Source organism: Pogonomyrmex barbatus, unplaced genomic scaffold, assembly GCF_055798465.1.
Source record: "Pogonomyrmex barbatus isolate J1 unplaced genomic scaffold, ASM5579846v1 scaffold6, whole genome shotgun sequence".
NCBI classification, from domain to species: Eukaryota; Metazoa; Arthropoda; class Insecta; order Hymenoptera; family Formicidae; genus Pogonomyrmex; species Pogonomyrmex barbatus.
In genome coordinates, this window is record NW_028297160.1 from 10,671,506 (window position 1) to 10,814,777 (window position 143,272).

Genomic DNA, 143,272 nt, shown 5'->3' on the forward strand with positions numbered 1-143,272 from the left:
TATTGATAAATTCCGATCGTAAATTTATAGTATATGCAGAAATATTTAACAGTTTTGCCGTTCTCTTTCTCTTTCTTTATCTACTCCGTATCTTCTTCGTTGCACATTTTTATTATTATTTCCAAGTATCTGGGGATACTTAGTTCAAAATAATCTGAAAGAATCTTGAGAGAAATCAATATACGTTAAATATAAATTTTATTTTATTGGTAAGTATATTAATAAAATTAATTTATTTCTGCAAGAATTAAAATTATTCAGTCTGAATATATTTAAGAAGCTAATTTTTTTAAGTGTCTGTAAAATGTAAGCTTCAAATTCAAATAGGAAAGAAAATAAATTAAAATCTGCATAAAATATTGAGCATCCGCATTAACGTCAGAAATATCCGTTATATAAGTCATATCAGTGTTGTTAATTTGACTTACTATTAGTTCCACGAGAATAATTAAAGCGTCCGCGAGTCTTACCCAGGATTTCCTTAGACTTTTCGCCGATTAACGACTACAGCGAGAATAGTCTGCCATAATCACGGTTAACATTCACGATATTTATCTTAACCCAGTGATTGCCCTCCGAAACCGGACGCACGCGCAGCCAGGTACAACTGCCAGGTAACCTGCATACCGCGGGTAAGGCTGCTCCTTCCGCTCCTACCGGAGTGGCCTTAAGGAGAAAAAAGGAGGTACAATAACGACGAGTTTCATCGGCCGAGCAGCCACGCGTATCGGGCCGGTTGAGAAAATCGACGATACGACGAAGCGATCGTACAAAATAGAATTTAGAACCGCGGCCCGCGACGCGATCTGGACGATCTAAACCGGAAACGGAGGCCCGGGCGCACGATTTACCGTGGCGTCTCTCGCGAGATCCGTCTCGCTTTCGCCACGCCGTCGGGAGATCATTTTCACGGCACGTATACGTAAATGTACGAGAAATCGGTAACGCGACATTATGCAGGTAGAAGTTCCGGCAGCATCGCAGTCGCATGGACTCACGACGCATGGACGCTGCAGAGGGAGTGAGTCGCGAGATGAGAGAGGACGAGGAGAAGAAGCGTCTACATTTGTACGCAATTGCAATTGCAATGCGTTTCTTCGAGTGCAGCTCGCGTGCAGCGAGCTCAATGAAAACATCACGCACTGGCAGATACCACTTTAATGCCGTGTTAACGAAGGTTAAGGAGGTAATACGATGACGATACGATAAAACTATGTTCTAATAATAATTATAGACAAGAGGGTATTTCGCTTTCTTTTTTTTTTTTTTTTTTTTTTTTTCGTGTGATGTCTAAGTCTCCGTTTCATTTCTTCCCTCGTGGAAATGCCGATGTCTAAGTATATCTACATGCAACGCGCGTTTTCACTTGGTATGACCCAGTTAAAGCCGCGTCCACTGGCGTACATCGAATTGAACAGGATGAAAAGTCAAGGATACGAGGGAGCAAAGTGGAAGGATTGAAGCATCGTGCGAATTAGATGATTAATCGGATGAAGAAATTGTGCTTAACATGCGTAACGGTATACGTTAATTCGCCGATTCATCGTTTCTCTTTTTCGATGACATGATTATGTGGTGAGTAAAGGGAAACGTTTGTTCGATCTTTCATTGAAAAGTGGAACGTACATTGTCACCTTGATTTAATAGCTGAACCAAAGAATCGCGAGCTTAATGCCGGCAGTATAACTGTGCGTCCAATACTTGAGAAGTAATGAGAAATGCAGTTATATCCAATCGTACACATGTGATGATGATAATTTTGTATTGGTTATAATTTTAGTTGTCTCGATTGATATTTAAAGATGTTGCCCATGAGACATTTTCAAGTATTTGGAAGCAAGTCTCTCTTCTACACGAGTGCCTACTCGTAGGCTCGATATTACCGCTAAATATCTCAAATAAGTAAATAATTAAGATAATTAAGATAGCCTAGAAAGGAGCAGTTGGAGTAATGAATTCCTAAAAATCAGCTCACCGTCTCAGTTTAACGAATAAACGATTTTATAGTCTCGTAAATCGGGAGAGAATAATCTGTGAGCATGTAGCCTCCGTGCCAATAACACACTTTATATTTTATTGCGTTTCCTGCTTATCAAATATATCAATGACCGTGAACATCGTGTAAGGCTTTCTATTGTATGTAATCGTGTTCGCGTGCGTTTCGGCAACCGATGATATTCGCGCGTATCTCTCGCGTTTTCGTTTGGGCGCGCCTTTCATTTTCAATCTTGTTTCCTGTGCCACCGTGAATCTGGACGAGAGATGAGGAATTAGAGTCGAGAGAGGAACGGCAGCGGGAGCATCGAACCGCGTCGAATGGCAGCCGGTGCGTAGATAGCGACGTCGTCCACGCCACGCGCACGAGGAACAACGGAACAACGATACGGACGAAATGCGGTTAGACCGGTCGAATTAAATCGGTGAGATATACCAACATGAGCGGAATGAGGAGAATAACGAGGAAGAGGAGGAAGGCCCTGCGCGCGGTAGCATGGCGGCAAGACTATGCTCTCGGTAAAATCGCGACGGAATCGCTCGGATGCATCCAACACGTCATGGCTGGTGGGAGACAAATCCGGGGGGAGAGTCCGCGAGAGAGAGAGAGAGAGAGAGAGAGGGAGAGAGAGAGAGATCATGACGCGCGTTCCGGTGGAATTCTGCTCTCTACTCTCGTCTCCCGGGTGGTTGGTCTAAGCGCAAAAGCAACCGCTCTCAAATCAATGCCCGGGTATGAAAATAGTTGCGCTATGGTGGTGTACACCGATGGCTACACCGGGTGGGGAGAATATCGCTCGGTACGGAGGTATACTGGCTAGATATATAGAGCTAGGGCAGGGCTTCCGTTACGTACAGTCTACTTAGAGTGCTCTCAGGTATACACGCATCTTGCTGTGGCACGCATCGTGTTAATCGGGGATCGGTAGCCGCGTGGACGTAGCCGGATAGAAGCTGTGAGAGAAGCGAGGGACAAGACAAACGTTGGTTTTCGGATTGAGCCACGTGATAGGTATGGTGTTTGATCGGGGTTTATTTCAACTCTCGGCGATTAAGTGTAGTTAGAAATATTTTGCAAATATTTTGTGATATATATATATATATATATATGAGAAACACGTACACAAATTTATATAAAAGTATATTCTACTTGATTTAGATAAATAATGCTTAAAGGGTGTTTGGATCGAAAAATTTTCTTTAAATACAAATTATGCTTAAGAAAGTTGTATTACAAAGTATTTTTAATTATTTGAAAAATTTATATTTTTTAAACTTATCAAATATAATTTTTATTTAATAATTAAATATGCAGCCAAATATTTTTCATAATTGGATTTTTTCTAAAATTATTTAAAAAATTGTTTATGATTATAAAATTGATTTATTTATGATATGAAGAATTGATTTATTTTTTATTAATTAATTTTTATTAACTAGCTTACATGATCAATTTACTATCTATCTTGATTTTATATTATTGAATCTCAAAATCAGATTTTTAATGCATCAATTATTTAGCAAGTAAATTATAAAAAAAATTGATTTTTTTTTTACAGATATTTACTTCAGAAAAAAATGGAACGATTCACGCAGTATTACGTATGTTTGGCTATATTTTTAACGGCGGTTTCCGCAAGATCTGCCGAAACTAATCCTACGTCTAATTCCATCGATGAGCAACAAACGGCAAGATCCAACAGCAATGGTATATTCGACGACTTGCGTGCTGTCTATCAAATGTATAAGGAATGTTCCGGTCCGGAATTGAGTCCCTGCTTGAAATTCAAGCTTTTGACGGCTATAGATAGGGTTTCTCGAAGTGCACAGCTGAATTTGGCCGATGGTGTCACTCTGGTTCAAGATGAATCAGCTACTAACGAATCCGAACCAAAAAAATCTCTACAAGAAATTGAAGCCAGTTTACAGTATCGAGCGCTGGAAGACAAGGAAGACGAACTTAACGGTATGATCTTTGCCAAGATTGCCAAATTCTTTCAAAGTCATACTTTGAAATTGAAGTTACCAAATGTAGAGGAATTTCAACGTAGCTTCACGGAAGAAGGTAAGAATATAATTGTTAACAGTCTGTTATTATTTAACGCATTTTAATTTAACGGTATTAAAATGTAAAAAATTCAGTTAATTAATTAATTAGATATTTTTGCATTATTTACAAGATAGACATATATATATATATTAAAGTTTTGTAGTTAACTTAATATACAAAGAATAATAAATAACTTGAATTTTTGTGTTAAGTATATAAAGATAATTATAATTATCAGATCATAATCACACGTTGCCTTCTCTAGGTCGTAAGAAAAAAAATAAAATGGGTGGTCTTCTCGCCATTCCCTTGTTAATTGGTGGTACATTAGTGCCCTTGGCCCTCGGCGCTCTCGCGCTGCTGGCTGGCAAAGCACTGATCGTGAGTAAACTTGCGCTCGTACTCGCTTCTATCATCGGATTGAAGAAACTTGTATCCGGCGGCCACGAGCATGGACATGAAGTCGTTCAAGTTGGTGGAGGACACGGATCGGGAGGATGGGCGAGATCGGGACACGATATGGCCTACTCTGCATACAAACCATCGTCAACCTAGGAAAAAAATTTACGATCATTATCATAGCACTTCTTCAGTCACGTTCTTCTTTCCTCTCACTCCGTTCACTCCTCTCACAAAAATCCTCCCCTTTTTGCGCATAACATTATTTATTTCCATCCTACGAATAATTCTTCTCAAACTGTTCGCGAAACTCTCATATCTCTCTGATCTCTCTTCTAACTGTCTTCTCTCCAGTTGTGTTCACTCTAGGTCATCGCACATACGAGACGCACTCGCGCACGAATTATCCTCGGTATTTATTATTTCACGCGTAACTGCGATATACTCATCGTTCCACACAAAACACATTATGTGTATATTTATAAATACGCAAATAAATAATTAAGATTTTAATTATCGGATATAATTTTCATTTTGTTTCCTCATTTCATTTCCCATTAAGGAATGCTTGTATTCCATGAATGAAATCTACACACGTATGCACAGTCTAAAAAATTATAATCTGAAATTTCTGCGCTGGAATTCCGGCTTCGTATCTCTTTGCCAATTGTGAGATGCTTAAAATTCGGGTGAAACTAACGGATGTCGGTGATACGCTAAAATCGTAGAACGCCAAGGAGAGAGCAACGAACGGAAGAGAGAAAAGTACGCTAGAAGCACGAGTGAGATGGATGCGAGAAAAGGATGGGGATGAGGCGTGTAAAAGAATTGGAGCCTGACCGACTGATGGGCCCATCGATTCGGGACTCGATCGAAAGTAAGAGATCTCAATGGAGACGCGGTGGAAGATGGAGGGGTGGGCGAATAATCGGAGGTGGAAAGCGCCGAGACAGAGAGATACGCGAGACAGAGAAAGGCTTTTATAGGCATAGACCGGTATACGCGATGAGTTGCCTGTTTGGATGACAGTTTAGCGTCTCGATACAGGAAACTAAATGGACACACGTCTCCGAGTCTCCGGTCGTTTCGCCGAGAAAAATGAAGAAAGATCGTCGGAAATAGCGAGAGCAACAGAATAGGACATAGGTACGCGAGAGAAGGAGCGGCATTACCTACATACGAGAAACGTTCGAATAAAACCTGACGTGTCCACGCGAGTGCCTTACGCACTTGTTCGACCCTCGTTCCGTCCGTGACGACCGCGCGTACGTATTCGAGCGTGTAAACGTACGCGCGCGCACTTATAAGAGAATCTGCGTGTATGTACGTAGGACGTACATGCGGGGACCAGTCGGTGGACACACACTCGGGAAGTAAACCAGGCCGAGAAGACCGATCGGGCCAGTCAGCATCCGCGCTGAGTCTTTTCAAGGTGCGCCTAACACTCTCTACCATACCGGAGAAAAAGTCGAAGCTTGGTCCCCCGATTCTCCCCCCGATACTCCGCGAGTCCAAGTCTCGTTTTCTCTCCTTCTCTCTATGTCCGTTCTCGTCAATCGACGATATCTCTCTCTCTCTCTCTCTCTCTCTCTCTCTCTCTCTCTCCCTCTTTCTCCCAAGCTCGAAGTTTCGTCGATTTTCAAGAACAGATCTCTGGTCAGGTGGTCCCGTTCCTGATACTTGCGCCGGCGGGGCCCTTCCACGTTCGAGTTCTGAAAGTCACCTCGATCGGGATTCAGAATCCTTCATCTTTTTTCCCTCATCTTCCCGAATACGAATGCACCATTGAATATATTTCGATTACCGCGTTTATATATTCTATATAGGATAGAAAGCAAGAATATTATAGTTGATTTAGCATTCATCTCAGTATTTATCTCTATTGTGATATTCCTAGAAATTGTAATCGCCATTGTCGAATGATGATGTAAAATAGGCTGAGAAGCGGAGTAGAACAGTGATCTGATGTAGGCCATACGCGGGAATTAGCGCTAACTGAGTTTACATTAAGCACAAATTTATTCTCGTGAAAGTACTAATATCGCTACTTTCTTCGGCGGCGCGTAAACAATTTAGATTCTGCGTGCGGAGAATACCCGTATTTGCGGTATCGCACGCGCTGTTATTACGAGGTGATTATTAACCATTCTTATCGTTCGCCTCCCTTTGTATCTCGGCGGGTGTATAATTCCAACGATTACCTCATGTTCATTCATCTATGCGATTCTATTCTTCTTTTTATGGCTTACCTTGTTTGCTCTGAATGAACCATAGGCAAAGAGAGAAGCTTATCTCTAGACAAAATGCAAACGGAATCACAGTTGCGAGTGCAAATGAGAAAAAAAAGAGAGGTGAGAAAGAAAGGTGAGAACTTTCGTTTCGTTCATTCACGTGCGCTTCCAGTTCGCGCAAGGTGCGAATCTTTTTTTCTCTTTCTCTTCCATATCGCACTTCGCGGTCACAACGGTACGGAGAAAAGCAAGATGGATCGATGTTATAGTTTTACTAACCCGCATAACAACGTATAACGTATATATATATATATATATATATATATATATATAATAGCTGCACAAAATTACGTACTTTCATATATGTTTCATTTATATTTTGCATCATTCCTAAAAAATAAAAAGAGATACATACGTAGCGACAATCTTTATAATTGATAAATGTATACATGAAGAAATGAGTTTAATCGCACGCGCATAAAAAAAATATTTTTCTTTCTTTTTTTCAACGCGTTATTTTGTTCCAAATGTCTGAACACTTCGTAGCAAGGCAAGGAAGCGGTCAGCGCACAAACGATCAGATGGAAAGATAGCGTAGGACGAGGCATGAGAACAAGCAGGAGAGCGAGAATTCTCTCTGTAGGAAGGCTTCACTTTGTGGGGGCCTTGACCTGACCTCGATCCTCGGACGAGTTCACTCTCGCCGGCGTCGATGAGAGGAAAGTGTTCCACCACCAAGAGTGCGCATGGCTACCACCCGGCTCGATGTATCATCCGGATTAACATTTTAGCTCGCGATACTATGTATAAGTTAATTTACTGTACATAATATAGACGTATAATCCAAAAGACAGCGGAAGTTTCCGGCGGAAGAATTAGTTTGTTGTCCATAAACAAGAGGCATTAGTCTGCGATACTGCAATGCGCAAGAGGGATAAATATTTCTCGTGTGAGATACTGAGAAAAAAATTACGGAAACAAAGTGAAAGTTCCATGAGACCCATTGTACATTATACACTTCGAGAAGATTGCTAATACTGCTAACGAAGAGAAAGAAAGAAAGCAATAGTATCTTTAAACAAAAAAGAGAGAATAAAAATAATTAACATAATTTTATATTACAGTAGCTTTTATCAAATGTGTACCTTTAAGTAAAATATAAGTATTAAAATACAAAATCTAAATAATTTCTCGAATATCTTAGAAAAATGTACCAAAAAATGCTTTAGAAGTATTTAAAGAGTTTTGATTTTTCTAATATTTTTAATATATTTTTTACGTCAATCGTAGAATTTATTTTCCACTATTTTTCTCGAAAAATACTACTTGGTTAAATATTTTGTGTGTTAAAATATCATTTCAAGTCAATTCTTTGGTAAGATTAACTTTGTGATTTTTTTGAGAATATGAATTGGATCAAGTAATGCAGAGATTCGTTTGACCATCTTCGAACTTGAAGCGCGGAGAAAGTCAGTCACGCATTCGAGTTCTTTCCCTCGCGCACGGATACACTGGTAGAGATAAAATACTTTTGATTTACTATGTCTCCTCCCTTTTTCCATTTTTTTTTTCTAGACAAGAAACCTTCGGGTCACGATGAGGACACGAGGTGGACGAGGTATGGCGAGACGGGGCGAGGCACGACTTGTCCTCTTGGAGGAAGCCTCTGGCTTGGGTCCAACTCACACACATGATCAAAGCATGATGATGCGTGCACGCACATTCCATGTGAAAAACCGTTAAATGTTCCGCGCGACAGAGCCACTGGAATATATTAATTTCAAAGATCATTGACTAGAGTTGTAGTATTGATCGGGACCGTCCAAAAGAAGATGACCTTAACCTATGTATTTAATTCGTGGAATTAATATCAGCAAATCGGACAGACGAAAGAAAGAAAAAAAGAGAAATAAGGAGAGGCAAGCGGAGCAGAGGTCCGATAGGAATGCAGTCACGAGATAATCCAGAAATAACTGTTATCAAACAAAAATTGGGACATATTATTAGGAAATATAAATATGGCGGCTTAAAAAAGTATTATTCTAAAAATGTGACTCTAATAAGAAGAGAAGCGACGAAGTCGCTTTAGCGATCAAGGAAGGTGATTAGAAATGTTACAACTCTAGGTCGCATGAATCGCGCTAATGAATCGCGTGACGTGAGATTTGTAGTATCGATTGCAAGTTTAATCATCATCGGCTCGTATAACATTATGAGCACATTGGAAAGTTGTGGAGGCGTACGCGAGCGAGGTATCTACTTGATATAGTATAGAAGTACCCAGTGTAATATACCTTGACGAAAGCGAAATCATAAGCCAACTTATCCCGAGTGCTTGGTCAAATATAGCTGCCACTTTTCTATTAGCCACCACGCGATCTCCTTTGCAAATGGTGTCACATTTTTCGAAATAAAAATAATGTTAATTGAATGATTTCAAGACAAACCGCTTTTTTAAAGTTTTTTTTTTAAACTGGAAACGCACGGTCATAAAAGAGACGCAATTCGATAATAAATTAAATATGGACAGTCTCTTTATTCTGTCCTAGAAACTAATTATGACAAGTGACTCAATTCGACAAGTCATTCCACGAGTCATCCGGAGAGAAGACTACGCCAAATAATTTATGCTACCGCAGATAATTCATCTTTAATGCATAGCACATTGCACATGTGTCTCTTTGAAAGTTCTGACAAGTAGGCAATTCCTGTCGCAGCTGCTGTATCTTCTACCAGTGCATTTAGCGGGTAAAAAAATGGGACGTAACACCTAAATCTTTCGCGAGAGTAGTCTCGCGCAAATTTCCATGATTATTTGCATAGCGGCCAGCGCGAAATCGTTAAATCAATAAGAATCGTAATCAGTGGCACATCGGGTGAACGATAACGCGACGATGTCGAACAACTCCGTTTTCTTATCTCCTCTTTTTAATCGGAATACCTAAAGGACATCCTTCGGCATTCCTTCTACCGGTTGGTATCGGTACTTTTGGTGCCTTTGACCCGAGCCGAAACGTCTCTCCCCCGACTCGATCGTGGTCCGATCTCGGTGGTCCAGAGAAAGAGTGGTGCGTAGGTACACATCATCTTTATCTCGTTCGTTCCGTCTATCTCTCTCCTTTCTTCCTCGTCCTCTTCCCCTCGCGTTCTCGCGAATGTGCGCTTGTGTGTGCATTACGCACACGCACGGGGCGGGTTTGTCGGCAGCCAACACACCCGTTGTGTACACAAACGACCTAAGTAAGTAGGCACACAACGGGCACAGGCACGGAGAGGAGAGCCGGTGGAGAAGGACCAGCGGTGTGGAGGCGCATCAACGAGAGACGCACACGACACGGACGAGCGGAACGACCGCCTGGAGGAGAACCAATAGCTCGTATGGGTTGTAACCCGGCAGGCGGGGGCCACCCGGTGGGGGCTATCAAAATTTCAAAAACGTACGCGGGCCCCTTTCGCGACGAGGATAAAAGGCAGCAATCGTGATTCTTTCGGGCAGTGTCGATACGATCGCCGTACTCATTCGAGCGTCACGTGCAAAAGAGAAGAGAGTCCAAGATCGCAAGGACGAGAAAGCGCGAGGAAGAGAAGGTGAAGAAGAAGTGGAAGAAGAATAAGTTTCAAGGAGTAATTAATCTCGATTCGGTGTTTCCTTGCTGTCCGGAAGATCCGTCAAGATGTTCAAATTCGTGGTAATTGGCGCACTCTTCGTGGTGTCCGCTCTCGCTGCACCGGCATCACAGGACGCGGCGGCGGCGGCGGCGCCGCCACCCTCGATCCTCGAGGAAGCCCTCGACGTGTACGCTTCCTGTTCCGGGGAATCGAGCATCGCGGTGTGTCTCAAACTGAAGGCTCTACGTTACGTCGATCGCGTCGCTCGCTCGGCCGACATCGACGTTGTTGACGGATTCAAGATCGTACAAACCGAAGAGGCCAAGAATAGGTAAGAGACAGCGAGGATTTGCTCGAGATAGTGATCGGTATATCTCACGTGACTGACCATCGAAATTATGTTAGCCGACACCGAGTGAAGAGTTGAGACGCCGGCGAGAAACACGGCGGCTGATTCGTGTAGTGAACGCGTGAAGTCATATCCAAAAGATATCGTATTTTTTTATTAAATTAAAGTGCGTAAAATTATTTATATGATATAAGATATGAAAATAACCACTGTTTAATTATCAATTTTAGCTTGATTACTTTGTAAATTATTTTGTAAATTTGATAATTTTAAGACTCAGATTTACCTTCAGTATTAGAATTAGAGAGAGAGAGAGATGTATAAAAATATATGTATATACATATATTGAAAGGAAAAAAAGAGAGAAGAAAGATTCATAAATTTATCATCTCTGGAGAATTAATTCTTTACTCTCACTTAATTTCTGTTGTAGTCAATAAACATGTAATTTCAATATGCCACTTGATTCTACTTAAATGTCCGGTTGTCCGTAAAATTAGCATAGAAAGTTGTTTAATGGACTTAAATTATCTCAAAGTATTTAGGCAGATATAATGATCGTGATAAGAGCACATTTTTTTTACAGCCGAGCTGACAATGCAAGGTCTCTTAATGATATCGAAAGTACATTACCTGCTGAGACCGAAGCCAAAGAAGCTGCAATTGATCAGGCCATTGTCGACAGAACCGCCAAATTTTTATCTACGCACACCGTTGAGTTGAGCCTTCCCGAAGATGTTTCCCGTTCTTTCGATGAAGGTAAAATTAAATTTTATCAATTTTTTTTTTTTTAATTAAAAGAAAGAACGTCTTTAAAATTATAGCGATAATATTGCTTGTAATGTTAAAAAATTGAAAATGTAAATGAAAAAAATTTGGATATGTCCAAATTAATTACATACTCGTGAAAAATTGGAGAGCTTATGTTCCAAAAATTATGTTGCAGCTCGTGGCAAGAAGAAGAAGATTGTCAAATCCCTGCTGCCCATCCTTCTTCTCCTGAAACTGAAGGCTGCTGCCCTTATTCCTATCGCCCTTGGTGCTTTGGCTTTGATAGCTTTCAAAGCCCTCATCATTGGCAAGATCGCCCTCATCATCAGTTTGATCATTGGCCTGCAGAAATTGCTCGCTTACAAGAGCCAGAGCTACGAGGTCGTCGCTCATCCCGTTCATGACTATGGACACGATGTACACCACGATGTACATCACGGCTGGGCGAGATCAGCGGCCGGTTCTGATCTCGCGTACAAGGCGTACAAACCTTCCGAATAGTTCAAAGTTACGCACAACATTTTTCCCTTCTAATTTGCTACTTTCATTCGCCAAAGTGATCGCCTCTAATCCGGTGATCACCCGAGGGTGGCGTGGCTCAACTTCTCAGGGATCCGCGGACAAGCTCGAATACTACGAACGACTACGTTAAACGCACTTCTACGTGGACAGGCAAATAACTGTTAGACATGGACGGTTACTGGATTTCGCGTGGACTGGATTTAACGGTACGTGACTCGACAATTCCGATCGACGATGCTGCAGCCGACAATCGATAGGGATGCTACAAATGCTATGGACTTAAGTTTGATGTACATTCCGGCGATCTTACGACAAAGTTCATTTTCACAGTTCATTTTACTGACAAGAGACTATGTTCCGAGAGAATTATGAGAATCTCAAAAGACTCTCAAAATAGTGGAAACCTGTCAGAATGATAGAAGTCGCGCCCCCTTAATCATACTCGTGAAGTATCCTTTCAGAGTCATCCGTGTCTATCGGAACCGCTCGTAGTCAGTACTCGCACGAGACCACCAGATTTAATCCAATGATTATTTATATATCGATTACCCCGTTTCGGGATTATCATGTAACTTATCATATTATTTATAAATAAATTATAATTTTTGTATAATATTAAAAGTTGATTTTATTTCTTTCCAGATTATTTTTATATAACATGTAAATATCCTTTATAACAATAATATCCTTTGTAATAAAAATACGAATTTCGCCTAAAGCTATATTTATATAAGAAGAATCATATCATCTATAATGATAATGAACGATAAACAATAAAATAGATAATTTATTTACCTAATTTTATATCGAAATTAAAAAAGAAATAATTTTGAAATAGGAAAACATTTAAAATTAACAGAAATAATGTCGCGAAACGAAAAGCGAGACAAAGATTTTAAAATATGTCAAGATTCAAAAATTGAATTCAATCTGTCGTTGTCTTTGTTTTATTAAATCTTTTATCTTTAGTTCTTGTTTTTGCTCCAGATTCAAAGGTTTCCGTAAATTTGGCAATTATATCCGCGCTACTTGCGCCCCCAATTTTTCTTGTTAAGCTGTCATGTCTGTCCCATCAATCTGACGACATAACGATCTCTCCGACACTCCATTCTTTGGTTAAAGGAAATTACCTTTCTCAGCGCATCCGGTGTATCGACTAAGCGCCGTGCGCATGAAATACAAACGAAGATATACTTTCGCTACTTGTAAAATCTTCCGAGTGAAACCAATTGTTCTGTCGTGTGTGAATGCCCCTTTGTCGTCTATATAGGTGGGTGATCGCAGGTACAGGATAACCAGTACTTTACGGGAACTTCATTGCTCTACATCTCCTCCGTGCGATATCAACCGAATACCTCCGCGTTTCAATTTCGAAAAAATTCGAGAAAAATAAAACTATGACAGTTCAAAAAAGTGTGTGTGAAAAGAGTTCCAAAAGTCACAGTTTTTCAAGCATTTGTTATCTTATAGTGGACAATTTGTGCCATGTCAGAATAGATTCGGTTGAGTGAAACACATTTTTAAATCTTGCATAATTTTGTTCATTAACTTACTTCAAATCTTATCAAGTATCTACTAATGTTTGAATTTATTTGACTACATTGTACTACGTGAAGAATTGATTGAACGTCGATGATTCGAAGATGAAAAGCGAACTTTGTCTTTTATGTTTGTTTGTTCTCGTGTCTACGAGTTTTACAGTGATCATGGAACCCAAGGAACACATCATTTTGGATGATGGACATTCTCACAACTTCAACGAAGCTTTAGGTGTATGTCTCGCTAAGAAGGAACACGGTACATTCGAATGCGTAAATCGTGGTATTTTAAGCACTTTGCAATCTTTAAACGATAAAGATAGCTTGGAATTTGGAAAGATGCGACTGGACAGAGCGGAGGGCTATGGCAGAGATCTTTTGGATCTGGATTACGATCCGAAAGATTTCGGAAATGTTGTGAAGGCAGCTGCTAGATTGATGGAACGCCGAAATGTCAAATGGAATCTGGATAACATATATCCGGGATTGCAGATGCGCATTGGACCAATGTTAAATGGAAACGGAATATTGGAGTTCGTCCTTAATGAAAGAATTGCCTCGTATAGCGATAGACAAACTGGTACAGGTAGGCTATAATTCCAAATCAATCACGCATTATGCTATCTTTAAAAAGCTTTATCGTCTCTTTTATCATAAAATTTCTGAATATTATAAAAAAATTCCTTTGAAATTTAATATAATCATTGTTCTACCGTAAAATCTATCTATTTTTGCATAACAGCAAATATAAAAAAAAATTTTGAAATATAAGATAACTTTTAATTGATGCTCTCTTTAAAATATTTATTTGATTTATTCATTATGCACATGTGTTCTTTGACTATAAATTACACAAGTAACATAATATGAGAGATATTATACATACGTCGATTACGATGATTATGTAAAAGGACGGAATTACAAAGTGCTTACTTCAAAAGATTGTAGCTTGTTACACATGGAATCACTCACGTTAGTCTTAGCGCGGAAACAAACCTCGCGCAGGTTCTCGTACTGACTAAGATGTTACGTGTTCCAACCGGTTTCAAGAACGTCCTCCAGTAGGCAGCACGGTCAAGGCAACGAGAACTGGTAATCAAATTCAAGGTCAAATTGTATCATTTCAGGAAGGCAGTTGGCCAGACACGTATTACTGCCATTTCTGTTGGGTTTCAAATTCAACCTGGCGTCCCTAATCCCGCTTATGTTTGGTTTCCTGTTGATCGTGACTAAGAAGGCCCTTTTCTTGGTGAAGATAGCACTGTTTGTGATTGGTCTTTTAGGATGGAATACCTTTTTTTCCGGGGCACCTGCGGCACCTCCTTACTCGGCGAATGCGTTCAATGGCTTCCACGCTTATGGACACGAGACACCAGCAGGTGTATACACCCATTACGACCATCATTTTCCTCATCGACCTTACAGACCGCTACAGGACTATAGTCCTTACGATCAGCACGTCATCAGAGAGGTCGTTAATGTTTACGACGGAAATAATGACTCGGGTCAAAGTAGACAAAATACGAAGAATTTTGTTTTTGACTCAAAATAGTTTATCTTGGTAGCATCTTAAAATATAAAAAGAGAATTTGTAGACATACACTATAGTATACAAAATGACCAAAGTTAGATGTTTATTCCGTAAATTTAAGTTTATTCTTTTCAACGATTTATTCAATTACATTAAAATATAAGAAATATCTTATACCTTAAAAGTAAGATTCTTAAGAATTTAGGATACTTTATAATATGGGTTATTTTATGATAACATTATTTCGTAATGTCGCGTATAAATATTACCGTTATACTATTTCTATACATTCCGTTATATGCATCGATTATGCAATTATGCAAACAGATAATTTGATATGCAAAGCTAATTTTATTACTTCCATTTATTTTAAATACATACAATAATTACGTTATATAAATTTTTTTCTGTTGATATTAATATATCAATTTACATTACATTATACGATATTGTGCATTTGTTCCAAATAAATACACTAAGAAATATAATTTATTAAAACAGTGTTTAATATACCTTTATCATAAACTTCTTTGCGTTACATTATCATGTCGTGTATAATTGTTATTAGTTAGTGATTTGTGAAACAAATCAAATGAATCGACCTAAAAAAGACCTATTTTATTGTTCCGTAAAGAGAACTACGATTATTTCTTTGTCGCATTGTGTAATAATAACGTTCTTTATTACGAATTCACTTTCAAGTTCATTTTCAAGTAGTCTGTCCATCAGGAAGGATTGTCACTAAGATTTCTGATGTTTTCACTTAGCGATCCCATTAGTCTCAGTCCATTATTGCGTCGTCCTTTCTTTCGGTCGCCTAACTGTACAGGTTTTTTTTTCTCTCCGTCGCTCTTATATTACCACCTGTTCGGGGAACAGCAACGGTTACATCCGGGAAACGCATTTGCTCGTAAAGGAAAATACTACCATATCTTTACGGTCGTGTGACCACACGTACGATTACGTGCTCATAACGTTCTCTCTGAGGTGTAACAACTAAGGCGAGAATACATCACACGTCGTAACAGCAAGTGAAGAAAGCTTTCAAACAAATTTATTTATCGCCTTTGCCCATCATCATTTAATTATTATTCTTTTTACACGTGTAGCTTGTATGTTACTAATTAACTTATATCGTAGAATTAAGCGATGTACGATGTTAAGAATAGATTAAGATTTTTAATTAACCGTTTAACAGGAACATTATCCAAAGAACAGACAGCATTACTTGGAGAAATTTTTATCAAAAGTGCACATTTGAAACTGCAAATTTCTGATAGATGGGAAAAGTGAACTTCGCGGAAGTGTGCTATTTTATGAGGAGTGATAATATTATAGTTGAGACGATACTATTCGGTAATTAGACCGTGACAAAAAAAACTTTGTCTTTGTACGTACGCTTTCTTCTTGATAATTACTTATAGCATGTCGTTAAAATGACAAAGAGTGAAGTGGATAATGAATACTTGTATAATAATCGATGTCGTTGCAGTTGGAATTTACTAGGATGATGCGGAATTGTAGCGAACTTGGAACTGGCTACTGTGACAAACAACCTACATTTGAAAGAAAGAATGAATACATTGAACAGAGTGGACAGTGTTAATCAAGTCCATTACTGTAATTGTTCGAGTTCCTTTTCCAACTGTAGCTCGTCACGGATCGTAAACTGTGCCAGATTAACAGTATCTCAAATTCTAATAAGTTCTTGGTCTTCATTAGTCATCGTATATTGTTTTGCGTATGTTACGGTTTTATTTAATTATTTCAATCCGTCTCGATTATTTAATAATGAAATCACTTTTTTTGACGCTTGACGTACGTCTTCTTTTTTCTTATGCATTAACGTCCTAATGAAATGAATGTAGATTTTCTAGGCCAAAATACGCAATACAGCATATTAAGTAACAAAGTGTACTCTCTCTTTTCAGTTTATTACTGAAATTTTACTTACCTTTATGTTCGTATCAAACTGGATATTGACATTGAGATTAAATTGGAATTTGACTAAATCGAACAAAATTCATTAAACATGAGAATGGTTTTCTTTTTCTTTAATCAATTAAATTCCAATCTAAATCTCAATCTCTAGTTTGATATGAGTTGTATAATAACTAAAGGTTTTAATTATTTTATTTATTTGCAATTAAAGCTTTAGCGATAGGATCTATAGATTGTTTTATTGACATAAGAAAATTTTGTAATCTAGACCGTAATGTTATAACTTCAGGTTAGATATTGAACTTGATCAATATATATATATATATATATATATATATATATATATATATATATATATAAACAATAATAAGAGATAATTTGCTTTGAAAATAATACATACATAATCTTTTCCGCATAACACTATTCTGCAACACGTAAAGTTAGTCATGCATGCAAATTGATGAATAAATCTCCAACTGTTTCTTCTCTATGCAGTTCTGCGTTCGTAGCGTCGTGTCTGGATGGAGAATATCGTCTATTTTACCTGCATTCCAAACCTGATACGTTATTAACGACGATTGGCACGGCGAAATTTTAAGGCTCGTTTGACAAGCAGGTCAGAGGGATACTTACTTACGGGGCTGTACGACATTGTTTTGGTTGAGAGGTCTTTCCTTCCGTTGTGTAGCGTTAAACAGCGCGTGGATCAACTACGGGCGAGTATACCAAGAATCTTAATAAAGTTGGTAGGAGAGACTAATGGGTGCACACTTATATAAGTCACAATGCAACCAGATTCTAACGAGTAGTCTGCAGGATTTATCGAAGTGACCAGCGGAGTCAGAGCAGAGGACAGAGTAAAAAACGTGACGACAGAGGAGAAGTCGATGAGCATTGTGCTAGCGACAGCTAGAGGACATCTGAGGAAGATTGACGAGATTTTGCGTAGATTACGCATTCGATTACGATGGAAAGAAAGCACTTATCGGTTTGGATCTTACGTTTTCTTCATCTCACGGTGTTCTGTAATTTAGTGACTGCCAAAAGTGAATATACAAAGTTGCTTGAGCGGTGTACGAAAGAGAAGAACACCTTCGATTGTCTGAAACGGCGTGCCTTGGAGATTCTCGATTCGGCCATCCAAGATGATTCTGTATACAAAATCAATGATTATATATCAATTACTAAAGATCCAGCATCTACTGCCAGAAATCACGGTTCAGTGATGTCAGAAAATGGCACGGAGGCAACGGAGCTAAGCCTTGATCAGAAATTGGATAATAAGTTTTATGAATATTTAACATCGAGAAGCGTAAAACTGACAATACCAGGCAACGCTTTTGAAGGTAACAGTATTTCGAGATTAATATTAATAAACTGCGTTATTAAAAATCTGCTGCGTATATTTTTGCAATTAAATCATTACAAAAATCGAAATTTAAAATATTTTATAATAAAGACGTTACTTTACATAGATATGGATTGGTAATAAATATAATCAACAAATAAAATATTTAACTTAAGAGAAAAAGATTTAACAATATTCAAATAAATATATGCAATATTTACAGGAAGAAAAAAGAAGAACAAGGGTTACGGATATATGATAATGGCAGGTGCTGTAATGGCAGGTAAGCTCTTTTTATAAAACATTAATATTTTCATATAGAAGAATATCTTTATTTAGAAGAAATAACTTTAAGATCAACGTTCAAAGAAATAAAATTATATATTAATTAAAATAAAAAATTTAATTAATTTAGTGAAAGTTTTTCTATACTATAATCTTTTAATCAATGTTAGCAATATAAATAATCAATAAAATTTATTTTTCTGTTATTTGAAAAGTGATTTTGATTTGAACTATTTTCTTATTTTACAATTTCAAATAAAGAAGAAATTTCACGAATAAAATCAATTCGTGAAAAACACAAATCAATTATTGTAATCTTGTTTACAAAATAAATTATTTGTTTATTATTCTAGGAATGATGGCTCAATTAGCTTATGGAAAAATAGCTTTCATCGCTGGTACGGCTTTGCTTACGGCAAAAATGGCTTTAGTATTAAGCGCCATAGTCGGCTTGAAAAAGCTTGTGTCGAGCGGAGGAGGTGGTCACGAAGTGATTTATGCGACAGCATCGGAACATCATGGAGGTGGAAGTGGAGGATACGGTGGAGAATATGGTGGTTGGCAACGAGCAATGGAGGTTGTTCCTCCAACCTGAATCATATTCGATATCACAAATTTGAGAATTTTATGACTTAGTTACCGCGTATAATACGTCTTCTTTGATGTATCCGATAATAAAAAGACATCGATATTTTTTATTTTATTATTTAAATATTTAGTTAATAAGAACAATTTTTATATGTACATTACCTTTTTTCTTAACTCAAACAAACACGTTACTCCGTAAAAAAGAATAAATAATAACGTAATGTCCTCATTTGATAAATATATCATCTTAGATTTTTATTAGTTTAAGAATTGTACTTTTAATTAAAGTACTGATCCATAGTAGTTATAACATAAATGTTAATAACATAAATGTAAGATTAAAACAGATCGAGATGCCTTTATTTGTACTTAAGAAATATTAAATATATACTTTTTTTTTAATTTGTTACTATGTTGTTATTTAATTCATATTTAATTTCAATATTTTGTAAAAGAATAAAACATTATTGCTATATATATTGTTGCGTCCGCGGCGATCATTGACGCTCTCACTTGTGTTCCGCTAGGAAGCCGCGCTCAGCAATAACAACGCCGTTTAAAGTACGTAGGATTTATTCAAACTAACAACTACAACAACTATAACAATTTGACGGACACACGTCTGTACGCCACGAGTCTGTACGCCATCGCGCCGTACTTTTTGTAAACAACACAACTCCGTTGCTCCGGAGAGCACTTCGCTTCTACTCCAAACGGCTTGACTCCACTCGCGCGGGCATAACAATATCAATAATATCAATTATAAAATATCATAAAAGCATACACTTGTACTTACACATATTATAATATCACACTTTCGAATTAAAAATTAAAAATATTGTATAAGGGAAATAAGATAAAACTATTTAAACAATTATATTATGTATTACATTTTATTATGTATTACATATTTATACTCAAAGATTTACAAATTATTACTATTGTATATATTTTTTGATATACAAAATAAAATTTTAATAAATAATTTAATAATTAAATTGTCTACATTACAGCTATTATCTTTTCTTATCAAACTTTCTTTTCTTATCAAACTTATATTTATAAAATAGTATTTAGATAACTTTTATTAATCTTTTTTTAAAATATCAAAAACTATGATAAAATACGTTAATTTTTATAAATATTTGGTTTGAAAATAAATTTGTTAACAGTGGTGGTATAAATAATTTATTTTATGTGCAGATTTTCAATTTTAAAATATTTAAAATCTATTGTTTATTAAAATCTAAGCTGTCTTCGCTTTCGATGTTCGTAAACATAATCATTACGATAATCATTTCGATAATCATTACGATCATCACTATAATCACTGCGATGATCGTAGTCGACGCTTGAGCTATGGGTGTGTATGTAACTGGTATGTGGATGTTTCACTATTTCATAAGAAACTTTTTCAGAATCTGAAAGAAAGTTATGTTATTTAAATTATTTAATTTAGATAATTGATCCATAATTCTATTATATATTCACATTATAAAATATATATCGCATTATAGTGGATCTTTCAAAATTCTTTAATTAGAAAACTTTATAAAACCTATATGAAATATATTTAAAACAATTCTAAAAATACATAATAAATATGTACCATTATAGAGCAATTTACTTGTCCTTTAAAAGATATATTCTTGATTCTGAGTTTTTTTTTTCTTCTAAATTTTATCTAAAAAGAAAGTCATAATTTTTCATAATTTGATTTACCTACCGTATCTAATTACGTACCATTCTTTTTTACAAGTGAAGCAATAGCGATTACTAAAGCTATTTTGGCAAGTAATATCGCCTTTCCTGCAAGAGCTGCAACACCATGTAATAGTCCATAAATCATTGCTGCTTTCAAAGCAGCTAACATATAGACAACTATTTTTCCGGATCCTTTTTTATCTTTGTCTTTCTTTCGAGCAGAAACTAAAATTTCAAATAAATTAATTAATCATAACATATAGTTTAAATTGCTAATTATATCGTACTGATTAGTTCAATAATATATGACAAACTAAAGAATCTGACATATTATAAACAAATAATATACAAGCTAGCATAAATAAATACATATATAAAAATAATCTCTCTCTATTTATATTTCTTATTCCGCTGATATATGCAATATCTATAAGGAAATTATTTTATAAAAAATAATAAAAATAATATTAAATATAAATAAGCTTATTATTTATAATTTTATAATTTCTTCTTTCACATAAGTATTTTATTCCAATTTGATTATGTAATATTAGTCAGTATTATATAATATTAGTATAAAATTCAAGATATTGATTATAGAATTATTAAAAATCATTATATTTTTTTATTTTTTTCTTTGTTCATAAATCTTTATTTAAAAATTGTGTATTAAATGCAAAATTTTAGAAACGATAAGTAATAGATAGTAAAAATATTGTACAACATATGTTTCTAAAGATAATTCTGCATAAATACAAACATCCTGCTACAAAATTATTGCTTCTCGCAACGTATATTCCTTAAAAAGTTCTTTGTAATTTAATATTTTTTCTGTTTAAAAGTCTTAAAAACATTTGAGATATGTGAATACTTTTCTTACTTATGGTGCTATGTATAATATTAGTATTAGTTTTTATTTAAAAAATCAACAAAATTTCTCACCTTCACTCGATACATTGATATCTAAGTGATCTTGTTGAAATTTCCTGCTGGCTTGCGTTTGATTTTCGCTCTTTGGCGGAAAAGTATCGACCAACTTGTTGGTTTTGCACGTGGGGATGTCACGCTCATTGTTAGTACACTCGACTGTCCTCAAAGCTTTCAGCAGACGGGTCTGCGGATTTCTATTTACGGGTTCGCAAGAACAAATGGCGATGAAATCGCCCAATGTCAGAAGCGCGAAGAGCCGCCAAAGCATGTTCGATAAGAACTGACGCTTTGTGGAGAACGTCATATTTATAGGTTCTATCAATTAGTAGTAATGGTGGAGTAAAGCGGTGTTACGACATACAGAGCGTGAATGCATCTATGGTAAAATGCATCATGCGCATAAAATTATTCCGACCGGCGTTACAGAATCGTATGTTTCTGCACGCACATGATGGCGCATACATGGCCAATATATATATATATACATAGAACCGTTCTTGCCACAATGTTAAATGGAATGCATGAAGTGCAGTGAAAAGATAAATCTCAACGGTGCGTATCATTCTTTTCGAGATATTCGAAATACGGGATAATGTAGTGGTTACATAGATAATGGTTACATTAGTATAGCGATGCGGTTACAGATGCGAGTTTACATCAATATTTATTATTATTCGAATTTCGAATTTAGATTCGATGAGATAGATAAATACAACACGAGAGAGATAGGCTAGTAGGAAAAGCAGTAATATGGATGATGAAATTTTAAATTTAATTCGAAATCGAAGATCAAGCATCAACGAATATGTTGGCCAAAGTAACCATTTTTACGCAAGTTGTTATTCGTATTTTTTCGTATTTTGAAGTACATATAATGTTACAGGGCCGCAATTTGCGAGAAAGATAATTTATTTAATATCAAATAGACCGATAATAGAAATTGTTGAAGAAAGTAGAGAGTGATGTGAAACATATGATTAATTCACGTATTAATCCTAACTAAGTGTTTTTATTTTATCTTATATACATTCCATTTGTTAATTAACGCTGATGATTATAAAGTATGTACGATTAATTCGAAGATTAGAAAATTTTCTCTAACAGGACAGATCTGAAACTGATATGATTCAAGTGATTCTTTTCTATTGTCAAATGTATATAATAATATTACTTCCCAGAATAATAATTCTTCCGTAGTATTTAAATCAAAGATAAACAATTGCCATCGTTATTGTGTATTATCCCTACACGTATTACAATGTATAGAAATCGTTGTATTACGGTAGAAAAATTGCTCTGATTTTATTACTATTAGAGCTGTTATTAAATACATGAATTAAGATGATAAGTAGATTGTCAAGTGAAGAATGAAAAAGCTTGCTTTTCACTTGTTGCAGCTCCCACGATTCTCGTGCGCCGGGAAGTGGAGAATAAGGCCTAAAAAGCATGATCTTTTTCTTCGACGATGTTTTGTATGCCACTGGGCCAATCGAGCATCCTCGATTCACTACTCAGAGTATGCAGGGTTACACAGCCTCCGAAGGTTATCAGCTATACGCATCATAACACGGCATGAAGCCACGCAGCTCCCGCACTTTAGTGTCTGACCGACGTCTCAGATTCCTCGTATATCCCCAGAGTTAATGGAAAAAGATATAATTCAAAGAGCCTTATTATTATTCTCTCTAAAATATTTATATACAATGTTGTTTTATAGATCCTGTTTGCTACATAAATTTACATACGTATTGCTTCTCTTTGCTCGATTATGTTTGTCGAGCTCAAGTGCAACTACACTTAACTATCTAAAAAAATGTTTTTGTTGTTACGCAGAGAGAGACGCCGCTTTTGTATTACAAATAGCTTTTGATAGAATTCATTTCTGGATCTGAATTCTTTCGTTTTAGTACTAAACCTTATTAAATTTAGTACTCTCATGAACGAGCATGATCTAATGAGCATGGTAATGAGTTCAAATCAGAATCCTCCGTGTGCCTCCATGAATCGGTGGAAGCACCTGTTGTTGATCGTTGACCTGAATCTAATAACAGGCAGAAACGTCTTGTTCTTGTCTAAAATATCTCTCGAAGAAATCGTTCATGACGGTTTAACCTATTGCCTCACTTTTATTATTCCGGAAACCTGCATCATAACTGATCTTCCACCATAAGTAAACTTTTACTCCCGCGGCTTTTCCGAAGTATTTACTTTTTCATACATTACAGTTTGGTTAGACTTAAATAGCGAGAGCCAATGATAAGTGGACACTCTATTTTAATTTTCAATTTTCTTCGCAAAGAATAATATTATTGTGACCTAATGGCGGCTCGGGAAGTATTCTCTTGACAAACTTCCGCAAATTAGACATCGAGGGATGAATGGGACAATTCATGCGACGTCATTAAGATAAATGTCTCGGCTGGAACGTTCTACTTTTCTACTTTTGCGAACAATCGAAAGTTCGCCACTTTTGTGACTTGCCACTTGGACTATAAGATAACGAAAAATAATTGAGCTCAACCGCACCGCCGTGCGTAGGCTCATCGCGGCGGAATCCATTTCTCGCACCGATTCGTGAGAATATAACTGCGCGTTCAGAATGTGGCACGGGCCTTAATACAGTTAAACACCGTCTGTGTGTGGGCCCGTGGCACTGACTATGGGATAATCGCGAAGTAGGTAACAGTATGGAGGATGCATCGTTGGCTGTTGTCGCATTAGAGATGCGCTAACCTCGATCGAGTGTGTCGACGATGCCGCCGTGCGCTCAGCTTCATGCTACTAACAAACCGTGATACGAGAAGAAAACAGAATGCATCGACAGTTTCATGTTGTGGCTCTACACATGACATTAATCTTTTCAAGGCTAAACGCTTCGTATATGAAAATTGCGAATCTTTCATCTTTTACGTGCAGATCATGACAATATTTTAGAAGGAATGAAAGAGGCGTTTATTCTTATCGTACTCTAAAATAATTTTAACGGTAAGTTTTTAATAAAAAAAAGTGTAACTCTCATTGAATTTCAAGTGAATTTTGCTTTATTTTAATCGTGTAAAGAATAAGAAGTAGAAGATATTTATCTTCTAATAGTAACAAATTGGTATGGAAATGCCTGGTATGGAAATGCCTGGATAAATGCATTAATGTAGTTAGAGTAGTCATGTACAGAGTGCATATGTATGTCAAAACGTTGCTCGTAATTGAACGTAAATTAGCTAATTATATGTTGCTGAGAATTTCATGCTCGTAATGTTCATTCATGGCAATCTCTATTTCATTGCTATCGCGCCGAAAATAAACGACAGCTGATTTATACGTGCGTGTTGAGGGATATTGAACGACGTGTACGTAATCAAAACGCAATTTGTGCAAGAGTAAGGTGTTATGCAGTTGTAAGTTGTATTGTTGCGCAATAAAGCAGTAGCACATCATGCGATCACGAAACATGTTACTGTTTTGCTCGTCTCGCTTTACGTATTTCAATGTCAATAAATCTGGAACGAAACGAAATCTTTTCTTCAACAAGTATATCTCGCTAAAAGAATAGGGATAGCGAAGATAATTTCAGATTTATTTTCACGTTCTCCACACATTTATGTTATCTGTTTCCGAGGTAATAACCGCGATAAATTTGCCGACTGAGGCAAAGTGAAGAAATAATTTACGGCGACTCTCGCTATATTTCTCGCTATATCATAAATGTGAGGCGTCATCGATCCACCGTCTGCACCGGGACACAACATGATGAGAATGATGCATCGAAGTGCAGGGAAAGTAGATCATCTATGCCGATAATCCTCGCTTCCGTGCCGGAGGAAAATCCTACGATAGGAAGGTCACGGGCAGCTCGTAACCTGGAACCAGTTTCTAACATCCTCACGTTATGCCAGGGGTTAGCGGGATCACGGTGCCAGGTACTCTGCCAATGCAATTCACGGAGCTCCCCTCTGGTCTCATCCCAACACGCGCGCGCGCGCGCGCGCGCGCGCGCGCACACACACACACACACACACACACACACACACACGTACGCGCAGGCTCGGCTTCTCCTCCCGCGCGAGATGCGAATCTCGATGGGACCGCACACTAATGATACGCAGAAGAGGCGCACACACAGTACTTCCAGGTAACGTAACCACTGCGGCGAAATTTAATGAACGAATCGCATGGCGGCCGTTCAAGCAGCGGTGTCTCGATCTCGAGACGCGAGTGGGTCTCTGTGTCAGGAAGGGTCACATGCTCTTGGCGCGCTACCATCATGAGAATTTTTACCCAGGCCCCGTCCCGCCGCGATGGCAGCTGTCTAGCGAGCTGAAAGAGAAAGAGGAGGATGCAAGGACGAGGGGGGGTTCGCGAAGGAGAGAAGATAGAAGAGGATTATCCACTCATACAAGCGAGGTCGTGTCGTCACGTGCACCGGCATATCCGTCCGTTTATGCGAGAGAGATACCTCATCCCCTTCGTGAAGGATGGCATCTAGGAGGATGGCTCCTCGCTGGTATATATCTGCCCGTAGACTTCGTCCTGATGCCAGTTCTCTCTAGTCGAGGATCATCCAGCTCGTGGGTGCGCGCGACTTATCGTACCTCCGGCTAGTCACTTCGAATTTCGAGTCGCGTGTCTCTCGCGTGATTTCGAGAATACGAAGTGTTTGTGATTTAGTCCCCAATTGTCCAGCCAAGCGTTCGCCAAGCGTTGGAAAGCGAGTTCGAGTCCAACATGTTGACGACTAAAAATTTATCCAAGTGCGTGCTGCTGTTGTTAGCCTGCGGTGCAACTATTCACGCCGATGAGGACGGTAGTTTCCTTGAACGAGGATACCGTGCCCTTTATCGCGTTTACGAGGAGTGTGAGCATCGCAATGTGGCCGTATCGCCGTGTTTGAAGAAAAAGGCGATCGCCTTCTTCGAGAGACTCGGTCGTATACAGACTCTACCGATCAGCGATAATCTCGAGCTGGTCAGAGTCGCATCTCCGGTGGACGACAGCTCGAGAAACACGGTCTCGGATCTGGAGAAGACTTTGGCCAGGACCAATGGAGGTGCCACGGACGAAATACTCAACGAGCTTCTGTTCGAGCGCGTGGCCGCGCTGATGAACAGTTTCAATGTCCAAATCAGCTTACCAAAGACAAATTCCGGCGAATTGAAACGAAGTATCGAGGAGGGCCGTGGGAAGATGAAGAAGATGATGGGCATGATGATGATGGGAATGGCGATGAAACTCGCTGCGTTAGTTCCCATCGCTATGGGCGTATTATTCTTACTTGCCGGCAAAGCTCTGATCATCAGCAAGATCGCTTTGGTGCTGTCGCTGATCATCGGTCTGAAGAAATTATTGAGCCAAAAGCAAGGTCACGATCACGGTGGCTGGCAGTCAGGTGGAGGTGGATGGGACAGAAGTCTCAAGGGAGTTGTAGGCACATCTGTACCATCATTGACGGAAGCCGATCGCGAGTATGCTCAAACCTTGGCTTACAGCGCGCGGCAGAAGCATTAAAGCGATTCGCTGCAAAAGGGAACAGTGGGAGATCTTCAGGTATTGGGAGGGAGCAACGCCTGTATCCAAAGGAGCAGATAATGCGCGATTTCAGAGACAGTTCGAGAGATCGATATAAATTCGCTTATTTATGTTTTAAGATAAATTATTTTGTTTGTTCATGCGTATTGCGAGGGAAAGGAAAGATAAAGTATATCAGTGGAATACATCAATCAGTGACGTTAATGTTGCAAATGGATGCGAAACGTGAACAAAATACTAAGAATATAAAAGTTTGGAAAAGCTGAAAGATGATAAAAGTAGGAAAGGAAACTCGAATAAGCGAACTGTCTCGTTCGCTTGTAAATTCTTACAAGTCTGATCGCTTTCTGAATATTTTTGATATGATAATTATCATATCGTAATTTCTTGCCTCTTAAATTAATTATTTGATTAATTAACGTAGCTTCCTATTTAATGCAATAACACAGTAATTATTTTATTATATACACTTGACGCAAAAAGATGTTACCGCGATTCTCGATAATTTTCTAGTAAAACGAAGAAAATCCATGAATCACAGCTGGAGTGTAAACAAAACTGTGTCAAGAAAACGTAATACAAACGACAAATGTAAGTTACAACGATAAGTGTTTGCACTTCAATTGCCAACCTGCCTCGACAAGTAATCTAGCGAAACGATAGCGAGACAGTAATTTTCACACACGCGAGCTTCTAACGGTGTGTATCTGAAGTTTTTTTTTTTATTGACAATCGGAACGCGATCAGTCTCGAAGTCGAGCGGAAAGATGATAGACTTCATTATTTGATCAGCCGAATTTGCAGTCGTTTCTCAGCACTCTTGCGATATTTATATTTATTTATAGTACCGCGCCAAGATAACCGGCGAGATATATATATTTATTTTAGATTTATAATATAATTTTAGAAAGAGTTTGGAATGTGTAGCTTGCGACAAGTACTTACACGAGTATCTGTATCAACGTTTACATTACTAAAATCGTGTGTTCAGTAGAGTAAGACGACTAAAACTACTTGAGTATTACAACGTAGAGACTAAGAACTACTACTAATTCCAACAAAATCTGACAATATTTATTACAATAATTAACTTACATAGATGTATTACATTTTAAGAAACGTGTTAACATGTATTTCGTAATGCTCGTAATACGTGCGGATTATTTCGCATAGCAGTTCTTACGGTGGTTAGACATAAAAAAATAATTTGCCTTATGTATTGTGTTTACACTTGAGTGTACACTTGACGATGCGACGCATTCTACGAGATGTATACTAGACGTATACTTTTAACCCCGAGAAGCGATTATAAATTCGGCCTTTAGTGTTACTTTGTGCACACAGGCGTTTAATACTTTCTCAAAAATAACGGCGATTAGTTACACAAAGTTTAATTTGATTGTAAATTATTACATATTAAATAAAGTCGTATGTCATTCTCACTTCTTAGCGCATTCTTGGTATTCGCTTCCTCCAATATTCCCGTTTTGATTTCGTTGTCAATGTTGCACCTTCAGACCAAGAACGGCGGCAAACAGGGCGAAAAAGAATCCCGCAAGTAATGTCGTTCCTTTGAGAAGGAGTAAACCTCCGAGTATCGTCGGGATCAGAGCGATAAATTTGAGTTTGTATGCCATTAGTAATGCCAGCATGGTACGGCTAGCCTTTCGTTTCTTACGTCGTGCTCCGTCTGAAAATTATTAATATGATTAATATGATTAAAATTTTCAATGTATTTGATTCGATGACTTAAATTTGTTGAATCATGAAAATGCCGAAAGCTTACTTAGCATTGTTATTTAACATTACCTTCGTCAATTATGTAATATATAAAAATGGTTTTGTGTATGTTACGAAATTACATCAATTCGTAAATGAAATACAATACCGTTATCACAATATCATTATTATTAAAAATTTTTGACAATTGTTATATCTGGAAAACTTATTGTTATAAACAATCGAGAAATTAAATTTATTGTTATTTTTTTATCAATGTTATATCATAAATGGTATAGTATAGTATGGTAGAGTATAAATATATAATCATAAATATATTATATCATAATATATCATAAATATATTTTACAAACTACCGACATGACTATCGGATTTTTATTATTTCAATGATAAAAATCATTAGAATATTAAAACAAGACCGTTACATAACGGTAATGTTAATCATACTTCATCAAGATGACAATTCAATATAATATTTGTTACCGTGTTTTTGCGTCAGCGTTTTACATAGCGCATTTGCATTATGGGAAGAAAGCGTTTTTGTGATTAAATATTATGATCATTTTGATTTAATTTACCTCGATCCTTCGCTTCAGTCTTACTATGTGCTTTATGGTTGCCTTGATCAATTAAACTATGAATATCAAGCCAGAAGTTATCTCTGACATTGCGACCATCGGCCAAGGAAATAGAACTCTCGGACATGACATTGTCGTACGTATGCCTGAGAATCTTCTTGCCGGAAGTGACGGCTCTCTCTTCGTCCTGCTGTTTCTCCTGCGGCGATTTCGAGTGCTCAATCGCGCGGCTGACGCAATTCAAGGTCAGCAGAATTGTGACCAGGTTAACTCTCGACAGCATCTTTCCTCGCGTTCATGAAGAACGGACTCACGCCGGAAATCCACTGACGGAATCTCACGCACGCAGATTTTCGTCCACGATCTCACTCTTTCGCCTATCTCACCCTATTTCTTCGTCAAGACGTCATCGCGCACCGGCTGGTTTTTTCCCAAATCACGGAATGCCCGACGAAACGTTTTTTTCCAAATCGCAAAAAACATTCGAATCGGACGATGAAGCGACTCACTCTTTCCGGGGGTCGACGGGAGAGACGATGGGTCACGACGAGCGCTATAGTCGTCACGACATACCTCTTCCGTTGCCCGTGTCCACGTCTTTTGTACACGCCCGTTCTCTTTCGGGATGTGGGATTTTAGAGTTCGTTATGGAAACAACATGCGGGAAATTAAATTAATATGGGTATGGCGTAGGGAGAAGGAATGAACGGTGCAACGAGCAACCGCGAACTAACCGATCCGCCGTTGATTCCTCGACGACAAACCGACCGCGGATGCCGCGGATACCACGTCGGGCACGCTTCAGTTGCCGGGAAAATCGGCAGTCCGTGTAAAATGAGCTCCGACCGGCGAGCCAGCGATATATACGCTCGCGGTAAACACTATGATCCAAATTGTCAGTACCGATATATGTGTCACGTTATATCGCGGAAACGGTATATACGACGTACGGACACGGCTGGTGGTAGATAAGGAGGCTCTCCTGCGGGTGTTCTTGTCGCGTGAGAGAAAGGGAACGGAGGTCTTCGTGTGAACGAGCGTGTTATAACGCCCCTATAAGAGGGCGGAAATGCTCTCGCTCGGAATGATGATGCGTCGTTTCGCGATGAACGCGCGATTTTTTTCTCAGTTACGCCACGCAGATGATATCCGGGCCGAAGAGACCTCGACGGAAAATAATCTTCGTCGACGGAAACACGTCGTGTGTTTCGCGTAAGATCGTAGCCTTTTTTTTTATCTCAAATGTTCTTATCTCGAAGAAAGTTTATAAATGTTTGATCTAATTTTCAAATCTTTCTGATTAAATGCTGATACGTGATTTTAATATGTCAGTAGTAGTTTTTTTATGGTCTTATATTACGCGTTCAAGATATATCTCTTAAATTAATATAGTATGTTGATTGATGATCTTATCGTGATTGATTATCTGTACCGGACAATTCTGAACATTTAAAAGTTTTTATTTAAATAAAGTTTATTTGAAAATTAAACGAACAATAAAAAAAAATTACTGCTTTTTTTTATTTAGAATATATTTGTGATTTATGATATTCCCTGCTAGGTCTGGGAAAAATTGTTTGTGTTTCACTTCACTTCTCCCATTTGCTTTTTAATCTTGTTATGCCACGAAAATTACTTCTAGATTATCAATTGTCTTTCTTATCCAAGGATCTTATCCTACGCTCGTAACAGAGAATTGCAAACTGCACTACATCTTCTAATCCGTCCTGTATTTATCTAAAGTATCTGAAGTATTGGAGGCACGTGGTTCCGCTTAAGTGCACAATAGAATATTATACATCGCTGTAGCCAGCGACGTAAATGAACATCTTGTTCACCCGCAGGATAAGAAATTAGAAATCTGCGTGCGTACGTGTAGAAATTACGCGAAAAGATTGCAAATGACCGATCGTAGATGATCTCGATGGAATCTTTTTTTTTTAGTTACGCCCAACACACATGCAGGTTGCTAATAACCCACACTAGCTTTAAATGATCCTTACAACCTGAAAATTTCTTCTTCTTAATTTAATGTACCAATTTACGTATGTAGGTATATAGGTCCGAAAATATTTATAGACACTAATGTTATAGTCATTGTTTTTGTGATGTCTCAAGATAGTACAAAGAGACATTGCAATCTTTCTTATATAAAATATGAGTGCTGATTGTTTAATAGATAATACCTGATTTAATGATAGATTTGATGGTTTCCTTACATTCCTCTAACGAACTAAAAGTTAAAGCGACAGAGAATATTTATTCTGTAAGATTATGCAACATTAAGATTTCAATAAAACAGAGATTTTACTTGGTCATTTATTTTAAATGAAAAAAAAACAAAGCGATAATTTATACGCAAGATTGATACTAGAATTTACGTGACAAAATGAATGTATATCTTTTAACGTAATTACATAGCAGATAAATATTAATGTGTCGCATAATACTTTTTGAGTACCGGAAAATAAAATGGTAAAATTATAACAACCTTGTATGATTAAGTCAGAGCGTTCGAAACATGTGTCGGATGCCGCGCATGAGATTGATGAGACAAAGCCAGTTGTTCAGCGCGAGGTGTTTCCATTTTTATTGAGTGATTAATAGCTCGGCTGTTTCCAGCAATTATCAGGTATCCTTATCTGCTCTAAAAATCACACGCACCGCGTCGCGAACAAACGAATACTTAACAGTCATTATCACGTACTCATTATCATCATGTACACTCTCTCCATGACTTTCTTCTCATTCTCGAACATTGCGTCGAGTTTTCACGAGTAATAAACGTATATATTTGCTATCGCAGGAAATCTACACGCACTGATTACGCACTGGTATCAAAATTATCTTGTTGAATATGTCGTTTCCTAATTCGTATCGATAATAAAGGATACTGTCATTACTCCGCGCATTACTCAGAATATTTGTCGCTACTGAAATCATCGAACTAGTTATTTGAAGACTTAGTAGCACATTATAGCAGTATATTAATCGAGTCCCTCATGTATAAAGTCTGCAACCCATATATTGGAACAGTAGTTTTATTCATATCCCACCTATATGTATTATTTAGGATTCTTAGAAAGAGGAAGTAAAGGACAATTCGACTGTCTTCTTCACAAACCTAAATCTTAAATGACAATTGCCGTTATAAATGAAGGAGATAGCAAGCAAAAGAAAAAGACAATCGGTATTGTTGGTTTCTCGCGTTTATTGTCATTACTGTTATTTTTTATTACTATAGACTTTGATAAATTCTCATAATAATGTTTAGTTAATTACCGATTATTACATTTCTGAGCTATCAAAAAATGGTAGCTCAGATAATTGGTTTTACAGTATATGAAAGATTTTTTGTTATCAGATAATATTGCGTGATTACTGTACTAGTTTTCATAATGTAATGAATATCATTTGTAAGCTTACTCATGTGGAACTATTATTACTGTTATTACCGTGCTAGCACATGGTCCTAATTTTGAAATAGCAGACGCTCACAAAGGAAGAGTCTGTCATTAACGAAATAATAGCTTTGTTCATAAAGTAAATTTTAATATCTATAACGGGGACACGAAATAATACAAAGAATTCATGTTCAAATCGAAACACGCATGAAAGTTTCAAAAAATTGCTTTCCGAACGAAAAAGCAACTTACGAATAAAATTAATGATGATTTATTAACGATACTTATTATTTATTATTTATTAGCGATACTTTTTATATGTGACTCTTATATAAAATTATTTTTTATAAAAAAATATTGGCTATAATTTATTAATAATTTCTAAAAATATAATTTCACTGACATCGATGACATTTATTGCTAATGTAATATAAAAGTTATCTCTTATCACTTTTCCGACGTGTTCAAGCGTGTAATATCATTTTTTTTGTGACGTTAATACTCTCTTTATATGTCTCTTGATGACGAGCATGGAAATGGATCTTTTTTGCAATCTTTACCTATTAATTGAAAAGTCGATTTCTAAAAAGATACACTTTCCTTCATAAATAATGATCGTGAATAATGATATTTCATAAACGTACAATAGATGTAATATATCAATTACTTGTGTGTGTACAATTTATCAAAATCTTTTAATATTAATTAATATTATTATTAATATTGTTTTAGTTTTGTTAATAATAATATAGCATAACATTGGCAAAACTTTATCATGCAAAAATAGTTCTGATCCTGATTTAATCATTAGATATCGACTAAAATTGCATTTATCCTCTTTAATTATTGATTTGCTTTGGAATGACTTAATCTGTATTATTTCCGATTTACTTTTCGCGGTAAACAGGCCGCCGCGATTAAAGCTTTGTCTTTGTGTCACAATTGTTCGAGTGTAAAATGAACTGAATTGATGATAGACGCTATATTCTCACGACAAAGGACAATAATAGTAAAGACGTTTGAAGGAGAGAACGATCTACTTATTCACCGGTCGAAATATTCCGGGGAAAATTCTTCGTTCTCGAGAGTGGTCGATCTGAAAAGCGTCCAATGATCGAGGTAGATTAGCCTAGGAGGTACGGGAGTGGACGTTGGATCCTTCGTCACGCGTCAGTACCAAGTTAGATGAGCGGTCTCCTCCTCTGAGCTTTTCGCGGTCCCGCTATATAAACTAATAGACCGGTCTAGCACGAATGTCAGTTAACATATTATTGGCAAAGAGGTTGGTTGCGATCGCGAAGATAAGCGAAGTTTTCGTTTTCGAGATAAAACGTGATCATAGAGTGCGTTGCAAAAAGGCCAATCAAAAGGGAAAGCTAGATACTGGAAAGATGTTACTGTTGTATGTGTTGCTCTTTCTACCTGTGCTCGTACCACCAGCGCAGGGATCGCAATCGATAAAGGCATTGGACCGAGAGATGTTGCAGAAGAACAAATCGAGAGACTCTTTAAATCGGATTGGTGAAAGCTTTCTGAATGCTGTTGATACACTTCTTCCTGTTTCAAAATCGTATGATGATGTGGAAGGTATTGATAATAATAACAATTATATGTGGCTTAACGTAACTCGCGAGGATTTAGTCATTTTCAAATTTTGTATGTATGATGATTGATAAAAAAAAGAGAGATCAGATTAATTTCATTCTAAATAATGTAACAGAGCATTGAAAATAACTAATCGGTAAAATAGAATTTAGTAAAATAAATTTTCTAAAAACTAGACCAGCATTATATTGATAATTATTATTAAGTTTGTGATTTAATAATATTCTAAATTTTAATATAGATTTTTTTTATATAATCTTTGTCTATTTAAAAATTAAAATTTAAAATATTAGCATCTTCACTGTTAAAATATTAGTACTGTTATAAATTGCTAAATAAAATTATCAATAGAAAAAAGGTCAAAGTAGTGTATTTAAACTATTTAAAAATCATTTGAAAAGATTTTCTTATACAATTTGATATTAAAACGTTACGAAATGTTTATTACATTTTAGAGTACATTGTTAAATAATTTGCAATAACGACCATAAAACTTTTTACCAAATTTTACACAAACTATCTCAATATTTTATAAATTCGGAAAATTATGAGATAAGAAAATGGCAAATTTAGTGCGATATTTTAAGCTTAAAGTAAAAAAATTTGAATAATTTGCTGTAAAATGGAATTATGAGACCGTGTATTAATAAAACGCCGTTAAAGGAGCGTATAATTACACATGTTGTCTATTATACGATACTTTTGGATTTATGGACGCGTGGAACCTCTCAGTACAAAAAGATAAGTGCTTTCTACTCTAGTTCATCTTTATTAACTTCCGTAACGATGTCTAATAAAGAAGGTACTTCAATGAAGTCTGATATGTGCATCCTAGTTTTAGAGGGAATAGGAAACCTGTATAATATAATATAACATTTTAAGTTAGCATATGTGATGATTAGTAGAACGTTACGAGCAATGTAGTATAGAATATATGAGAATATATAGAGAATATATAGAGTGGGGATATAAATGATAGGTATATTTTTAATAACTGTATTTTTATATAAAGTATAAAAGATATGTATAAATTTAGAACATTTAACACATTCATATACTTTTTACTATATCTATTCATATCTTCTTTATTAATTGCAGGGCGTAAGGATAAGAAATTTAAATTGAATAAGTATGTTCTACCATTGCTAGTTGGATTTTTGTTAATAAAATCGATTCTCCTGCCCATCACGCTGAAGGCATTGGCTGTTCTAAGTGGAAAAGCTGTTGTGCTAAGCTTAATGAGTTTGATATTAGCAGCCATAATTGGATTGAAAAAAGTTGCTCAGAAGGAAAGCGATTATGAAGTGATCAACAAGCATAGACGACAGGATGTATATGATTTCGTGGACGACGTACAAGAATTTGAACCTTACAGATTTTATAAAGAACGACGTAAAAAGAAGTAAAAAAAAATTATCGATAGACAATAAAATTTTTTATTAATTCCTCAATTTTTATTCTTGCAATAATATTTATCACAGGAAAATATTAGCAAGTCTATTATAATTTAGAACAATTTAAAAAATTTATATTATATTTATATATATAAAGTTAAGAATAAAATTTATTTATTTGTCATTTTAAATAACTTTTTAATTTTATTTATATATTTATTTCAGCACTTAACTATAATAAGATTACACTAAAATTAAATATTGTAAATATTAAGATTAAATATTATACATTTAGAAAAAGCATTACGTATGAACTGTTATACTTTAAATGTATTTTTATATTCATATTGACATCAATGAAAGGAATTTTACAATAAAAATACCTTAACTTAACTGTTTTAAATACGTGATTATTCATGGTAAAAATTGCAAAATACACTTCTAAATAGAAGTAAAATTACTAAAATATATATAATTTACCTATGGGTAATTTATATATTTATTATTTTAACAAAAGCTGTTTCTGTTATTTTTATAAATATTAATAATATTTAATCTAACAAAATCTGTTTTAAAGATGAGTCACAATATATCTCGACTCATTTCACTAGTATGATGTAAGAAAGAGAGAAAGAGAGAAAGTTTCTTGATACCACGAGGAACTAGTTTGTAAGCAGCGTGTTCATTTCATCTCTTCGTAACCATCAAAGTTAAATTATTCATTATGTAAATAAATATGTTTCCAATAATGTTTTCATAAGTATTATAATTATAATGTATTTATATATGATTTTGTGTAATCAAAGTATATATCATAACTATTAATTAAAGAAATAAAATAATGTAATATTACGAAATAAATATTTATTATCGTAAAATAATATTTTTTAAGTAATAAAAATGGAACTATTGCGCAATAATATAATAAAAGATTAAGAGAAAGAGGAAAGTTACAAAAAGAGAAATATTCTTTATATCATTTACTAAAAAGACGGAAAGAACTACAGATATAAGTTTGGAATTGACCTCAATGTAGGTTGTCGACCTTTGATTTTCTTAGCTGTTACAGACGTTAGAAATTTTTATATTTCACACATATATAATTATCATTTACATAATATAAATATAAACTTTGTTTTATATATATATATATATATATATATATATATATATATATATATATATACAGATATTGTGTACGAATATTGGCAATTAATTAGGATATTAGGTATTATTAGGAAGAGATCAGGAAGAATAAATATGTTAATTAGTAATTTTTTGTACATAAATAAATAAAAATATTTATTTTTTAAAAAGAAAATGTATTTTTAAAACACTGATAAATTCGTCATATATAAAGATTGCCATATGAATTTCTGCGAAATATATTCGTAATAGGAAGTAACGACGTGCTGATGGTATTCGTAACCCAGAAAATTAATCGCAAAATTGTTTCCGTTTCTTCCAAGCCCGATACCGTTAAGAAGATGACAAAGTCCCTCTCATACCTGTTAAATATTTAAACAGATTCGTACGGAAGACAATGGAATATCTCTTGTGAATAAGTTATCTGTTACCTTTTGAAGTGGTTGCCTGAAAAGCAACATTTATAATGCTTTGATTGTTTTGTCATATACGACATCAATTTCTCTCATATATAATTCTACATACATTTTTTAAATATAGAATTACTAAAATCAACATAATATATAATGTCAAAGCATTAGGGCCAGAATGAAGATGTGATACCTTATAAATTAAGTATTTACTTTTTATTTTACACCAAAAGTCATATGTCATAATTACGTAATAATTTTGAGGATATGATAATTTTTCTGCTATCTGCTATCTGTATTTTAATATAATTATTTGAAAGTATTTTATACAATATTTAGTACTAAGATGTTTCTGAGGAATTGGCTATGTTTTCTTTCAGTTGTTTATTAACACTTGGCTTACATTAATGTATTATATTTTTAAAAGTTTTAATATTTTTTCAAATTTTTACGCGATGTTAAGAAAATAGTCAAGCTAAAGCGATCTTGAAATTAAAAAACGTACATAATAGTAATAAAAACAAATATATCTATACTTAAACATATATATTTATAAATATAAATATTTAATATGTAATATATATATATATATATATATATATTTAAAACAGTAATTTATTATATTTAAATATTGTTTACTAAATTATAAATTACTTCAAAATGAAATAACTGAAATATTTTTCGCATTTTTTATAATTATAATTCTATAATACGCGATGTACAATAGCAATAAAATAATCATAATAAACACAAAGATCAATGAGTAAAAAATTTTATTAGTTTAAGTTATATCAGGAAACCTGTTGAAGACGTAATCTGTAGTTCACGTATTACCGACGAACGCGTGGCTGGGTCAAGGTAAGCAGCTTATGCACGTGGATATAAGGGAATGCATCGGTTCAAATTCCATAAAGAAAGGTGAGCTACGAATGCTTAGATTGTTTCATAGGAGCTCAAAACTAAATTGATATAGTAAAATTGGCAATAATTGCGAATAAATATACATATTTAAATATTTTTACTTGATATTTTCTTTAAACATTTTTAATTTTATGAAATGTAATTTAGATCCTACAATATTTATGCATTTGTTTTACTCACTAGCTATTGTTGAAAATTGTTACTAGAAAATTGTCCACATTTAGCGTTACCTAAATGCACATGCATACCCATAAGAAAAGCGTATATCCGCGACCGCGAAGCATGTGCAGCCGTGAATGGCGAGGCGCGAAATGTATGTATGTCTGCCATCGCCGTTATTGTCGGTTTTCTAAGCGATTTGTTGCGCATGTTTGAATACAAAGAAAGTGTCGTATATCAAAATGGTTATTAATCTTATAATTTTGAAAAAGAAAAAGCAAAGTTGTATTTTGAGAAGCGGAGACTAAATCAATTTAAAATGTTCATTTTTAAGACACGAAATCAAGAGACGTTGATGAAGATATCTGTCTCTTTAAATATATCAATATTTTTTTAGATAGAATGATTTCAATGGTCCTTCTGCTACATACAAATAATCCCTGTAATAAGTGTTGTGTTATCTTCCCTGCTGACCCAAATACGGAGTGGTTACTGTGGTAAACGTAAACTTCTCTTGGTTGGACGTTAGGGAGAGTGACTTTTAGGTCCGCCCAAGTAGTAGTCCGCGCCTGTTCGCGTAGTCGTTCGTTTGTTTAAAAATTATCGAAGAAAGTTTTCTGGGGTGGTGGCCGCCGGTATCTACCTGCAATGATGAGTTGTTCGTCTCGTCGTTCTTTGTCGTCATACATGTCGTCGTCATCCAGAGTGGGGATACCGAGGAGGGTCCTACGCGGTGCACACCTATAAAGATTCAGACGCCGCAGGGCCAGGTCACACTTTGTTTCGAAAATTTTCCGGAGAGTAGTTTCCGTCCGTCTCTACCACTGCCTCTCAGCGTTCGGTTCCGTGACGATTTAACGAGTGATTAGGCGAGAAGAAGATGAATAAATTTCTGGCACTGACACTTCTTGCTACGTATGCCGTGGCAGGACCTACAACGGTGTCCGTGCAGCCGTCTCAAGATCTGGATTGTTTAGAGCACGACAATGCGCTCTTCAGTTGTATCTTCGTAAAGACCGTCAGTGTTCTCAATAAAGCGGCTCGATCGAGTGACATCAATGTCATTGATGGCGTGACTTTTGTACGAGACACCCCTAGTAAGTTCGTGTATTTATTATACGTATAATTTCAATTTTGATTGCGCTTTGGGTTCGTGCATGATGTCCGTTTTAAGTAAAATTTTATTATTAATATAAAATTATTAGTATATAACAGTATATACATTATTGTTAATTTACATAATTATAAATATAAATTACAAAAAATATAAAAAATATATATTTTTAAAGAAATTATATACATCTACCTATTTTTAAACAAGTATATGGCAATTCTTTCGTGTTTGTTTGCGAAATACTGTGTAAGATAATAATTCTGAAAAATGTTGATAATAATTTTTATTAAAAAAAAATCTGTTATAGTGGAGCGCACTAGCAAAAGTTTCGACAAGACTGAAGTGGAAATCATGAATGAATTACCACGTGACACCTCCGATAAGGTGGTAAAACTTCTCAGCATGCTGTACGATTCAACCGTCTCTTTTATGAAGAGTCATAGTTTGAAACTCAGTATGCCCGAAAGTTCAATTTCTCGCGCCTTGATTGAAGGTAAATCTTATTTCTTTTGCTTCCAAGTATTTTGATTACATAATCCTTCACCTTTCCTTGGTTATGTCTAGTCGATTAACGTTACGGATTCGCGACGTCATGAGTATAAACGAATAAGCGTTCCAGCATGCCTTTCACCTTCGTGATATCTATATGTACGACGTCAGACCTGTTCCGGATAAACTCGTTTTTCAAGAAAGCATGATTCACTTTCCTCTTCAAATGTATTTTAAAAAGTTTAGATTTTATTTGCAATTATTAGAATTAAAATAATATTCCCCTTGATCATGCTTTTTTTACATGCACATAATTTACACGCACATTTTCAAGTTTTATATCTTTAAAACGCATATAAATAATTAATCTATAATATTCATCTATAATTTTTTTATATATAAAAAGTTAGACAGTTAAAAATCAGTTGAAAAGTTGAAAATTAATATTCAAGCTTCAAATAATTAATATCTTAATTTTTTTATTTGCTATCGTAGTATCTTTTATTTCTAATTTGTGATCCTATAATTTAATATTAATTATACGTCGATTCTTTTCTCTTTGATTAGGACGTGGAAAGATCAAGAAAATGATTCTGCCGCTGATCGCTGCAGCAGGAATCAAAATCTTTGCATTGGTACCAATCTTACTCGGCGGCTTAGGTCTATTGGCTTTGAAGGCTTTAATCTTCGGTAAAATCGCCCTGCTCGTTGCCGGTGTCATGGCGTTCCAGAAGCTTTTTGGCGGCGGCGGCATTGGCGGTAGCAGCATTGGAAGTAATTTATTCAGTAAGAATCCCGCGCCCGTCTGGTATGACAACGGTGTCGCTGGAAATTGGGCCGCCGGTGGGCCCTCAGGATTACAGCACCAAGGATATAGAAGTTTCGACAGGGCTGACACGAATGTCGACGCCCACAATTTGGCATATTCCGCTCACGCTCCGGTTCCCAACGGTACCGATTAAGGAGACGAGACTTCTTACTCTTTCCGTGGAATTATCTGCCATGAAGAGACGTAGGAAAGCTCGGAAATAACCGAAAGCCATATTCCGCGGAGCCAAAAAACCCTTCTCGAGGCCATCGGACCCACCTTTGACTGCTAGATTATATAGTATTTATATGTATACGTTGCATGTAATTTATCTATCTAAATAAATTATTAACTAATCGTATGTATTAAATAATTGTATCGTTTGTACTTAATAAATTATTCATAAAAGAACTATCTTAGAGAAATATATATATATATATATATATATATATATATATATATATGAAAAATTCCTTCACTTTTTCTATTTCTGGCGAAGTACAAATCAACAATTAAATTTCTACTCTGGAGAAATTATCATCGTGGAGTAAGCTTCGATGCAGCACGATGCATAGAAAATCTCGTACGTGATTAGTTTCCGCTGGCGTGAAATATTAACAGCTTTCGGCGTGCAATTGTAGCCGGTCGAGCTCATATCCGATTCCAATCGTATATAGACATACCTACAGGTCATTTACACTCCCACTTCTATTTTCTTCGGTCTTTCTTTAGCCTTGGCCGCTACTTGTGTCGCTCGTTTCATTTCTCTTATTCTTGCGGCTTCCGACTGCATGATTTGGGACACAAGTTTTACATACCATACCGTGTCACCAAGAGACACGAAAATCTAATTTTCACCAGACTGTATACGAATGCGTTGATGATGTATGCCGATCGTAAACATAGGAGATGATAATTGCTCAAAGCCGACTTTACAGACCATTGTATGTATATGTGATGCAAATAAACCGTAGGTGCATACAAATAAATTAGAAATTTCCTAAATGAAATAGATTTCTTTTCTCTAAAGAATCTATACAAAAAAAGCAGTAAGATGAAATGTATGTATAAAAGAAAATAAATCGTGCGACAAAATATAATAAAATAAAGTCACTTTAAATATAACATTTTAAAATTTAATTTTATTTAATTAAAAAAAGAATATATCAATCATTAATCTTCTATAAAATTTGATTTGATTTAATTATCTTGTTTTCGATTGAAAAAGATTGTTTCAGCTTGAGAAACTTAAGAAATCTCCTAGGTTTGATAGTAAAATTCTGAAAGTAAAAGGAAAATTTACTTGTGTCGGCGTATTCTACGTCACGCGATTCTTGTGCATTGCATGTTCATGTTAGCTGTTCGAAGAGTCGGCAAAATTAAAATTCTCGACACTACTGCCCTTGCACGTTGCTTGCCAAATAGTTCAGTATGGCCCCACCACCCGTCAATCGTGGTTCGTATAAAAGAAAAATGGCTCGGGGGGCAAACAGTCAAAAACGCTTCTTCAAAGTCGCGCAATATAGCACTTCGCAACAATGAAGACCAAAGTAATCATCTTTCTAACATTGCAACTACTGACGTTGATAACAGCTGAATCAAGCCAAGAAGATGGAAACAATTTAGAATATTTCGAAGAGAAGCTCACAAAAGCAATGGACGAACTCAATAGCAAAGACGTCATCGACGTTTATGGCGATATGATAACTCTGGAAAAGGTTGCGGAAGATAGGAAATCATCGGAAGAGAGCACGGATCCGCTTGTGAGCAGAATTGAAAAATTCTTAAGAACTCGAAAAATACAAATTAATTTCCCTAATGACGCTTCAACCGTTGGCTTGTTCGCACGCGCCCTCGGCCAGAGAAATATCGACGTAGAGCTCAGAAGTCTGACACATGGGACATCCGAAGGTAAACGATGTATTTAAAAAATTATTGTAATAAATATACTATGATAAATTTAAATAAAAGAAATAAAACTGATTATTGTTCCGTGTTTAATAGTATTTAAAACAATACTGTCAAATTTGTAAATTACAAGCAACTAGAGCGTTTACTTCTTAAAATTTTCATAACTGACATACATGACAAGAATTAGGATTATATAAGAAAATATGCTAATAATAACAAATGTCTATCTAAGACACTTATTTTTAATCTACACAAGATTACATTTTTAAGACAATTTTAGTAAGTTTAAAAAATAATTTTTTGGGGGATATAAAAGTACTTTAACATTACCGTTTTTACTAAAATGTTAAAATGAATATGTACTCATAGTATGTTTTTATGCTTTAAAAAACATTCTAAAATTTTTAAATGTACTTTTAATAAATATTTATAAACAAATATTAATTCATTAAATTTATGTTATGTTAATTTTATTTATGTTAATTTTGCTTAACACATGTACATAATATCAGATTGATATGAATATATAAGACAGTAAGGCACTGTTTCTTTCTAACATCTACATTATTTATTTGATACATACATTTCATACAATCTACATCTAATTTCCATATCTAATTGATCTTATCCTTTTTTATCTAATTGTGATTTATCGCAGATCAGTTTTACAATTTATTTTTTTTTCGTTTTAGAATTGTACTTTTCTTTCGTAAAAATTTTTTAAAATTAAATTTTGAATTAAGGTTAAAGTTCTTCTTAGATTCCTGTCAGGCTTATGTTAGACACTTGGATCTAACAAAGTTCAATCAAACAAGTTTCTCGTTCCTCTCTAACGTTCTGATCTGATATGAATACATCATTCAATGGGCGCAAACTTATAGTAACTCACCTTTCTAAAGTCTCGCCAATGAGGTTTAAGTAGTCCATGAATCTTGGAATTCATTGGTTGGAAAGTGTAACTTACCACATCTTTCTTTTCAATTCGATCGTGGCCGAAATACCATTCATGCATCCTCTATGTATCTCTCTCTAGCACTCGCATAGTTTATCACTTCCTTCATATCTATACATTTTTTTCTCAAATTTTTTCATTTGTATATTTATTATGCGTAAAGTATTTTTTTCAATGCAAAAATATTAAATTTCTGAAAATATTAGAAAATTCGAGTATGTATCGTGAACGTTTATTAATGCTTGCTGAGAGAGAAAGAGAGAGAGAGAGAGAGAGAGAGAGAGAGAGAGGGGGGTGAGAGCAACTGGAATGAAGAGATTCGCATATAGAAAGCTACGATGTTCCACTTCTACCATATCCGCGAAAACAAATGCCGGAGGTGGGAGTGGACTGAAGTGGGTTACCGTTTGGTAGATCTGGTGGGATTCCGGGTTTCTGGGACGACTACCACGAGAAGACGTCTAAGAAGGACCTTGAACGAGAGTGTCGCGTGTCGAAGAAAGTAGACTGGATGATAAATGTCCGTTACAGCCTTTTAGAAATCTTCGATCGTCTGCATTCTGCGATTATTGATATCACTTTTGTGTATTAATTGTGCCCTACATTCCTATTATAGTTAACGTAAATTTTATATGTGTTTGACATTACGACGTTCGGTCTCTCTCTTTCTCTCTTTCCAAATGTAATATGATTTGCACTATATAACTCGATATTTTAGCTCATGTTTTTTTTTCTTTTGTCATAACTGTTAGAAATTAGATACACATGCATATGTGCAAGCACACATACACATACAGACACTTATGTATCAATCAAAAAATTTGAAAAATTATATCATTACTTAAAAGATATATATTGTTTACAGCACGCACGAAATTGAAGAGGATGATCATGCCGCTGTTGATCCTGCTGAAGCTAAAAGCAATAATCGTTCTGCCTATCGTAATTAGCTTGATCGCCCTGATAGGTATGAAGGGCTTGGGCGCAGGTCTTATGTCGCTCTTAATTTCCGGAGCAGTAGCCTTGAAGGCCCTTGTTACACCACCCCCGCCGTCAAGAGTCAGCTATGGAATTATAAGACCACACGAAATTCACCATGATCACTGGCACAGGTCAGAAGAAGAAGTCAATCAACCATACAAAGGCTGGGCACCAGAATATAATGGCGAACATTACCCGTACCATGACATTCCGTAAAATGCAATGTCCTTGCCATTCACATTCGACTATTTATTTTTATTTATTGTATACCTTCACATGTTTGCATTATACAATAATAAAATAAATCATCCTTTTATAAAATTTTGTCTTGATCATTGCGAGATATTGGAAAATTATCGGAGACGTTGTATCATCGTGACATCGACGAACTGTCAAAAATGTCATATCATCGCAATATGGCAAATTGCCAAGCTCAAATACGTCATATCTTACTAGTGCTCGACCCAAATACGCACGTGTTATCCGCGACATAAGGATAATAAGGATTATTTACGGCAAGGGTTTTACAATTTGTAAATAATTAAATAAATATCGAAAAAGACATATATATACGTATAAGTATATAGTCGTAAGCGGGTTACTCAGTCGGCCAGACGAGAAGGCTAATGACCTAGATGGAGGTTCACGGACGGAAGGGAAGATAGAAATGATGTTGCGCGGGTGGGAGAAGCGGAGAAAGACCGGATCAAGGTGGGGAACTAGGAAATGGAAGGAAACGAGGTTACTGTGTCGAGAGCAAGATAGGAAAGCGGATCGTAGTTGCGATTGGTCCACTGACTTCCCCCTCGATGCTTCACACGTATCAAGGTCAGTGTGTCAATGCCTCCACGTGGTGGCCCCCCCCCACTTCCACCGGCGAGTACGGCCGTGGCCTTCGTGGTAGGGATTGGAATAACGGTATCGGTTGTGATTAGTCGAGTTGAGAAGAGTTGAGAGAGAGAAACAGCGAATACGGGTATATATAGGCTGTTCGAGAGGCCAGCACCGTCGAGAAGTAGCAAACGCGATGAGGATAGCAACTTCTGATCGACAGATGCTGAAACATTCTATCTTTACTGATATGTTATTCTTTATAAGATCGCAAACACTTTGCAAATAGTGCTGCAAATTTGTTTGCAAACTTATTGCTGATTTTATGATGATTTTAAATTCTATTTTAATATAATATGTAATTATTGCCTATTGTAATTCTATTGTTAGTTTAAATCGCATGATTGCTTTTGACCATCGTAATATTTATAATGAAATAATATAATTCTACATAGAATAATCAATAAAGTTGAGAATATAGTTACATTTATACTTTTCTTATAAAAGAGTATAAATTTTTTATCGCGTAAAACACATAAAGATTTGAGAAACGTAGATTTTTATAAAATAATTTTTCAAATCTTTCATATATTTTTTATTTAATGTTCTCTTTAAACAATTTTCTATAATCTTGCTTATATAAAATGAGATTAATATAAAATATTAATAAATCTTTTAAATATTAGTATATAATAATTTTTAAATAACAGTAAAAGTAGTTTTAAAAAATAAGAATTTATATATTATATATATATATATATATATTATCCTTCTTTATTTCTTTAATGAGTGTTTACTTATTTGTATCGTGTAAAATTTTGAATGCTTTTCCATGTAAATATAAATTAAATGTATCAATTTATTTAAGAAAATTTGAATAGAATTGAATATATTGAAAGAATTAATTTGAAGATGTTCAACACATATATGCATACGATGTATAATATTAATTAGAGTATTAGTTTATAAGAAATATTTAGATATTTATAAATATTAGATTATATATATATATATATATATATATATAATGTATATAATTTATAAAAGTAATATAGAATACTTATATATATATATATATATATATATATATAAAAGTATTCTATATTACTTTTATAAATTACTTTTATAAATGATTTAACGGAAGTATTAATTTTTTACTTTGATTAAGAAAGTTGATCCAAGATTTCTTATGGATCTTTTATATTAAAAGCCTATCATTGTAGCAATAAATTATTTCGCACCTTGACATGACTGGGCCAACAGTGACCAGATTGCTTGAAATATAACTCACTAGAAAATCGCAACGTAATATGGTAGCTGTAGACTATTCTTATAAATCCCTGCCACTGAAGTAAAAGAAATTTGTGGTATGTAACGTTCACTTTAGACCACCGCGAAAAAATTGCGAAAGTATAAAGCACGCAATACAACATTTTGAGTACATAACGGATATGCGTTCTTGGAGGTTTAATGAGGTCTATGCAATCACTCGAGCAGCACCCAGAGTATTAAATGTGGTAATTCTACCTTTCTTCTTTCTTCTTGTTTCACACTTCGAAGCATAAATCATATGCGTACTACATGCGCGTATTCGTATCATACGCTTTCCTAAAATAAATTCATAAATTCATCTTTAAGATTAATCGTGAAAATTACGTTATTTTCGGCAACAAACTAATGTGGACAAATATATAAGAGATTGTTAATTAAATAAATCTTAAATAAAGTAATGTGAATATACAATAATCTTCACTCATTAAGTTTATTTTTATACTTTTCATCAAATATTAGTTTATTATCTGAGATATTTAATATAGTGAAAATCATTTTATTAGATTTATATCATTTAAAGGAAAAATAAATACAACAAAATTATTTTTGTACAAATATCTAGAATCTAGAATCAAAATGAGTTAGACAAGTTAGACTCTTTCCCGTTAAAACCTTTCAAGTTTTCTATAGTAAAGGAGCGGTGATATCTAACCATTTAAGGAATATAATAACGATTTGTATGCCTGTGCGTATGCCAAAGAATGACAATCGTTTTCTGAGAAGTAAGCAAACTGTCCATAAGAATTTTGCAGGTACCGTTTATTAATAGATGATATGGTAAACAACGTTCCAGATGGGCTTGGTAACTCCTAGCTATCCAAGACAATCAATTTTTCCATGTTACATATATTTTTCTAGATTCCTAATAGTACTTGTCCTGTGCTGACATTCCAATAATTTTGACATATAAGAACACGATTGCCATAGTAATCGTCAGGGAAAAATTATCGGTACATTTTCTGATCCAACGTAAATGTTCCCTGAATTGTCGCAAATTGTTGGATGAGTGCGAGCGACTTTCTTGAAACAACAACTATCTCAATTTCGACTGAAAATGGGCTAACTATGGCGTTACAGAAACGCACAATAATGGTCTTCGTATAAATTCACTTACCGTAACGTTATATTCGCACTTGCAAATGTATACTATTTCTTATTTTCGGTACATCCAAGACTTCCAAAATATTTTTTTTCATATTTTTTTTTAACTTTATACACATCAAGCAATTATCCCTAAAAAATGTCTATATAATTTAAAAGATTCTTTTATCTTTTATCTTTATATTTTTATATTTTTACTTTAGAAAGATTACTATTTTGATATTAAATACTATTTTGATATTTGAAAAATAATTAATCTATGTATTACATTGAAAATTTATTACATCCTTTTTCTGTCTCTCTTCATCTGCCTTTTTAATAAATTGCAAGATTAATATAATTTTTTATGTTAATGTCCCAAATATAGCGCAATATTGCGGTTTCAGTTAATGGCTGTTAGTTTAACAGGAAACACAGATTATATTACGGGTTCTTCCGATCGAGGTCTAATCGAATAAAAAACGCAACGACAAAAATCGCAACGTCAGAATGAGTGCACGAATAAGTCCGAGTAAATCCAATTTGTAAATTTCAAACAAGACCTTTTTTATTCCTATAATTTTCAATTTAATTAACAACAGAAGGATAAAATGTAAAATGATTTTCAGAATAGTTCCGCTGTTTTTTTTTGGTATCGATATTTACGATCGAGTAAAGCCGACGCCCACCACTCTAATTCGATCTGTCGCGCATAGTTTCAGAATCGAGAACAGAATCGGCACGATGTGTTCGAGATTATTAACGAAAGGAAGGCACCGCGTGAAAAGGAAGCAACAAATCGCGAAATAGCTGCCTCTGAAAGAAGGCTAGCCCGTTCTAACTCGGCACACCTGTTGCATGGGCATGCAAGCGCGTCATATCGAGACGTGCACGCGTTCGTCGTGTGTTGCGCATACGCACACGCGTACGCAACGATAAGACCCCATCGAGTCGCTCGTGAAAATCGACTGCGTACTTTCACATCAGCAGATCCGTCTGAAGCGCCGTTGCTCGAGCGTGGCGCGCGAAAATCGGATCTCCTACGAGCTAGCTAAACTGGGCTGATTTAAAGTAGGACTCCCGTCTCGTTTCGCCTCGCCTGCAATAACAATTTTCGTGATATACTTATTGACGAACTTTTCAATTTGTAATTTCTACTTGTGCTCCATTCGTAAACTTCGCGAATACAATTTGTGCCGTCGCTCTCTTGGTTTCGTTCTTGAAATCGAAAGTGACTTCAACGCTGGGCGATCGGGCGCCAATGGTACGAGCGATTGTCGATCCGGATAATTAACGGATATGTTCTGGTTGATCGATCTAATCGATCTAATCGAAATCCTTTTGTCGCAACATTTACCTTTAATTTCAATTTAATTCTTGACCCTTGTAAGACGATTATTAGTCTTTTTGCGAGATAGTACAAGAGCGATTTCTAGGTCATAAATGCCGGATCACATAAATGCCTTATATTACGTGTTCTATTATACATTATAGCCAAAATGCTTATAATGCTATTTTTATAAAATAATTAAATAAAAATAATCACAAAGTAGAGGCTTTTTATATCAATGTTTTTATAATTTTATAAATTTATAGTAAAGAAACTATAATTTTTTACAAATATATTTAACCGTGCAAAAAGCTGGATAATTTATAAATTTTTAATTTTTATCGTAAGTCATTTTATTATTATACAATATAAAACTAAAAGTGAAAATATAATGTGGAGAAAATCTTCATGAAAGCTGTAACATCGATGAACGTATAAAAAGTAATGATGCACGAAAAATAATTGGATTGTTAAAGATCGATCACATACGCATTGACTGTAATCGCCATTGACACGATTGAATTGGCTTTGACGCGATCAGCCTTCGCTCTCATTCATCATTCCGTACTCGTTTATTGGTAATGTTTTTTTCCATAAATTTGACTCAGATGCGAATTCTCCGCTCTATTTGACGCTCCCTCTCGCCACTGCTGCTGGACGGCTGCGAGAGGCCCCTGCCTCCTCTTCAACGTCCGCAAAGAAGAGAGTTCCGTCGCCGGTGCTCTCGACTACGGAGAATGTATGAAACGACCGAAAGGCAAAAAGGAAAAAGGACTATCCGTTGACTCGCTCTATATATACTGCAAGTATCCGAGGGTATACCCAGTGCACGATACGCGTTTCATCCGTCAGCTTCAAGGTCCTTCGTCTTCGAGGATATCGTCGCGCTACTGGCGATCCGTAGACCAGGGACACAAAAAAATAGCTACATAAACTTTTCCTTCTCCAGTCAGACTTCAGAGAAAAATCGCGATGAAAGGAATTACGCACGTCGCCCAATTGTCACGTCATCATCATCATCTCCTTCTTTTGGTACTTCTTCTTACGGGATGCGCCAACGCGGAGATCGAGAGACGCACCACGAGACAAATGGTAGAAGAAGCGCCGGAAAATCTGGAATCTAATCTGAACAAAGATTGCGGGAAGTCATACAGTGCCACGTGCCTCAAGTTGGACGTGGTGTCCTTCCTGGATAAATTATCAGAGCAGGAGAACATTGGTATCCTACCAGGTGTGTCTGTGATCAAGGAGAATGGTTCCACGGACGTCCCGTCATCGGAGGTGGTTGCTAATTTGGCGAGGGATTTCCCGAACGACGTTGAGAAAAGGCTGGACGCCTATTTGATTCACAAGATTGGCAGTTATATCAACAGTCACTCGATCTCCGTCAAACTGTTTGATCCGAAAACTTTTGAAGCTGCCAGGAGCTTTAGCGAAGAAATGCTTGCACAACTCGGCTGGGCTGGCAATCAAAATGTTGAAACAGGTTAGAATATTAAATTTCACTGTTTATCAAAACTATAGGTACAATTGCACAATAGCAATATATAGCTAATATCCTCGCGTGATTAACCGTACAATTTGCAAGACAATTTATTTTATAATTTGATACAATTTTTTTTTATATATATTGTCTCAGATCACTAAGTATAATTACTCTCATCATTATCGTTACGTATGCGTTTCAAGAAAATAATGACTGGGGTATCTTTAACAGGACGTAAAAAGGACAAGGGCAATGGCGGAGGCCTAATGGCCGGTTTGCTGATGATGAAGGGAACCCTCGGCGCGATAGGGTTTGGCGCACTAGCACTACTAGCCGGAAAAGCTCTGATGACCGGTCTCATGGCACTCATGTTATCGGCTATCGTCGGATTGAAATCCCTAGGACACAGCGATAAGAAGACCACGTACGAAATCGTTAGTAAACCAGTATATTCCAGCTCGCATACGCACAGCTCGGAGGAACATCACGGACACGGATATGGACACTCTGGATATGGAAGGTCCCTCGATTCCGTCCACGATTCTCTTCAGCAGGCCGTACTGAAGTACGGCAATGCGCGCGACCGCAGATCGCTTCTGCAGAATTAAACTCAACTCTATTCAACTTCGACGAGGTGTTTGTTGACACGAAACGCCGGTACACGATAAAATGCCTTTAGCACATCTCTACCTCACTGACTTTCCTTGTTGTTTCTTTTCTTTCATCCTCAAACACTATCGACTCCTCCCTCATCGGTCTCTCTCTCTCTCTCTCTCTCTACTTCCTCTCTTCATCTCGCTCTGTCTCACTTCATCTCATCTGTTTTTCCTCCTTGTCATCGTGACTTTACCTCTACCTTCCAAGATCTCGTTCATCTTTATTTCATTGGGCCACAGATTATCATCCTTGTTATTATTATAGTCACATAGGTATTTATTGCGGCCGCTGTTGCATTTCCGATTGATACCCATCGAGAAAGCGTATCATCGCCGAGCACGCAGAGTTGCCCAAGATCATGTACATGATTTTTGGATATTTATTTCGTTACTGTAAAGTTGTAATAATAAAGAACGTTTGTAAAAACATATGGCGTTGTCATTATTACAATAATTGTGTCAATTAAGAAATTATACGATAAATCGCAGAATAGTTCATCACGATATAGTTCATCATTAATAATATAAGCTCCTATCTTAATGTTTAATAGATAGTCAGAGATTTGTTAATTTAAATGAGGGAATTACGTTGAACTCTTCTAATTACCTGGCGTAAATGCGTCTTAGACAAGTGCATCACGCGCTGAAAAGTGCACGTGCCTTCTGTTACGGTAATTATGTTTACGTTACTGTTAAACATAGATATCTCCGAAGGTGAATGTACGAGCCAATTAAGAAGTAATAAGGCCAGCACCTTCACCATGTTATACCATCAGACTCGCTTCTGCATCGAATCATAAAGTGTTGCGATCTTCAAGGCGCGTGTATCCTACACATTAATATTTATACATATGTATATGTACACAATATTTTAAATATGCAAAATAAATTATAATTATTGCCCTAATTATATATATTTATAGAGAATAATACTTTATTTTTATAATAAAACTATTAATAGAATATGAGAAGAATGCGATATTTTTTTGTCAATATAATAAGGAAAAAGAATTTATATTATATTTCACATAAAAAATTATTAAGAAACTCGACAATTTTTCTTTAACAAATAAAAAATGTAAAATTAATCGAATAAAACATTTCTATAAATTAAACAAGATTTTAATAAATAATTGTTAAATATATTCTCATTACAAATTTATATCTGTATTTAATGAAATGAATTTTTTAAAAACTTCTTTATAACTTTGCACTAAGTCTATAATTAATTTGTAAGTAGCACAAATTGTCTCATTCTGTGAATATTTTTATAAGCGTGTCATTTTTATAAGCATGTCACTTATTATAGTATGCAATGCAGCATCTAAACATTTTTTTTAACTGTCGCGTACGCCGTCCATTGTGGCTGAGACTCAATAAATGATTCTAATTCAACTTTTCAGCCTTATTATTAGGAGACTATTTGTCTCGGTGCATGTAATGACAATCGTGACAAGATTTCGAGAGAATACCGCGAATGACATAAATCTCGATGTATATAAACGATCGCGGTGACCCAGAGATCAGTCAGTGTTAGCCGATATTTCTGCTAAAATCATCTCTGTTGTCATTGTCATCGGAAGCGATTGGCATTTATTTTTTATTGTGTAAAAGTGTGTGAACCTATGCTCGTCCTTTGGTTGTTGATCACGTGTGTGATCCACGCGAATGCACGCTATGAGAAGAATGAGCCTCGGAACATCAAGGATTATATCCTTGATACTGGATTACACGGGATACCAGTTGAACGTCGAATATTCCATTTCAGAAAAAATGGTTTTAAGATCGACTTAAAGGCGGTCCCTTTGGCTAGGAACGATACTGTAAAAAACAATGATGACGATCATTTTCCAGAGTTTCCCGTAAAAGATATAAGCAAATGTATTATTGAATTTTCGCTTAGTTGTATCAAAAAACGTTTCATCCGTTTCGTGGAAACGATAAGACGTCTCGATAAAATCATATTATTCGGAGAAAATGTGAAGTTGGTGAAGAGCGCAGCAATACGTAGATCCGATGCTCAAGCTGTGAATAATTCGGATGTTAGTATTGAGCGTAGCTTAGACGATTTCTTCGATTCTTTCACTTTGCGTATCACGCTGCCTAGATGGAACGATAAGCCAGAAAGAAATCAAATAGATGTGACGCTTGACGACACAGCTGTAGTAGAAGGTTAGCGCATTACAACAAAAGTACAGACATAATTAAAAGATATCTTAAAGATATTAAAAGACACAGTCGAAGTTCTAAAATATTTTCAGAATTTCTGTTCAAGAAGATATTTTTATATATTATTAAATTATTAAGTATGATTTCTTACAGGGCGAGGAAAGAAAGGAGGTGGAGATAAGGGAGGCAAGGGAGGCGGAAAAGGATGCAAACTGATGATGATGGGCATATTAATGGGGCTTAAATTGAAGCTAATAGGTAATGTTGTTGCACCAGTTTTGTGTTTTCTTGTACAAATGTATTTCTATTATTTGGGTATCATTTTGTGCTGTACAAAATTTTTCAATTGTTATATTAGATTATGATAAAATATAATTAAATGTCTGTTCTCGATAGCATTGATGACGTTAAAAAGTATGATGATGAGCGGGATGTCTTTAATAATTTCTATGATGATGCTGAAATTTGGAAAAGGTGGTGGAGGCGGTGGTCCTTGGAAAGGAGGAGGTGGAGGAGGTAAAATTTTCGTTTTTATTCCATCTATTGTGTCTAATTCGCGTTAAAATCTAAATGCAATAAATTTTTTACTACTAATGCCCTACTAATAGATTTTAATAATCATAAATCCCGAATTTTAATATCTACAATATAAAAAATCAATATATAAGAATAATCTTTTGATAGTAATCATGAATAACTTAAAATTAAGTAATACTTTTATTAATATATTAAATATTTAACATGATGTCGTGACGTGTTTTCAGACCTCAAAGAGATCGTACTTCTTACAAAATCCTCGGACGGTGGCGGAGGTGGTTGTTGTGGTGGAGGACATGGCGGCGATAGTTATAGTGCACCTCCATCAAGTAGTTACGGCCCACCTTCAGGAGGAGGCGGCGGTTACGGCGGAGGTGGATGGGGTCGTAGTTTCAACAAACAGCCGATGCTATACAGCAAAAAGACTAGGACGGAAATCGCAAACGGATCTAATCAAATTCCGATGAATGGAGAAGTTATAACAAACACAAAAAATGTTGATTACTTGGATTATCAAGATTATCAAGAACCATCATCAGTTATAAACTCAGATCCCATGACTTCTAAATGGAACGCATCAAGCTACACCGTCTTTCACGAATATAAGGGCACGAATATAAGTACCGGTTCGGAAAAGAATAATTTAAGATCAGAACCAACAATGAATGTGAAAGGAAGAAATTTCATTTTCAACGAGACTCCACCTAGTACTGTCAACGTAATTGAAAAAAATACTAATTTAATGACAAATCAATCTGACGTTAATTACGACACAGACACAACGTATATGGATGAATGGCAAGCTATAGCTGAAAAAACAAAGTCTAATAATGATTTTTCAAAAAATTCAAATGCAGAAATACAAAAAACTGAGTTGCGGTCTAAGAATATACCTTTATTACATAAAATATAGATGATCAGTTATTAATTATATTACTATAAACATTTTTCAATAAAGTATACTTTAACTGTCACACAATTTTTGATAAAATTATTCTACTAATAATATTTCAAATACTTTTTGTAAGAAATAATTTAAAATAAAAATAATTTTAAAAAACGTGAAAATAAGTTTAAAAGATAAGTTTAATACAAAGTCTTTTTTTACAAAAATATATTATTTTTATTCATTTAGTTTAATCTTATATAACAAAATTAATTAAATTAGATGTGTAGAAAAAATTTAATATTGTTGTAAAAATTTTTATTAATTTTTTGTTTGCAAAATAGTGGCGCAATCTTTCGAAGAGTCTTCCAAGTTTCTTTCTATTACTTTCTAGTAAGTAACTGACCTTGAATGTTGCCTTGAATGTTGAAGTATACGGAATCCATTTTATCGGGGTACACCTGGTATACCGATTGAGAAATTTCAGCACGAAGAACACTGACACTAGGTGTCGAAAGCTATTCCTATAATCAATAGTCATATTTAAGATTGAACAGATGCATATACGGATTGCCTTAAAGAACAGTTAAAACTATTCACGAGTCATAACGGTTTGTTTCTTGCGTCATATCCCATGAACATTTTTATTTTACCGCTTATATTTCTTCTATATGTTTTTGAATATAATATTAATTTTTAAATATCAATGAATTTTGTTGTGCAATTTATTAATTTATTCAATCTTTTTTTAACACATTCAGTCTTTTGACAAGTAGAAATTTTTCAAAATTAATCATAAAATGAAATATTGCAAAATAAGAAATTTGATGTATTATTTCAAGAAACTTTCCAATTTGTTAAAATAATTTTATTAAGTAAAATTAATACAAAAGTTCAGAAAAATTAATACAAGATGAAAAATAAGGACGTTTTATAAATATGTAGATCTCGCGTTAATTAATTTTAAAAGAATTTGTTAAAGTATTATTTCAAGCCAACTGTATATTAGATGATACATCTTTGCATCAATTTAATATTTAATTTTGTTTTTTATTCAATTTCATTATCTGAATTAAATTTGTACTTGACAAATATTACACACGAAATTCTTAAGTCCCATACGGTTTTTACTCGTTCAATGATCGACCTACATTGACCGACTCTATTTGAGACTCACGACACGTAGTCTTTTCGGTAGCAACGCGATCTGATTCGAAAAGAGAAACGGTAGACGGATTTGTCAGTCTTTGCTGTGGACGGTATGCGAGCGTGTGCGTTTATGGTTGCGCATTTGATTTTCTCGGGGCGCTCTCCTTTAGTTTCTTTGGTGGAGGAAGCGTCTATTTGAACTGTGAGCTTATCTGTCAATCACCGTTAGGTAACCTACTGATCAACAGGATGCCGATGCTTCGTTACCATTCGCAATTGATCGGGAAAATTGGTGAAAGTGTTCATGCCGCCCGATAAAAGGAAGGCTTCCACTGTTCCGGAAGTAGGTGCAACGCGCAATTCTGCGCCCGAGGGTCCGATCACTTTCCTACGTTACCGCACTTCAGAATAGATCGATAAAAGATCTACGCAATAATGATATTAATTTTCTATTAAAACTTATTATTATTATTATTATTGGAACAACATTCATAATCCTTCGGAAATAAATAAAAATTAAGAAATATATTTTATTTAATTCTTTTACAAAGATAATAAAAGATATAAATAAAGATATTCGCAGGAAAAATTATTTCTAAGAAAATTCAATATTTTAAAAATTCTTATAATTTTTATTTATGCTAATATTAGTTATAAACGTGTCTTTTGTTTTCGTTCTTAATATTTATTTCCGTGTACATATTTCATACAATATTTCCGCTCATCACTTGCTCATCTGTTTGGGAAGTTTGTCACAAAAGCCGAAAGCCATTTCCCTGTTTTTAGTTGACGTAACGGAAATTGTACAGCAATCTACGTCTGCATAATATAAGGCAATTCGTAGTATGCTGTTTGTTCCGTCAGAAACGGTGCGATAATACTGTATTCGCATGTCTTTGATTTGTTGCAAAAAGTAGGAGATAGGTAAGTGGGTGAATAAGTGTTGTCACTCTTCGTTAAGGAACGAGAATAAAAAAGTTATGATTGACACTTTGACAGTGATGACAGTTAAGCTTTTATCAATTCTTAACTGTAATATCTTCTTTATATTATAATTCTAATGTATGATTAATTTAAGATACATCATTATTCGATTTAAAAACGCGTAACAAAACATTTTTAACAAAAACGCATAACAAAACATATCTTGAATCATTCTTATAAATAAAACGCTCATTAAAAAATGATTTGAGACGCAATAACCATGTCTTATAGCAAAAAGTAAAAAAAAATTTCTAAGAGACTTTAGTTTATTAGCGGAAAAATCATAAACTTTTTGAACCTTGTAATTATCAGTTACCATATAATATATTTTTTTTAATGCTAAAACTTGCATTTTTTGCTCACCCAATATGTGGCATGTCCCAGTTGCTTGGTTCACTTTGTACCGCACGTACAAACCAGTTTCGATGCACCGCAGACAAATACTTTCCGTCTTTTGGCTCTGTTATCGCTATTGAAGTTTACATTTCTGCTTTATATTGGCAATTTCTAGCTATGTCTGTAACTCAAAATACTTTCTAATACACAATCATGAGCGACTGGCACATCTCGAGTAATCCGCCACAGTCAGACCGGCACAAATTGCTTCCTTCTAAGATCGAGATCGTTTAGATACAATAATAATTAAAAAAAAACAGAGAGATTGGAGAGATTTATGGATACAGCAATTATTACTGAAATTACGAAATTATTAAATTAAATTTTATTTTGGAAATATGATTTACCTAATGTCACAATGTCATAATAATTCTTAAGAAACATCAAGATATTTTTGGAACATTCGTGCTGTAAATTATCGGAGGAAAAAGGGGGATAAATTTTGTAAATGATTTATTTTTGGTTATTGCATTTATTTTTATTATCTAATTAACGGTAGAGCAAATAAATGTATAGTATTACATTGAACAAGTAAAATAAAGTTAATACGTATAATAAGTATAATAAATATTTCACACGCGAGTTTCTCTTTAAATAATGGCATCACTCAAAGCTGAAAGCACGCAAAGCACCTTAATAATATTGTTGTCTTCACTTCCACGAAATGGAAAAGTAATCTAGTAATCTTGTCGCGCGCGTTTAATAAAATTATGACCAAGACGTAACTGGGTTACGCTGGAATGTTGAACGAGCCCCTTGTTCCTCCATGGGTATCGAGAGCTCGAAAGAGGTGAGATAAAATAAGAGACTGTACGTGCCTGCGTGCACGTTATATTTTATATTCATCAACGGAGGCAAGACGAATCTCCGCGGTGGAACGAAATCCCCAGTGTGGAATCCTGTGTCTCCATGAATGCGTACGTTTGTACGATCGCTTTTCGGCAACGGATGCGTAAGCCGGTCATGTGCCTCAACCTACCTACCTACCTACCTAGCGCTTTTACATTAGTAGGTCAATGGAATTCATCCGGTCAAACTGTTTGTCCATTCGCTTGGTCCACCCAATCGTTTTGGTTGATGGCGCCTGAGAAACGCAATCTTTTTACAGGTTATCAATGGGTATCGATGTTCCACCACGTAACCTCCATTTTTTTTTAATTCAGATCAATTTGCGAAATGAATGTGCTACTTCCAAAACTCGTTTTTACATGCGAAATAGTGTACGTGTACAAAACATACACTTTACACTCAAAAAAATAAGCTGAATATTTAATATTTTGTTATATTTATTATTGTGTATTTTATTTATTATTAAATATTTAATAATATATTTATTAAATGTCAAAATTTTTGTTATATCTTTATGTGTTATCTTTAAGTATTATATATGTCCAATTTAAAAGAAAGAAAGTGAATAGTGAAGAGAGGAAAGATTAAACATATTTTAATAAAATTTTATAATGCAAAAAAAATTGTTTAAGAAAAATTGAAAAATGTGTGGTTTTAAAATATTGTAAAATTTTTTATTCATCTAAATATTAAATTTATAATTATATGGATGTACAATATACGATACAAACATCTTTAATGATCATTACATTGCGTAATCGATGAATATTATTAGCGCTGAAGAAGATACGTCTAGCTGTCACTCAGGTATATTAGACATAGGTTGGATATGGATTCTATGCAACTCGGAATTGCTGGCTGGAATAAGGAGAACACCTTCACCAGGAATCTGTTAGTGAAAAGCGGTGGTGAGTACGAGAGAAATGTAGCAAGGTGATGTTTATTTGATAATGTTTTGCTGATACTGATGTGTATTAATAAAGATTATAAAGCAGGTTTTTAACCCGATCGATGAAACGACTTTTCTTCTAAACGCATCTAGTTACGTGATGAATAACATTATCTCGCAGAGTAAAAGTTTATTACAGCGTTAATGATCATTAAAGGCCTTTCAAAATATCACTTGTGTTGACATAATTTTTTACGCGTGTTATAATGATGCTCGCATAGCTCTTAGTATCATTACGCTTTAATACATAATATTATTCCAATGTAATTGGCAAGAAAATATGTATGACACGTATGTATGACACGATCTTGGTATGCGGATTAAACGATTCATTGTGAATCATTCATGGATGTCTTGTTACGTTCATTGATCTGAAAGAATATTTTTATTTATACTTTTACAAAATTTAAAATTTGAGATAATATAGTTTATATTAAATGAATAATAATTGTTTAACAATTTATAAACGTATTTCATTCAAAAGACATTTTGAACATTCTATATTCATAACCAATTACTCGGTGTTAATTGATAAAACATCATAAGAAATTATCATGTCTAATATGTGTCAGAGAAATCTTTGACAGTTTTCTCTGCCAAAAGACCGGAATACAATTTAATTAGAAAAATATATTTTATTTTTTCGATGCATACATTATCAAAATCTTTTTGCAAACAAATTGGAAAAAAAATGTATTTCAATTATTTATAATTATTATTTATTTGCATACATTCGTTATATATTTATATTTTAGATATTTTAAATTTATTATGTTCTAATAAATTATCTGTAAATCATGAAAATATAATTTTAATGTTTTTTTTAATATTATAATATTATAATGAAATTAATTAATTTTTAATATTATAATAAAATAATACTTATAACTGCAGTTAATTAAAAAATCCAGTTATAATCCAGTTATTATAAGCGTCAATATAAGCGAAATAAGGAAGTTAAACTGGATTTGCAGCGGGATGGACAGCGGACTTATATATAATTTTGTAAAATGGCCAGCCATGCAACAGTAACCACATACTGTCTGCTTACGGGAAAATTTTTTGCTATCACCAGTTTTCAAAGAAACGGCTTATGAAAACTAATTGTAATTAACTTTTTATATATATAAAACATCATTGCATATTATTGGATATACAATACGTAAACTTTTAATCTATACAATTTGTTATAATATGTAATAAAAATATAAAGAAAGTTTTGCGCAATTTAATGAAACTTATGTAATTCTTCTCTAGAAGCATATTATGCTTGAGAAGCAATATTAAACAAAATTTTCAAATTATACTATATAATAAAATGATGCTATATACATGTATATTAAATTATAAATATAAGATATCAAAAATAAATGAAAAAATGAAAAAAAAAAAATAAATCTGTGTAAATCTATGTATTTTATTTTTTAATGTTCTAAAAGAAGAAAAATTCTAAAAGAATACTGGAGCAAACGTGATATTCATACTCGATCGGGAAAAAGCGTTTCCCGCTCTAACTAGTCCGAAACCCATGTCACTGCATATTTGTGTACCAAGTCAGGCCTGGAACGGTCAGGAGCTGGACGATCTTAAACGTGCGCGTGTATGAGCACAGACCTGGTCGGTTGCAGTCCGAGAGGAGAGACGATAATGACCTTCCACGGAGGAGCTCGCCGACGGAGTAGGAGGGCCTTTGACACACTTGACGCTCAGGTGAATTGTAACCGAGAACGGAGAGGTTCGTGTGGTTAGTGTGAAGCGAGAGATTGAACGGAGCGCGTCTGAACGAGATAAAGAGAGAGAGAGAGAGAGAGAGAGAGAGAAAAAGGGTGGGAAAGACGAGACGGGTCAAAAGTGCACGGGGAACAAGTGATATATGACGATGGTGACGCGAATGATGATAGTCAGCGTGACGGTCGATGTCTGCGATGCAACGTGAGCGCCGGCGAGCAGAGCTTGCGTCGCGCCGAGGACGCCTGTCGAGGACCCGAATCGCGGAGGAAGAAAAGGATTATCGATGTCGCTAAGTGGTGGTAAGAGGTCGCGGTAGAGTTTCGGCCAGGAAGAAGAGGGGAGGATCGGACATTTGAACAGCGAGATCTCCAATAAGTAGGAAGAGCGTGTGACGATCACGGGTAGATACCAAAGAATACGACGTGCACGTGGACTAGTGGCGATGATCCTTTTGCGAAATCAAAAGTGCACCGGTTTCTAGTTACTAAACAAGTGGTTGGTGCTGCCGGTTGTGTTTTTATTCAGAGCGTGCAGTGCTTCCGGCACGCTACCTCACACTTCTGGTCATACGTAAACAAAAGTCAAATAAATTATATGCATATATATATTAAACGTAGTTAAATCTTCGAGCAAGTGATGCTGAAGATGTATCGGAGAACGACGTTGATCCTGCTGTGTCTTTCAATGACGCTATCGTACTCGGAGCTATTCAGTGCTGAAAAACTCAGGCTATACGCGAAGTTTTTGAAATTCGACAAGTTAAATATTAACGAAACCGGAAACGACCTCTGGCATGGACTCTTCAGGGACTGTAGCAAGAAGGTGACGTTTTCTTGCATACAGAAAAATGCGTATACATATCTCGACAATGCATTCATCGAGAGGGACAATATTACGATTTTCGACGGTCTAATACTTACGAAAAACAATGTTACTTATGACACGTGTCCTAATATAGATAATCCTAACGATGTTCGCGAGAATCTTGTGGATGACATCGACACAAATGATTGTGAAGATAAAACGGCCGAAGAAGCGGAAGCGCAAGGTCGAAAGTTTGATGATGAATCACCACTTGAAGAGATTACGAACGCTCTGCGGCGAAAAACAGTAAAATTTTTGTCGACTCGTAATTATGAAATTCAACTTCCGCAGTTCTTCTTCGAGGGCGCAACGATGAAGATAAGCCCGCGCGAGATAGACGAAAATGGTGCTCTCCTCAGAATAGATTTTGGAACTGACGGTGTACGAGAACAAGGACGAATTTTTAAAAAAATCAGTAAGGAAAATCAAATTCTTCAGTATTTATTATAGAATATTATGAATGGAAATTATAATATTTCTATTTTATTTTAGGAAAGTTTATACAGAATAAACTGTTAACCAGCTTTCTGGCTCTTCTGTTAATTATCAAGTTAATTAAAGTAAAGTTTTTATTTATAATTCCGTTCCTCTTTGGTGTGGGAACTGCCAAGAAACTTTTCCTAAAACTGCTGCTCTTCTTCATTCCCGCATTCGCCCATATCTTCAAGCTCTGCTCCAGCTATTATTCGAACCATGGCACCAAGTTTCATCATCATCATCATCAGGTACGCATGCGATCGCAGTTGCAGTTCTCTCATATAACATTCATATGTCAATATTACATAATGTTAAAACAATATTAAATTCTTATTTCAGATAGCTCATCACCATCATCACGTGCCGGTTCCTGTAGCTATCCCAACGTATTACGAGCACCCTCATCACGATACCTTCGAGACTTTCTCCGATTATCCTCATAATATTCAGTATCGAAAGGATATGGAAGAGCTGAAGGAATGGGGTATTGAGCCTAACGAACCCTACGAGGAGTCCAGTCATCGTATAAATCGTGTAGTCCCAGCTCCGAGTTCAGTTTCGGGGCTTACGTACTCGGGCCCGTACGGATTGCCGCAATACGCGCCGAATATAAAACCAATTGCGTCATCTTATCTGGATAATTCGATCGCGGCTAGCGCTCATAATTTGGCCTACTCCGGATATCGAAGGCCCGTGGCGCAACCAAGTCCCGCCGCTGTACTTCCGGTAAATCCGGGCTTCATGCCCGGCCCAAAGGCACCGATAAAGAATCCCTACGCGGTGTTCGCTCCAAACATACGTCCGACTCACCATCAGATCCAGAGGTTCTTGACACCTGTCGCGAGCGTTAAAAGCTCGTCTATGTCGATCTCGCGGCAGGATACGGAGGACGAATATTACGGGCCGATAATCGCCCGGCTAGAGGACATCTTCACACAGCTGAGATTCCACGAGGAGACGTGTAGGGAAATGCTCGTGTGCAGCATGTACAAAAATCCGGCAAATTATTCGCCGCACAGTAATCTTGTGTCAAACGAACTCTCCAGGTATGAAATGCGGCGGCAACTATGCGGCTTATCGATTAAATCGCGCATCACAAAGAGAAAGGTAGAGATCGCCCGCGCGTTCCGAATCACGTTAATCGGGTCATGTTGGTTTCTCTCTCTTTTTCTCTCTCTCTCTCTCTCTCTCTCTCTCTCTCTCTCTCTCTTTCTTTCTCTTTTCTCTTTTTATATCATCATATAGTTCTTTCCCGCCGTTTCTTAATGCCGCGAATACGAATCCGTCATGCCAGACTTATAGCTATCTAGCTTCAAGTACCGAGTCTCACGTAGTATTTGATATTTCTTCAACTATGACGTTAATAATGTAAGATATGAAGATACTTTCAGTTGAGCCGGCTATGTGACGAACTAGAAATATAGTACATAGTAGTTCCGTTAAGTCCATGACGTTCGTCGTACAATTCGCTTACGCATAATTGTAGCCTTTTGAAAAGTAACTTTCTATTTAGAAGCAACAAAATTGCGCGTAGAGATGAGCGTAGAGCGATGAGCGTCCATATCGAATTATTCCGGTAACGAGCAAGGAAAACAACGTGAATCGGGTCGACGCGGCTCACAACAAGCACGTTAATTGAAACGTATAATTTTATATTCCGCTTTTTAGAGATGTTAAGTCTTTCAGAGACTGAATTAATAATTTATAAGATTACATATACTTTCAGAGATCCGCAAGAACTGAGGCGTGATGTGGCAGGAAGTGCGTCAAGTCAAAAGTTCTACAGATATATCAGCGCAGCCAGACATGGGCAAGATGGTGGAGATTGTCTCAAAACCTATCCTTGTCACAATAATATCGAATAAATTCCCATGGAATTTATATCAATTCGCATAATATGCGATTAGAATAAAACAAATGTTATCTCGTGCAAATACTGCTGAACATATATATATTTGCTCAATAAGGCCGAAGAAGTTACATTAGAAACTCAGCGTTGTAACATTGCGTAATATCGACGATATAAGAAAGATCGATGATATATTGCCATGCATTAATTTATGAATATATATAAATATAAGATCTGCGCAAACTTGTATGAATTCTGATTTTCCTATTAGAAAAGAAATAGAGTGTCCTGCGGACAGATCCACTCGTTGTATTTTAACAATTAATTTAATTAATAAGATCAATACGTTGAACGTAATATCCTATTGTAATTTATGCCAATTTTTCAAATTTAGTGAGTGAATTTAGCAAGGAGTAAAATCAGTGAATATCTTGTGATGGCGTGTCAAAGTTTTTATAATTTATTGACGCGTTGTCAGCAAGATCACTGCCTCCAAGAATAATTAATTATTATTAAGTATGATTAGATAATAAGATACGTCATACGACATCGGATTATGTGGCATTTTATGAGTTAAACAACCTTTATAATTTTTAGGTAACTTTTTCGTGTTCTTCAGAAATACATAATATTCCAAGAATAACGAGGCAAATTTTATTAATTTAATTGATTCACATGTTAAAAGCAAATATTTTAAATAAAAAGAAAAAAATTCATCCATACATAATATTATAAAATGTGTAATTTTCTTTTCTTATTTATTTATAAAAAGAATTAATTAGAGTATCTCATCTTGTCTATGCTTATGTACATTTTATATGATTACATGTGCAATTACATAAAAAATATTTAGAAAACATTTTGTAATAAATTAAAAATATATTGCATTTATGCATATGTGTGATGCTATGTAAAAATTAATTAAAATATAGCATTTAGTTAAAAATTATTTATTGTATTAGATAAAATTAATCAATTATTGTTACATATTCGGGTGCCATACCCAATAAACATCACTGTTCATATAATTTAAATTTTATTTTAAATTTATTAAGTATACAAATATCGGAAAGCTATATAGAAAATAAAAAAATATTTTTGAGTAATTAGAATTAACTATTATAGTGTGCTGTATATTAATTTATGCATAATAAAATATTAAATCAACAATTATATTTTTATATATTATCCATATATCCATGTTGATTTTATTACTATATTATTTTCAATGGCGAATGATTTTTAAACTATACGCAGATTATTTAAATTAAAATAGTTTTACATACACATATTGTTTTTAAACAACTTTATTTATTTATTTTTTTAATGTTGTAATAAGTGTAAATGAGCAAAAAATTTTTAATCTGTTTAACAATGATTATAAAAAATTTAAGAATTTAAAAAATTTTAGATTATTAATTTAGAATTAAAGAACTTAAAATTTTTAAGAAAAAATAAAACATAAAATTATAAATTTGACATAACATTTTTAAAATTATAATCGCTTCGGATCTCAATGATTCATTAAAAGTATATAAAGCTTTTATAATTACACACATAAGCAAAGGATTAAAAATTTGATAATTAACGCAAAAATTTATATTGCAGAAATATTAAAAAGTATATTGAAAATATTGAAAACATTTCTAAATATTAAAATACATTTCATTAAGTAGATATAATTTAAAAACTGGAAATGGTGTTTGATAAATAAATATTGAAATCGAAATCGTTTAGAGGGACAAGAGCACTCAGTGCCGTGAAAATACTCTGACACCCTAGATAATGAAGCTTTCTTCTTTTCTTTCAACCAGCCAGGAACACGTCTCTGATCAAAATTCATTGATCGTACACAACTGCCATCGGCTATAAAACCCCGTTGACTTCGTCCGTACTGGCATTCGGTGTTTAGCCTGGCGAATCGGTGATACCGCCATGAGGATCTTAACTACTTTTGTGTCGGTAGCCCTTTTGGCCGTCCTCACTAGTGCTCAACAATTAGAAACTACCGTCAATGTCCTGCGAGAAATTTATCACAGGTATTAATTATTATAACTCTCCAATACATTTAATTTTATATGTATACTATTTAATTGTATTAAACAACTCCAATTTGCAAACAAAATGTTGGAGGATTTTGAATAGCAATAAAATATTCGCTATCTCACGTTGCGTATGAATTTAAAACGTTTCAGATGCGCAGACAGCGAATCCATGTTATCTTGCGTTAAACCGAAAGTGTTGGCTTATATCACCGATGCCGTGAAACAAGACAGATTGGCAATTACGGAGGATTTAGCGGTAGTTAAATCCCGTGACGCGCCGGAATATAAGGAGGAAGATTACTATCCTACCTTACAGTACGATGCTGCAGATCCAGCCAAGAGAAAACTTTTGCGAACGTTGATGCTCGAAAAATTGGACGCGTATTTGTCGAACCATCAGCTTGAAGCTAAATTACCAGCTGCGATTGTAGGGTCCAACATTGTTCCTAGATCCTTAGTCGACAGTATGCCAAAGAGTCTTACAATCCCTCTTAGTGATTCTTCTAATGAACAAGGTAATCTAATAATAAATAATATAAATAATAATTAATATTATTTTATTCTACAATCTTTGTATTTACATAAACTGTTGGCAAAAAAATTAATATATGTAAAAGTAAAAAAATTAATGTGTGAAATATGTTACATTTTTTTTAAATTTTAATTTTATAAAATTTCTGGAAAAATGGCTGTAAATGGATTTTATTTCTACTCTCATAGGTCGCGGTTTCGTAAAGAAAGTGATGATACCATTTCTACTTGGTCTCAAATTCAAAGCCACCGCTTTGGTACCTCTTGCTCTCGCTCTCATCGCCTTGAAAACGTGGAAAGCATTGACTCTAGGTCTCCTTTCGTTGGTTCTCAGTGGAGCAATGACGATCTTCAAATTGACTAAACCGAAAGTCGCTTACGAAGTTGTTCACTACGGACATCCACCTGTAGAACATCCCCCTCATTGGGATACTGCACCTCACGGACCTTATCGGGCCTACAGGAAATAAAACAACGTACAATGATTGATCGCTTCATCATTTATGTAGATTTATCTAATATTTATTTATCATTAGTATTTCATTAGTGTCCATTAAATTTTTTATATATAATAAAAATTTTTACATTATTTCATCAAATATTTTTTGTCAATTATTTTTATCTTAACACTTTCCGTTTTGATACTTAAACTATTGTTTCCTCAGTTAAAATAAAAATGCTCGATTTATAGTAAAAAGTAATACATTTTATAAAAAAGTGATAAACAAATAAAAGTATTAATAAATTTCTAAATAAACAAAATAATTTTTTAATAAATAATAAATAATTTTTTTTCTTTTAATATCTATTTAAATAATATAAGTAATTTAAATTTATATAACCTACTAATATTTTTTATTCAGAAATACGTAAACATATTTAAAGAGATTAAAGAATTTAGCTACAAATTTTATGCAAGTTTGTTGATTTTTAATTTCTATTATAAAGTTGTTCTTAATCCTTAAATATCTTTAAACCTTATATCTAAAAAAGATAAAATCATCTATATATTAAAAAATAGGGTAGCGTCTTGGCAAATATATTTTAATATATTTTTTTTTATAAAATTAATAATATAGGAATTATTGTACAAAAGATTGATAGGTGATAAATTAATAACGTAATAAATTAATAAAAAAAAAACAAACTACAAAAGGAATAGATTAATTATATAAAACACAAAAAAATATTGATCGATATTTCATCGGCTAGACGGCCTGAATGCTTATGCAAACTTGACCCAAAATTCCAGTTGTCGTTTCATTGTTACGACAAAGAAGTCGGACAAAATGACAGAAGCGTCTTGTCTTGGATGTATCCCACCATGCGCATTTTCGCGCGAGAAATTTGCACGCAATGTGCATTACTGATGTACCCCGACGAACTGTTTTTCTTTAGGTTCCGATCCGGAGTTACAATTTAATTAGGTCTGGTAGGGTGAAATTAGCACTGTCTAGAGATCGAGTTAACGACACAAGAAGACGTAAAAAGAACACGAAGAGACAGGAGGGAGTTTTAATGGAGCGCTCGTGTGGAAAGTCATGATCGTGGCATGAATGAATGATTGATTCAATGCCAATGTTACAATGATTTCGTTGTCAAGGATAGAAAAACTCTTACTGATACTGAACTCATACATGATTTCCGGTTATTTACTATAATTAGAAAGACTAAATGACTAAACATAACTAAAAAAATAAGTACTTTTCTTTAACTTTTCTTTATTAGATTGTCTTTTCAAGAATCTTTCATATTATTGTTTTATTTACTAAGATTAAGATTTTTTGTTATATGTAATTAAGTCATAAATAGTAGAAGAAGTAATTATATAAGTCATAAATATTAATTACAATTTCAATTTTTTTGTATTTAAAGTCTCAAATGAGAGAAATTGGAAATAATTAAAAAATTAGTTTACATACAAAATTAGTTTACATACATGTACATTTTAAAGCATAGATAAATTAAAAGTTATAATTATCTAGTAAATATCATGTAATGTTATGTTATTTAAAATAATTAAGAAAATTAAATAATTCGATTAGACATTATTACATCAATTTTTTGTATATATAATTTTTGAAAAATTAAAAGAAAGAAAAAGTTCTTCTCTTTTAATATTTCTAACTTGAATAATTCTACGTACTTTCTTTCGTATCATCTAAATGAATCAAGTTTGATTGTAAAGTCCGGCTGCGTTCATTATAAAAAAATTTAATTCCAAGCCATGCTTCAAAAATATTTCATGAGCGACCACTGTGGGTCACAAGTGGGTCTCCTGATATCGTTTGTGGAAAGCAAACTGCTGCTCATTAATATCATAGATTCCATCGCGTTTCATGAGCGAAATGTATGACCTATCGGGGCCGCTACCCCGATTCGACGTCGCGTGCCGCGCGTCGTGCGATCTCACGCTCGTCTATCCTCCCTCATTAGGTAGTCGCGGCATGATCTGTGGCAAGGCCTCAATAATCGAAGACCATACTGAACGAAAAGAAAATCCACGCCCGAAGTGGAAGTGGGGGAGTGTTCGGGAAACGCCGCTACGCAGCTTTTGAACATGCGTCGCGCGATTCGACGATAGGCCTTCGTATAAATACCGTCCTGCCCAACCCACTGGCATCAGTCGTGCCGCGATCGTCCTCATTCATTATCTACTACGAATAGGTGAACAACGGAAGTATTCCTCAAGAACGGATATACTACCTACTGCCTATACGAACGTCATGAAGTTCTTCATTTTGTGCTCCTTATTAGCGCTGGCCGCCGCGCAGCCAGCCAAGAATGAGAATTGGAAGGGTGCCATAGACGAGATGGTAGATCAGTCCAGATCCGAGTGCTCGCAGAAAAACGATGAAGTTGCTTGCATGAAGTTTAAGGTGCTTAATTTGCTCGACCAAATCTTCAGCAAAGATAATTTCAAGGTAAGTATCAATAAATACCTTCTTATTAAGATTATTCAAATAGCGATATAGTAGACTTTTTATAATTTTACTTTATTATTTTTAATTTCTTCTTTTGTTTAAAAAGCATAGTTGTGTAAATTTCCTATATGATCAACCTATCAACGAGATATTTTGCTGTAATAAATTTTTCAAACTATCTTTATCTTTACAGGTGTCCGAGACGGTGGAAGTTACACACAACTCGCACCCCATCGAGGGGACGTCTGCTCGTAGCGAGAGTTCTTTCCTCGACACCGTACAATCTTATTTGGCCTCTCACGACGTGACCTTTAAGTTGCCACTAGACTCTACCGTGAAGGTGAGCTCCCGCAACATCGAGGATGATCAACTTACCTTCGACGTCAAGTTCGGTCAGGGCCGTGCTGTCGATGAGGCTCGTAGATCCAAGCTGAAAAAAGTCATTATCCCCATTCTCGTGTTCGTCCTGCTTAAGGCGATGACTCTGATTCCTTTGGCCATCGGTGTGCTTGGTTTAAAGGCCTGGAATGCCCTGCAGCTCTCGTTCTTCAGCTTCATCGTATCCGTCGGCATGGCCATCTTTCAACTCTGCAAGAAAATTGCCGCCGATACCCACGCTGCGCCTTTAGCTCATGGATGGGATTACCAAACTCAATATAGATCTTTCCAGGATCAGGATCAACTCTCGTCGTCGTCGCAATTCGCGCACAATCTCGCATACTCCGCTCATGCACAATCCTAATGTCGCTATCGACTTGTAGATGCTTTTGTAAAATACTTAGCTTCCTATTTTTATTTGTCTATTTAATAAATTATTATTGCAAGTCATTTTATTCTATGCTTATTTGAAAATCTGCCTTCCTGACATGACTTATTTGATTTAATGCTAGATTAATAAAACAAAGAAGATTACGTTACACGTTGCTACATGTTAATAAATTTTAAATCAACATGTGTTTTATATGTTGAGAAATTATATTTTAATTAAAATAAAAATAAATATGCCAATTTAACCTTACAAAGAAAAAAAAATATATTTAAACTTAACTTAAGATTCATTTATTAATAAACATTAAAATTTTTTTAAATTACAAAAGTTAGAATTTTATTAATCCATGGAACCATTTTATTTGAAGCTTGTTTATCTTTTATTTTTATAAACTTCAATTTATTCAAAATTTGTTTAAAATTAATACTTTCTATTTTGAGTGAAAATTGCATTCATCAAATAAAAAATCAGATTAGATAAACAATTTTATCTAAATTTAGACTTTACTCTTATTGCTTAATCAATGTCGTCAACTTTTGTTGATTAATCAACCTTAGAAAAGAGCTTTTGATTTTATATATATTAAGATTTAAGTGATATACTTTACCATTTTCCATAATGTATTTCCATAATACATAATTTTTTTTATTATCTCTTTTTCCAGTTTTTAAAGAAATACTTGCTCTTAAAATTGATTGAAATGTTATAAAATCTAAGTTAAAGAAATCTATCCTACGCACACATATAAGCAAATGAGATCACTTTCGTTTCTTACGAAAGTTGATTGGAGAAATCAGCACTTTAAAAGAATCATTTCACTGATTTAACATATTACGTGACTTGCAATTTTCATGAAAATAAGAAAACGTTGTTTTATCTATATATACGTAATATATGCAATTGACAAACAGAGCTCAAATATGTTGAATACATAATAACAATAATATTATAACAATATATCTCTTCTTTTATATTATTTCATTTCAATTTGAAAATAAAATACTGAAATTAAGTATCAGAATTAAATATTAAAATGTGTTTTTTAAACTTTTATTAGAGAAAGTAAATATATTACATAAACATCACAAAAAGAATCAACTCTGAAAGTAAAAAAAAAAACGAGATGCAATATTATATTTACAAATCGATATTTGAAACAAAAGTTTACTGTAATAAAAATTTCATTTTTTTTTTTCAATATAACAAAATTTACATCGTGTTTTTTTCCACGATGTCATTGTAGTTTACAATGCCATATGTGCGGAACAAATGTAATCGGCATCGTAATAATGATGCATAAATCATCGTAATTATCGTAAAACAATGTATTGTACCGTAACGTTAGAATAGAAGTATCACGTCTTTAAATCACATGCGCGCATATACGTACGGTTTGCGGTTTTAAGTGCTGTCTCAATGACAACGGTTAGACTTCTGTTCTAAATCGTAATCACTATAGAAGGAGTATAGGAGCCGCGAAATGCGACACCTGACAATTTACGGCGAGTAGCCAAGTAAAAGGCTCGCGAGAACGAAGAGACGCGAGACGCAAGTTCCGTTTCCCGTAGACGCGTTGCATGCCATCGTGTACAACGTACGCGACGCACAACAATCAATATACGTATATATACACGCATGAGTGAATGAAGGGGGATTCGACAGTGGATCGAAGATACCGCGCTCTATGCGCCAGTGAAATTTGAATAGTTTCCCTTCGATCGTAGATTCCTGACATGTGCGACCGAATAACATAGATTCAAGGGGGACAAATTAAATAAAAGGGGCGGGCCACTCCTCCGTCAGTCGCAGTTCGATTGCCGATGATCGCACGGGTAGACGATCGAGCGCTTTTATTAACACGTGAACACCGCGAGAATACGGCGAGTGGAAGACAGACAGGAAGAGAGAGAGAGAGAGAGAGAGACACGTGAGAGCCGCTAGGACAACCTTCCGCAAGACGTCGAAGAAAGGAAAAGGAATACCGATATGCGGCTGATAACGGCGATAGGCGCGATCGTTCTGTTCTTGATCGGATCTTGCACGGCCAATCATGACTTTCTGACAAACGCTTTGAACGAGTGTGTAAAGGCGGAATCGTGGACATCTTGCTTGAAGCATCGAGCTTTAGACTTTCTCGATGCCAAACTGGGAATCACCACGGAAGCGAGATCACTCGAAACCATCGATGAAGCGATCGTCGCCAGAACCTTCAAATATCTGAAAAGTTTCGATTATGGTGTTGACTTACCTTTCGTCGATGCTAGTTTAAAGTATAGACCTAGCAGGAGCTTAGCTGATCTTGATGTCGAATTCAAGGATAATGACGTAGCCACCAGTCAAGCTCGAGGACTTTTAAAGAAGAAGCTTCTGTTACCGTTCTTATTGCTGTTGAAATTGAAATTGAAAGCCTTAATGCCTATCTTTGTCGCCATTATTGGATTAAAAGCGTTAAAGGCTCTTGTCCTATCGAAACTCGCCATTCTTATTGTGATCGGATTCGTTGCTATGCAGCTTTTCAAAAAAGGCGGCATGATGATGCCAATGGGTATGTACATATATGCATATATTTATCTTTAACATTTTAATGTTTTTATATTAATTACAAAAATGATATATATAAATAATTTTATTATATGTACATTATGAAAAGTATAATCAATATATATCAACTTTTAGAAGTTTCACTTTCCTTATTGAATTTTAAAAAATCATTTTTTTTTCTAGAATATTATTTTATATAATTTGTTAAAAAGTTTCAATGAACTCTTTTAACATACTAGAGGAAGAAATTACGTATAGATTTTTATTTAAGTTGATTTTGAAGATTAATCGCAATGTGCAGAAAACAATTTTATTAACATTATAGTAATTTTCATGGAACACGTGAAAAGTAAAATTTTTCGATTGTAGGTATGTCCATGGAACCGGCATCGACTTACGGTGCTCCACCTTTGCCCTCGACGACGTCGAGCTATGATCCTGTCAATACGTGGGATGGCAACGGCCCTTATTCCCGCGTTTGGACGCCAACCAATAGTGTGGAGGCTCAAAATCTTGCTTACAGTTATTACTCACCCAGCAGCAGCTCCAGTTCGTACAACTCGGTAGGATCTTCTTCATCGTCCTCGTCTTCGAGCGGCTCAACAAACTACAACTGAACTCGTTCTAATGTCCCACTAACGATGCATCGATCGATCGCCTGATGTTGCCCTCGTTAAACGCATTCCCGATCGTACATCGGCAAATAAAATACGACCAAAGAAACGTACGCCAAATAATCAAGTAGCTCGCAATTGAATTCGCTGACGCGAAGTCAGTTTTGTTTTAATAAGAACGCCGCATTTAAAGACTGTCGGCTCTGTGCCGACTATAATCGTAGAATCGTTTTATCGATTCAGCAAAACTCGCATCGAGCTGATAGCGGATTCGTTAGCTTATCGAGAAATTAGTTGTATTAATTAAATTTTCGATTAGGTTTAAGAATCCGGAATATTTCCTCTAATCCCGAGATTCGTAATGCATTGACAAATAGAATTAAATCAAATTAAATTCTTTCGCAAAAAGAACATATTTATTTTATACGCTATAATTGCGAAATATCGACAAAGTTTGTCATACTTTTTGAATGTAAAAGAAGATAACTAGCAACAATTATCTTTGCATGTATATTATACATATAAAGCATGCAAAGAATATATTTTCATCAATATAGGTTATGCTATCAAATATATCCACGAGATAATACAAGATTATTCCTTCGTTGGACATTGACATTTATCTTTCGTATGACATAATTATTTATTATTACTTTTGCATTTGTTAATAAGAGCATTCTTGTAAAATTGATATTTATCTTCTTTGATATATTCTCTTTTTTTCTTCCTTCCTCTTTAATTTCATTTCTGTGAGACACTTTTTTCATAGAAATGGGAAGAAAGAATATTTTTTAATACATGTATATGTAATAATATGTGCATGTGTATTTCGCAATAGAAAGATTTCCCAGTCTCGATTTTCAGAAAACTACTTTTTCTTTATCTTTAGATACATGAAAAATTGTCGAAGTCATAGTTTTTTGGCACAAAACGCTGTGAAAATCGCGACGAACTTTTTACCTATTTAGACAAAAGACGCGCAACATGCGCGCTATGTATTTTTTTTTAAGAAGCAGCAGAAATTCATATTATTACACTATTAACCTTTTAATACACTCAACATCAAAGCATAACATTAAAATAATCTTTATGATGACAATCGTTCACCAAGTTAACGCAGCAAGAAAACCAATCGGCGAGTAATCGATTTTATATGCCTTTTTGAAGGATGATGTGCTCTAAAATACAAAAATAAATTAATTAATTAAATTTCAAAAATTACCAATACTTTGAATAAGCCATTTCTACGCAATTAAACTCGTTCCAATCCCCTGTTAGATGTTTGCTGTGCCATGAGATATGTAAAATTTGTTGCCATTCTTTTAAATAGTATGATTGCAAAATCATCAAGATTAGAATTTATAATAAACTTGAATACTTAAAATAATTTACTTGAATAATTAAAAATAAATAATAAAAATAACAAGATTAATATTATCTTAATAACTTAATAAATTATATTTAATTTTATAAAAATAAATAGCACGAAATATAATTGTTTTTAATATCTAGCCTTAAATAAAATATATAAATATTTTTTCATTGAACAAAAGTTTATTCATTGATACAATTTAAATTTTACTACAGAGAAGTATTTATAAGTTTTGCAATCTGTATATTCTCCAGCTGATAATACCATTACAATATCAGGTAAAGAGAACAATGCGAGATGGCGCTTGTAAGAAGCCATTGGAACGATCCACTAGGATGATCCATGGATCACACAATCTTCTTTATCGACTGTTACAACTTGCTTCTATTTATTATCGTTAACATTCTTTGTAGAAAACAACTTCATAATTTGAAATAAATATTACATTTTAATATTATATTATATAAATATTAAATTATGAATATTTAATTTCAATTAATATATTAATACAATTTTAAATATTAAAGATGATTTCAAATGGTTTTTAACTCAGAATCACCTTTATTAAAAAGATATATGGACAGATACAACAACGTTGCATATATATGTTTTTATTGCAGATATATTTTTCAGAATATGAATTGGTAATTAGATAATATTTAAAACGATACAAATTGCGTACTGAAATATTCAATCGCTGTGATAACTATTATCATAATTGATTATGCACAATTTGTCACTTACAATGTTATCAGGTTGTATCAGATTTTCATGTGTTTATTTAATAAAACGTAAATTTAATTCTTTATTCTGAATGAAGTTCAGAATTCGTCCTTTTTTTTTTATCTTAACGATTTTTCTTTGAATGCTTTCAACAGCTCATAGGTTAGATATTTTTTTCATTAATATTTACATTTTACTTTCCCTTTTCTTTAGTACTAAAAGAACGGCGTTGATCGGAAGAATAAAAGATAGTAAAAGTTGACCATTTCAAAGTAAACAACCAGGTAATATCGAACATAATACACTAAAAAGCTTTATAATCCACATTAGCCGGAAAGGCTTAAAATATTTTAGTGGCACAAGAAATAAGATATAATCCTTTTGGAGTTTACGACTATTGTGTATGAAATACGTTCTTTCTTGTTCTTCTCTCTCTCTCTCTCAAGAAGACCGCCCTGCACGTTTTGCTGCGTCATCATATTTGAAATAAATAAAAGCAATCAGTGAAAGCGAAAAGAACTAACTGGTATCAGTTAGATTGATCAAAAGTGCGATTTCTCTTTGCTTGAAAATGTTCGAGATAAAGAGATTTGTGAGATCAACAGCAGGATGCGTCTCCTTTGCATACGATCCCTTTTTACATAGGCAATTTGCCTCCGCGTATGCCAATATATCCTATCCTCCGAGTAGGGCACATATTCTTTAGAAAGCGTGTTTATCGCATCCTCAAGATCGTGCACGATTGTGAAACCTTCCATTACGCTAACAATGTTGCTGAAAGTACGTATATTATTTTAATAATCATAGTATGGATCTACAGTGTTGAACGGAGAATTTCCGGGTATTCGCATACGACGCTACGTGGCGATTACGTAGAAAGAATTGCTCGCGACGTGATCAAGTTTTATGCACAATGATTGGTGCCATTAGATGGCGACTTTCTTTCAGATTTGCCTTCGATCTTCATTACATTTCCGCATTGTGAACATTATGAATTGTTTCTCATTGCGTGATCGGGAGATTTCAATCATGATGGAAAATGTCACATTCCGTTTAGAACTCGAATATTGAATTTAAAAAGTTGTTTGCATATATCCACATATTATGTAACCTCCGGTATAACACAATATCTTTTAATATTTTAAGTGTTTTTAAATGTTGTAAATATTGTATATTAAATATGTTCTAAATTTTTTTCTTAACTTCTACGCGTGCGGATATAGCTTTGTATGCGCAGTTTTAACATTTTCACGATATATGATATCAGGTATATGATCTATTTAAAAAAATAAAATGGTAATAATAAAAAGAATTAAATTTTAAATATATGTAAAACAATCAGCTATTTTATTTTAAAATAAATTTAATGAATTAAAATAAATTAAAATTTAACTAAGTTTAGTAAATTTATTATATAAGATGAATAAAAATTAATTAAAATAAATTTCGACTAAATAATTCATATCGTTTCATCTTTTCTTTTTTACAATTAATATCATTAATAATCAATCTCTTTTATATTTCTCACAAAATCGAAATTAATTCAGATTCATCGACCTTGTCTCTCGCCAAAGTTTGCACATACGTTCCACAAAAAAGTTCGCACATGTGTTCCAAAGAAAAGAAATATTTTCATAATCCTTACCGGAAAAATCCTTTCCTGTTTTTCTATTCCCTAAGATCTTTGATACTTTCGAAATTCCCTAAGATCTTTGATACTTTCGAAATTCCCCGAGGAAACGATTTTAAGATTCTTTTGCGCGACCACATTCTCACGGTCGACCAAAACCGCGCTCCTTCTTCCTCGATTCGCATTCGTCTCATTTATGATCTGAATTACACGATTTCTGAATAACAACGCGGTAAAGTGCTAAATAATTCCACAAGGAACGATTATCCGTCAGCAAAAATCAATTTTTGTGGCCGCTAATTTTTCTCTACGTCGTCGAGAGAGAGAGAGAGAGAGAGAGAGAGAGAGAGAGAGAGAGAGAGAGAGAGAGAGAGAAGAGAGATGTTCCAGTTTCGAGGGCAATTTACAATTTACATGCGATCGTTTTTCTCACGAATGCGACTTCCGACGATAATCGCAATACGATATTTAACGACGGCATTCACATTGACGCGCGATGCATCGTTACGCGCGCAGCGGGAGGATAACGTAATTAAAGTCTTCCAATCTTCTCGACGTGCCGTATGAAAATATCAGAGAGAAGGACATACATCACGCAGGTGGGCAAATTGATCCAGATGAGAAAAGCGCACGACGACCCTTGAGCTATCGGTCGCACAGGATACGTTATTTCCTGCATTTGTATTTCCCGTTTCTGGTATATGGACAGTCGGCTGGGCAACTAAAAAACTATCGCCGTTTGTCGAGCCATCGACAAGCTGCACGAATTCTCTCTTCTCTCTCTCTCTCTCTCTCTCTCTCTCTCTCTCTCTCTCCCCCTCGTGCACCCTCGCCTCCCTTTTTATACGAATTCTATTAAAAAAGCTCGTATAAAACTGGCGATCTTTTGTGGAGATACACACATAACTCGCAACGAGGGTGCTCGAGCGCGCGCGGAAAGAAGAACGGCGAGAGAGAGAGAGAGAGAGAGAGAGAGAGAGAGAGAGAGAGAGAGAGAGAGAGAGAGAAGTAAGGAGAAAAGAGTGATGCACACACGCAATGGATGCAACGTGCGGCGTAGGCGCCTGTTACACAACCGGAAGCGAGACTACGGGGCGGAATAAGAAAGTTTGTGTGGACTAGCGCGAGTACAGGACACACACTTCAATTCTGCCCCCCTCGCTCGTTCCTCGATCCCCCCCCCCCTCGCTTCTCTTCTCTTCTCTTTCTATTATGTAATGCGAAATTGATACTCGACGTTCCGACACTCGGCAAACTCATTATGCGGTGGTTATGCATCTTGGCTTTGCTGGTGCATTGCGCAATTTCGTACACATTGTTCAGCTTGTTTTAAATAATGTTTTTCGTCCTAAAGTAGTGTCCACACGGCGCACGTGACCAATTGAATTTTAATAAAGCATATAAATTTTACGTTCATCCGCTGCGTACTGCAAGTCTCGCCATACAATTACCATACAATTATATGGCTAGTTTGAATAATACCATTATTTTGTACAACATGGCGACATTTAATCGCGCATGATGTGACATTTGATGCGTATCCCAAGAATTTTTTTTAATGGACTCTTCTAACGCGACTCTTTCGCGGAAATGTCCTATAAGTCAGGCATACCGGAACAATTACATCTGACGTGACCTTCGAAATAACATATGAATTGTAATCGACAACATCGTCTAAGTATTTTCTACTTCCCTGGTAGCGACCTTTTCCAAGTGTAATTTCTATTTTTACTTTGAGATGTGTGCGTATGTTTATCTGCTTATTGATTATATTGAACCTTGATTTATTGAACCTTTATTTTAATAATAAAGATTTAATTATCTTTCTGTTTAATTTTTATATTCACGGACACTCGTTTAAAAATTTTGCATATAGTGTAAATTTATTTATAATATTTTTTATACATGTCTTATATATTTAACAATTTCTTTTAAATTCTTGATATAGTCTTTTCTACATTTTTTATCAAAATTGATTCAGCTTGATAACATCTGTTATGTATTAGCATTTAAAGTTTTATAACATTTTATTTTTAAGCAATTTTCGTGTGTAAAAGGAGAAATGTTCAGGAGATTCACGATAAATACGTATAGAAACTTTCATTATAACCGTTTCTCGGGATAATACCATTGCGTATTGCAATTACGTAGTGCAGGACGACATTTAATCCTGGTACGACGTGACATTTCATGCGTCTACCATTGCAATTTTTCTCAAGGAAAACACTCTCGAACATTTTTTTCCCCCCACTGGCCACTGGTAATAAGTGTAGCAAATTTAGCCGCCTTTATGGCCAATATTTTGCCCGCTAGATCTAAATCCGCCGATAAACTCTTGAAAGAAAGCGAGAGGTACGGCGGGTGTCGGGTAATGGGACCCGTAAAGGGAAGGTGCACATCTTTCTAGACACAGGTAAAAGCCAGCGAGAACGATTTAAGTTATTTATTTTGGCACTCGCTAACGACTCTATTCTCTCACCGCCCATCCATGGATTTTGGGACGAAGGGTTGGTCGTAAAGGGCTTGCAATCTCCGGCTTTCACATGTTTTTACAAATAGTACGGCTGGATGAAAGCGCGTGTCGATTTCTTCAAAGATCCCCGAATGAATTTCCCTCATGATCGGTCGATCGCTATCTGAATGGAGATGGACGGTAGACACGCGAGAATACAAAATGAGCGGTACATTGTTGTTCGGATAATCTCCATCGTCAGGTCCACGTGCGATTAGTATCAAAAATCAGGCTGACATCGCGGAAGGATACAAAATTTACTCGACTCTTGATATAAGTAATGATCCCGGCGAGAGCAGACGAGGAAGCCGGCTATATGCATTTCAGTATTTCACAGCGAAAAAGAGCCTGTGCTGTCGGCGCCGTCCTTGCCGCGAAAGGACAACGACGTACTTCTCGTTTCTCTTTCTATATCCGATTCTCCTATGCCTTTTGTCGGATTCTTTTTTTGAGCTTGTTTGAATCGCCGCGCGGCGAGCCATTGAATCATCGGCATTTTTCACGGAGGGAACCGTGACCTTCGATTTATGTAATCAAACAGTCATACCCCGCTACGAATGCTACCAATACGATCATTCATTACAATGATAATGCTATTTGATATATATATATATATATTAATTTCGCGTTATATTTAATGTAAAAGAATTAGAATTTGTTCAATGATTCAATTGATATTTAATTATTTTCATTATGTATGTATTAGAGTATTTCTTGATAGATAATTATTATTATATTTTTAATAAAATAAATATTATAAAAACAGAAAAACGTGTTATAATTTTTAATTATTTGGATTGTAAATATATCAAAGTATTTCATCAAATTAAGCAAGAAAGCAGAGGGAGAGAACGAATGTATTTAGCGCCACTAATGAATGAACATCGATGCCTCCTCCAGCTAATAACGGGAACGTCTAGACGCACAGCGATACGCACAATTAGAGTCGGCCGTGTATTTTCGTTACCAACGGATCAATGGACTTCGTGTTTGCTAAATGCAATCGGTACTTTCTCAACTGCGTGCTTTCGTAGCCCTCCCTCTGTGGACCACCAGTAACATGCGGGAACCATCGGCTCGGTTCATCGAATTCAACTCGTCTTTGACGAACGCGTCTTCGACCCTCCGTGCGGGGATCGTCCGTTCACCGATGATAAATTATGAATCCTAAGTGAATCTTCATCGTAAATGCATCATCATGCTCGTCCTCCGTTGATCGAGCAAATTAATCGGGCGAGTGGACTGCGACTGTTATTTAGAGAAGTCCTTCGCGCGGAAGGACGTCTTCATTTAATTCGATAGAATCCGAGATCGGCATACGTCATCTCGAATATCTCGCCGCGGAATAAAGAGGGGGGAGGGGGAGGGGTGCGTGACACTGATCAATAATCGAATTATTTCGTCGCGCAGAGTTATCGCGCTTCCGTAACCACGACGGACAGATTAATATAGAATATTAAACGGTGCGATATCGCTTATATTCGCGTATACGTTCGTACATTGGCGATTAACGCATCGCGCTCGGGCATCGGTGCGTCATGAAACGTCGAGGTGCTTAGGATACCAGAGGATTCCTCTGCTTATCCGCATATTTTCAGGGGTCAGTGACGCCCGCTCGCGGCGCGCCGCGGTCCATCGCATACTACCTGCGGTTTAGACAGTGGAAAAACGGAGAGAGAGATAAAAATAACAAACGCCACGGAGACGACGTGAGAGGAATAGGGTCGAACGTCGGAAGGGAAGGAGACAAGATAGGGCGATAATATTCATACAATTTTGTCTTTTCAGCCGATTCGATGATATAACGAAGGCAATCTTATCATCGAGGCGGCAGATGCGCGACTAAACGAGCAGCAACCTTTGAGCCTTCCTCTTCGTCGTCCTCGCTCTTCGAGGATTCGAAAGGAGATTCCTACGTGGTGCCGTCACGGATTTTATACATTCTTGCATGAAAGTCGTAGGAGGCTTCCTTAAAATCGAAAGTGACACGAGAAAACTCGTCAGTTACCAAGGGAGAAAGATGGGAGAAGAGGGCTTAATGTTACAAGTTGCACACATGTCACATGTTTTACGTTAAGATGAAAGAAAATAAAAAATTTTAATTATACGAATGATATTTGTGATTTGAAATAATTGATTGAGAATATCATACTCAGAAATAATTTCAAAGAATTTAAAAACAAATATAAAAGAATGATGTAACAATTTTAAGATTGGAATAATTCGAAGTTGGCTTGCTAATAAATTAGTATTTACAAATATAATATTGGTATCTCTTTATTTAAATTTAATTACTCATAATGTTTGTTGATAGCTAAATCAGATGGAAAAAAAACTGGCGAATGTATTTTTTCAACGAGACACGTGACATGTATCCCATTTCCATAAAATTGCGTACTCAGGAATGAGGATGTTTATTATATTTTCGTTCATGGAAAAATTTCGTTGCGTTTGCGCGAATCGGTTGCGAGAATGCTGATATATCAAATTAGCAAATGCAGAATGCAAAGCAGCCGTAAAATCCGGTTTTAGAAAGAGGCACGCGTAATTATTTCGAATTAACATCGTGTGCCATATTTAGACGACACGCATAGAATGATGTTTTAATATTGATCAACGTCCTCCACGTCAGCGTCGGCAGTTATCTTGCAACTTCGTGGCCATGAGTGCCGCGATTGAGACACTCCGATTAATATATTCCCTGCCTGCACCACGATTAAAATATTACACTGTCATTATCTTTTTGCACGCTACTAATTATATATTCAGTGTCGCATGACATATAATCAATCCTCTTGTTTCATTAGAATCATAAATTCCTTATTTATAGAAAAACACATTATTAACTACAAACTTTACGTTATTTGCAAAGTTATATTTTTTTAAAGTTTCATTTGAATTTCCAGATTTTAGAATACAGATTTGAGTTTCTCGAATTTTGAAGCTGTTTGAGTAAGAACATATATTATAAATTATAACTTCGTTAAAAGTAAATCGCGGTCAAAGGACTAAAGTTTTCGCGGCGTCAAGGTATTTTCAAGATGATTGCTCCTTGGAGCAGGAAGTGACGAGAAGCACACAGCTGGCGAAATTTTAGGCACCTGGTGAAGGAAGAGTAGTCTTTCTCGAGTGGTCTGGCCGCGATCTGGAAGAGGCGGCGTAAGGAGGCGGTGGTGGAAGAAGGTGAAAAAAATTGGTGATCCCCTTTTTCCCTCCTGAATCCGGGATAGAGCGATGCCGTGGATCAGCGGAAAAAACGGAGGAAGGGGTTGCCAGGAACCGGATCAGAGAAAGGTACTTTCCAAATGGCTCGCGATTAACACTGGTATGCGGAAGGGTTGAAGGTACCACCGAATCTTTTTTTCATCCCATTTTTTAATCCCCTACTACTACGTAAGGGGCGGTTACAGCGGTCCCGTTAGGTCAGCTCGTCGGCAAGCTGCCCCCTTAAGCGGTGGTGGTGCGGTTACGGCATATCGTTTTTTATTCCTTCGTTTCTCCCGCTTCTTCACAACCCTCGTCTAACTGTGGTCCGTGTAATCTACGCGCAGCTTCCGCGTTTCGGAGACGGGGATCGTTTCCAAGGACTCGATCGTTCTCACAGTCTTCGATGACGAAAGAACCGCTTTTCCTGGACAAAGAAGTTTAATCTAGAAATATATTTATAAATAGCATATAGATCAATAATTTCAGATTAAACATGCAAAATGCTTTACATATTCATTTTCCATATCATTATATATTTTTTATTTTAACGATTATAAAGTCTAATAAAATTATTTCTAAATAAACTTACCAAAATTTTTTAAAAGATTTTTATTTCTTATTTATTTACTTATAATAAATAAGAGAAGGATTATTTCTTTTAAAAAATTTCTTTATTTAAATATTTTTATATATGTCTTTTTTTTTATCAATCAATAAAAAATTCAGATATATGATTGAGACTTGAGACTTGAGAAACATAGAATATTGAATGCATAATGGAACAGTTTTTCTCAACAAGCCCTCAGCATCAATTATATCAGAAATTGATGTTCTTTAGTTATGAATTAATCGCCAGCGGCATGCATGATGTTAATTTCAGATAACTTGTTACTAAAGAGCAAAAAAGTGCAATAAACAATTAAGATGCACGAAGAAGTTGTATTATCTTCAATTATGCTTGTATCTCAACATATCTGAGAAATCATATTTATCATCATTTATCATATGTCTATGATTATGTTTAAGAACAAAGTATAAAGTTTACATTCAAAAACATTCAGATTATGTAAAGAAGAATTTCTATTTTTTTAATTAGCATCCCTATATAGATTATATAGATTATGACCATACCCATATTTTAAATTGCATAATAGCAATTTTAAATGTAAAAATGTGAAATTTTTTAAATAAAGTTCAAGATGCAAAATACAAAATCAAAAATCATAAATAGGCTAGCAAATTGCAGAGCGTAAATAACAAAACAAAGTCTTGGTTTTCTATAATATATTTCAGATTATTAAATTTAATATTGTTATATTACATGTTTCATTCAAGATAAATCTCTAATTAACGTAAATCAGCTGCTTTTAAATTCCAAGCAAAACAGAATTATCGTATTATATCTTGAGCATTATAATTGACCATATTTATGACTATGATAACGAGTGAAAGATGTTACAACAACAGGCAGAACAAGAAAATGCGCTATTAACAGTGACATAAGGGTAACATAAGGGTTAAAAGTACAAAAGATCAAAAACGGGCCGTCATTATGATGTGAATGAGTTTGACCATTGTTATGATGCAAAAACTTTTGTACTTTCTAATGGTTGGCCTTTTATCCTTTCTTAGCCATTTCAACGGATTAACCTCCTAATACGCACAAATTCCAAATGGTTTAACTATACACCTTCGATATATATTTGATTTTTACAAAAAATAGTAAATATAGCATAAATTTTGATTAAATTCACGTAAAATTTGATGTAAAATTTGTAAAATTATAAAAACTAAAAATTTGTCTACATAAATTTTTTACTTTACTAATGATATTTCAAATTTTGCTGAAATTGATGCATTGCATCAGCTGACAAATATATTTCATTAAAATTTATGTTTTAATTTTCCATTCAATAGAAAAAACGATTTATGTCTGTGTAGTTAAATAGCTATGGCAACAAATCAATCAGCACAAAAGCGACCTCAAATACAATAGTTGATTGTCTGTGCAGAATTTTCTTCAAAATGAAAAGATAGAAAGAGGAAGTTGTCACATGTAAATGCGTGCAAGGGCATGAACAATTTATTAGCACGTGCGAATATCGTTTCTCTTTTTAAGAATATTTACGTCTTTTTAAGAACATTTACGATGCTTTCTATCGTATTATTTGAGGTCGCAAAATGGTTGTCAAGGCTTTTCTCTTTGTAAGACCCCCTAACGGTATTACCAAAAAAAAAAAACGAACATACCTGATCTGCTAAAACCAGGTCATATATTATAATGAAAAAGCAAGCAGTATCTTAGAAAGCAGTATAACTATGAATTTGAACAATAATAATTTAACATATAAACAATTCATTTAAGTTCAGAGAATATCATCTTGGCGAGAATAAAGATCTCTTTTTACGCTATACTTCCGTTTTTTTCTTCTTTGTCGTCAGGGCACTAACTAATCGATTTCGCAAAATCACCGTAAAAGTCTACGGATAAAAATTATCTTAAAAATCTTTCGCGTATATATGTATACTCGGTGTGCAGATTGAACTTTTGCAGACATCTACAAAAGCAATTAAATAAACATGCAGCTGTACAGATATGTGTCTAAAGAGATCAATTAATAAACTATAAGAATATCTAAGCGAAATAATCATTTCTCATCGTGATTGAGAAAAACTTTATTATCCCGCAAACATAGTTTCTTTGCAAGAAACACTGCAGGTGACCTCGACTTTGGTTGCAACAATCATGCTGCATTATTGCGCTCTGCACGTCAATTATAATTATATCTGTTCTGTGTGAAGATAAAATATAATATCTTGTAAATAATACTGTAAAAACTGTTGAATTAATGCAGACAATTTCTATAACAATGAATGTCTATAATGTCTATAATAAGTTACTTATCATTCTATCTGTGTTCGAATATTTAAACTAGTAACTTTAATTTGAATAACACATTTTTTAACCAATCGAATTTTCCTTTAAATTATCCAGAAGCGCTGATTCTTGAATTTTTAATTAAATAATAAAAAATAATTAAAGCCAATTAAAAACAAAAATTTATTTGCAAAATAAATAATTTTTGTAAAATACAATTATTTGACCGCATTTAATTTACGTTTAATTTCACACAACTTTAAATAAATGTGATTTTTAGATTTTTAATTCTTTAGATTTTTAAATTTGTCTTACCTTTAAAATATCAAAAATTCTATTGTCGAAAGATTGCAACGAAAGGCGATGTTATTGACAGCTTGTGATTTCAATTTGAATCAACAAAGATTCTATACGCAGTACTTTTTAAATAAACGCAAGATGCGACGGTGAACGAATACTTGAGCTTCTTTTGCAAATATCATAAATTTCATTCCGCGTCATTAAATCTCATATGACTGCGTCATATGAGTGTTATTAGATGCAAAAGCGAGCAAGCGGAAAAACAGTCGATCAAAGGTGTGACACGGATCGAAATTCTAGATCGATGGTACATATCGGCGTGATATGAAGGAAACTGCACATCGCATCTGGGGTATCATAAGTCGTCTACGTCTGCGGGAGAATCGAAGGGAGAGAGAGAGAGAGAGAGAGAGAGCCGGCGATTGCAAGATGATGATGGTGGGGACACCAGCAGAAGGGGAAGAGCAGGCAACTCGAGAAGAGAATCCAGTAACCTAGTGCCGAGTTGCTTGGAGGTCTGCAAAAACAAAAGAGATGTGCGTGTTACGTGCCCTAGGCACCACCGATGTCCGATATCTCGCGATTAGCACCGGTACTCGAGGCTATAGCGCGAGTACCGAGTTTCTTGCGACTTTGAGATGAGGGTGAAATCACTTCTCGCGGGGCTGTCAATAATCCCTTATCATGGAACGACGGAGAAATGACAAAGCGACGAAGCGAAAGATGCAAGAACGCCAGCGGTAGAGCTTCATCATCTTGAATCTTACTTTCTGCTAAAGGTTAAGGCTAACCTGGTGGTTCAGCTGTAACTCATAATTACGGGTAAAGCAAAGCCCATAAATATATTCCTGACCTATCTCAGTTTTTATAGATAGACGGTGTGTTTCTTCGATGCAGTAATACCGTGTTATATCATAATCGTGCTTTACTTATCACGTGTAGGAGATATGTCTCTGACGCAATTCTGCTTGTTCATATGTTTGTCGGCTTTATATGTATTATATAAGCTATACATAAAGATCGAAGAAACTTTTTTTATCAAAAGTTTTTATAACATATTAGAATAAGTTTCTCATTCTCGAACGATCGAAAAAGAAAGAGGGCGGAAAAAGAATATCGCATTTAGAAATGACTCAATTGTAGAAAGTCGAGAAGTCGTTCACGGACGGCGAAATATTTCTATTGCATTATCCTTGAAGGCCGACACAAAGGAAGCGGTGAAGGAGGTGACAGAACAAAAAGGATTATCGCCAACGCTAGACAGCTCATTTCATATTCTTTATTTTTCTCGCACTTATCATTCTTGTTGTACAAAGAAAAAAAGAAAAAAAAACAAACAGCTACGATCTACCTACGATTCGCACGGGAGCGGAAGGAAAAATTAATTTAAGAGACAGTTTTCGGAATTAGAAACTCGTTACCAACGCCGTGGATCTTAGTCGGGGTAACGTTCAGACGTACAAGCGACAATTGCGACGATTTACGGTTAATAATAGAAACTATTGACGCACTCTTCCGAACGTAACCTCAAGTAACGAACTCTTATCGGCCTTATGGATCGTTGCGTTCCAATAGGAAAAGGTCACGGGGATCATGATGACGAGAAGAGAGAGAGAGAGAGAGAGATATGATATGATGAGCCCGCCGTTGGACGCGCGATGTCGATTGCAGTCGATCGCAAGCGTCTCGATTATCGAGGTGTCGATTTTTTACGAGATAAAAAGTACAAAAATATATATTTATTTCTATTGTGTGTGTGTGTGTGTGTGTGTGTGTGTGTGTGTGTGTGTGTGTGTGTGTATCTATATGTATATATATTATCTTATCTCTTTCTTCGCTTCTCCTTTAGTCCCGCTTGTCTCTCGCACACGCATTTGTACTAAAAAAAAGAAAAAAAAAAAGAAGAAAAAAAACCACTCACATCCTTCTCCGTGCACGCACGCGTTCGTCCCTTTAATCTCTGAAAAAAGATTCATCTTCGAATATCTCATCTCGTTCGTCGTTCTCACTTTCATACTCGCCATCCTCATAACGAAACTCGGCGTTTTTAACGAAAAAGAGCCGCGAGAGAAAGAGTCTCGAAACACTTAACGAGTAACAATAAAAAACAAAAATAATATTAATAATAATTGAATAAAGATGATAATAATAATAATAATAATAATAATAATAATAATAATATAAAGGAGTAATGATAAAAATAATAATGGTAAAAAAAATGATAATAAAAATTAGATAATAATAATTAAAGAATAAGGAATAAAGACAGAACGCGAACGTTTACCTATTCGTGCTATTCGAGCGTTATGGTAATTAAGAGAAATACGGTAACTCGTACACATATACGTAAGTGAAGAACGCGCGCTTCAACTCGAAGCTAAGAAGCGCGGCCAAACGTCCCGGTCCGTGTTTATGCGTGTCTGCGCGCTCGTACGTGCCCGTGTGCAAGAGCAAGTCGCAAGTGAGCCTCGCGCACCGAGCGAGTCGATGTATGCGAGGAATGCAAAGTACGTGGTCGTCGTGGTTCGAAACGGGCGAATCGCGCATTACGACACAGTCGGGCGGAAAGAAGTTTTGTGTAACAATGCGCGACCGACGTGTATGCATCGCGACCGCTTCCTGATAATCGAAGGTGCCCCCGATCGATTTTGCACACAGAGATGTCGGAATCCCGAGGGATTCCGCCATACGTCGCACGAGCGCGTGTCAGATTATTGAACATTGGTGTAATCCTTTATTTCTTTTTTTTTTTTTTTTTTTTTTTTTTTTTTTTTTTTTTTTTTCATATAAACGTATAATTTTCACGAACGAAAGTTGATTTTGAAATTCTTATCTCGGAAAACAATCGCTGTTTTTAAATTTAGTTTGAGTCACAAATTTTCACATTAGTTTATTCTTTTAAAATTTATTAAAAAATTATTTTATATCGTTAAAAACGACATTGAACGATTGAAACTCTGTATAAAGAATCAAGATTGATCTTATTTATAGTAGCAGTGATTTAATGCCTCGTCTAAATTTATCTGCATTGACTGCATAATTCTTGATAGTTTATATAACATATGAATATTAAAAAGCTACATCAACAGAAGAAACAGGATTTTCCTAAATAATTAACTCTGTTTACTGTTTTTTCTAATCCATATGTAACACTCAAAATATCATCGACATTCGAAGCAAGAAAAAGATGTAATAACGATGATCATATTACTCATGATAGTGTTGATAATATAATGATAACGGTAACAGCGCAATATTATTGCGCACGCAATAATGTCTCAATCGGTGGCGGACAAGTAGCGACTAATAATAGCAATGATAATGAGAATAAAGTATCGGATAATAGCGAAAGGAATTCTTTTGGCGAAAATCGAGGCCGAAGCGTCGGTATCCTCGTGACGGTCATATCTATCGCGTTTCTTCGTGTCCACCGTGTCTTAAAAGGTGATATAAATAAAAAAAAATAGCGTCTTGTCGTGGTTATTACATCGGCAGTATTCGTAATGTCGCAGGCGTCAAAAGAAACGCGTGCGATCTTTCCTGGGTGTCCATATTTTTGCTCTCGAGTCGCACGTGTCTCCGCGAGAGACCGAGATGAAGAAAGAAATGGAACGACTAGGCGGCGAATTTCCATGGCAGTGTAAAGTTCCTTCCATTCTCGAGCAGACTCCATCGTCCTTACGTTTGTCAGTTCCAAGAGGAGATGTAGCTACTCGACGGCAGTGATGTCGTTGCTGGTCGATTCCTGAAACAGAGCCAATAAAAAAATGGATGTATTAATTCAAGGTTCATTAATAATGCAGGATTAGACTGTAAGACGTAATACGAGATACGCATATCATAAATAGAATGATATTAACATAATCGATATTAACGATATTAGCGTCTGTACGGGATTATGTCTGCTTATCATCTTTTATCTATTTAAATATATAAATAGGTCATAATAATAGTATATGCCGAAGCGATGAAGTTTAATTCTAATTTTTAACTTCCAATGTAAATGTAGGAAGGTAAATGTAATGCGGGACACCGGTTATTCATGCAATGAATTACGATATATTAATATCCTGTTTCATATATACGTCATGCGCGCAAAAAAAAGATTCGAAATGTAACTGGTGCGTTCATGAAGGGTGCAGCGTAATGCAGAAGGTGGAGTGGTGGGTGTACAACGGAATGGCAGGGGGAGAAACGAGCGGCGGGATATCCTGATCTCAGCGAAGGTCGCCTAGGTGCATTCTAGGCGGGCAAAAACTACGGCATAGGAAACCACGCCCTGGCAAACCGATCGCGTATCCTCAGGGACAATTTGCCGGTAACGTGAGAGCGCGACACACACACACACACACACACACACACACACACACACACACACACACACACAGTATCGATCGCGCGAGATGCGTGTCTAACAACGCGAGAATCACTCGCGTTTCCATTCATTCGCGCCTGTCCGCGCGCTTCCTCCCGCGTTCGAGAGCACGCGCTCGAAACGGAGATAACACCATGAAGTGTGTGTAACAGCACGCGATTTAGTTGGCGCGCGCGCGCGCGCGCGCGCGGCGCGATAAGTGGATTGAAATGCGCGGATGCGCCGCTGTATGCACATGTGCATGTAAAACAGACATGTGTACGAAGACGTAAAACAGAAACGGCCCGAGTGACCCGTTGGCTACCTATATCCTGCCTACTTGAGGCCGACTACCTTCCCACCATCAGCCTACCTGTATGCGCCTGTATGCGCCTGTATCCGCCTGTATCCGCACTCGCTAGGTGGATAAGCGCGCTCTTTATCGCTAATCGATATAATATATCTTCCGGTTGGTAGAGTACAGCAGCCAGCATAATACGTGCGCTCGCGCGTGCCGAACGGCCTTCGTGACGACGATTTTGTCGAGGTCACTTTACTCGCTCGATCCTTTTTTTCTTTTTCCGCGCGTTGTTACGGAGGAGTGAAAGAGAATTCGAACAACGGAAAGGCAGAGTCGTAAGAGACTTATCATGAGTAATGCAAACGTGTTACGATCGACAAATTCAGGAAAGGGAATCGCGCGGCTGCGACAACGGCCACGGTCACGGCGGTATTAGCACAAGGCGAATTAGACGAGAAAGACAATTACTACGAACTAGTAATAATTCGTATATTCGTACAATTAATTAATTAATTCGAACAAATTCACGTGATTCGCGAAGGTATCCACGAAAGATCAGCTTTACTTGGAGAATGTATTAAGAGTGACTGCATCAAGATGGAAATGAAACTAACAAAATTTCAAGTCTCATCTCTCGAAGAAGAGCCCTATTAATCGATTTTATTCAGATTATTATTTTTCCTCAAGTATTATACGATAAAATGAGAGGGAACGCGTTTCCCTTAACATCTCGCTTGGTCTTTTGCTAGAGTAAGAGCTTTTGAAACTCCGACCGAGTCATCGTCCGTTTCTAACTCGAAGACATTAGTCGTCTAAAGCAGACGCGTTGAACCATCGTCGTGGCTAGAAACGGTTATTCGAGAGCGAAGGGTTTTCACTTACACTTTCCAACTCGGTTATTTCTGGGCCAAGTTCGACCGAAAAATGTGTCATGAAATGCCAGTTTGCTCGGGAGAAAGCACTCTTGAAGCGGCGGCGGCGACGGCACCGATGGGACCTAGGCCAAGATCAGCTAACGCGGAGAAAGAGAAAATAAGGGGAAGCGCAGGTACGATCACTCCCTCTTCCCTGTGCTCACACGCGCGTGCACGCACGCGTGCGAGGGAGGGTCCAAGGCGGTCAAGAGAGGGACGGAACGAATGGCCAGGCTTGGGTCCGTCGGAAAAATAAAACTAGGCAGACCAGAGCGGAGTCCGTTAGACCGCCTCCTGCACTCTTTCTCTCTTCCTCTCTCTTTCTCTCTTTTACCTTCTTTTTCCCCTGGGAGAGAGAGAGAGAGAGCGAGAGATAGACCGCGGTCTGTGCACGCGTATACGCGCGCGTGTATGCGTATATGCGTGTACACGTCGACGAGGGAAAGAAAGAGAGAAAGAACTTAACCTAAGGCACGAGAGGAGTCCGTGGCTCCGGGCATGGCGCTGCAGTTTGCCCCTGAACTTGGTTCTCGGACTCGCGCCCGACTCGACGTTGACCCACTTTCTTGACTTTACTTCTATCCGTCGTGCACCCGCCGGCATCGCGAGTGCTCCGCATTGATTTTCTCGCATCGCGGCCTAGACTCTCCGATTGTATTTCGCTGCCCTAGATACGCGATGCACCTAGATCGGAACACCGCGATCGGGTAACCCCTCCGGGTAACTGCCTCGAGCTGGCTCTACGCGCCTCCACGTATTCCTTAGAGAGTACCGAGTACTTTGCGAGCGATGAATCTCTTAGGATGTCCCGCAGAATTTCCCGATTAAGTAAAATCGAGTCAAGCGATCGTGCGTGCGATTGGCGCATGTCGGTTCACGGGGGAGAGGGGGGGAGGGGGGGGGGGCGTTATCCGTTACGTCGCCTCGCTATTTCTTCCACGGTCGTAACAAATGCTACACGAACATGTCGCAGGAGGGGGGGGGGGAAGGGTCTCGCCGAGACGATCGTGTCATACTCGTCGGATTAGATGTGGCAATGTACAAGTATCGAGATAATCGTTAGTTTATATAACAAGTCATTTCCCGCGGCCACGTGATTTTCTCGTCAAGGCGATCCGCTCACCATCACCAACGCTACGGCACTTCTACCACCATAGATCGCCGTGCGTTACCGCACGCGAGTACTATTGCTTGGAGGATCTGTACAATCCGTCTCGGTTGGAATGCCCACATGGGGATATCATCGTGATTGGCCCATTTTCATCCGCAGGCACGTAGTTGTTGACTATAAATATGTATCAATTATCGCCTCAAGGATTACTGTAATCATTGAGGAAGTAATGCCGATTGCTCATTTTCGCAGCATTTGCGCTCTTGGCCATTTGCAATAAGATGTCACCGGTAATTGTAAAGATATTAGTCGTTAAAGTATCTTCTTAGTAACATGGCGCGAACATACTGGAGCACATTTTAATTAAATTTACGTGTATAAAAAACAACAATAAAACCAAGGCACCACTTCAATTTCGAATTGCATGACGTGATATTAGTTGCAGGATTTAAGACTTTAGAAATGAAATTGGCGGATTAACAAATGTCCATCGGGTATCGAAATGGCGATGAATGTTGAACATTATGAAAATTCAAATTGCTAAAAAGAAATACACTTTATGTATTACTCGTTCAAATTTTACGATTGTATTAATTAAAATGTAATGTTTAAATAAACTTTTATCACAGTGGAAAAAAAAGAAATCTCACAGAGCGATAATATTTAACTTTACATTTTATGTAAAGTTAAAAGACTGAAATTTATCATACTCGATCAAACATGAAATATAAAGTAATGAAATACTAACATAAATACTAATTATGTTAAACGAATTTTTAGATAAAACAATCTAATTAAATATATGTATAGCTTTTAGTGCCTCCGTGAAATCTTAATTCGTTGACTTCCAAAATGTTTTCGTAGCCTAACATATAGTTACGATTGAAGCATTAACGATCGATGCTCGTGCATCAGCCAAAGAGGTGAGAAGTTCAGCGGTGCTCCGTCGTTTATCTCGGCAGAAGGTTTAAGGCCGATTCCGCGGACTTCGTCTTCGTAGGTGTTGCGAGAGACCGATGCATTCCATAGAACGCCGGTAATGGAACGTTAAAGAAGCTGCTGCTCGAGACCCGTGCGCCGCGAGAACGAGCTGAAGAGAGAGAAAAAGAGAGATGGAGAAAGAGACAGGAGCAAAGAGAGCGAGAGAGGGAGAGAAGAAGATAAAGACGGTGCGCGAGTACGTGAGGGAAAGAGCGGGATGAAAAAGAGAAAGAGAGAGAGAGAGAGAGAGAGAGAGAGAGAGAGAGAGAGAGAGACAGGGAGAAAAGGAGTCGAGGCAAAGGTGGTCTTACCGCCGTAAATGCCACTGGTTGGCATTATGCCGCTTGCTTGGCCAGACCTTCGATGCATCGAACACATCCTAAGATGCCGCCTGATGATGAGTGCCTGTGGTATAATCGTGATATCGTTCTTTCATAGAACAACTATCGGGTGCTTCGAGGGGAATTTCGTGTTGCACGAGCCACGGCGACGGCCCTGGCCCATTTACCCTTAGGCTAAGCTGGGGTCGCCACACGATATGCGGACGATATTGGCCTTTCGAAAAACTTTTTTACGCCCGCTCACTCGCGGATGGTTAAGTGCGACGCGCGAGTATATTCGCGTGCTCGCTCGAGAAAGGTCGGCGGTTATCGAACGGGGAGATTCCTTTGTCGCGTGAATAGCACATTTTCGAGCCGAACATGGATGGCTGATGGCTCGTTGTCGTGAATATATACCGAGATCGACGATGTAAAACTGGTGAATGCAACAGGATCGAGCGAAGATAAATCCGACATTCGTCGTGTCGCACTGGCAACATCATTTTCTTCTCGATCTCTGTCACGGATCGTCGATCTTTGCCAGATGGAGAACGGCTTGTAATCGGCTCAATGGCGTGTACGATAGCGCAAGGTTGAACATTACGCGCGAGACCGAGCAAGGCTGACTGTCCCGAGGCAAAAGGGAAACACCGGGGGATTTTCGAAAGTCGATCAGACGCGGCGAACTGCGAAGAAAATTCGGGAGAATCCGAAGAATGTCGAATTAACCTCCGATCCTGTTCAGCGTGGCTCATCGAGCGTGATCTTGGATAGGACAGCCAGATCGCGTGTTATTCCAATCAACTATATGACTATAAACGGACACGCGGCAGTACCCCCGACTCCCATAGGAATAGACAAGTCCAAGCAGTAGATACCTCGTAAGGTGAACGAACCTCCGAATCTCCTGGACACGAGAAAAAAAGAAGGAGAACCGCCGAAAAAAGAGGCGACCACAGCGGGAGAGGATGGAGTAGGTAACGAGGAGGAAAGAGGCCGAGATGGCGGAGGTGGAGCAAGAGGAAGAGAGGAGAAGGAGGAGAAGAAGGAGAAGGAAGAGGAGGATGAGGAGGAGAAGAAGGTGTTGGAGGAGAAGGATGATCGTGGATGTTCGTTATAGAAAGAGATAGGTTGGAAGGGGACGACGAGAGCAGCCGGCGTCTACGATCGTAATGCCGCGCGATCTCCTCTCGCGCATCATAGAAACGCATCTTTATGTATTATCCGTGTTGTAGACCCGAGATGTTCCGCTAAACCGATAATATTGCACACTCGTTTGGCGCGTCGAACGAGAATATCGTGACTTAACGCGCCCACCTCGACGTTAATTGCAACCGAGTCGATTTATCCTATTATCGCGGCAGTTTATGCCACAATGTCGGCCGTCGAATGCCGACCGTCCAGTATAAAACGACGTTTTTCATACGTGATAATGTTGCCGGGCAAGTCGACCACGTGTCAGACACGTGCGACGATGCTTATCGGATTATTCCAAGGAAACATCATCTCCGAAACGTTCTGGAGAGAACTACCAGGTGATCCGCCCATCGGACGGATAATGTTCGAAGAAACAAGAATCGTCGTACCAGAATTTAGAAGAATTTATAAGAATATGTAATATATTTAATAATAATTTTTTAAGATTTTATCGCGTGCGTTTATGCTTTATTTTGTATTTTGTTATACGAGGTAAACGTATATCACATTGAGTTATAAGGTTTGATTGTGAGTTTCTCAGACATATACATAATTTCGGCAAAGAATGAATTGCTCTTCAAAGAGAAACAAACGGAAGATATTGAAAAAGTGTAGAAATTCGGAGGATTGACATACACGTACACACGATCGTCTATTAAATAAAATTCATTTCAATTTTTTCTCTCTGCGCATCGAGGAAGTCTGTGCGCACGTGAGTCGAGGCCTGCCATCTTCGCGCGCATCCGACCACGTTCACCAAATTTAAATACTAGTGTCATTGTTATTCATGATGCGTTGTCCGGGCAAAAGTCTGCCTGCCAAAATGCCGCGAGCCCGTCTGCCTGGGTTCGATAGCATCGCGGCGCCTCGTTCTAAAACCACGACCGATGCGTCACGATCGCGGAACGAGGAGGTACGATTCGGTACGCCTATTACTGCGGGGGGGGGGGGGGGGAGCGGCGTAAGAGGGAGGAAGAAAGACGGCGATGCGACACGGGAAGAGAAACCGCGCGTTCGAGTAAGAGAGAAATGAAAGAATGTACGTGTACGTGCGAGAGTAAGAGAGAGACGATTGGCATGCAGGTCGCGCGGTATGTTGTCCTAGGTCACGCGTGATCTCTCTCCTTCTTCCACCTCTCCCCCTCTCCCCTGTCATTCTATCCCCATTCTTCCTCTTTTGCTCTCTCGTCTCGGTATTTCTGTGCAGCAGCAGCAGCAGCAGCAGCAACAGCAGCAGCACCAGCAGCAGGAGCAAGAGCAGCAACGGCAGCGTTTGTACATTCTATCTCCGCAGCTTCTATTTGTCTATTATTCTGGTAATAAGATCGTACGGCGAAGCAAACATTATGACAGCGGATAAACGGAAGCGGTTCGAAATTACAACCGGCGACGGCGCCTCCAGTGCACGGCGCATTAAGTAGAGGAATGGTATTCTCTCTCTCTCTCTCTCTCCCTCTCTCTCTCTCTCTCTCTCTCTCTCTCTCTCTCTCTCTCTCTCTCTCTCTTAGCAATTGCACGCGCTATTGTATCCAAGTTTTATGCGAGTAATGCCGATTACATTAAATTTGTGTGCGCGTTCAAGTATTCGTACCGATACCCGAACCAGTAGACAGTACGAGAGCCATTTCGTTAACGTAATGAATATATGCGTCACGTGCACGCCGATTAATTCTTGATCAATATACGGCTAGTAATTAGAAGCGTTTTTTAATCCCTGATCAGAAGAAAATGCATAAAATATTGTTCGTTCCTATATCAAATAATTTCGGAAATATATCAGCAGCGAGTTTCCATTTCTTAATGCGCGCAAATATTCGTCGAGTAATCACGGCAAATTGCCGCACTGCTCTTGCACACACCTCGCGCGAGAGCTAACGAACGGTTTGGGACGCACCCGGAAGAGGTTCACGTATGCGGGCCGCGCAACCGCGCAGAAGAAAACTCTGAAGAATCTGCCCACGTCCGCTCCCGATTGAGCCGAGAGTTCATCGACGAGACTCAGTTCTTATTTCCTCGCGAAAATTAACACGATCTCTCCGGAAATCGCGGCAGAGGCCGCGTTCGCAAACTGTTCGCAAACTCGCGAGAAAAAAAAATGATGGATCTCGGCGGCGTATCGCGGCTCCGCGTTTCCGCGAAATCTAGGGGATCCCTCGAAACGGTCACCGAGGAGGAAGAGGCACGGTGGCTGACCGAGCGGACTTGACTTGAGCGAACGGACGAGCGAAGGAACGATCGCTTATTCCTGACGAGGAAGGCACGATCGACGGTGTACACGCGCGAGCGGGACGGTGAATGCCCAAAACTCAGGTGGTGTCAATGAACTCGGCCATGTGAGGAGTTGGCCGAGGCCTCCTCCTCGGCTATACCCACTATATCGGGGTCTTGTCTTTCCCATGGGACCGAGACTAATTTCGTGACTTTGCGAAAGCGACGCGGCGCGCGTGTACACCCGCGAGTCGATAACGCCAAGTGTGACGGATTTCTAGAACGACTTTTCCAGGATTTTTCTATCTTACGGTACAGTTATATTGGACGACGAGAGACGCGTCACCGCGCGCACGTGATTGCGTCGCATGCCAATATGCCGGATTGTCCACTTGCGCTATATTAATACGAGACTGTATTGCTAATGGAAATGATATTATGGAAACTTACCGCGTAGCAAAAACACGTCTTTTCGTCTTTCGCAAATTTATTGAAAATTTCAGTTGATGGAAAAGATTATCTTGTTATATATCAAACGAATAGAGAAAAAGATTCTAGATTCTGAATTTCTCTTATTAGCACAGAAATCGCGAGAAATATATAATATGCTTACTGAAAAATCTTTTATCAAATCTAGCATGAATAATAAAGACATTCGATCGTGGATTAGGCGATCGCAATTAATTATGCGTGATGCTATAACACGTCTAATTGCATGCCGGAACATATTTGGGACTACGTGCCGCAGGTAATGACGAGGTGAACGGTCTAGACTGACTCCCCGAGGGGCACTTGCTTGTAACCGCGACAAGAAAACCGGGTAGAGAGGATAAAACACGTATCTACACGAGATCGCCGTCTCGTACTCTAACATCAAATCTCACGTCTATCAAAATTAGACAACTGGTAATAGCCACAGGATTCTATCGCGAAGGTCTCCTACCTCGTCATGCATTTCGATCGAATTGCGCTAACCAATAGATCGTAAGCATAGTATTAGATATCGACAGAGTGACGTAACGTAACGTTAAGGAATCAAACGGTCCCACCTCATGTGAGAGACTCCTCCCGCCTGACTCCCTCCCGACGCTCCTTTTAACCGTCTCCCTTCTCCTTTTGGATCGTCAGTCATGCCGCGGGTTAGCGAATCTTTGAAGAGGTCTTCCTCCCTTCTTTTGCAACTTCGGCGCGCGGTTACGTCGACGACGTGGAGAGGAGAAGGTGAATCGGAGTGAGGAACTCGCGGATGAAGTGGGAGAGGGTTGACCGCCGAAAGAGGAGCTCGCGAGTAGTCGCGATTCGATCACGAGTCCGAGCGTATCACTGCCATAGATTACATAACTATGACGAACACGTGCGAGAATAAACAAGCATAATCGTGTAATCGAGGCAATAATCGATTCGATAATATTAGTACAACTAAAGCAGATCGATCGAAATCGCGATGATCGCGATTGACACTAACGTTACGCGACGATCTATCTTTGCGATCAACATTCCATGTTGACATTAAATCAAAGACGAGAAATACTCACCCTGTACGTAGGCAGATTCGGCATCTTCATTGGCGTTCCACGAGGAATATTCGATGTCGTCCCTTACGAATATGGATGCTCCATCTCAGTCTCCTCAAGTTGGAAGATGAGACTTCCTCTCTTCCTCTCACTTCTTTCATTATCGCGATATTATCGCTTTACGATGATGTTTCCTTCTAGCTTCGGAGGTTTTGATATTTTAGTATTGTCCAGTCGGATCGAGACCCCCGGTAGCGGCCATCTCGTGACCTTGAGGTATCTCTCGGATCTCTTTTTTTTCTGCTTCTTCGTTTCTTCCGGACCTTCCTTCACCTTCTCAATACTGACCGGTCGGATCGAGTCCAGCCATGTTGCACAATTTTAATTGAAAGTCAATCGAAACTCGCCTTCGGGGAGGGGGGGGGGGGAATACGGATATATGAGCGGTCTCGAGAAACGCAGTTATATTCGACGGCACTTTAGTACAGACCGGTGGGGTCCAATCCTCCTGCTGCCATGTCGACGATAATGATCTTCAACAACAACACTGAAAGCGGAAGTATGTAGTTGCTCGATCGCAGAGAGAAAAACGTCTTCAGTAGAGACCGGTGGGGTCCAACTGCCGAGCCATATCTTCTTACTCGGCTCCCTTGGAAAGCTAACAGAGCGTTGCAGGCACTTCTGACACTTCGAGTATCCCGCAATCGTGCAATCTCGTGCGAACGGCGGCTCCTCCAATTATCGGAAACGTCCTGAATTATCGGAAATCCTCGAGACAGTCCTGTCGAGTGAAGTGGCGACACAAGAACGCAATTGTCGCTGCTACGATCCACGGTCTCAAATCCTAGCAGATCGATCGGGAAACTCGACCGACGGTGGACTCGCGCGAGGAATGTCGCGCAATCCGGCGATGACAGTCGACGAAGGTGGACGCTACCGGAAAAACTGAAGGGACCGGCTGCTGCGTGCGTAACCGTGCCCCACAGAGCTCTGACAGCTCCACGGCGAGTGGCCTCGCTTAAGTCTCGGCTGGCCCCCCACTTGTTCGACCAGGGGCAACGCCGATTGGTCGTCGCTGCCGGCTACAGCGGCAATTGGCATTCTGATCGAGCTTTCGGAAAATTTCCCCCGATATCTCGTTCGGTTCACAAGCCCAACCCTTCCGTGTTCGTACAGGGCCTTACGTGGGGAGAAAAGTGGGAACTGTCGGACCAAAGGAAGGGAGGGCCTGTCGAAATAGAGGATACATTGCGAATAGATCCAGAGGAATTTTTCGTGTCAGAAGTCGCGATGACAACGATAAATGAGGATCGCTAATTAGATACAGAATTATTAGAGAACATTTGAGAATCTGATACATGAGATTAATGATACATGAGAAGAAACTGTTTTTTTTTTAGGCTCCAAATAAATGAAATATACAGATCGCGATCAGTCTAAATATGTAAAATAGATTCAAGGCTTCCTAAAGGAACGCATAATTTTATAGACAAAATTAGACTGATGTTTATTCATTTTTAATTAATTGTATCATTAAACACTTAACTGCCCTCAATTTGTTATTCATATAGATATCATTTTGTTGTAATATCGTATAAAAATACTTTAAATTTTAAAGGTGTTGCGTGTATTGAAGCTATTTCATTATCAAAATGAAATGCGTTGGAGAAACTGCTACATCGTCTTCTAACACTATTTCTAGCATAGCGTTATAGGTAGTGGGATGGATTCATTGACCTCACGCGAAATCGATCGTGGAGTTATCATTTTAGAAACAGTATGCTCGAGCTGCGGTTACCATGAACTTGACGATTTTCTTACATGATTGTATATTATGCATGTTTTACATTTTACGAGGCAAATGATTCTAAAAATTAATAAATTTTACCATTCCGCAAAAATATTAATATTATAAAATTATTATTATCATTATCATACAGGTCATGTCTGAAATGTTGAAAATAAATTGTATTCGGTAGCATCAAAAAGTGATAAATAATTATATTTCGATAAGAAAATCTACTCACTAAAGAACAGATCTTATCTTATCTCGTATTAGTTCGTATTTACATAATGATTTAGAAGGACTACAAATTTAAGTTAATTTAAGTTTACAAATCTATTAAGTTGTACTACTAAAGAAAATTTTACTAAAATGAGTTTAATATTTGTAGATAAAGATGCATTATATAAATTAAATAAATTAAGATTATTAAAATCGTACTGACACGTAAAAGATTAAAAATGGAAATTTCTTGATATAATAGAATCTGAGTATTACAAAATTATCAAGTTTACATTATTATGTACAAACTTTTATTTTTATTTATTTAATATTTTATTTATTTATTTATTTAAGTTAAAAGATCGATGTAATAATTTTGATGGAATATGATTAGGTTAAATAATTTACAGGTTTCCTAATCCGTATCGCAGAATCACTCGATTTTAATCAATTTAAACACAAATATATTTTTCCATCAGCATCTTAAGATTATCCTTAAACAAATTATAAGAATGTGGTTCACAAAAATTAGTCTTATGATTAGGGCTTATTGATACAACAGCTGCAACTGCTTACTTCATTTGTACTGATGACAGTGCCTAGTAAACCGGATTGTCGTCATTGTTCGTCCTTCGCACTCTGCCATTATATTCTAATGATATTGTAGTAAAATAATTGCAACTAAATAAATATTTTCCAATATTATGAAATATAGAAAGATTTGAATTTCGAAAATATATATATAAAGAACACTGTTCAAGATTATATTTCGATAAGAGTTTTTCATGAAAGAGAGAGAAACATAAGAGCGGGAAACAAACAGCGAAGCGTCTTACGAGCGGGAGATCAGAATCCCATTTTTTTTCATATCAGCGCGTGTACACACTTTTTTACGCCTTCAATTTAATTTAAATGGGATCTAAAGAGTTTATCCACGGCATTAGTTTGATACGTACTAACCGGTCCCGACGTTATTGCTCGCGCATCGCAAAATCGTCCGCTCGTTGACAGTCTATGCTGCATTTAGAACGAGAGGCAATTCTAACGGAACGGAGAGGACGCGCGTCAGCGTCTCATCTGTCGATACAAATTAATGCATAGTCTAGCTTATGGTCGTGTGGATACCCAGATACGCCGCCGCAGCACTTGCCGTGCAGATTGTAGTTTGTCGTTCGTCGTCGCTCGCGGCTACGACTTCGTGTTACTGGGATAAAAGGTGAATGACTTGTTGCTACTTGGTACTCATCCCACCAGCAGCATCCCGCTCTACGTTTGGGGGGGTAGCGCGTCCTTCTGCTATGTCCGAGCGCGATAAAGACGGGTGGAACGAGAGAAAAGCGAGAAGAGGTGGGAGATCGAGGGAGATCGAGAAAGGAAGAGAGAAAGAGGGCGACACGGTGATCATAAATTACTTGATCATCCGGCAAGGTTCGATTTGCCGATCGTGTGTGCATCTCCTTGTTACACCGCGACATCGTTAAGTCCACTTTTCGAGAGGGAATATAGATTCGGGAGCGTTTGTTGGCATGCTTCCTCTTTCGATTTTTCGTATTAGTCGCACGTGGAACGCACGGTCGAATATTAATTAGCGTTACGTTGAGCGTTGATAAATAAAGCTCACATTCATGCTCCCTTGCATCGTCAATGTGTACCACGTGTGTAGCCCCTTTTTATTCGTCGTATCAAAATCGGCTTTCAGTCGCTTCAATAATAATTTTCACGTGAGAATTACAAAGTGCGATAATATATGCCTAATATCTACGATTGTAGACCTCACGTTTAAGCTTTATGGATGTCTTGATGGACATTTAAAAATATTAAGAAATTGTACGAGATAATCATAGCCTCCTTATGGTGTTATATGTCGTAATGTGTGTACGTCTTGTACATTACCAAAGATGTTACCAGGAATCGTGTAAAGTTATCTATCAATAATCTAACATGAGATTGGATATGTACTCATAATATATTATATTATTCATACGTATTATTTCATTAGTAAATATAAATATCAAGATGCAAAAGCAGTAGTTGAGATCCGGTAGCGTAAGAGAGTAACAACAATTAATCGTGTATTTCAAAGAATATATAATGATTGACTAGCGTTATTTATCTTTTTTATATTTGATATATTAATTATCTGATACCGCCAATATCAGTTATTTATTTTTCGACAACAATGTCATAGAAATCATATTTAAATATCGTCGTGTGGATAGACATTTTGAAAATAATGATCGTCTGTTGAATTTCTAACGAAGACGGCCTCAGTGGCCGACTCTTGCAGCAATTCAGACACCCTTTTTTTACTGCGTTGTGCTTCTATATGCCAACGGCGATTGTGCAAGATACGAACCTGCCTACGTACCCATCGAGGTTTGCGCAACAGGCAACTTCGAAACGCCGTCCTGATGTGGATCTTTTCTTACAAGCACGCAAGATCCATGAATTCAGCGCAGTAAATTCAATCGATAATAAAAATTTCCTCCATTGTTATCTTTTTTTAGTAAAATATTTAGATATTTTGTGGATAGTAAATAGATATTAATAATTAAATATGATTTCCATAGTTTTCCATTTTTCTATTCATGTTAGCCATCTTTCTCCCTCTTTCTCTCTCTTTCTCTCTAAGTACTATTAGTTTTTAAATAGCAAGTGATTTGCATTTCGTGGTAGTTACTGTAACTTTTCGGATTATCGACCTTTTCAAGGTTTAAAGTGGCCAAACTACTTTGAAGTCTCTTTGATTTTTTTTGGAACAGATCGTGGGAATTATTAGAATTATATAAGAAAAAATTATGATGGCCAATTCTTTTTCAATGTCTGCATACTAGTTTTCAATTTAACGACTTTTATTATATCATATTTTTATCATATCAACATTTTATTAATCTTGTTTGCGTATGTTCAATAAAATAGCGTTCTGACTTTATCTCTGTTTAATATTCGTTAAAACAAACATTCAACAATTACGATAATATTTAATTTTTCAAGATATATATAATACATTCCTAAACTTTCCAAATATAAATAAAGAGAAATAATTAGGCTGGAAATAATTAGTTGGTTAAATTTAAAATAATTTATTGTTTGTTTCAACGATTAATTACCAACTCTATTTCTTCGACTAGTTGAGGGAAGAAATTAAAATTAATCTTTCGGTAATTAATTCAAAGTTAACAAGAGCATTTTCAAAGCAAAATGATGTGTTTTCAGTGTATCTGGCAATTTCCTCTAGTAGAGAAAACCAGTCCCTTATAGACATGAGTCTAATCAGGAAACGTGGCACCTTATCAGCGCTCAACGGCGAAGCCATCTCGGCCGTCGTAGTTAACGAACGGTGATCTTAATCGTGCCGATGCTGCTATGATCCTAGGTCGCCGAAGGACTCGGAAGTCCAGACACGCGTGGTATCATCGTCACGCTGAGCTGTGCCCCGAGTTGCTCCACTAGCGGCTGGGAAAAAGTGAAAGACACTATGAGAGGAGGATGCGAAAGAAACGAAGCAAAGAATCGGAGGAGGGGAGAGTATGATGATGCCGAGACAGGAAAGGAGAAAGAGCGAGAGAGGACGAGGAAGAGGACGCGAAGAGGGTGACGTCGATGGAAAGGTGCGAAGGCGAGGGAGGACAGGAGGAGAATAGAGGGGAAAAGTGGGGAATATATAAAGAGGGAGGCATAGGAAGAGAGAAGTGGAGAAACCAGAAAGGATGGAGAACGAACCAGAGTGCAAACGAGCAATTGAGACAGTGTGTGTGAGAGAGAGAGAGAGAGAGAGAGAGAGAGAGAGAGAGAGAGAGAGAGAGAGAGAGAGAGAGAGAGAGAGAGAGAGAGAGAGAGAGAGAGAGAGAGAGAGAGAGCGGTAGAGAAAAAGAGAGAAAGAAAAGCAGAGAGACGCTCGCTCGAGTTGTCGAGGCGATTGTGCCGATGTGCGTGGCAAAGTTTTGCGCCGGGCTCTCCCTGACCTAACCACTCCACTTTTGCCGTCTCGAGTCGACTCTGTCGTGGCATGGTCTGACTAGTCGACTATTTCCTAAGGACTATCTCATACAATAGCATAATATTTGCATTATAAATCATGGATGTCACGGCGGAACGAGAGAATTCCGACGATCGAGAGCTCGCCGAAAACGAACGATTCGGAACGAGATTCCTAAGAGCGTTATGTATTGTACTTCTAAGAGGCTATTATTAACCCTCGTAAAAATCTGCTTTTTGCACTCGTGCGTGTATAAATTCGTGCCTGTTCGTGCGGCAATTTTCAACGCGGCGACATCAAGGTGGCACACGCTCGACGACAGTCGCGTGTGTTTACGTATCGCATAGCTCGTATTGCCGGCGACGCGCCTTCTCGACGCTCTGATCCGCTTGATTCCCGCCTCGGTTGAAACTCCCGCGAGAGAGCTCGCAGCCTCTAGGTCGGCCGTTCACCCTGTCCCGAGACGATCTGCTTGCGTTCGCGAATACTGAATCTCGATCGAATGAATTTCGCTGAATTTCGCCAAGTTCGCTGATAATAAACGGGATTTAATTTAGACAACGATTTTCAATCCTATCGAGTATGTAAATTTTAAGCAAAATTAGAGTAATTTTTAAATAATAGGAATGACGCAAGATATAAAAGAAGAAAAAATTATTAATTATCGTATAGAATCGTCTTACTTTATTAGCTATAGTTTTCTAAAAAAAAGATAATATAACTTTTACGTAAATAATTTGTGTTTTATTGTAACTAGCGATAAAATTTTAGTGCTACGTATAAGTAATACTAATTAATTGTGAAAATATACATTACATATGTCACTTTTTATTTTAGCAAAAAAATTTATATAAATTACGTTAATAAAAGTTTGTCACTGCAATTAAGGTTTTCGCAATATTTAAATGTAGTTGCCATACCTTGTAAATTTACAGTAATTTTTTGAAATATATTTAGTAGTCAAATATTAATAATTACTAAATATCGACGAAATTAATAATATCATAGAAATATTATTAAAAGCCGAACAAATTTGATACATAATTCATGCATTCATCTTGAACATCTTCTTCCGTGTCGAAAATAAGTTGCATAATTGTTAAATATAGAATATGGAAAATTAAACCTTAAGATGAATAGAATTTACGAAAATCCTCAAATTATTAATTAAAAAAGAAAATAGTTACTTAAAAACTTAAACTACATAACTTAAACTACATAAAGTCTGTCAGCAATACTCACACACACACACACACACACACACACACACACACACACACACACACACACACACACACACACACACAAAACCAACTGCCTCGAAATTTACAATATTCAATTGATGACAGCTGACCCATCAAATTGATCGATAATATGAATTCTTTTATTTCAGAGATAAAAAAATCTCTCATACGATAAAATCTATCGATCTAACCAAAAACTCTACTTCTTTCTGTCTCGGTTCCTTTCTGTCCCTACCGCTTTCTTGCAAATCGATTTCAGCTGGATCACTGACCCGACAGTGCGTCACACCGTTCTTCCAATACGAGCATACGAATTATCGCAGACCCGTGTCGTCCGAGGGGGCCTTACCGTCGTGCGTGGCACGCGAAAAAATGCCTTACCTGGCCCAAAGCGGACGGGATCTATACGATAGAACACATAGAGACGATTCACCAATTCAAGGTGCTATCTAAGCACCTTGAGCGACGGTGAATAAGTGACGATAAGTAGGTAGATGGGTAGGTAGGTAGGCAGAATAGATAGATTGGTCGACCGCTTGCTCGTTAGGCTAGGTGCGTTGACCCTCTCGGCGTGTCCAACGTTGAAACGTTGAGATAGGAAAGAAATAGACGTGTAGAGAGAAAGAGACAGAGAGGTAAAGAGCAGAAAAGGGAAAGAGAGAAGGAAAGGAGGATGCAGAAAACGAGAGAGGGAACGATACTTGGACAGATAGAAGGAGAAGAAAGAGGTCGCCGATGGGATGTAAAGTTCGCGAGCCTTCCGTCAATTCTCGGATTGCCTAGGTACAGCCGAAAATCGACAGATCATTGAACTCGGCCTCTAAACGGGTTTAGCTATTGAAAGATTAGCATGTTCAACCGACAGAACATTGTGTCATGATCAAGGTTAAAGCACGTATATTAGATTTTTTTTTTTTTATGTATAATTTATATAACGAAAATAAGGATTTTGTCAAAAATTTCATAATTATTTCACTAATTAAGATTCTAGACACTTGACTCAATAAATGAATTACTATAACATTTATATTATATATACAAGATATATATATTAAATATATTAAAAAAATATTTATTAAACATATGTATATACATATGGTAAATATATAATTTAAGATAACAAAAAAAATGTCTTCTTGCTACAAAAATTATATGAATTATCGAAAGTTAAACATGCCTATGGAGATGTTGATGTTTCCGTGACGAATCAATCAATACGTTTTTTCTTCGAGATATGACTAAGAATATAGTTAGTTATTTATAGATTCTGAATCATCGTACATGAGTTTCGGAAAGTAATTGACCACTAAACGAAAGTAATTCGATCGATTAGTCATAGATAGAAATCTCGCGAGAGAAATCGCGCTTTCTAGGAATTCCTTGCAATCATAGGAGGATTAACTACAAGTTAGTTGCAGTACTTATGTTTTAATTATATTAATTACAAAATTATTTTTTATTCAATATGTATTTTTATAGTCAGTTAGTTATTATAATAATAGCTAACTTCGACTCCGTAAGAATCAATTAAAAACTAACTACTAACTTTAATTCAAATATATCCATCATTAAAAAGATAACCGGTGCAATTTTAGATAATTATTAAATGTATTTAAAAATTATATGCATGTTTTTTACGTTATTATTGAAATTGCTCCTTTCTTTATTTCGTACTTTCTCATAGTTACAAAAAACGATTAAATTCTGCTTAAACGGAATACGTCTAACGTCTAACATTCACCTAATGACATTTGCAAAAGGAGAAACTAGTGTTATCGCGCGTCATGATAAAAGAAACTCGGCGCATATCCGGAACTCGAATCATTTTTAACACATTTAGTGCACTCTCACGATTCTCTCTTACTTTCCCCGTGTAGAAAAAAAACAAGGAATGGAGGGAGAACCACCTTCCTCGTCAGGGAAAGTGAAATCAGTCACCTGCACGTCTGTACGTGCTCATCTCGTTCGCCGTTCTACCTGTCGCGTAAATCAGAGGGACGCCCAATGCTACCATTAATAATGTAACGTGATAATTTAGCTACAACATGTGGAAAGATAATAAAATAGAGAAAGTACGTCGCGCGTATAAAATCAAGAATCCTACATTCATTTCGGATATAATTTCTTTATTGATTTAAAAAAAAAGATTAATAAATTGATATTAATTATTTCTAATCACATTTATTGCCACATTATACACGTATTATTAAATACAATGTGTACATAGTACTTATAAGTTTACAAAATGTGTTTCAAAGTTGTATATTATATTTGACATTTTATTTGAAATAAAAATAGTGCTAATTTTTTAAACTTACAAGTTTTATGTGTTTGTTAATTGTGCTTGCTTCCTTTCAATATAAACAAAAATTTTTATATATATATATTATATGTACTTGCATTTAATAAACAACGCTAGTCGCAAATATGCGTGCTTTCACTGCTACGTTTAGTCGCGTGGATCGCTTTCATGTACATGTATCGGTGCACGTATGTATCGTCTCTAACGCATGATCGACACGCGACTCGAATCTCGATCGAGAAGTACGCGTGCGATACGTGGGATACGTAAGCGTGCATAGCATCGACAAAAGGGGATCGACACGTGGTTTGCAGTTCGCAACGAGTAAAGCCGTCGATTATGCGAGAGTGAAAGAAATGAAAGTCTATGGTGTGACCTAGGTTGAACGAAACGGAAACGACTAGGCTCACAAGGTGGTACAGTGACATGCAAAAGTTTTAGAATAATTATTTTTTTCTTTTCTTTTTTTTTTTTTTTTTTTTTGAATTTGCTTTAAAAGCAAAGAGCTAAGACGAATTTTGAACAATGTAGCAGAGGGATAGGATGAGAAGGGAGGCGGTATTTCTGTCACTTGGAACACAACGCACGTTTAAAGGCGCGAATATAGACGACTTGAAAGGTCCTCTCCCGTGTTCAAGAATTTATTCTTTACATTGCCTTCAGGCGTATATTGACTTTTATGATTAAGTATACGTTTACCTCGGAAAAGAGTAAACGGAGATATGGAGACGGTCGTCCGGTTTAGCGAAACTGGCACAGTGTCAAGGTATCAGTCGTGTGCTCGTTTGCCAGATTGATACGGATATTGAAAAGCTACCGAGAGAGGATTTTTTTTTCCTACTCCTTACCTTTCCTCCTTTCTCCTTTTACCTTCGCAAACAGCCAGCCGAGCAATTATTTTACACGATAAACGCTACCGGTTAACTTTCACGAAGCTTTCTTCCTTAGCGATTAACTCGCAACGCAATTCTTTTGCAGATAACGCGCGCAAATATGCGACCGTGCACACGTTGCCTATCTGAGGAGAAACGCAACACGATTGTCGTGACATTCGCAATTTCCTGTGGACGAATGAAAGTTGCACGTCATTTCTTCGGTGTATGCGCAATCTTAGCTAAAGTTAAACAAGTAGCCGATCTTTTTTTTTTTCTAACTATCTATCGTTAATTAAAAAATATTATTAGCGCTTTGACATTTTAATTAAGAGTAAATCGTGTTTTATGCGTCATCATTGCGTATTGCATACATATATTTATCATAAAGTACTTTAAATGTCACTTGACAAGTCGGCTTTACGAAGGTTGGGCCTCCACCTTTTATTTCCTGTTTCTTCCTCTCGAAGAATACCGTCTGAATTCACCGACGAGTTTGTACCTCAATCGCGAAAAGAATCGTATCGGCCGGTTGCGCAACATTTGCTTACGTTGTACGAGCACGCGTGGGTAGTGTCCGTAAGATACTTCCTCGTTCCTAAAACCAGCAAGTTTCCTTCTACCGTTCGCAAACGACGCGGTGACAAACAGTCAGCGGTGTCGTTCTCGCGAGCAAGAAATTTGAAGCATGCAGGTCGCATGCCAAGCCACGTCGATCCTGCTATCGATCGAGATGCTGTGAACGCGACGGGAAAGGAGGCGGGCGAAGAGAGAATCGATTGTTTCACCACAATCTAAAAGATCTAGCCGGACGGAGACCTTCATCTCGAGAAGGGAGAGACGAGTGAGACTCGTAGTCTCGGTAACTCGGACCCGCGGAGTCACGAAATGATATTCAGCTGTATGTTGCTTTCGACAAGCGACGGGTGTCGTTAACCTTCCGCGCAGTTTGCTCGGAAGCGGCGAAACAATTGTCCGATCTAGGAATAGCGAGTGTCGTCCGGGACGCCCACTCCCCAAGGACTATATCAACGCGGTTGACGCGTCCCGTAGGTTGCGAATTGGGCGTTGCCCTCCGCCTTACCTCGTTGTCCATCCGGCTCGTACGGACGTATGGAATGCCACGTGAGGGCCCTTGCGTGTTAGCACCGTTCACCGGTTACCGAAAGCATCAATGCTTCCTCCCACTTTGACAAGTAGATTTTTCGAGTTGTGCGAGCGAGATAATGAAGAGAGAAGGGCTATAAAGCGCGGAACGTGATAACAATGAGACGAAACGAAGGTCAAGGGCAAGAGAGAGAGAGAGAGAGAGAGAGAGAGAGAGAGAGAGAGGGGGGGGGCTCTACGTTCGTACTCTTAAAATTTGGGCATCCACGTGGACGGCCCGTTGTCGGGTAGTGTTGCAATCTTGCAGCCAAACTGTTTTACGCCTTTTCCGTTCTCGCCCCTTCTCCTTCTCCTCGCTGTCTTTGTGGCGTCGAAAATGCTTTCATATATTTCCCACGGCAGAAAAGGCACAGCCGTCAAAAGTAGGAAGTGCTCGTGCTTTGATATTTCTTAATTTCAATTACGACGATTATCAAAATGTATTTAAATTACACATTTTTATATATATATATATATATATATATATATATATATATATATTTTAATCGTTAACTTTGTTTCAAATAAATGCTAAATAAAATGCTTTAAATTTAAAATATTTTTAATCAGAAATATCATATACAATATTGAAAAAACTCGTTGTTTTCATCCCAGAAATTAAATCTGTAATTTGATTGATTAAACAATTGAAACACATTGACCGAAACATCTAACATCGAAGAAAAATTAGAAATTGCATCAGATAATTTTTTTAATATTTATATGGGAAAATCTGTTTTGAAAATTCTGGAAATAGATAAATGATGGAATTATGTTTTGAAACAAATAGCTCGTGTTAATTCATTGAAGTACATTAATAAAGTAATGTCCGATTGCAGCGAATAAAAAATGGTAAGCAATATAAAAAAATGTCGTTGCACCTGTATTATTTGTTTCCTATATTTATTACACGGAATGCGAACACACAAGCTAGCTCGGACGCCCTTGTGTGAGTGTGTAACACTGGCGCCATATAGTAGAAACATCACGCGAAACGAGCTCGGCTGTCCGCGGTAACGTGCACTAACTCACGGTACTGATCTATGGTGTCAGGGTCCGCGGTTGCCGAGACTGATAACTCTATTAAAGCTTGCAGTGCCAACATTGAACTTCTTGGCCTAGTTACTCGGACACGAGTGTGTGGAATGGCAAATAGAAGAAAGGAAAAAAATAAAATCCGCAATGAACGTCGAGATTGTAATAGCGATATTCGTAACGCTAACACGCGCTATTACATTTTGAATGATAATACACAATAGTTTGAGTGCTAGCGAATACAATATTATATTTTAACACGTGTACAACTAATAACTTCTAAACGTCTATTATATATTTTTATGTCGACTAAAAATAGAAATTAATCTTAAATTAACTTGAAATAAAGGAAAACGTCCTCGCAAACTTTGTAATTTAAATGCCAGAGAGAAAAACATATTACGTTAAGAGAAATAAAAATATACAATTATACGAAATGCATAATATGTACGTTAGTGTAAGTGTAGGTATATCCAATCTGTCAAATTATGAGTACGCTTTTTCATTTTTCACATATTTTGCTGTCCCGTTACAATCCGACATAACGGATAAATTCGGATGCTCGAAAGAACGTTCTCCTTGATCCACAAGAGTCACGTCCTAGAAAGAAAGTACTGAAAGGCGTGCTAGAAAGCCTCCGGGCAAGACCTAGATTTTTTTTCATGAGTAATGCCGAAGGAACGGTATATTGGCAGAAATCCCGTTGACGCTTGATTATCCATACACTCATTTCTTACTTGAATGGTCGATCGGCGTGTAACCCGGTGCAGGCTCCGTTCAGTTTTGGTGAGCCATCATAATCGCAAGGGTGTATCTCCGCGTGCAAGTAGGTTTACAGCCGGATCTCTCCTCGTGTCCATGCATGACGCGAGGAGAACATTCGATAACGACGAGGACGAAGACGAGTAGCCGGATTTCTTTTTTCGTGCAGCCGAACGGTTTTCTCGCACGCGGCCACGGCTAACTGTATTTTGACTTTGTGGCCTGAATTGCGGTAACACGGTAACTGGCTCCAGTGTGCGACACCCCGGAGTAACGGGCCATATCTCGAAGGCACGGTTCAGGCCTTTACGCATGTAGGTACCTACATAAAAGGCACTCTCACGTATATACGTCATGCGGCACATACGGCTTATACGGCCAGTGGGCGTATGTATGCACCGCCAAACGGTCATAGTATAGGTAACGTGTATGTGTGCAGATGCGCGATGCGAAGAGAAAGAGAGAGATAGAGAGAGAGAGAGAGAGAGAGAGAGAGAGAGAGAGAGAGAGAGAGAGAGAGAAGCGGACGGAAAAGAAAGAGGAGAAAAAGAGAAATGGGAAAGAAAAGAGAAAGAGAAAAAGGTTAAGAGAGAAAGAAAGAGAGAGAGAGAAAGAGAGAGAGAGAGATCGAGTCGTTGGTGGCGGTTTATCGTATGCGTCCGGTGTACGTCCGCTCGTTCGCGTTGCAACCGTGAATGTAGGTACAGTTAGGTATAAGGTGCCCACCGAGACTCGAGTCTGTAGGTCGAAGGCGCGGGACGAGCAGCCCGAGCGTGTATATCCTTCGTATATCCGGGGGATCGCCTTCGAGACGACAGCAGGACCTTGGGCCTTAACCCACTCTTACTTGGAAAGGGACTAGCGACGGCGACTCGCGCGGCCTCTTCTCTTCCGCGTTCGCCGCACATGCACAGGGGGAACGACAGGGTTTGCGTTCCGCAACAGCACTCGGCTCACGGGGCATGCGAGCGTTTTCAACGCAACCGAACGTCCCAACGCGAACGAACGTAAGCTAAGCCTCAGCTTAAATCATTATTCGTCAACTAAGCGATTCATATCAATATATATTATCTATTGTAATTCGAATTAGGAAATACACATTGGCATACGTTCAAAGTAATCGCAAATCGTTTAATTCATTTTCCACGTCTTATATAGTTTCACAATGTGTTGTCGCAATGGCGATTTATAACGATGGTATTGTATTAAAGAGTTCTATGTATTCAAAATTTATTCGTCCAAAATTTTTTCCTCTTTTTATCAATCGAGCGAATACTATTAAGAAATATCTCATAGTTTTCATAGATTTTCGTCTTTATGAATAATGTAATATGACCAACTTATCGCCAGTCGTTTCTCACGCATCGGCGAAGGACTGATATATATATATATATATATATATATATACATGTTTACATATGCAATATTTGGTTTTCGCGAATTGTGTGAGGCACTGCTACGATCTAGACACAGATGGAGACGAGACACTGGACGTCTCAATGAAGTCTAACCGGTGGACTCTGTCGTGCGCGTAATTATCTGACGCGATTCGCTCGCGTGCGTGCGTGCGCCAGAAAATTCAATCGCTTGAGAATCACGCGCTTCGGCTAATTTGAAAATGTCGATGGGCGAGGGAACGAGTTTGCACCGGCGAAACGGCGTCGAGAAGATTTACGGCGCGGCGGAACGTTGACGACTTCGTAGTACCTGTATACGTGAAAGGATGGATGATTTGTGATCGCTATGCGAAAGGCGCGATAAACGGTGAATTACGTTGAAGGTTCGAAAGATTGAAAGTAAATCTCGATAAATCGTGACTTTGCGATGCGCTGGATGGCGATCGTCGGATCGCCGAGACTCTTTACACGATCCCTTTCCTTTCCTGCGTCTATCGATACGCAACGATGATCGTCGCAACGTACGTAAACCTATGGAAGCGTGCCGCAGCCCCAGCCGCTCGCGTGCCATGGCACGCGACACGTGACTCTAGATTCTCCCGACACAAACAGAAGAGAATCAGGAAGTGTACACGATCCGGGGAAAGGTATCCCTTGTACTCTCTCGAAGTGAAAGGTATCCCCTTTAGCCGGTCCGCCATTCACCCCTTTCTTTCTCAGGTCCGTCTTCTTTTTACCGTGGAAAGAAGCTGCAGCTGGTCCCACTCGTTTTGTTATTTCCCGAACCCTTTTTACGAAATTTCGTAAAGGGCTTCTTGGCCGCAGCTTGTACGCTAGAGAGAGAGAGAGAGAGAGAGAGATCTCTTTCCGGGTGTTCGTATCTCGCATTGCATCTAGCCTCGAACTGGTTTTCCGGTTAAAAAAAAGAAATGGGAGTAGGAGGAGACGGGTAAAAGTGATGAGGAAAAAAAAAGATGCGAGCAGAAGGAGGGCGATTTCGAGAGAGGGAAAGAGAAATTCTTCTCGAGCAGAGTCCGCTCCTCGGCTCCTTTTGTGCCCATATGCCGCGCCATCCACGCCTATCTGACCCGCCGATGACGATCGGACGGACTCGACAAGGATGGCTACTGCACGCATCTCCGCCGGAGCGAATCGATCGCTTCCTGGTAACCGTCGAATTTCATTCATGAGATCGACGACTGAAATCAACGCGGAAGTTGCCGCGCAACTCACGCGCGGCCCACGCGATGCAACGTGTATCGCAATGTGTGTACGCGCGTGCGTCGGTTATTCTACCAGAAAGCAAGATTCACGATTATTCACAGTCTCTCAAAATAAAGTGTGTGTATGTATACATTTAATTTTACCTATTGTTTTTAAAAATTCGTTCAATTGTAAATTTTGATCTGAAATTATTATATCGTAAATATATATATATTCACAAGATTATACACAAGAAAGAAATATATATATATATATATATATATAAAGAATATGTCTCAGCATATTTTAATAGATAACTTAATTTAGCAACTTATAATGTATTATAATTTTATATATATACATATATATTGAAGCAAAATTATGTGCGTGGTGTGTGTGTGTGTATGTGTGTGTGTGTGTGTGTGTGTGTGTGTGTGTGTATGTGTGTGTGTGTGTGTGTGTGTGTGTGTGTGTGTGGTGTGTGGATAAAATAATGTTCTTCACATTTTCCATCGTAACCCTTTCGCCGCCCGCAGCGAGTGAGCTTCACGACCATTGAGCGCGATGAAAGAAACATTTAGTCCTACGAATGGCGGTTTTATACCGATCAAAATGCAGATGTCCGAGTGTTGGCGGTGGTCGGATATATAGTACCGGCCATTCAAGCGGTCAGCTCTCCCGCGGTGAAAAATGTCTTTTTAATTGGCAATTAGACGCGTCGTATGTCCTCTCGCAGCTGTCATGTAACCATGGATGAATCGCGCGAATCGTAGGCTTCGGTGGGCACGCTCGAGTACCTACGTGAATGGGTTCAAAGAACAGCAACCTAAAAAGGCCTTAAAAGTGCCGATGTCCGAGCATTCTTTGATAATCCTCTGGATGTGCGTTTTGCGGAGCCGAGTAGCCGACATACGCTTTCCATTGAGTAGCCACGCGAAGTGACCCATGGTGACGCGAAGCCAGGAGCGACAAAGAGGACAAAAGGGCGCGCGTAGGTGACAGAAAAATGGGACGTTGAAAGATGAAACATCCCGGCTTTATACATTTTTCATCCCTTAATTTGACGGATGGCCGTGCACGCGCCAAGAGGAATTTTTCGCGATACTTTCGACGCGTGCACGCGCCTTTCATCATCGACACTCTTGACCATACACTCATAAAATTCTATATGTTTTCTTAATATTTGTATATTATGTAAGAATATTGAATAATATTAAATATTCAATAATGTATTGTATTACCGTTATGATATTCCAAGTAAAACTGTTTTTTGTTTTTCATGTTTTTCTCATATTGTTTACGTACGCATGCTTCATTGATGAGAAAAAATGCGATTGTTCCCGGAAAAGTAATATTTCAATTGAACACATACTTAGATACACGAAGAAATATCGTTAGACAAACAATGGGGAGTGTTTGTCTAACGTTTGTTACTTAAGACATGATAACAGAATCGCGGTAGCATATCACGGACCTTGAATTGTCATGGACACACCTTGGATGTACTATTAAACCAGCCACTTGGCACTGGAACCCGAGTGCTTGGCATGACTTAAGAGATTCTTATTTTACGTTTTTGCGAGCATAAAATAGATGGCCAGATTATACCTTTCTTTATCATCAAGTTTTGCAACATTATTCGACATTGATTTTTACATTATACTGATTGAAAAATTTAAATAACTAAGTTATCCAAAAAAATGTGACGATTTTATAATGTGTTTTCAGATGTTCGCTGAATAACAACGAGTAACAACGAGTAACAACAGCAGAACATTTACGTATTCAAGCCATTATATTAAATAAAATAATGATGAAATCATTGTGTATATAAATTTTATATATATATATATATATATATATGAAAGAAAGATTTATTATATATCTGATATATACGATCAAGGAAACGAAGGTTTTGCTCTCATAAAGCTACAATTCGATTTGCATAGTAACTTGTATGTGGTCCGATATCAAAGTTTACCGTTGCGACGTCTAACAGCGTACGGTAATATAAATTCCAGTCTATTCGTGTTCGCGTTACAGTATCGGGATGTATATTATTGCAAATTCTGATATTTATGATAATAATGTACGTTCAAGTACCGTACGATGATGATAGAATCCGTAATACCAATTTTGTATCTTTATCATCGTAATTACGATAAATAGAGATAGCAGACGGCGCTACGCGATGCAGCTATCTTTTTCTATGTTGCTTCTCTCACTACTGCAACGCTTTCTTCCTTCTGTATTGCGTCGATTCATTCCGACTGCCGATGATGTTTCGAGAACAGTTATGTGGGAGTCTGGGTCACGAGGCGTGGCTTCTATGGGGACACCATCCACTGTCCTATAGAACCACAGTCCTATTGGCCAAGAAACGCTTGCGAGGCACGGCCGGAATAATTATGTAACCTGCGCTTTGCTACGGGCTGGCACGAGCATCCGTGACGACACGAAGAGTGCTAAGGGTTGGAAGAAGAAGAAGAAGAAGAAGAAGAAGAAGAAAAAGACGAAAGAGAAGAAGAAGAAGCAGAAGAAGAAGAAGAAGAAGAAGAAGAAGAAGAAGAAGAAGAAGAAGAAGAAGAAGGAGGAGTGAGGGCTGCCGGTTCTGATGACCCTTGCAATGGTGGCAGACAGCAGCAGCAGCGCGTATGCGAATTTATTTACTTCCTTTTCTCTATGTACGCGCGCTCTTCTTCTTTTCAAATTAATAATATAGAATAATATTTATAAGAATAAAATATTAACACGTTTTAAAATTATTTTTTCACACTTCTCATTTAAGAAGAATAAGCGAAGAATTAAACGTAATTCTTGCATACACAATATATTTGATTGATATATACAAAAGAAGAACAAAAGAATAACAGAATTAAAACATATATTCCGAACTGACAGATAATTAAAGCATAAGCAGAAATACATTTTTCAGCTCGAGAATTTTTTTTTCTAAAGTCCACAATTATTTTCTTAAATTTTCTGTTTTTTGGTAATACAAAATACGTTGTTTCTTATCATTTATTATAAATTTGGTAAAAACGACATTCCACGTTAAAGTTTATTCGAATCTGTATATAAGAAGCTAAGCAGGATATTATATTCCAGTCTTACGTCATACTGGAAAATTGATTTCATCTTTTCATTCTTTTCACAGTGAAAGGTTCGAGACGAAGGTTCTTCCGTAATAGGGTGAAATATCTTCTGCTAGGATATTTCTATTCTCGATTGTCTATGATATTCTTTATATCTAATATCATTATTGTGTAATTGTACAAAATTAGGCAAAAATGAACCTTTGCGATTTTTGAGACTTGCAATTTCTGGCTTTGGTCAATAGGTAATTATATATTTATGAATTATTTAATATTATATGATATTTTTTCTTTATAGATATAATTAAAAGACAAGAAGTTTTTTGAAATATGTTTTTACTAAGAAAATACGAAAAAAAGATACAAAATATTATTAATTCACTTATCTGGCTAACATGGTATTTTATAGGTATGCAGATAAATCAAGAGACTATAAAGATTAAGTAAATGCAATCAGCGATAATAAAACCTATTATTCAGCTAAATCTTTACACTTTCAGGTCAATAACATTTTGGTCACAACGTGATATAATATTTTTCTTCCTACGATCACGATCTCTCGGGTATGCTGTTCATTTCGCATATATAATTTTCGAGTCATGGAGCCTAATGCCCCAGTAACGGGATGATGTTTCATTCTTGGTGTTATGAATTTGCAATTCAAATAATTAGCAAGCCCAGCGAAAAGCGAGCGACAATTCCAACAAGACAGAAGCAGGATAATTTACGTTCGTTGGAAGCGTGGGGCGCGATATTTGCGCGTGTTTCGCACCGCGAAATCGAACTCTGAGAGGCATCGGCTCTTGTACATTGCCGGTCGAACGCGCAACAGTGACTTTTCGACCTAAATACTTTAACGACCATTACCGTTGACGTCACGAAATCCTTGACCGTAACCGTCACATATAGTACCATCTATCTTCTTCGATAGTTTCCGGTGACCTTATAGAAAATTCGATGCACACAATTTTTTTCATTCTTATTTTTCACGGAAAAAAATTTTTTTCGCACTCGACATTTATGCACAGCCATTTGAAATTTGGGACAGTTTTATCTATACAATGTGTTTTCCGTTAAACAGTGTGTTATGCAAAGACAAGTCGAGTCTTATAGTTTTTAAAAAATAAATAATACAACAATTAAGATATACAACATACAGGATGTTTCGCGAGACTTACTCCCGCCCGGCGGTCATTATTGATATAGGCGCGTGAGGAATTGTTTACTTTAAGCGGCTCGTGCGTAGCTATTGCCGTTTGAAATAAACAATGATCAACAATGATCGCCGGGCGGGAGTATCTTGCCGCGCGCTTACATTTGTCAGTCAGCTAATACGGTAATTTTTAATAATTAATATCTCGATTATTATTGCAAATGTCACAAAGTGATATGAGACTTTTATATTTATCTCGGTCCCATCTATTTTTTTTTTTTACGAGCGGTGGCAGATGTCTCGCGGAACACTCTGTATATAAAAACTTTGCAAATTATGTTATATTGCTTAGATATTAGGTCATTCTTACACTAATACCTTCCAATTATATTCTATTATTTAATACAATGCAGTCGAAAATAAATAAAGCAGATATCGCCCGCGTTGAAACACAATCGTTACAATGTAACGATGTAAAATCGCCGCGTGCGATATAAAAATTAGTCATGCAACATAATGGCTGAATTTACTCACCAGCCAATCTGCCACTGCCCGCCCGTAGTCCTTTGTCGGCCGCTCCGCATTGCGCCCCGACATAATCATTTGCGCAGATAAGTTTCGAATACGATTAATCACGATCGTGCATTCTAATTAACATGATGCACCTGTAGCACTCCCGATATTCATTACGTGATGCGTTTGCGACGAATGACGCGAGATGTACGATGATTGTACTCCGATATTCATAACCGGCAAGTGTGATTTGTAACGTTTAAGCATATTTGAATATACGCGTGAATATCATGGCGGCTAAATCGAACGACGAACGATCAATCGATACGGAGATATAGTGATTTTTTTTTTAAGCGAATAAAATAAAGTAGGTAAAACCCGATAATTAATAATTCTCAGTCTTGATGCGAGACAAAAGACACAGCGGCACGAATTGCTATCACGCGAAGCTCGAGTTTTTCGTCTGCTGAACCCATTAAACATTAATTAATAGTGACGTAACGTCAGTATTATAATTTCTCACAATGTAATTGTTACGTGTTATATTGTTGAGTGGGAAATTATAACATTGACGTTATATTAATTGATGTTCACTGGGAAACGCTATGTTTAGAAGTGTTCCGCAAAAATATGAGTGTTGATAGTCATGATTATTCACGTTATTTATATTTATTTAATCATGCTACGTATGTGCATTTTACATTGTCACAAACGATCGATTTGCACATGAGATCGATCATTTCACGCGAATATTGTCGATGTTTGTTTTTTTCGAAACTTTCGATGGTTAACAGAACTTTCGAAGTGGTTAACAGAATGAGTGGTTAACAAAAGATAAGATTTCAATGAATATTTCTGAAAAGAAAATAGTCAAAATATTATGCCGTAGTTTTATAACTTTCTCTTGCAGAAAAAAACTTTTAAAACTGGATGATTGCTTTCTTAGACTCTGCCTTTAATTTATCTTTTTTCAGGTCAGATTCCAGCAGAGAAGTGCTATAAATATATTTTATATTTTTCGAGAAATTTGTGATATTCTATATATTAATTGTATGAATGATACAAATAGGGTGATAAGAAAGGGAATTTATATGTGTGTGTGTGTGTGTGTGTGTGTGTGTGTGTGTGTGTGTGTGTGTGTGTGTGTGTGTGTGTGTGTGTGTGTGCGTGTGTGTGTGTGTGTGTGTGTTATATATGTGTGTGTAGCATTTATGAGCGTTTGCTACGTGAACGAGATAATGGAAACAACGATTAGCTCTCGAAATACACCGCATGTTTTAATGACGTCGTTAACCCCATATGCTTTACTGCTGTAGATGCGTTACGTTCTATAGATATATGTTCAGAAAGAGAAGTACTTAACAAGTCACTTGACCCCGTATCAATCGAATTTTGTTAATTTTATACTAACTGCAAATCTCTGTTTATACGGTGCCAGTCAAAAGACATATTGAATCTTCTGTGATGCAATTGCCATCGTGGTTTGCACATAAAGAAAAGCGACATTCTCTTCGAGTTATAAATATCAGACTTGAAAATATCCGACGCAGTCAAAGGAGACTAAAAACTGATAATTCCATCGCACTTGAGATAGGCATGTAATTGCATCGCGCATATATTAGCTGACGACGCGAGACGTTGTTTCATTTGGCCAAGGCGTAATTCTACGGAAATCGCAAAGATTCTACCGAAACCGGTTTTGATTATGTAGCTATTTTCGGCGGTTCGCAAACACACATAAAAGTCTTTTACGAGGACCGATGCCCGGACGTGTTTCGCAAAGAAGATACTCGACGTGCAAGTACACGCGTGTCTATAGACTGATACTTCTACTCGCACGTCGCGAATGTATCCGTGATTTTCATAAATTATTACGCTACACGAATTATTACAGATCGTATATCAGTTCGGCTTGTATCGAGCTCTGGGCGCCTAAAATTTTTGGTATCTTTGTTACGCACGTATAATAATTGCTACCAGAATAAAAAGCTAATAATTGAAAATTTATGACCGGCTGTTTATTAATATACGGAGGATGACATCGACATTAATATGAAATATAAAAAAAATTTCACGAAGCATAATTACATACGTCATGATACGTCATGATTAAATCAAAAAAACGTTATCGTTTTCAACATTGTGATCTACATTATTGAAATTTTGAGACAGAGCATATTGAGTTATATTTCTTATCGTAAGACGAGTGTAAAGTGAATTAAATTTTTATATTTTATATTTTGCATATGCGGTTCACTTCACAATATGAAGACATATATGAATTAAATTTTATTTCAATTTGGTTTTCAAATTTTTTTGTATAAATTGTAATTATTTTATCCACGTTTTGAATTCACTCAATAATCTTATTCATCGCGCCAAGGCGCGCGTGTGCATTAGTGCATTTTGAGTTAAAATGTGTGAAATGTGATACGCTACGGGACGCATCGAAGAAGTTGTCGATGCTTTCGATTCGGAGGTACAGTCGCAGACGCGAACGTTGCACGCGCCCGATGCCGTAACACGAGACACCCGTAATCGAATACGTGAGCGAGCGAGACGGAGCATGTGGTACACGCACACGACGGGACGCGCAAAAAGTGATGCTTAAAAAAAAAGCGATGAAGAGCCGTCGGATAGAACGTTTACGGGTGTTCTTGTAGCTCGACCGACCGTCCAACCGTTCGACCGGACGGTACCACGGTTACTCGAAAGGAACCGCGAGGGGTCACAGCACAGGATGCATCGATTTTTTGCCACGCGCACGCCGACCTTTCTTTCTCTCGATCTCGTTCTTTTCTCTCTCTCTCTCTCTCTCTCTCTCTCTCTCTCTCTCTCTCTCTCTCTCTCTCTCTCTCTCTCTCTTTCTCGCTGTTCGTCGTACCCTCGTTTTTTTGTCCTTTCCGCTTTTCCGACCGAAAATGCATAACGGTGCTACGGCACAAACATGGAACGCGGAACGGACTCTCGGAAGGATGGGAGGAGGGGGAGGGCGTGCGTGACATCGAGCCTCGAGATTCACCGCACCGCTATGCTCTGCATTTCAACGAAAATAAATTATACGAGAGACAGAAAGGGAGAGAGAGAGAGAGAGAGAGAGAGAGAGAGAGAGAGAGAGAGAGAGAGAGAAAAGAATGATCGGTTTGGAACTAGATTCTTTTCGTGGTCCCTTCGTGATAGGGTGAGAGAAAACGATAAGCGGTGAGTAGCATCGTCTCCTAAGAATTCACAATTCGGATCCTGCGCGAGAACGGCGGCGGAGATGGCATCGGAAGTATCGCTGTGTGCGTTAGAGTTCGCGTCGTTGCACGAGGATGGAGAAACGTGACGCGAAAGCCAAGACCTTTCCCGTGCATCTCATTAGGACACTCCGGCCAGGACCCAACCGCTTATCGGGATAGATATATTTTACGATCGGGAAGTAGGGGGCTTCCTGTGTATGGCGGGTGCCTAATTGGACGCCTCGCTTCCTGGTACGATTCAACCGAGCCGTCGATTTCCCTTGGAATTAGACACAAAGCAGTTACGCCAGATCAGATATCTAAGCTTGTGTTTTGATAATTGATAAATATCGATAAGATAATTCAATTATTGGATAATCCCCATATAGACACTTTTATAAATAAGATTACTTGACTTGATAAAAAAGGAATTATTTTTATTTCTTCCGTAAAATTCTGCAATATACGTACATTGCTACAAAAAAATATATTGCTCGACAGAGGATTATATATTATTCTTCTATTACTTCTTTAAAATATTTTTCGGAAACTTCTTTGGTAATGTAATACTAGATCGTCACAAGTCGTATATCTTTCAAAACTTTGTAAAGAAGGAATTTGCAAAAAAACGGAATAAAAGTACCGACAAATTCTTTTTTTCATGTCTCTTTCTTCACCTTTCTCTCCTTCGCTTTCTCGCATCGACTCTCTAGCCGGGATTCTCAGCGAAGAGCAACAAAGCCGCTCGTACCGCTCTTTGTTTCTCTCTTCCCTTTCTCGACCTTCCCTCTCGTCTTCCTTCATCCGACACACCGATGAGGAAGTTTAACGCCTGCTCGGCGTGGCCTGCGTTTGCCGCGCATCCGTGAAAGTGAAACGGAGAAAATCAGGTTTCGAAGACGAGCCTTCGAATCTCCCTTTGGACGAAGAAGGCGAAGGCAAGGATAAATCATTGTCTTTCGCACGCAAAATAAATATTTGCTTGCAATTTCGTTGTATCTATTGAATATGTGGAATAATTTGAACCATTTTGACTTGCATTTAATTACGAAATTTGTCTATAATATATTTTGTTATTGTTTCAATATATATTCTTTTATTTAAGAAACGTGTTGTGTTTGTGTTTGTTATTTTCTAAGTTGCATAAATGTTCATTACAAAATATGTAAATTTTGAATATATTCTTCTTCTTACAGTTTCTGTTTTAACGATTACCGTATCTTATTATACATCTGTAATGATCTAACACCTCGAGATATACGAAATAGTACCCGGTTATGATAATCCCCAATGTCAGGGACTTGTCTCGCTCGAGCATTAGTTACCGCGGTCAATGACAGGGATATTTTGATGTAAGCGTCATCGCGATTGGGAGCGCTGTTATGCTGTTACGCCAGAGTTCGATAAATATCTCACGGAAGGCCTCGATACGCCGCCTCAGCTGAGAGATTGCTCGAGTCAGCTGACTGCGACTCGTACTCGACGCGGGGGTCAATCCCTCCTTCTTGCCCCCTCCCATCTCTCCCGCTTCTCGACCCGTGCCTCGACTTCTGGATTGTCGAACCCGTGAACACCTTGAGAAAATTTCAAGTTTCATCAACTCGAGCTTTACGAGTGAAACTTCACAAACGAAACGAGTACGTTCACTGTTACGAGTGAGAACGCGCGGGAGAACCGAGCTGGAAATCATTCTACGTGATGACCGTTATTAACTATCATTTCCAAGTAATTAATGATAGAATGTCAAGCGAAACAACTTAGCGACTTGACGAGATGTAACAACAAAATAACTTGTGAATCGAGCGGCTTTCCGCGATGACACAAGTTTAAGTTTAGACTTGAATAATCAATTATGAACCAATTATGTTTTCAACGTATTTCTACAGAGATAATCTTTATTGTCATATTAACAACAATTATTTTAGAACTTTGAGAAAAGAATAAATAAGCAGTTATTTAATATTATTTTTGGACATTATGTATAACGAAATATTATTTTTTTATAAAAATTGTATTAAAATTGGATTTCTTTGAAGCAACATAGTTTTATACGAGATGTCTCTCCCTCGAACATTAATTATTGCGAAGAAACAAACGTTTGTTTCAACGAAGAAAAAGTCGAGAGTGAGTCATTGCCGTCAAATTCATATCGATGTCGGACAATCCTTGCCACGGTTTTTACGAGATTTACGCCTCCGTCACCTGCTCATCCAAGTACCGTAATCGTGAACCGACCCCGTCGACGAACCTTTAGCCATAAATAGAGCCCAATTTACACGGGGGATTGCTCGACGCGGTCCTGCGGTATACACGCGGAACTTGTATGCGGACGCACACGTGATTGTCACCGGCGCGCATGCAGCCCGATACAGCCGGCGTGCCACGCTACCACGGGCGTCCTGCTTCTTTCGACTGGGAATCGTGCGAATCGATCGTGGCGGTGTCCTGGTATGGGACAGTAAAGAAGGAAGCGAATGAATAAAAAGGGCAAAAAAAGCAGCAGAAGAGGAGACGAGAAGAAGATGGAGGAGGAGGAAGGAGAGGGGGAGGAGGAGGAGGAGGAGGAGGAGGAGGAGGAGGAGGGGGGGGAGGAGGACCACTGAAGGGAGGAAGAGGGTGCGAATCGTCGGTATAAACCGAACGAGGCATAGAAGAATCGGTAGGTGATACGGGAGCGGAGGAGGTCGAGTAGCGGGGGGAGGGGAGGTGGAGGTGGCGGCATATCGGTGGGGACAGGAGGAAGAGAGGAGGAGGAGGAGGAAGAGGAGGAGGAGGAGGAGGAGGAGGAGGAGGAGGAGGAGGAGGGGGGGGGAGGGGGAGGAGGAGGAGGAGGAAGAGGCAGGGGACAGGGACGAGGGAAGTTGGTATCGCGGATGGCGATGGCGATGGCAGAGTCAATGTCCTAACGCTCGCACTGGGTCACGGCGAGTTGCGGCCAACGACCCAAGGCAGTTCTTTACTTTGCACAGAGCGAGCAGGAGAGCGAAACGCGCAGGGGAACGGCGGGGCGGGAGGTGGAGGGCCCATGAGGGAAAAAGCGCGACAAAGAGAGAACAGTAGGTGGAAGGTAGATGAACGGAGGAGGTACGGAAAGGGAGAAAACGAGATGAAGAGCGTGTTCTCCGGTTCCTCGTCGCGCGAGTACGCGCGCGCGCGCGCGCGCGCGCACGATGTACACTAGGTGCTCGGAGTGAGAAGCTTGTCCTCTCGCGCGCGCGCGAGCTCGCGAGCTCGCGCCGCGGCTTGCCTCGCATCCTCGCGAGACCTTCGTCTCCCGCGACTTTTCTATTTCATCCGTCTGTCTGTCTGTTAACCTTCTTTCTCTACATCGGGATACCTGTACCACGCGAAGTACCATCGCTGTGATTATGAAATGACAATCGTGATTACGGAAGGACAATCGAGATTTTTGCACTATTTTTCGAGAACGTGATGATAGGAATATCGATATAATTTGTCAAACTGCTGACTTGACTTGTCTCGATGGTAGAAAATTACGCGGTCATGACTCGCGGTTTAATCTTTGGATATTGATCGATAATATCAGCTTTTTACAGACGTCACGACTCGTAGCTTTCCTCAATGTCGAGATTGGGCGGATTTTCCTTTTATACTCATTAATCTTCGGCCTCGAGACCGGTTTCACGATATTCCGCGGATTACTGTGACTGCTTTGTACGAAGGCCCTTGGACCGAGACTAATAGATTACACTCACTTGGTACGCCTTATCCTCTTCCGCAGCACGATCGTTCTGTTTCTTTCTTTTTTTCTTTGTACAATCTTCTGTTTTATGTTCATTTCTGTGATAAGACGATACGTAAACTTAAAAGAAATCGATAGCGAGCATCCATCGCGAAGCAAATGAATACGAATAATTGGCGATACAAGAGATTCCTGAAATTCACATTTGCATTGAGAAAAGAAAAAAAAGTCAGGGCAGAGTCTAACAATGTTAATTTATAGTTCAAGAAAATACACGCCTCTCATCTCGGTGCAATGCGTAAAATCTTGGAATTCAACAAGCCTCTTCTGTGTACTTGTATAAAAATAACTATTAATATAATTTACCGCGTAATCCATTGCGTTCGGTATATTGTACATTGCGGAGCTTTATCGCCATAATATAGCATTCGACGAGATGACGCGGTCTTTTCGATATTCAAACGAGCGCGACTTTATCTCGATGAATCAGAGAAGGATATATCGTGTCTCTGTATTTCCAGTCGGTGTGCACATATAAAGATTCAACCATATGCTGAATCCGTTTCGTGCAACTGCGACGTATGACCTGATGCAATCCTTTTCCATAAAAATTGTTTCTTATGTAACAACATATGTAATCTAGAATATTATTGCTTAATTTTTAAGAACTTATTGTCTCAATATAATATTTTGATTACGCTTAATTGTGTGAGTGTCTCTATGAGTTTTTTTTCCATATGTTGCGCTCACGGTGGACACCCTCGCGTGCATAATTCTTTCACTCACACTCACCCGCGAAATGAGCAAGACCGTTCAATAAAAAGAGCGATTATTATTTACAAAGCGTGAATAAAATAACGGAAGAGATATTTGTTTCTATCACAGCTGCTCCACAGTTCTCTCGCGATCGCTAAACGACTGCATCGGACTGCAGGAAACGATCTTCTCTTTAAAAATCAATATTCGGGGGGCAACGACGAGTAGATCACCGATCGTAATATTACCTCTCCTCTTCGAAATTGTCCCGATAATTCCTAGGAACTGCGCCGCAAAAAAAACCTCACTCCTCTTCCTCGATGAAGACTCCAAGGTACTTGACGGCTTCCTGCTCTATCTCGAGCTGCTGCTACACCGTATCCCTGGTCCCAATCTTGCACCCTCTAGAAAGTTGTAAATCGCTGTTCCCTCTTCTTTCTTCGTTCTTCATCTTGAGGTTTGCGTCCTTCTTTTTTTTTCACCTTCGGACAAGGCTGGAGAGGAATTATTTCCGTGGACCCGATGTTAGATCTCGGCATTTCTCTAATCTCTGCTCGGTATTTGCGCCCTATGACCAACGGGAAAACTATTAGACAATCTAAATAATTCAATTATCTTTCTATTTAAAATCGAGACATCGAAGCTCATGTCAATCTCGAAAAATACATTCGTCCATCAAGTCAATCCGTGCCAAAAAAAAAAACCATAAAAATCATAACAAAACATCCATTAACTTTAACTTAAACCCGAAATCGCGCAAATATAAATAAAAGAAATTAGCAAACGATTGATCTAACTTTTGAATGAAGACATCTTCTTGATCGCGGCATGGCCCGTTTTCCTGTCGGAAGAATCCAACGTCTTTCGGCATCTTCTAACAAACGCGAGCAGTATCTTTTCCTTGCAGGAGTCGTTCGTCGCTCAGACATACCGTCAGTCTCCGCCGATGCTCTGCTCCGCCATATTGTTCATGATCCCGGATGAACCCCCAAAAAATATTGCACTCGCGGCGGGCCCTCGCGTGCACAATTTTCTCACTCACATTCACTCGCGAAATGAGCAAGACTGTTTAAGAAGCGAATTTTATTATTTATAAAGCGCGAATAACAGAAGAGATACTCGATTCTATTATAGCTGCTCTGCAACTTCCTCGCAACCAAAATCTGTCAAACAGTAACCGGCGGAAATGATTTTCTCTTCAAAAATGAATACTGCTAATTTGAATTTGTTAGATGTATAAATAAAAAAATGGTCAGCTATTGTCTAAGATAATTTAGTAAAAATTTATAATAAACAAGGAGAGCAATTGAGGTGTGTCTTTAATCAATGAAACATTCATAGTGCCAACAGTGCAGTGCGCAGAAATTTTCGTAATTTGTACTATGTCGAATCACAATTAATTAAGTCAATTATTTTATAAACGATGCGAGCTTGTAGCGAATCATTGAGCGTAAAGATCAATAGTACGCAATTAGGCACACAGAATCAGCTAGGCATACGCGTATTAGCCGTGGTTATGAACCTTTTGCGGATTCTTGTTATGCAAAATTTTTATTTCAAGACAAATTTTTCTTAATATTTAATGAGCTTTGTGATGTATTATTTGAAATATATTTAAAACGTTTGAAATAAACTTAAAGCCCCGCTTCTAATTCAAGCGGCATCAAGCAAATGAAAAGATAAACGTTGAATATGTAGATTTCAAATATTCACAAAAGTGCACGATTAGCTTCATATAGATTTGAAGAAATATTTAAAGGATTTTCATGTCGACGACAACGAGACTTCAAGGTGGATATAATATTTGATTCGTTCTTCTTTGTTATTGATCTGCATGCACTTCTTTATGACAATATTCAATAATTAACAAACAAATTCCGCGAACGCCGACGCAACACAGCGTACATATACTTGACACAAGGTGCGTACCATTCGCCTCACGTTTCATTTGGCCCGAGAATATTTGAGAGGTCTCGTGACTGTCCTGAGAAGCAGGACCAATTCGCCATATGTTGACTTTACGAAGGGGAAGAGAGAAAAAGAGAAAGGGAGAAGGGAGAGCGGGGAAGTATGAGCGTACCAACGTACGCGGCCCATATCAGAGGTGAGTCGCTCGGCGAATCGCTGGATGGAGTTGTTCGGAGACAACCGGACAAGGGCCGCGTGCCTAAAAGTATATTCGTGAGTTGGGTTTCATCGGGTGTACCGTTATAAAGTCGCCCAAGAATAGTTTGGCGCGAATGACCACGGCCCATTTTCTTCTTTTTTCGGCTTCTCCTCCTCACCTACATCTCACTCGGGTCCTCACCGCCAGTTTCGTCTCCGCTTTGTCCTTCGTCCTCCGGCCACTTCCAACGGATTTTCGACATCCTCCTTCTAACGGACGCCCTCCTTTACGGACCTGCGTTGCTCGCACTCGTTGATTACCTTTTTCATTCGAGGAAGCAGGCCAAAGGAACGGGATCGGGAGACGCGCAATGGACGATCACGATCGGTACGGTTAATCGATGGCAAAAAGACAAGACCGATATGTCGGTGATATTGTCTATTATAATTAATCATATGTATCGTCGTATCTTAGATGATCAAAATTAAGCAACGCGTCGCACGAACACGCAGGCTTTATATCTGCGTTAATTGCGAACGAGTTTCTCAATTATATGTATGTACGCTTTAAAGTGAGATGATTTTTATTATTAGCTTTATTGGGATGATTTATTATCATTTTAATAGGATTACAATCGTGTTTCTTAAAATATGAATCTAGAAATTTGTTTTCAACCAAAGTACAAGTTCTGAATCGGCATTTTTCTTCTAAACACTTTTGTATTATTTTGAGGCATTCTTGTAGCTTACACGTATATTATACTTTTAGGAGGAATGCGAAGTCACGTAATGCCGCGTACGAATAATTTAATAAAAATCAATCTAAATTGTATTCCCAAGAAGAAGCTGGATTAGTCTCATAAGCGTAAGGTCAGTGCGCCCTTACAAAAATCACTTTCCTTCCGTAAGCGTAATAGCACAACCAGTTATCTCTGTTCTATGATGCGTCTTTTCTTGATATGTACGCGGGTGCGCTCGTTATGTGCGAACCTACAAACTATCGGTGAGTCCTCGTAAACTGTAGGTGTGAACGCAAACAAGGAAGAGAAGCGGCGACGACGACGGTGACGGTGGTCGCGAGAGAGAAGGGGATGAGAGAAGACGAGGAAGACGGAAGAAAGGCGGTAGCACGAAATCTCGGATGCGCTGGTAACAGAAGCCTGCATCGTACTTTCACTTCCTTCCCTTCCCCCGTTCTCTCCTCTTGCTCCGTCTCTTCCTCTTTCCCTCGCGTTCTCTTCCTCCGACTCTTTCTCTCTATCTTTCTCCTTCCTTCTCTTTCCTCCGCCATAGAACTACTTTTCCTTTCAAGTCCTTGACTTGAGGTGTCCGAAGACCGGGTCCATCCTGAATTTAAAGATCCCTCTTTGATGCAACGTATGATACACCGCGAATCCCATTCGAAACCAGCGTTCGTTCGTTCGTTCATCTTCGTTCATCTGGCGTCCTTCCTACCCGCGGACTGCCCACATCGTATGGGATAAATAGCTGCGTGTCCACCCGTATTGCCGGCCTGATCATTGAACGAACTACGAGATACAAAGAAAACGAAGAGAACGAGACGACGACGGCGAAGCAGCCAGGAGATAGAGAAGGATGAAAAGGAGGAGGAAGAATGAAGAAATGAATACGCGGCATGACCTCTGCTTCACGAGGTGAGAAAGAGAGAAGGAGAGAGAAGATGATGAACGCTGTGTCGAGCGCGAATGGTAGAATGGTGCGCGAGTAAGAGAGGAACATCGCATTGGCGCCGCGGAGGGGAGCAGCGAAGAGAACGAAGAAGACGGTGGGTTGTTTCGCGCGTGTGGCAACGCTTTCGTGCGAAAGACGAGAAGAGACGAGGTGGATGACGGTAAGGAGAGAGAAGCGATCGCGGCCGGCTGGCCGGTCGGATGAACGAGAAGGGACGAGAGAGGAGCAAGAGCGCGAAGGCGCGCATCGGGTCGGATCGAGAAGGAGGTGAGCGGAGAGTTGGCAGACGGTGAAGAAAGACAAAAAGAGAGAAGAGAGGAGAGAGAGAGAGAGAGAGAGAGAGAGAGAGAGAGAGAGAGAGAGAGAGAGAGAGAACGAGCTGGATGTTGAGGGGAACGGTGGCAGGGACGAAGCGAGGTGAGTCGAGATGATGCAGTTGTGCGTTTGCAAGGAAGGCGGAAGGAGGAACCGCGGAGGGAACCGGTCCCGGTCACTGGGCCACCAGCCGGCCGTCGAACCCGCCACACTGCCCCCTACCGCCCCCTCCTCTCTCACTCTCTTCCTCAACCCCTCTACGCCCTTCGTCCCTCTCGTCCGATATGTTACCTCCTTGCAAACCTCCGCGTCGCGCTCCTTGCAAAACCGGCGACTCGCGCTGCCTTCAAGTTCTTCAAACAATGTCAACTTACATGTATCACCGCGTTGATGAATACTACCTCCTCCTATACTGGCCTGTCACTATGCTACTGCCTGCAAATTGTGTACTATTCCTTTGCCGTTCTTTCCCTATCTATTCTCATCCTTCCGCCTATTCTCTACCTCGCCGACGCGTTTTCATATTGATCTTGCATGAATATTCATGTTTCGAGTATATATGAAAAATGAGTGATATTTAAGATTAATGGCATAAAATATAAATAACTATGTTATGCAATAACAAAGTTTATATTTTCTTAATTACGCTTTAAAACAACATTTTTTATTAACAGTATAAATTGAGATTGACACTACATATTATGACATATATAGTGTTTGTATAAATTAAAAATTAATGACAATTTCTTTTTTCAAGCCTTTAACTTCAAAAATTTAAATGTTACTGTAAGAATTTACTTATTACAAAATTTCTTTATGTCACTATATAGATGAAATACTTGAGGAAACTTGTATCGATAATCTAATGAAAATTGTATGAATATTCGTATTCTATCGATCTATTCGTTTTGTATGTACGTATAACGTTAACATTATTGCAAAAAATTCCAGAATTAGTTTTGGATCAGGCTTTCGATCGTGAGAAAGCAAGCGCGAGATGGTAACACAAACGGAAGTTTGCTTCGCTCGCAGTAATCTCTACGAGATATGCCAAACATTTTCTCTTAATTAAGAAAGGACGTAGTAGTAATTAAGCGTGCCTTCCATGGTATTCTTTTGCTCAAGTCAAGTTTACTCAGGGATTGTCGAATGCCGCTTTATTTATTAATAGACTGCTTCATTAATAGAATGCTAAAATTACACATGACTTTGATCTATTTATTGAAATTTTTTTACATTAATATTTGATAACATTTTCATAGCTATATGGTTACTTAATGTAAATTTAAAATATTTATTTAAAATATTATAAGTTATAGACTATAAAACAAATTATTTAATTGATACTGATTTTGCAATATGTTGTCATCAAGTGATACAGTCATATCATCAAATAATTTCCAAATAGTTGATAATAAAATCAAAAAATTTAAAGACTAGGCATGGTTGTTTTTAATTGCCTGCGCATTGTTATTAAGTAAAATTACTCTAAGATACAAAAATAGATACAAAGATCAATTACTAATAATTATGTAGCTCTAAACGCCATGACTAAAATACTATATTATGTAAGAATTAATATATTTTATTTTTAAAGAAATTGGTATAAAAATTAAATTAATTCATATACTTATTGCTAGTAATAGATATATATTTCTTCTTTTAAAACCATAATCTTCTTTAACCATCTTTTGATAATAGAAAGAAATGTATCAAGTGAAGATACATTACTGACTTAAGATATACCAGATATCTGATGTTAGAACTTACCAACTGTAGGTACCAGGTATTTGCTTGTTGTTTGCCTGTCTATTAATATAATTGCAATATATTTTTTAAGTCGCTTTTATATTTTCTCCAGTTAGACAATATATCTTCAAAGAAGAGAAGAAAGCAACTTCTATATGTAATATATTTTTTATTTTCAAAAATATATACATTAGTCAAATAAACATAGAACTATGAAAAATAAATTGAATAAAACGATAGTAAAAACCGACTTAAGATCGATGACGAGATTAACGACTCGCCATACAGGAATGGTCCTCGTAAATCTTCATATCACATAAATATCTCGTAACTTGACGTATTGTCAGGCGCGCGGGTTCAATTCGTTTCTTTGGACATTTGGTTGACACATTGCTCCCTGGTACATCGTTTCTGAATTAAGTGGACAGGATTGACACAGCGATGCAGCTTGGGCAGGTGGATAGGATAGCGCTTGACGTCGTTCACAAGATTTCGTATTCAAATAAGTAGGGCATATGGCGATCGGTGGACAAGACGTTCCATGGGAATCACAGGAAACTTTGGGTGGGCAGGGCGTTATACAGACGGGTTTGCAATCGAATTCGCAAACGTATTGCATTTCGTAAGGAAGATCACTTCGCAGTGTCAGACATTTTCCTTGGATCAAATAGCAATAGGACATAGCTAAGACGGGATTGCCACAGTACGGGATGCACTGAGGTTGTGGTAGATGTCCATATAAATCGATGTGTGTGTACTTTAGGGGAGTACAACTACAAACTCCGTGCTGTAATCGACACGAAATCGGTCAGGCAGAGAAAGAGAAAGTGAATAAATTAGTCTTTAAATGTTATTGTAACGGAAAAGCTTTTTAATCCACTATTAATGTCTGATGCTTGTATTAAACCAATTATTCATAAAAAGTTCATTGTATTTTATTGGGGAATTTAGTGAAGTGAGTAATGAATGATTTTGATTGAATAGAGTTAGTGCAGCAAAATAATAAAATTTTAAGAATTTAAAAATATCTATAAATAATTTATCACAATTTATGACGATGTAATATTTTACATTTAATAATTTGAAAAAAATTTTGACTGCTGTAATCAGATTTAGTTATTTTAAATAATTAATACTGTTATAATCATATATTTAACATTATGACAAAAATGTTTTAAATTACGTAGAAGGAAGGTTGATAAATAAAAATAATAGGTTTTATTTTATTCCGCTAAAATCTGGCATAATAAAATAAATTTTACATATATAAAATATAAGAAAAAAACATCTTTTAGAAATCTATTACTCTTAAATTCTACTACTTTAATGTGTCTATTGGCAAATTCGATACCGTATATAATGATAAAATGTCCTAATGTAATCGTTTCTGTTCCAAGTAAATTCGTGTTATAAGGATTATGGAAACTCTGAGGATTAATGATTTAGGGAGATGATTAATTATTTTTTGCAACTTTCAGTTAATATTTTTTTTGCACAATGTTATGAATGTTAATTATTTTAAATATAAAAAACATATATATATATATATTAAATATAAAAAACATATATATATATATATATATATATATATGTATATATATAAAATATTATTGATAGTTGTTTTTAATGTCACGGATCTGTGATCTTTATTTTGTCAAAAAGAAACGCTTTGGTTAATGCTAAAATCGGCGAACCGGTTGCTTGTGCTGGAAGCTCACCGGCACTGCCAGCTATATCCAGATGAGAATATTTGAGAGGTTTCTCTGATTCAATACCATGCTAAAAGTCATAAGTTATTAAGCATTATTATATCTGGAAGTATTTTAAATTCAAATAATAGTAATAATAATAATAATAATAATAATAATAATAGTGGCAAGCATATAACACCTTGTCCAATCCAGAAGCCTTAATTAGAAAGGCGGCTGGTCCTTGATGACCTCGTGGAGTTTTAGAGCTAGGTTGATTCAGTGCTTGCAAAATATCATCACCTTCTGCGCGTCCTTGATGGGTGAGGAAGTCTTCCCTACGTATTCGCGATATTTCAAATGGATCGCCAATAGTTTCGCCGGAAGCTTGAAGCTTTTCCGCATTACTGGTTAGTCGTGCCACAGCATTATCCATTGCAATCTATAGCGATGCATATAAACATAAGTCTTGAATTTTTGAAAATCTGGATAAGTGACAGAACGTCTTTTATCGGGAAAATAACCAGAGAAACAAATGATAGTTAACATCCACAAGCAATTCTGATAACAAAGTTATATCACACGTCACGCTCGGAATTCAATATAATGCTAGATACGGGAAGAACTGCGCGCTGCACCTAGATCATTTATAACTCTGTCCAATTATATTTTCGTCAATAAATCAACAAGTATATAGTCTGTCTGCTATACATCTCCTTCACTTTCACTAAATTTTAATGTCTAGTTGCGTTATTGTATATATGCGCGCATGACGACGGCACACAACGGGATTATACGCTCTCTACATTATTCCAAAGATACGCTATATCGTTATCCCGAATAATAGAAATTCGAGTAGCTGCACGTGTTATTATACTTAATGTTCGCTAAAATGCGGTTAAAAGCGTAACGAGCAAATGCGATTTTACAATACTTACGGAATATCCTAAGCCTGCAGTTAACATTGCGTGGCCTGTTAACGTAGCTATGGTAAAGAGATGCGGATTCACGGAACAGAGAGCCATTTCTTTGAGATGATAGAGAACATCGGCCATAGCCATCCTACCCTCGGCGTCCGTGTTGCCTACGCGCACCCTCGCACCGGATTTTGCCGTGATCACCTCATCGGCGACGTAAGAGTTCTCGCCTACACTATTTCTCACAACGCACAAAGCGGCGACGACTTTTACCGTCGGTGGTTGCAATAAATTCACCACCTATGATATTCAATATAATAGATCTTACCTCAATATGTACATAAAATTATTTGCAATTTTACAATCAAATTTTTTTTACATTTTTTTTTTTTTACATTACTTTGTTTAATTTAAATTTTTCAATTTCGATAAAATAAATTGGTTAAAAAATGATGACTTTTAATTCTTGATTCTTGATGTCGCAGCAACGAGTATTGTTTGTTCAATCATAATATCGATATATCATGCATAAAAAAAGTGCATAAAAAAAATAGTAATATGCGATATATGAGACAGAGAGAACGCGCGCATCGAGCACAATTAATGCACGAGCATTAATTAAAGTTCGATATACGCTGATCATTTCAAGAATCCAACGGTTCGCGTATATAGCTGAGAAGGAAGGTTATTTAAATGGCATTATTAATAGAAGCAAGGTGAAACGCGCGATCGTTTCGGCATGACATATAATGTCGCGTATGACGATATATTACACGGCACCTGCATGAATCCGGCACAGGCGGCCGCGCCGCATTTATCCCTCGACATGCCAGCCATGATGCCCTGGCACTTGATGTCGGTGCCACCGGTATCGTAAGTGACACCCTTCCCCACAAGCATGATCGTCTCCAAGACGCAGGCAGGCTCGTAGGTCAAAAATATAATCCTACCGGCATGACGCGGTATTACCGAGGCGGCGCGATTTACGCAGGCAAATAGCGGGTATTCCTGAAGTAGCGTATCCTGATCAGATATCACTTGCATCGTGACATTCGATCCGCAAAACAGCTCTGCCAGGTACTCTTCCACTCTCGGGGGTGCCATTCTTTCAGGATCCGCGCCTCCTAATTTTAACAGAGTGAAAGCAACGCTGGCCATTAATAGCACACGAATGGATGTACATTGAATAAATACACGGAAAATTTGATTTTTTTTGTAAAAATAATTGGATATAAGATATCCTCATTTATTTTTCCGGTTTGTGATTAAACTTTATTATTTTACAGAATTTATTTGAAAGATAAAAATGTGCTTCTTTATGATTGTTGTTTTTATTTTAATAATAATTACAATATTTTTCATCAGCAATTATTTTTACCGCATGACAAGCTCGGTACATGATTGTTATTTAATTAGTTGCATTTTGTTATTATTTGCTCGAGAAGTATAATAAATAAATATTGAATATGCAGAAAAATACTGCTGTTGATATTGCAATTAATATCTAATAAATTTCAATATATTACAATATATACTGTAATATTAATTGAAATAAATATAGCTCGTAATAAGTTGTATAAAAAATACAGTATAAAGGTGAAAAATTAATAAATGTTTTTCCGATTTATTTTAATTCGTAACGTTGAAAAATTCTCGTCTCCCTTATTATGTATTCTTCACTCTGATACGTGCGAATGATTCCGACTCGACTGAGCCTGCGGGCAATAGCCAGGTCATCAGAGTTTACTTTACGAAATTGCATTATCCACTTTTCTCATTTTTTGCTTTACAAGCTCACAAGCGAATAATACACTTCTATATCCAGAGCATGGGCGGGAATGAAAGCTTGTGTATAAAAGCCATATATACTTGATAAAGCATAAATGCTACGATAAAGAATAAATCTCGAAAATGCTTTCTGCAAATATTGCGGAAACACCAATTGTTATTAACTGCCACAGGGAATAAGCTCTATACTTTCCTTTCCACTGTTCGCGCAAAGCGTAACATTAAAAATGAACACTTAAACTATCCAAATCGCCGGCCGCTTAAATTTTAAACTCAATAATTCCCAACTGCTATTCCGACTGAACTTGAACACCGGAACGCGAAGAGCGACGAGTTGTGCGCGATTAATCGGGAGCCAAAAGACCTTTCTCGGACAAGTAAGAAGCCGCGAGTGATTCTCCGCACCGGAGAGCTTATTTCTTCTATGAAAAGCGGAAAGTAGTCCAAGCGGCGAAAGTCCAAGCTCCTCTTCTCTCGTGTGCGGATAGGAAAATCTGCTTTACTCACTCTCGATAAAGTACTACGAACCATGTTGTGTATCCGAGGACGAGAACGAGACTTACCTATGTCCCTTGCGACGTATCTGCCACTCTCGAGCGCTGAGGCGAGTTTCACGATACCCTGAAGCTTCTTACTGCAAATCGGACTCCACACTCCGAGTTGACACGCTTTGTAGGATCGATCCGGACATATCTCACGCACCTCCAGGGGCTGTGGAAATATAAAATTGCCGGGTGAAGATGATGAATCGTTAAGATATAATAAAATATAGCAAACGTCGCACAATCGGAGAAATTTTACCTCTTTTACCTCTTGCTACATACATGCAACAATACTATGTTACAATACTACTTAACTTTAAAATCTATTATGCACCATTCGTTACTCTTTCTTTTTTTTTTTTTTTGCTAATGAAGAAAGAAGAGTTTATTCGACTTCAGGAAAAGGTTAAGTATGATAATCTTCTTATCAGATGAATACTTCATAGATAATGAAGCTGAACTTATAACTCTTATGGACTTATGTTATAAATCGGTTGAAAGACTTTCTAGTTGATCTAGCAAAGAACCGATTTTTACTGCCTTTGTTTTAAAAATCTCAGCGTTCCAATGCATATAATATTTTTTTCTTCTTAACATTTTAAATATGTATTCATGTATTTAATTATTCCATTGCAATTTACGCATAAAATTTCAACAAATTCAAGAACTAATTTTTATAATTTTTACATAAAAAAAATTGAATATATATTAGAATAATTGTTTTTACGATTACACACACACACACACACACACACACACACACACACACACACACACACACACACACACACACACACACACACACACACACACACACACACACACACACACACACACACACACACACACACACACACACACACACACACACACACACACACACACACACACACACACACACATATACTCTGAATTTTTTTTCAACAAAAAGATCTGACACGTGCGCGGCCCGTGTCAGATCTTTTTGTTTTATCACAGGCGACCTTTTGCGTTGTCACTGGTGCGCGTTCATATAGCTCGCGAGCGAGTGGAAAGAATTGAAAAAGTCGGAAAAGTGCTAAAAGCGAGAAAGAGACCGACATGAGGCGCGCGATGGCGCGGTGTTCCGATTACGCGGTGCGGAAATTCCGAGGACGCCTCCTGGTATTTGGAAAACGATGCCCCATATTTGCGTCGGATGGAAGGAACGAGCGAGTTGCGGGAGAGGAAAGAGGGTCAGAAGAGGGAACTATCAAGAAAGAAGCGTATGAGCTTGGTGCCGACAACGGCGCTTCGCTGCCGCGGGCTGAGCGGTTGGCGAGGCGACGAGAGACGAGGAAAGGCCCGAGTATTTCGCTAATTAGGTCGCCTCGCCGGCCGCCAGGATTCAGGAACGCCAAGCATTTGCTACTCTTGATAGGGCAGAGCACTCGGCTTACTCCCTGCGTCCTCCTAACCCCTCGCTACATCCCGTTGCCGCCCACAAACAAGCCTCGATCGACTGCTCTTCCCTCGGTGGTTCGAACTTAGAATTTTGGTCCTTGAACTTATGGGACAAGAATGCCCGTTATGTTGTATGTGGAACGAGTTGCGAGAATGTCCACTCGGATATTTTTCGCGCGTTGGTCCACAAAAAAATTATTTCAATTCAATTTAAAGATGAACTAACGTGACACTAACGAAATGATTTTCAAGATGGAAGTGGTATTAAATTAAATCGCTATTAGTCATAATTGTGATAGTTGTGTCATTAACATTAGCAATGCTGTATGCGGAATGTACGTGCGAGATAAGAAAAATTGATTTACGTAACAAAAGATGTAATAAATAAGCGAGTTATCTCATTTATTTTTGATAAAAAATTATTTTTCACTATGATAGATTAGATACTTTTTACTAAATTTGAGAGGTACATACTATCTGCTCTTCAAGTCTAGAATCTTTTTTATACTCTGTACAGTAAGTAAAGTTCATTTCAGCATAGCTTTAAAGATTGTCCATAATACAAAGTCTTTCTCCAAGAGCAATCGCTTGTCCCGCCTAGCGTATAATCTACGCTGATCACAAGCATAGAGTCTTTCGTTTCAACTATCTTTACTTTATCGACTTAAAATTATCACCTTCTTTGTCTTTAATCCTCGATAAAAAACGGGTATCTTATCTTTATTTTAACAACCGCTCCTCTATTTTGTGATGAATAGATCAATATTACGTTAACGTTCGTGCCCTATTAAATATTGTAATTTAACGAAAAAGTAACTCAGGTGCGTCAAAATTTATACCAACAAAGTGCTATTTCTTATCTTTAAGATATCGTTTCTTCTTTATAGTACTAAAGGACAGTTTTAATGTTTGCATCAGGTCAGGTAGTCAAAAAATCTTTCTCTTTTTCATTACAAAATTTGTTTGATTATTAATCACTATTCCTACTGTCACGCTACAGCGACATTTCTCGAATAATAAATATTTGAAACACAACATTCGCAACATTTACTCCGGGAAATTCTTTCTTAACGGCTATATCCAATGAAACATGAATTACATCTTATTATCGAATGACATACGTGACTAATTAGTAGTTGACCGCGCGGCTCACGCGCCTGGTAAAGCGATTAGCGATTATAGGATTCGCAAATCGATCGTACGGCGTATACTCGTGCCGGATAACTTCCGACTTCGAAGTTCGCATAATAACGCGGATACTATCGTCCGACCGTAATTAACCGCGGCGGCGCTGAGGTTAATGAACAATGGAGCTCACAATCGAGTTGTGCAACCCGATATCCTCCTCCGTAAGACACGCTGCACACTTATCGATCAAGCGTCTGTTGATGGCAGGTGTTGTTTGATGATCGTGTCGACCGCGCTCTTTGCTTGTCGGTATCTCTCATCGATATCGCCATTGTTTATTCAAGACACGTCGAAACGACGACGAGTTTGTTTATCGAAATGTCCATGGTCTTACTTTTTCGGCCGACCGTTTTTATACCGTCGAAACTATATCAAGCGCTTTGCCAATTGATTCTAATCAGCCTGCGTTTAACGCAGAGATTATGATACTTGCATCAATCGCTGTGAAATGCGAACGTTTGCAAATTACCCGCTTATCCTAGCTTCTCATAACTGTTAAATAATGAATAATGAATTCGGGCGAAGGTTTATGGTAATTATCCGTGATCGTGGCCGTTTGCAAGTCTTATTGGAATGGATCGGACACTGATGAAGCGGAATTAATTCCGTTTCCGTAAAATATCGCGGATTAATTGAATTGCGTCACGCGGTCCGCGTAGTCATTAGTTATGGATTAAGATCACAGTAGCAATTTAGTTTAGAGGTGAGGTAGACGGATTTACTAGAGTTAGAGTATGATGAGCAACTTGGGGCAGCCAATCAGACCGCAGTGCACCAAACTCGGCTGAAACACGGAGATGAATTCCTTTCAGATACAGCTACAAGCTTTCCTATTTTGCCGATGTAGGTGCGCACAAAGCTGTGTTGTATCTGTTTGATTGGTTTAAACGGTTCTCGTATAACCACAACTGTACCAACTATCTACAAAATGCCTTAACCGGATATATATTGGCACAATCGAGTAACATTCGATTTTCTCAATTTCAACCGTGTGATTTTTTCCGACTTCTCATTTTCAAATCTATTTTCTGAGCGATACGCCGATCGATTTCATCGTTTCCATATTTAGCAAAATCTTTGCATAGAAAATCTGCGGTTGCTATTTTTAACCGAATTAAATGAGATAATTTTCAATAAATTGAAACTTCCTTTTGAAATGTTTTCGTGCAAAGAAGACGTCTTCGTCCGATATGATATTAATGATATTATTTATCGATTCTGCTATATTTTCTCCCACATGTATAAGATTAGAAATTTTATTTTATTTAAAATATTTGAAATCATCTAATATTCTATTACGTCTTCTATATAATAAGAAGACTTTAAAATCTGATATGATCTACTTGTCATAACATTATCGCATTAATATTACGATGAATAATTTGTTGGAATGAAACTCACCACGTAGAGAGCCTCCAGAGCACCAAGAAGCGTGACTAGTTCAACATTCTCAAAACGGTCATCCGGTAGTAGTGCCAATAAAGGACATTTCACGCCAGCTTTTAAAGCTCTAATAAATACAAAAATGTTATGAAATCAATTAAATAAAAAAATTATATTATTCTATATACTAATAAATATTCGAATTTCATTTAAAGAAATAAATCTTAAAATAAGGTCATATTTTACTTCTAGTTAATCTCATTAATTCAAAATTTACGTAGATATAAAATAATGTTGCGTGCGTATGTGTATGTAATGTAAGATTTTTTTTTTATTCATCATAAATCGGTAGCCTTATCATTTCTTAAAAGAAATGACGGACACGTCAATGAGAGATTCGTGATCAAAAACTTTTCCTTATTAACAAACTGATAGATCGACGGTAGGATGTCAATCAAAAATCGAATAAAAGATCAAGGAATACCCTAGAGATGGGATTTGAAGAAAGAAATGTTCACATTACGGACTCGAAGAAAGTCTGATCATAATTACGGTGTGAACGTGCTGTCAATGTTTGTTGATCGTCAACTGGACATGAATCGACGCGATCAATATCGATAGCATAAAACATGTGATACTACACCTCGAAGGGGGCGAACATCCATGCAA

General features: G+C 37.2%; 16 protein-coding genes and 2 long non-coding RNA genes across 18 annotated transcripts in view; 13 read left to right on the forward strand and 5 right to left on the reverse strand.

Annotated features, from left to right (window-relative positions):
* Positions 1-2,776: 2,776 nt before the first annotated feature.
* Positions 2,777-4,962, forward strand: LOC105432826 (uncharacterized). Its single transcript, XM_089082386.1, has 3 exons — positions 2,777-3,007; positions 3,555-4,060; positions 4,311-4,962. The coding sequence occupies exons 2-3, from the start codon at positions 3,574-3,576 to the stop codon at positions 4,598-4,600; spliced, it is 777 nt and encodes a 258-aa protein (XP_088938512.1). The 5' UTR covers positions 2,777-3,007; positions 3,555-3,573; the 3' UTR covers positions 4,601-4,962.
* Positions 4,963-7,938: 2,976 nt separating this feature from the next.
* On the forward strand, positions 7,939-12,561 carry Osi9 (DUF1676 domain-containing protein Osi9). Its single transcript, XM_011647788.3, has 3 exons — positions 7,939-10,615; positions 11,220-11,392; positions 11,580-12,561. Exons 1-3 carry the CDS (start codon positions 10,350-10,352, stop codon positions 11,903-11,905), a joined length of 765 nt encoding a protein of 254 aa, XP_011646090.2. The 5' UTR covers positions 7,939-10,349; the 3' UTR covers positions 11,906-12,561.
* Positions 12,562-13,563: 1,002 nt separating this feature from the next.
* On the forward strand, positions 13,564-15,343 carry Osi10b (DUF1676 domain-containing protein Osi10b). The gene is made up of 2 exons (XM_089082491.1): positions 13,564-14,050; positions 14,592-15,343. The coding sequence occupies exons 1-2, from the start codon at positions 13,570-13,572 to the stop codon at positions 15,014-15,016; spliced, it is 906 nt and encodes a 301-aa protein (XP_088938617.1). The 5' UTR covers positions 13,564-13,569; the 3' UTR covers positions 15,017-15,343.
* LOC148935164 (uncharacterized) lies at positions 15,329-17,708 on the reverse strand. Its single transcript, XR_016140650.1, has 3 exons — positions 17,570-17,708; positions 17,337-17,480; positions 15,329-15,859 (listed from the first exon to the last, which is right to left on the reverse strand). It is a non-coding gene; the product is annotated as an uncharacterized LOC148935164 (long non-coding RNA).
* Positions 17,571-19,559, forward strand: LOC105432951 (DUF1676 domain-containing protein Osi10b). The gene is made up of 3 exons (XM_089082492.1): positions 17,571-18,282; positions 18,508-18,567; positions 18,923-19,559. The coding sequence occupies exons 1-3, from the start codon at positions 17,904-17,906 to the stop codon at positions 19,162-19,164; spliced, it is 681 nt and encodes a 226-aa protein (XP_088938618.1). The 5' UTR covers positions 17,571-17,903; the 3' UTR covers positions 19,165-19,559.
* Positions 19,560-20,031: 472 nt separating this feature from the next.
* Positions 20,032-22,164, reverse strand: LOC105432824 (uncharacterized). Its single transcript, XM_011647786.3, has 3 exons — positions 21,804-22,164; positions 20,901-21,086; positions 20,032-20,578 (listed from the first exon to the last, which is right to left on the reverse strand). Exons 1-3 carry the CDS (start codon positions 22,093-22,095, stop codon positions 20,397-20,399), a joined length of 660 nt encoding a protein of 219 aa, XP_011646088.2. The 5' UTR covers positions 22,096-22,164; the 3' UTR covers positions 20,032-20,396.
* Positions 22,165-26,151: 3,987 nt separating this feature from the next.
* On the forward strand, positions 26,152-27,373 carry Osi12 (DUF1676 domain-containing protein Osi12). The gene has a single exon (XM_011647785.2). The coding sequence runs from the start codon at positions 26,514-26,516 to the stop codon at positions 27,291-27,293; it is 780 nt and encodes a 259-aa protein (XP_011646087.1). The 5' UTR covers positions 26,152-26,513; the 3' UTR covers positions 27,294-27,373.
* A 734-nt stretch (positions 27,374-28,107) lies between these two features.
* On the reverse strand, positions 28,108-30,556 carry LOC105432822 (uncharacterized). Its single transcript, XM_011647784.3, has 2 exons — positions 29,633-30,556; positions 28,108-29,004 (listed from the first exon to the last, which is right to left on the reverse strand). Exons 1-2 carry the CDS (start codon positions 29,913-29,915, stop codon positions 28,814-28,816), a joined length of 474 nt encoding a protein of 157 aa, XP_011646086.1. The 5' UTR covers positions 29,916-30,556; the 3' UTR covers positions 28,108-28,813.
* A 3,644-nt stretch (positions 30,557-34,200) lies between these two features.
* Positions 34,201-36,139, forward strand: Osi13 (Protein). The gene is made up of 2 exons (XM_011647783.3): positions 34,201-34,623; positions 35,740-36,139. The coding sequence occupies exons 1-2, from the start codon at positions 34,290-34,292 to the stop codon at positions 36,045-36,047; spliced, it is 642 nt and encodes a 213-aa protein (XP_011646085.2). The 5' UTR covers positions 34,201-34,289; the 3' UTR covers positions 36,048-36,139.
* Positions 36,140-39,451: 3,312 nt separating this feature from the next.
* Osi14 (DUF1676 domain-containing protein Osi14) lies at positions 39,452-41,493 on the forward strand. Its single transcript, XM_011647782.2, has 3 exons — positions 39,452-39,768; positions 40,093-40,278; positions 40,842-41,493. The coding sequence occupies exons 1-3, from the start codon at positions 39,552-39,554 to the stop codon at positions 41,234-41,236; spliced, it is 798 nt and encodes a 265-aa protein (XP_011646084.1). The 5' UTR covers positions 39,452-39,551; the 3' UTR covers positions 41,237-41,493.
* Positions 41,494-42,620: 1,127 nt separating this feature from the next.
* Positions 42,621-45,247, forward strand: Osi15 (DUF1676 domain-containing protein Osi15). The gene is made up of 2 exons (XM_011647781.3): positions 42,621-42,993; positions 44,811-45,247. The coding sequence occupies exons 1-2, from the start codon at positions 42,621-42,623 to the stop codon at positions 45,140-45,142; spliced, it is 705 nt and encodes a 234-aa protein (XP_011646083.2). The 3' UTR covers positions 45,143-45,247.
* A 5,048-nt stretch (positions 45,248-50,295) lies between these two features.
* Positions 50,296-52,070, forward strand: Osi16 (DUF1676 domain-containing protein Osi16). Its single transcript, XM_011647780.3, has 2 exons — positions 50,296-50,985; positions 51,217-52,070. Exons 1-2 carry the CDS (start codon positions 50,472-50,474, stop codon positions 51,591-51,593), a joined length of 891 nt encoding a protein of 296 aa, XP_011646082.3. The 5' UTR covers positions 50,296-50,471; the 3' UTR covers positions 51,594-52,070.
* Positions 52,071-61,177: 9,107 nt separating this feature from the next.
* On the forward strand, positions 61,178-65,651 carry Osi17 (DUF1676 domain-containing protein Osi17). Its single transcript, XM_011647779.3, has 4 exons — positions 61,178-62,570; positions 62,648-62,880; positions 62,972-63,678; positions 64,359-65,651. Exons 1-4 carry the CDS (start codon positions 61,928-61,930, stop codon positions 64,495-64,497), a joined length of 1,722 nt encoding a protein of 573 aa, XP_011646081.2. The 5' UTR covers positions 61,178-61,927; the 3' UTR covers positions 64,498-65,651.
* A 670-nt stretch (positions 65,652-66,321) lies between these two features.
* Positions 66,322-67,656, forward strand: Osi18 (DUF1676 domain-containing protein Osi18). Its single transcript, XM_011647778.3, has 3 exons — positions 66,322-66,520; positions 66,677-67,041; positions 67,247-67,656. Exons 1-3 carry the CDS (start codon positions 66,417-66,419, stop codon positions 67,525-67,527), a joined length of 750 nt encoding a protein of 249 aa, XP_011646080.1. The 5' UTR covers positions 66,322-66,416; the 3' UTR covers positions 67,528-67,656.
* A 2,084-nt stretch (positions 67,657-69,740) lies between these two features.
* Positions 69,741-70,809, forward strand: Osi19 (DUF1676 domain-containing protein Osi19). Its single transcript, XM_011647777.3, has 2 exons — positions 69,741-69,981; positions 70,175-70,809. Exons 1-2 carry the CDS (start codon positions 69,784-69,786, stop codon positions 70,721-70,723), a joined length of 747 nt encoding a protein of 248 aa, XP_011646079.1. The 5' UTR covers positions 69,741-69,783; the 3' UTR covers positions 70,724-70,809.
* A 1,588-nt stretch (positions 70,810-72,397) lies between these two features.
* Positions 72,398-74,760, forward strand: Osi20 (DUF1676 domain-containing protein Osi20). Its single transcript, XM_011647776.2, has 2 exons — positions 72,398-73,295; positions 73,661-74,760. Exons 1-2 carry the CDS (start codon positions 72,737-72,739, stop codon positions 73,906-73,908), a joined length of 807 nt encoding a protein of 268 aa, XP_011646078.2. The 5' UTR covers positions 72,398-72,736; the 3' UTR covers positions 73,909-74,760.
* A 13,032-nt stretch (positions 74,761-87,792) lies between these two features.
* Positions 87,793-99,427, reverse strand: LOC105432813 (uncharacterized). Its single transcript, XR_016140604.1, has 3 exons — positions 94,500-99,427; positions 94,088-94,297; positions 87,793-90,272 (listed from the first exon to the last, which is right to left on the reverse strand). It is a non-coding gene; the product is annotated as an uncharacterized LOC105432813 (long non-coding RNA).
* Positions 99,428-134,603: 35,176 nt separating this feature from the next.
* The window catches only part of Dip-B (Dipeptidase B), a 16,787-nt gene continuing 8,118 nt past the window's right edge, over positions 134,604-143,272 (reverse strand). The window contains exons 3-8 of the mRNA XM_089082434.1: positions 142,622-142,730; positions 138,632-138,779; positions 137,061-137,404; positions 136,302-136,580; positions 135,566-135,805; positions 134,604-135,454 (exon numbers count right to left, since the gene is read on the reverse strand). Coding sequence (XP_088938560.1) covers positions 135,305-135,454; positions 135,566-135,805; positions 136,302-136,580; positions 137,061-137,404; positions 138,632-138,779; positions 142,622-142,730 — 1,270 coding nt within the window. The 3' untranslated portion in view covers positions 134,604-135,304. The remainder of the gene's footprint in view (positions 135,455-135,565; positions 135,806-136,301; positions 136,581-137,060; positions 137,405-138,631; positions 138,780-142,621; positions 142,731-143,272) is intronic.

Excerpts from the sequence above, each read along its gene's own strand:
- LOC105432826 (XM_089082386.1), top strand. The coding sequence starts at position 3,574 with ATGGAACGATTCACGCAGTATTACGTATGTTTGGCTATATTTTTAACG. Across the intron at positions 4,061-4,310 it reads ACGTAGCTTCACGGAAGAAG|GTCGTAAGAAAAAAAATAAA; the intron begins GTAAGAATATAA and ends TGCCTTCTCTAG.
- Osi9 (XM_011647788.3), top strand. The coding sequence starts at position 10,350 with ATGTTCAAATTCGTGGTAATTGGCGCACTCTTCGTGGTGTCCGCTCTC. Across the intron at positions 10,616-11,219 it reads ACCGAAGAGGCCAAGAATAG|CCGAGCTGACAATGCAAGGT; the intron begins GTAAGAGACAGC and ends TTTTTTTTACAG. Across the intron at positions 11,393-11,579 it reads TTCCCGTTCTTTCGATGAAG|CTCGTGGCAAGAAGAAGAAG; the intron begins GTAAAATTAAAT and ends ATTATGTTGCAG.
- Osi10b (XM_089082491.1), top strand. The coding sequence starts at position 13,570 with ATGAAAAGCGAACTTTGTCTTTTATGTTTGTTTGTTCTCGTGTCTACG. Across the intron at positions 14,051-14,591 it reads CGATAGACAAACTGGTACAG|GAAGGCAGTTGGCCAGACAC; the intron begins GTAGGCTATAAT and ends GTATCATTTCAG.
- LOC105432951 (XM_089082492.1), top strand. The coding sequence starts at position 17,904 with ATGGAAAGAAAGCACTTATCGGTTTGGATCTTACGTTTTCTTCATCTC. Across the intron at positions 18,283-18,507 it reads ACCAGGCAACGCTTTTGAAG|GAAGAAAAAAGAAGAACAAG; the intron begins GTAACAGTATTT and ends CAATATTTACAG. Across the intron at positions 18,568-18,922 it reads GGCAGGTGCTGTAATGGCAG|GAATGATGGCTCAATTAGCT; the intron begins GTAAGCTCTTTT and ends TTATTATTCTAG.
- LOC105432824 (XM_011647786.3), bottom strand. The coding sequence starts at position 22,095 with ATGACGTTCTCCACAAAGCGTCAGTTCTTATCGAACATGCTTTGGCGG. Across the intron at positions 21,087-21,803 it reads TATCAATGTATCGAGTGAAG|TTTCTGCTCGAAAGAAAGAC; the intron begins GTGAGAAATTTT and ends TTGAAATTTTAG. Across the intron at positions 20,579-20,900 it reads TTCACTTGTAAAAAAGAATG|ATTCTGAAAAAGTTTCTTAT; the intron begins GTACGTAATTAG and ends ACTTTCTTTCAG.
- Osi12 (XM_011647785.2), top strand. The coding sequence starts at position 26,514 with ATGTTGACGACTAAAAATTTATCCAAGTGCGTGCTGCTGTTGTTAGCC.
- LOC105432822 (XM_011647784.3), bottom strand. The coding sequence starts at position 29,915 with ATGCTGTCGAGAGTTAACCTGGTCACAATTCTGCTGACCTTGAATTGC. Across the intron at positions 29,005-29,632 it reads GACTGAAGCGAAGGATCGAG|ACGGAGCACGACGTAAGAAA; the intron begins GTAAATTAAATC and ends AATAATTTTCAG.
- Osi13 (XM_011647783.3), top strand. The coding sequence starts at position 34,290 with ATGTCAGTTAACATATTATTGGCAAAGAGGTTGGTTGCGATCGCGAAG. Across the intron at positions 34,624-35,739 it reads ATCGTATGATGATGTGGAAG|GGCGTAAGGATAAGAAATTT; the intron begins GTATTGATAATA and ends TATTAATTGCAG.
- Osi14 (XM_011647782.2), top strand. The coding sequence starts at position 39,552 with ATGAATAAATTTCTGGCACTGACACTTCTTGCTACGTATGCCGTGGCA. Across the intron at positions 39,769-40,092 it reads TTTTGTACGAGACACCCCTA|TGGAGCGCACTAGCAAAAGT; the intron begins GTAAGTTCGTGT and ends AATCTGTTATAG. Across the intron at positions 40,279-40,841 it reads TTCTCGCGCCTTGATTGAAG|GACGTGGAAAGATCAAGAAA; the intron begins GTAAATCTTATT and ends CTCTTTGATTAG.
- Osi15 (XM_011647781.3), top strand. The coding sequence starts at position 42,621 with ATGAAGACCAAAGTAATCATCTTTCTAACATTGCAACTACTGACGTTG. Across the intron at positions 42,994-44,810 it reads GACACATGGGACATCCGAAG|CACGCACGAAATTGAAGAGG; the intron begins GTAAACGATGTA and ends TATTGTTTACAG.
- Osi16 (XM_011647780.3), top strand. The coding sequence starts at position 50,472 with ATGAAAGGAATTACGCACGTCGCCCAATTGTCACGTCATCATCATCAT. Across the intron at positions 50,986-51,216 it reads CAATCAAAATGTTGAAACAG|GACGTAAAAAGGACAAGGGC; the intron begins GTTAGAATATTA and ends TATCTTTAACAG.
- Osi17 (XM_011647779.3), top strand. The coding sequence starts at position 61,928 with ATGCTGAAGATGTATCGGAGAACGACGTTGATCCTGCTGTGTCTTTCA. Across the intron at positions 62,881-62,971 it reads TTCATCATCATCATCATCAG|ATAGCTCATCACCATCATCA; the intron begins GTACGCATGCGA and ends TTCTTATTTCAG. Across the intron at positions 63,679-64,358 it reads GTGTCAAACGAACTCTCCAG|AGATCCGCAAGAACTGAGGC; the intron begins GTATGAAATGCG and ends ATATACTTTCAG.
- Osi18 (XM_011647778.3), top strand. The coding sequence starts at position 66,417 with ATGAGGATCTTAACTACTTTTGTGTCGGTAGCCCTTTTGGCCGTCCTC. Across the intron at positions 66,521-66,676 it reads CTGCGAGAAATTTATCACAG|ATGCGCAGACAGCGAATCCA; the intron begins GTATTAATTATT and ends AAAACGTTTCAG. Across the intron at positions 67,042-67,246 it reads TGATTCTTCTAATGAACAAG|GTCGCGGTTTCGTAAAGAAA; the intron begins GTAATCTAATAA and ends CTACTCTCATAG.
- Osi19 (XM_011647777.3), top strand. The coding sequence starts at position 69,784 with ATGAAGTTCTTCATTTTGTGCTCCTTATTAGCGCTGGCCGCCGCGCAG. Across the intron at positions 69,982-70,174 it reads TCAGCAAAGATAATTTCAAG|GTGTCCGAGACGGTGGAAGT; the intron begins GTAAGTATCAAT and ends TTATCTTTACAG.
- Osi20 (XM_011647776.2), top strand. The coding sequence starts at position 72,737 with ATGCGGCTGATAACGGCGATAGGCGCGATCGTTCTGTTCTTGATCGGA. Across the intron at positions 73,296-73,660 it reads CGGCATGATGATGCCAATGG|GTATGTCCATGGAACCGGCA; the intron begins GTATGTACATAT and ends TTTCGATTGTAG.